The 105,733-nt window shown below is 42.9% G+C and overlaps 2 protein-coding genes across 2 annotated transcripts; one reads left to right on the top strand and one right to left on the bottom strand.

Moving 5' to 3' along the window:
* Positions 1–17,897: 17,897 nt before the first annotated feature.
* On the top strand, positions 17,898–59,160 carry ACE2 (angiotensin converting enzyme 2). The gene is made up of 20 exons (XM_080795666.1): positions 17,898–18,088; positions 18,189–18,343; positions 18,935–19,223; positions 25,112–25,270; positions 29,215–29,308; positions 29,980–30,123; positions 31,551–31,663; positions 32,678–32,783; positions 35,618–35,715; positions 38,916–39,085; positions 41,715–41,941; positions 44,280–44,424; positions 46,217–46,315; positions 47,022–47,144; positions 47,988–48,160; positions 49,432–49,490; positions 52,698–52,798; positions 54,086–54,202; positions 56,012–56,206; positions 58,236–59,160. The coding sequence occupies exons 3-20, from the start codon at positions 19,038–19,040 to the stop codon at positions 58,342–58,344; spliced, it is 2,418 nt and encodes an 805-aa protein (XP_080651792.1). The 5' UTR covers positions 17,898–18,088; positions 18,189–18,343; positions 18,935–19,037; the 3' UTR covers positions 58,345–59,160.
* A 2,605-nt stretch (positions 59,161–61,765) lies between these two features.
* Positions 61,766–104,217, bottom strand: BMX (BMX non-receptor tyrosine kinase). Its single transcript, XM_080795885.1, has 18 exons — positions 104,077–104,217; positions 103,545–103,649; positions 102,117–102,198; positions 97,582–97,701; positions 94,571–94,635; positions 89,930–90,105; positions 86,904–86,975; positions 86,187–86,240; positions 83,235–83,289; positions 81,796–81,875; positions 78,865–78,992; positions 76,622–76,696; positions 75,674–75,845; positions 72,274–72,490; positions 71,367–71,431; positions 67,696–67,814; positions 64,619–64,776; positions 61,766–62,235 (listed from the first exon to the last, which is right to left on the bottom strand). The coding sequence occupies exons 1-18, from the start codon at positions 104,212–104,214 to the stop codon at positions 62,161–62,163; spliced, it is 1,956 nt and encodes a 651-aa protein (XP_080652011.1). The 5' UTR covers positions 104,215–104,217; the 3' UTR covers positions 61,766–62,160.
* Positions 104,218–105,733: the final 1,516 nt, after the last annotated feature.

Below are 105,733 nucleotides of genomic sequence, written 5' to 3'. Positions count from 1 at the left end.
AGGAGGAAGCAGGCTCCCTGCTGAGCAGAGAGCCCGATGTGGGGCTCGATCCCAGGACCCTGAGATCATGACCTGAGCCGAAGGCAGAGGCTTTAAGCCACTGAGCCACCCAGGTGCCCTTGCTCTTCATTTTTATAGCATTGTTTGAGAAAGAATTTTATATCAGTTATTCATACAGAATAAGAACCAACATAGCATAGTGTTAGTCTCTTTTTTATTATAGCACAGTGGGGGCAATAGCAGGCTACAAATGGTTGGTGCCAGTGTACTGGGCAGTAGGGGAGAATTTTGCCAGTAATGAAATGAAAACTGTGTCCCTAGATACAATTTTTCCAGAGTTACTCTTTGATGTCACTTACATTTCTTGAAAATTAGTGATTATATAATAATAATATGGGTGTGGGGTGTTGGATGAAGGGAAACATTTATTCAGACCCAGAGAGAGTGATCCTAGTTTTTTTTTTTCCCAAGTGTCGGATGTCTTTTGACCCAATCTGAAAGTAGGTTCCCAGAACAACAGGGCTAGGTCATAATGAAGACCATTGGAAAAAGTGGATCATGAGCTCCTGGGCATGGCATAGAACAAAGGGGAACACTAGCCACCATGGACAGGCAAGCTAGAAGTGCCACTGTCAGGTGTCTTGGTACAGTGAACAAGTGTCCCTTATATGCAAAATTTAGCAAAAGTTCAGTTAAGACTAATGTCCTTTTAAAAAAGATTTTATTTATTTATTTGACAGGGAGAGAGAGGTCACAAGTAGGCAGAGAGGCAGGCAGAGAGAGGGGAGGGAGTCTCCCTGCTGAGCAGAGAGCCTGATGTGGGGCTCGATCCCAGGGCCCTGAGACCATGACCTGAGCCATGAGACCATGACCTGAGCCAAAGGCAGAGGCTTAACCCACTGAGCCACCCAGGCGCCCCTAAGACTAATGTCTTAACCACTCCCTGGATATTCCCATTTGTCGTCCTAAACCCTTAATTCATAGCCCATCATAATTAGTGAACTATGAATTATTGTGGCAACGTTCAGTTTCTATGATAGTTGCATTTGAAAATTTACAAGGTTGAATCAGATAAAATTTCTTCTATGCAATCATTTTTGATTTACAAAAATGGCAATTTCCTATGGCTCAAGCTATTACTTTGCTAGCCAGTTCCTTTGACTTTAGGAAAGATGATCCCCATGTAAGTATGTGTCATATGTGGTAAGACAGCCCTCAGGCCAGCTCACAGGAACATATTAACCCATAATATAGCATAAGTATTACACATTTATGATATAAAATATTAGAAGACAAACTTATAATGCCAGTAATTTAATGAAAACAGAAGATTTAATAAGAACTAGCTTTGACCATATTTTGTCAGTGCTTGAAGAAAAACAGGTGTTTTTTAAAAAAGATTTTATTTATTTATTTGACAGAGATCACAAGTAGGCAGAGAGGCAGACAGAGAGAGAGAGAGAGAGAGAGAGAGGAGGAAGCAGGCTCCCCGCTGAGCAGAGAGCCCGATGTGGGGCTCGATCCCAGGACCCTGGGATCATGACCTGAGCGGAAGGCAGAGGCTTTAACCCACTGAGCCACCCAGGTGCCCCAGAAAACCAGGTTTTAATGGAAGAATAAGAAAGCACATGGAACTAGTCTAGTACAAGGAATTCATAGATACTCTGGAGACCTTTAAAGGACATTGATCCTGGCTCATTAAAAATTAGGTCTATAGGGGTGCCTGGGTGGCTCAGTGGGTTAAGGCCCCTGCCCCACGTCGGGCTTTCTGCTCAGTGGGGAGCCTGCTTCCTCTTCTCTCTCTCTGCCTTCCTCTCTGCCTGCTTGTGATCTCTGTCAAATAAATAAATAAATAAAATCTTTTTTAAAATTAGGTCTATATTCACCATCTTGGCATCACTACCGTCCACTTGCTTCCCAACTCTTTGCATTCTGGCATCCATTCCCATAACCTGGAGGAAACTGCTTCCTCAAAGTCACTAGTGAATTTCTGGTTGTTAAAGTCACAGCTTCCTTGTCCTCACCCTCCTGAATTTCTTGGAATCATTTTACAGTATAGGGCACCCTGCCCTCCTCTTTGACACACTCTTTGTTCTTGACTTTTCTGTGATATGGTCTTATTGTCTTACTCCTCCTCCTCTCTCTTTGACCATTCCAACTCCCAAATCCAAAACCCTCTGAAAACCATTTGGCAGCAACTCTGAGTTGAACAGATACAATGCTCTTCATGATCTTTATTTATTGTTTTTAATAATATTGAATGCAGAAATAGTCAAGTGTTTGGTGATGAGATGCTGCCCCAGATCCCAACGGGAGTAGATTAATACATGGTATAGGCACAGTATTTCCTGTGCGATCTGGGTTCCAATCCTCACACCACCATTAACTAATTGTGTGGTCCCAGGTATGCAGGGATTCATAAGAGTGGTGAGAAGGCAATCCCATGAAATAAGTTGTCTCCATTTAATGTAAAGAGAGTAATTTTTAAAAAAATTTATTTATTTATTAGAGATCACAAGTAGGCAGAGAGGCAGGCAGAGAGAGAGAGGGGGAGAAGCAGGCTCCCCACTGTGCAGAGAGCCCAATGTGGGGCTCGATCCCAGGACCCTGGGATCATGACCTGAATTGAAGGCAGAAGTTTTAACCCACTGAGCCACCCAGGTACCCTAAAGAGAGTAGTTTTAAAAAGGAACTAATACTTTCCCTATCTTCCCAAAAGGTTATTGATAGAAGAGAATTTAATAAAAAGAATAGCAAAATTAGTAAAGAAAATGTGCTCTGTGAATGAAATTTTTTATTTCTTAAGATTGATATTGAGACTACTCAACTTGAAGCCATAAAGAGGAATAAAAGTGTTTGTTTAAGGGAAATATTTTACTATATAAATATACATTTATATCTATAATAACTGAATCTCAGAAATAGATAACCTACCTATCTGGAAACACACAACCACACATAGATTTGGTAGGGAGACAGCTGGTAGGAATATAGATGAATTGTCCATTATATTTATATGTGGATTTTTTACAGTATAGTACTATTAATGTATTTTCCCTTATGATTTTCTTAGTAACATTTTCATTTTCTAGTTCAGTTTATTGTAAGGATGCAATATATAATACATATAACATACAAAGTATGTATTGATTATCTTATTGGTAAGGCTTCCAGTTAAGAGTAGGCTATTAGTAATTAAGTTTTGGGGGAGTCAAAAGTTATACCTAGATTTCCTACTGCCCAGCGGGTTGGTGCCTCTCACCCCCACATTCTTCAGGGGTCAACTGTAATTGCAAAGAAAAAACTTCCCAGTACACGTTACTTCTAGCCCCAATAACATCTTCATTTCCCCCCAGAGGATATAATCTTGTACAATCCCTGAAGAGAGGAGAGAGACAGAGAAAAACTCGTGTAACTCAGCTAATTGTCCCAATATCAACTTCAACTCAATGAGGTAATGATCCTGTTTTTATTTTTTATTTTATTTTTTTTAAAGATTTTATTTATTTATTTGACAGACAGAGATCACAAGTAGGCAGAGAGGCAGGCTGGGGGTGGGAGGGGAGCCGGGAAGCAGGCTCCCCACTGAGCAGAGAGCCTGATGCGGGGCTCGATCCCAGGACCCTGAGATCATGACCTGAGCCGAAGGCAGAGGCTTAACCCACTGAGCCACCCAGGCGCCCCGATCCTGTTTTTAAATGATTATTCTTTTTTTTATTCTTTTATTCTATGACTGTCATTGAACTAGTTGACATTTATTGAATCAACTATCCTCCCAATCAATTCAGTCAAAAAAAAATTAAATCTCACCGGATGAACAAGCTGTTTTGTTGAATTAACTAGTCAATATGGTAGAACTTTGTGCATCTGGTCAAATTCTAATGATACTTAGACTCTTTTACATTGAGGATTGGTGCCTGTGATTTGTCTGCCAGGTATATGGCTATGAGTCACTCATCCAATTTTTTCATTACATGGGGCTGTTAAAAGCAAGGACTCAAAGGTCCTTGGGAGAACAGGGCCACAGGCCAGCAGTAGAACAATTCATTCACATGATAAACTTTTTAGGTTTTCTGTAGCACAATTCCAGGTAATCTAAGATGGTCTTTGAAGAACTAAAGAGAATTTAAATCAATGAACGTAAGAACTAAAATCTGCTTGCTCAAAGGTGACAGCGGTTTGCCAGTGTTAGAATCTGCCATCATTCCGAGGCTGATCGAGGCTCATGTTATATTATAGTATTTGCTTGCTCGATTATCATCTGCTTAGCTATAAAGGGGAATACCAAGGTTCATTTCAGTAGTACAATGATTGCAGAAATCCTCTCGGGTTACAGTTTCAACTCTAGTGCTTTGACATACCCCATTCCAGTACATCGGCAAATAAAATGCTATTAACAAAACCTCACCAAAGATAATACTGGAGCCCTTTGGGGGAATCAAGGTGTTGTGGGGCTAGAAACCAGTGTCCTCGGCAGTTTTTCTCAGAGTTTCATAGTTCGTTCTCTCTTTGCGTTGAGAATCCTGATAGATGCCTCACATATCTGTGTATTCCCTTTCACCACCTCCCTGCCAGATCTGTGTGTCTTCCAGATAGCTGGGTTATCTTACTTCTAAGATTTGGTCAATGTGGCAATGAATATTTATCCATGCAGTGAAATATTTTCCCTAAGTAAATCTTGCTTTTCTTAGCGAACACAACTTGAGGTTTTTCAATATCACTTTTTATAAAGAATATAAAAGTTTTATTCACAGGATTCATTTTGTTAACTAATTTTTAGTGCTTTCCCTTATTCACCCAATAGCAAGTATTTCTAATCCTACCTAACAAAAGAAGACATGGAGGCTAAATGAATTTGTAACATTTTTAAATGTTCATCTATTGTTGGAGGCTTTATAGCAACTGATTCTTTTTGTTTCCCTATTTTAATTATGTTGTTCTACTTTTTATTTATGTTCATTTAAAATGTACTCTGTCATCAGCTCCTCTTCCGGGAATAACTTGGAAGTGCCAAGTTGTGTATTCAATGGAGGACAAGAACTGGGACGGGGGTGCCTGAAACCCCATTACTGAATAACATGCCGGGTGGTTGCCAGGATTATTCTTCATCCAAGCCAAATACAGTACCATGGGCAGTGGCATAGAGAGAAATCCGAACCTTACACAGATTAGATGCTTTCAAAACTGGAAATTTTATTACATTCTATTTTTTAAAGATTTTATTTATTGATTGGACAGAGAGAGAGAGATCACAAGTAGGGGGAGCAGGAGAGGGAGAAGCATGCTCCCTGCCAAGCAGAGAACCCATTGGATCAGGCTGTTAGAGAGTAATGGAAGAGGGACTAGGACGCCTATTAAACCCCGGTCCTTACACAGTGAGTGGGAGTTGGGGTGGTTGGAGCGGGGGTGAGGAAAGAGGCCTCAGTTGGGCTATGGTTGGGGCTCATTCCTAGAGCAGCATTTGGTTTTGTTTGTTTTCCAACTTTATGGCGACATAATTGACATATAACTGTGTAAGTTTAAGGTATACAGTGTAATAATTTGGACTATGTATACATTGCAAAAATGATTACCACGCTAAGGTTAGTTACCATACCCATCACTTCACATAGTTACAGGTTTTCTTTTTGTGGTAAGAATTGATAAAATCTACTCTTAGCAACTTTCAAATATATAATACCGTTTTGTTAACTATAGTAACCATACTGCACATTACATTCCCAGAACTTATACCACATCTTTTCCTATCCATTTATCCAGGGACAAACTCATAGGTTGTTTCGATATCCTGGCTATTGTGAATAATGTTGCAATGAACGTGGGCGTGCTGGTATCTCTTTGAGATCCTGTTTTCATTTTCTCTGGATATGTACCCAGAAATGGCATTGCTGGATCATATGATAGTTATATTTTTTAATTTTTGGAGGAAACTTCATACTGATTTTCAGGGGGACTGCACCAACTTACATTCCCACCAACACTGAAGTTCTCTTTTCTCTACATCCTCACCAACACGTGTTATCTCTTGTCTTTTTTTTTTTTATCACAGCCATTCTAACAGGTGTAAGGTGATAATTTGTATTTCTCTGATGAGGAGTGATGTTGAACACCTTGTACCTATTGTACCTATTGGCCGTTTGTGTGTCTTCTTTGGAAAAATGTCTTTAAAAAGATATTGGTATGTTATGTTTCCATTTTCATTTGTTTCAAGATATTTTTTAAATTTCTCTTTTGACTTGTTAGTTCTTTAGCAGTGTATTGGGTTTTTTTTTTTTTAAAGATTTTATTTATGTATTTGAGAGAAAGAGTGAGCATGAGAGACAGAACCACAAGCAGGGAGCAGCACAGGGACAGGAGAAGCAGACTCCCCACTGAGCAGGGAGCCCGAAGAGGTGGGGCTTGATCCCAGGACCCTGGGATCATGACCCAAGCTGAAGGCAGACACTTAACTGACTGAGCCACCCAGGGTGACCCTGCAAGTATATTGTTTAATTTCCACATATTTGTGAATTTTCCAGTTTTCCTTCTGTTATTGATTTCTAGTTTCATACCATTGTGGTTGGAAAAGATAGTTGGTATAATTTCAATCTTCTAAAATTTGCAAAGGCTAATTTTGTGACCTATCATATCATCTGTCATGGAGAATGTTCCATGTGCACTTGAGAAGAATCTGTATTCTGCTTTTCTTGGATGGAATGTTCTGTGTATGTCTGTTAGGTCCATTTGACCTAAAGTATGGTTCAAGTCCAATGCTTCCTTGTTGATTTTCTGTCCAGATGATCTATCCATTGTCAAAACTGGGGAGTATTAAAACCCCTTACTTTATTATAGTGTTGCCTGTTTCTCCCTTCAGATCTGTATTTGCTTTACAGTTGTCGTATCTTCTTGGTGAATTGGTCTGTTCCCCATTATATAGCCACCTTCTTTATCTCATTTTACCACTAAAAAAAAAAAAGATTTTATTTATTTATTTGACAGAGAGAGAGAGAGAGCACAAGCAGGGGGAGTAGCAGGCAGAGGGAGAAGCAGGCTCCCCGCTGGATAAGGAGCCCGATGTGGGGCTCCATCCCAGGACCCTGGGACCGTGACCTGAGCTGAAGGCAGAGGCTTAACTGACTGAGCCACCCAGGCGCCCCTCTTTTTACCATTTCTGATTTAAAAATCTATGTTGTCTCAGGGTGCCTGGGTGGGTCAGTGGTTTAAGCCTCTGCCTTCGGCTCAGGTCATGATCTCAGGGTCCTGGGATCGAGTCCCGCATCGGGCTCTCTGCTTGGTGGGGAGCCTGCTTCCCTTCCTCTCTCTCTGCCTGCCTCTCTGCCTACTTGTGATCTCTGTCAAATAAATAAATAAAATATTAAAAAAAATAAAACCTATGTTGTCTCATATAAGTATAGCTACTCCGGCTCTCTTGGTTTTCACTTGCATGAATTATCTTTTCCATCCCTTCACTTTGAGCCTATGTTTGTCCTTAAAGCAGAGGTGAGTGTCTTGTAGGCAGCAGATAGTTGGGTCTTGGTTTTTAGCCACTGTACATCTTTTCATTAGAGAATTCAATCTATTTACATTTGGAGTAATTATCAGGAGGTAAGGACTTTCTAATGCCACCCTGTTACTTGTTTTCTGGCTATTTCATAGTCCCCTTTTTCTTTCTTTCTCTCTTGCTTTCTTTCTCTAAGAACTGATCATTTTTCACAGTGATACGCTTTCATTTCCTCCTCTTTATCTTTTGTGAATCTGCTGTTAAGTATTTGCTTTTTGGTTACTGTGAGGATTACATAAAACATCTTATAGGCTGATAACAACTTAACTTCAATTGCGTATAAAAACTCTATCATTGGGGCACCTGGGTGGCTCAGTCATTAAGCGTCTGCCTTCGGCTCAGGTCGTCATCTCAGGGTCCTGGGATCCGGCCCTGCATCGGGGCTCCCTGATCGGCAGGGAGCCTGCCTCTCCCTCTCTCACTCCCAGTGCTTGCGTTCCCTCTCTTGCTGTGTCTCTCTCTGTCAAGTAAGTAAACAAATGAAATCTTCTAAAAAAAAAAACCTCTATCCTTTTCCTGTCCCCCTTTTATGTTTTTGATGTCTGAATTTGCATCTTGTTGTATTAGGTATCCATTAACAAATTATTGTAGCTATAGCTATTTTTATTTTTAATTCTTTAAGATTTTATTTATTTATTTGACACACACAGCATGAGAGTAGGGAAGGAGAGGCAGAGGGAGAAGCAGGCTCCCTGCTAAGGAGAGAGCCCAATTAGACCTGGGGCTTGATCCGAGGACACTGGGATCTTGACCTGAGCCGAAGGCAGATGTTTAACCGACTGAGCGTCCCCCCATAGCTATTTTTAATATTTTTGTCCTTTAACCTTTATAGTAAAGTGGCTAACACCCCACCATGTGGCAGTATTAGAGTATTCTGTGTCTAACTATATATTTGCTTTTATCAGTATGCTGTATATTTTCATGCGACTAATCAGAGTCCTTAAGTTTTGGCTTGAAGAACTCCTCTTAACATTTTCTATAAGGCAGGTCTAGTGGCGATGAGCTCCCTCAGATTTTGTTTTTTAGGGAAAGCTGTATGTCACCTTCATTTCTGAAGGACAGCTTCGCTGAGTAAACCAATTTTCTCTCAGCACTTCAAATACGCCATCTCATTCTCTCCTGAGCTGCAGAGCTTTCTGGTGAGAAATACACTTTTAGCCTTATGGGGTCTCCCTTGTATGAGAGGCTTTTTTTTTTCTCTTGCTATTTTAAAAATTCCCCTTTGTCTATGATTTTAGACCATTTTATTATAATGTGTCTTGGAGAAGATCATTTTAGACTAAAATATTGGAGTGACCTGTCAGCTTCAGGAACTCTCTCTCTCAGCCATTACTTCTTTAAATAAGCTTTCTCCCTCTCTTCTCCTTCTGGGACTCCAGTGATGTTCTCTAAGTCCTGTAGGCATTCTTTATTCCTTCGCATTCTTTTTTCCTTTTTCCCAGAGCGGCATTTGACTGGAGCTCTGGTCATCCCTGTCCTCCCACTCAGTCAAGGCCACGTTTAAACCCTCAGCCCACGAAACCCTCCAGAGATGCAGATTACACAACACCCTTCCGTAGTCTGTATCACTGTTTACAACTGTCGAGCGATTCTCCCTTAGGAGTAAACATGAGCTTTTGACGTGTTCCTTCAGCCCATTCTGTCCTGTTCTTTTCTTGGTAGAGAGGGAGTTATCTAGACAATATGTCCTACGTGTTGACGTCAACAAATTGTGAGGCAGAAGTACTACATCCTTTTCATCTGTTTTTAAGAATCCTAATTATGAGGCGCGCCTGGGTGGCTCAGTGGGTTAAAGCCTCTGCCTTCGGCTCAGGTCATGATCCCAGGGTCCTGGGATCGAGTCCCGCATCGGGCTCTCTGCTCGGCGGGGAGCCTGCTTCCTCCTCTCTCTCTGCCTGTCTCTCTGCCTACTTGTGATCTCTCTCTCTGTCAAATAAATAAATAAAATCTTTAAAAAAAACCAAAAAGCAAAACAAAACAAGAACCCTAATTATGGTATGGAGTCTTGCCATTTCCTCTGAAGCTTTGCCAAATCCCACAGCAAGCGTCAGCAAGCTGATATGCATTGGTGCCTTGCACACACAGTAAATATTTTGTATCAGTTCTCTCCCCTGTGATATTCAAAACAGAGCTAATTGATCGGATTGGTATTTTACACTTTATTTTTTCTCGCTTTCTCATAGTTGCTGCTGAGACCAGTGCATACACACGCATGCGTACACGTAAACAGGATCAGACACTTGCCTGAATGCCTTGGCAGCTTTGCTACTTGCTATTCATTCTGCTTGGCCCTGATTGAGATTTGGGGAGGTGCAATCACGTACACACGTTAGTCCTTGAGAGCATCATGTTCATAGTATTATCTAGATCAGGGTCCTTGAACCTCAGCACTTGACATTTGGGGCCAAACAGTTCTTGTTTGTGGGGAGCTGTCCTGTACATTGTACAATGTTTAGCGGCCTCCCAACATATCTTCAGACATTGCCACTTGTCTCCTGGGAGGCAGAATCGCCCTGGTTGAGACCCACTGCTTTATATCACTGGCAAAGACTGGCCACACCTTCTGTGCTTCTTCGTACCTTGACGGTCCCTCTTTTCCATGCCTGTGATAAGAATTCTTTCAAAACGTGCTTTCTGACCCCAGAGAGTCCGATCTTGAAGCCAGACTGCTGAAGCTCAAGTCCCCGTTTGATTGCTTTTGAGCTTTGTGATCTTGATTCTGTGCCTCAGTTTCCTCATCTAGGAAACGAGGACGATGCAATCGTTTACCTCTTGGCACGTTGTGAGGATTAAATGAGGGAGCATATGTAAAGCAGTTAAACTCTGAGTGGCACACAATAAGCATTTAGCAGAGGTTAGATATCATTATTGTTAATTAGTAGTGTTAGTCTCTATGATTCAGAGGCTCAGGTCCAGCAGAACACCTAACCGATGACTCCTTGGGGCCACTCTGTACTGTTTCTCTGAAATCATGAAATGTTTTATAATTTTACAAATCAGAGTTTATTCGCATCATCTTTGTCCAAGTAAATTTCCCCAAAACACAAGGTGTATGAGCCAGAAATTATATGTTCTATGTGATTTTCATTCTTTCATTCCTCTCACTTATTGAGCCAATAGTTGTTAACACTGTTGAGGGGAGGTCCTATATCCCTGCAAAAATTGGGGTAGTGTTTTGGATGGATATCTTTCCTCTCCTATTAGGACTTTCTCCTCCTCTTGTCCACTCTCCCCTGGTTATGTCATATGTAGTCAGTGGGTAGGGGCAGCAGCATGACATTAGTAACTAAGATGGAAACTCCATCCGGATCAAGGCATCATTCAGGAATGTTTTGCAAGTTCTGTCTTCTGTTGCTAAAATGCATTAAGAACCCAAACTCATGGCTGGAATGAAATCTCTATGGAAAATGTCCCCACAAGTAGCTCCTTCTGCGGTGGGTGGTACAAGCACTTATGTGTGTTACCTATATGAAAGACATTCCCTCCCACTTCCTAAAGGCAGAGCCAACCTTAGCTGGATGTCTACCATTCTCCAACATGAATCGGATGCAAATCTTGATTAGTCTAAGCCGATTTTCCTATTCTCCTAGGGATGGAGTCTGTAACTATCCCTCCTAATGGCCCAGACCAATCAAATCCCTTAGAAGATGTGGAGGGAGGGGAGCGTTATCTCCAAAATGAGCCTGAAAGTCCTCAACAAGACAACGACTATTGGACATTGCTTGTTGGATTAGAAAACGTGGCTTTAATACTCAATCTGGAGACTGAGGTAGAGCCCAAATGGGATGAAAGTTTATTCTAAGATATTTAGAGACAGTTAGGAACTATTAAGCAAAGTGTAAGTGTCTTCAGTCACCCTCAGACTCTAGCTGAGAGGCAGGAACTGGCTCCAAGAGGAGTCTTCTGTGCTTTGAATGTCCGTCAATGTTTCAGGCTTGACCTGGCTGGGTATAAGCTACTTGACTTTGTGTATCTCTCATGTCAGCTGCCTTCTCTGAACCTGTACCTTCCTTCACCTCACCACCTTGTGCTCCTGAGATGTGTCTACTTTTCTAAACCAGTGGAGAAATGTGATGTTCTGGCCAAGTTCTTGAAACTCCCTTTAAAAAAAAATGAAATTCAGTTTATTAACATATAGTGTATTATTAGTTTCAGAGGTAGAGTTTAGTGACTCCTCAGTTGCATGTAGCACCCTGTGCTCATTATATCACGTGCCCTCCTTCATGCCCATCCCCCAATTACCCCACCCCCCTACCCCTCCAGAAACCCTCAGTTTGTTCCCTAGAGTTAAGAGTCTCTCTCTCTTTTTTTAAAAAAATATTTTATTTATTTATTTGACAGACAGAGATCACAAGTAGGCAGAGAGACAGGCAGAGAGAGGGGAGGAAGCAGGCTCCCTCCTGAGCAGAGAGCCTGATGCAGGGCTCGATCCCAGGACCCCGGGATCATGACCTGAGCTGAAGGCAGAGGCTTTAACCCACTGAGCCACCCAGGTGCCCTGAGTTAAGAGTCTCTTGTGGTTTGTCTCCCTTTCTCATTTTGTCTTGTTTTATTCTTCTCTCCTTTCCCCTATGATCCTCTGTTTTTTTCTTAAGTTCCATGTGAGTGATCCTTTGAGCAGAGAGAGAGCACAAACATAACAAAGACCAGAAAGGAACAGAGACAATATATAGAAACAGTGACTTTATAGATAATACAATGGCAGTAAATTCGTATCTTTCAATAATTACTCTGAATGTAAATGGACTAAATGTTCCAATCAATCGACACAGAGTATCAGACTGGATTAAAAAAAAAGACTTATCAAGATGCTGTCTACAAGAGACTCATTTCAGACCCAAAGACACCTCCAGATTGAAAGTGAGGGGGTGGAGAGCCACTTATCATTGTTAATGGACATCAAAAGAAAGCTGGGGTAGCAATCCTTATACCAGACAAATTAGATTTTAAACCAAAGACTGAAACTCCTTTTTATCATTTCTCTGTTCAGTCCACAGATGGCTCTTTGGGGGGGGGGGGCGGGGGTTGTTTCGAGTAACTTTTTTCCCTATTTATCCACCTATTTTCTTCCTCAGGTCTGAACTAAGTAATGCTTTCCAGCATTACTGGGATTCTGAAGTAAGATCTTTGCCTCTTGGTCTTAACTGAAAAGACATATTTGAGCAACATCTCTGGATAACTCTCCTATTCATATCTTCACCTCTGGCCTCTCCGTCAAACCACAGATTTGTATATCTGCCTTCTCAGCATCGTTACTTGAATTTCTGTGAGATATCACAAACTTGACTGGACTCCTAGTCTTCCTTCCCAACTGTTTTACCTGCAACCTTCCCCATGTAGATTGATGTCCATCTTGCTCTCCCAGTCGGTCAATCCAACAACCCTGGAGTGATCCTTGACTCTGTCTTTCTTTCTCGGCCTACACCCAGTTGGTTAGCAAATCCTGTTGGCTCTACTTTCCAAATGTGTTCAAAATCCAGCTACCCTTCTCATGAGCTCTGCTGCTACCGCCAAGCCACTGTCTTATCTCACGTGGATTCTTGGAATGACCTCCTCACTGGTCTCCGTCTATGGTTTTTCCCCTATGGATTCTTGTCTCCGCACAGCAGCCAATGACTCTCTTCAAATGGGAGATCATGTTACTGCTCTGTTCAAACTCTACCATGGATTCCCATTTCACTCAGGATAAAGGCTCAAGTTTTGCTTCTAAGGCCCTAGAAGTAAATGTATACCAACGGCTCTAGTGTTGCCTGCTATTTCGTACGGTCTGGGTGTAGAAATAAATTTGGGTGAGAAGGCAAACACCATACAATTATAAATTCAGACCAGTAATAATTAGTACAATCCTCCTGGAATCCACAGCTTGTCCTCACAAGTTTGAACTCTGTCCACTGAAAATATTTGTCATTTTCGTTAACGGAGATTATCTCTGCTCTATCTGTAGGGAAAAGAGAGTGCTGGGCAGCTAGAGATGTAAACAGGAAAGAGCTTTCGCTTTCCCTTTGGGCTAAAAAGTCAACTTGTTATTTATTTTCTGTAAAGTACTTATAAATCCACTTCGTATGATAAGTATGTGGTCAAAACCAATTGCCCCAAATGCAAATAATTTTTGGCCATGTGGAGTTTTAAATTTGTCTATGCTTTTTATGTTCGAGATGCCCTTCCTTATTTCTGTTGAGAACATTACTCTATCAAGACAGGAAACTTCATGAAACATCCTTTTCTCTTTGAAGTTAACCAAAGTTTTCTTCTCGACTTGGGGAGCTCAAAGACGTTTTCACCATAGCTAGTTGGCAACCTCGCCACTGATGACTCAGTTGGAAGTATATGAAAAGTAGAGCAGTAAGGGAAATACGATCTCAAAGTCTACGCACTTTGCTCCCTCTCAGTGCAAACACACCCTCAGCTCTGAGCCTGTAGAGAAGGGGCTTTCTGACTAACTCAGTGGTTATCTGGTTTCCATTTAGGTTTTAGGAGACAGCAGTTCAAACGGGGAGGGGCTTTGTAGTGGGCAGGGTGACAGAAGTAGATTCTTCAAGGAGTGACAGCTGATTCAGAACCTGCAGTGACAGCAGAGTTAAGAGCAGTAAAGCTCTTCGGAGCCATTAATGTAAAGCCCTAAAGACATTGTCACGTTATAGCCTCGTCAGTAAACAATATTCAAGATGATGACACTGAGTCATCCAAAAAAAAAAAAATTGCTCAGGCAACATCCTAATTAGGATGGAATATATTTTAGAAAAAAAATTTCTGTGTTCAATGGTTTAAAAACGCACAACTGGTACAATCACATCAGTACATTTTCGTTTTGCTTCTGTGGGCCCACTCATTCTGAGAATGTGACAGTTTTCCTATAGACAAAAACTGTACTATGGACACTTCTCTTGTTTCTCTTACTTCTCAAAGTGGCCGAATTATTACCCAGCTCCTCTCATTTTGGGTGGCTTTTATTACTAGGTTCCCAGTATTCTGATCTGTGTACTCAGGTACTAATTCATATAATAGTCACACTATGCTATGAGATGGGTGTACTATTATCATCAGCTTTGAATTCGGGAAACAAGGTGCAGGGGTACTATTTCCTGCTTCAAGTCACACAGCCAGCAAGGGGCAGAGTGAGTCTATTACACTACCTGACTTCTTCTAAATGGCAGGCCCGTAATGGGGGAGAGCTATCCACCCCGTCTCTACCTCCAGGTCCGAACTGTGCTTCAAATTACATTATTTTAGACCATCCACTCTCGTGTTTCTTTTCTTCTGGATACTCTCCTGTGTCTCTCTACACTTGTGTTCCTCTGACACGAGCTTCATACTCTAAGTTATTTTGCATCTAATACTTCTGTCAACAAAGTCTAAGATAGTGGGAGGGGAATTTTCCTTTTGGTGGGCAGCCAAACTGGAGTTACAGCTCGTCTTAAGTTTTTTTTTTTTTTATTCACCCCGCTTGTCTGGACTGCAGTGGTAGCAATCTGACTGGTCTTCCTGCCCCCCCTGCCCCCCCACCAAGCCCTTACCCACCTCGGTGTCTGCTCTCTAATCAGCAATGAGAGTGAATCACTTCTCTGCTGGAGGCCCTCCGAGTTCCCCCCACGTTACTCAGAGTAAAAGCCAAAGTTCTACAGTCATTTGTCCAGCCCTCCTGGCGTGGCCCCCAGCTTCCTTTCCATCTTCACCCCCTGCCACTTTCCTTACGCACTAGGGTCCAGACACGAAGGCCTCTGATGTTCTTCAGAACTTCCTATACCCTTTGCACTCGCTGCTTCCTCTGCCTGGAACAGTTTTCCCAGATATCCACTTGGCTTTCATCCCTTCCTTTGGGTCTTTGCTCAGAGGCCCCCCTTTCATCCCCACGCCATCCCTCACCGCCCTCCTTTCCTGCTTATTGTAAAGTCATAGCATCGATCGTCATGGGCTATTTGTTTCTTTCCTCTACCCCACCTCATATCAGATGATATCCACAAGAGCTCTTCCTGTCTTATTAGTGTATATCCAATAAGTAGGAAGGTGCTAGCACACAGTAGGTAGCCAATAAAGAATTGTCAAATCAAGGTTCTTGTTAATAATATTATTAATATTACTTACAACATCCAGTGCTCATCCCAACAAGCACCAACCTTAATAGCCATCACCCATTTGGCCCATTCCCTGCCCACCTCCCCTCCAGCAACCCTCAGTTTGTTTTCTATAGTTAAGAGTCTGTTTTATGGTTTGCTTCTCTCTCTCTCTCTTTCTCTCTCTCTCTTTTTTACCCACGTTCGTTTGTTTCATTTCTTAAATTCTACATGTGAGTGAAATCATTGGGTATCTGTCTTTCTCTGACTGACTTATGGTGCTTAGCATAACACTCTCTAGCTCCATCCAGGGTGTTGCAAACGGTTAAGATTTCATTCTTTTTTGTGGTTAAGATTCTATTGTATATATACCACATCTTTATTCATTCATCAACTGACGAACATCTGGGCCCTTTCCATAATTTGGCTATTGCAGATAATGCTGCTATAAACCACCAGGGTGCATGTGCCCCTTTGAATCAGTACTTTTGTATCCTTTCGGTAAATACCTAGTAGTGCAATTGCTGGGTTGTAGGGTAGTTGTATTTTTAACTTTCTGAGGACCCTCCATAGCGTTTTCCAGAGTGGCTGTACCGGTTTGCCTTCCCACCAGCAGATGTTTCAGGGACATTTAAATCTCCTTGTATAACTTTACATTCTCTTAAATCCCTTACTGAAGTGAAGGTACACTGTATCTTTGTTTGTTTTACTCTTGTATTCTTTTATCAGAAAAGAAGTGAGGCAGTTAGCATGTGACTTGTTCCTAGTGAATCTCTAGATATGTATTTAGGGCCAGAGAGCTATCTATTTCCCAGATGCAAACCATATCCTAAAAATTATATTTTATAGATTTATCGGGTGTCAAGATCAAAGTCTTCCCTGTACCACTTATGAAATTCACCCTCCAACCCTTTGGAAAAGCAGAACAGGTTTCCTGCCTCTCCAGTTTTCTAATTTTTTTCTGGGTCTCTGTTATTTCTCAAAGACAGTCCATTCCTTTGAGCCAACTGTGTTTCGGGGTCCCATCCCCTGGGTCTTTAGTGGAATCCTTCCATTCTCAGCATGAGCTTGGACAGAACACTTCTGGGGAGCTGTCAGAATGGCAGCTTCTTCTCAGTGGAGAGTGAACAAAAATTCCAACAATCCAGTCTCTGCTTGCATGATGAGCTAGTTCTACAGAATTATTGTGACAGTTCCTCTGTTTCTGACTTTTCCAAGTTTCTTGGCTTCCAGAATTTTCCTGCCTCGCTGTTATCTCAGGCTCCTTGTCCATCTATTTTTAGCTCTCAGATTTCACATCCTGCTTTCTCCATTTCAATTTGATCACGTTAATCTTATTTTCTGCCTCAGTGAATTAAAATTGGACTACTTCCATTTTTTTTTTTTCTAAACCCAAGAGCTTCATTCAGGAAGTGACCTGAGTAGAGTTTTGTTTCGGCTTTTATTAAAGTAACATTCCAACTCTTTGTTCACAGCCTCACCTGCTGCTCCTCTTTCTCTTGACTGATTTTTCTCCTAATGCCTGTGAGAAGCGAGTAGATCCCAGCTTCCTTAAATGTGGGAAGTGCTGTGCTTTACTGAAACTCAGAAAATTCTCTGATTCCCGCCCCCCACCCTCCAGCCAGCTTTCTGTTAACACTCTTTATCGTAATTGCTTAAATTTGTCAATTACCTTATTTCTTAGAAGGATCACAGGTTTGATTCACATTGGATGTGGCAAGAGTAAATCTGTCATCTTCACTGAAGGCACCTGTCCCTCTGCTGCCGCCATTATTGTTCTTAGACTCCTGGCCACAATGGAAAGGTCTGTACTCTAGAATCAAATGGCGTTCCTGGCTCTACCACTGACTAGCTGAATGAGGTTTGGCAATTTAAGTTCTCTGAGCCTCGATTTCATAATCTGTATAATAGCAATTAAAAAAAAAAAAGATTTACCTCGGGGAGCACCTGGGTGGTGCCGTCGGTTAAGTGTCTAACTCTTGGTTTTGGCTCAGGTCATGATCTCAGGGTCGTGAAATCGAGCCCCGCATTGGGCTCCGTGCTCAGCACAGAGTCTGCTTGAGATTCTCTCTCTCCCTCTCCCTCTGCTTCTCCTGCTTGTGCTCTCTCTCACTCTCTGAAATAAATAAATCTCTTTTTTAAAAAAAATTTACCTCTAGGTTTGCGGTGACGCTTAAATGAGATATTATAATGCAAAGCGCCTTGAACAGTTACTTAGAATTATTTTTTCCTGTTCTATAATAGCACTAATTTAACAACTGTGGAATAAGGGAAAGTCGTGAAACCTTTTTTTTTTTTTTTTAAAGGCTTGGTTACTGCACCTGGACCTGGAAGACTTGTTTTTCTAGGTGAAGAAATATTTCCCCTGTGTGAAGGTTTCATAATCACCGCCAAGCTGGCCCGAGTGCTGCCATTTAAAGTGGCTCGTCTCTTTTATCTCTGATACACCTGCACCCTGGGAACGAGGACACTGATCCAGCTCCTGGGACTCTACAGGGTAATCACCGAAGTCTCTTCAAATTCTGTGTTGCCATGATCCCATGGTTTTGGATGCCCAGAGTGTGACATGGACACTCTTTGAATTTCATACCATGCAGAGTCATTTTAATTTCCCTGGGACATCAACTGAGTTTAGAACAGGTAAGTGAAAGGGAAGGAGGCACATGGTGAAGTCGGCCGTAGAACCACTGTTCAACATGGTCATCCGGGAAGCAGAAAGGGAGCCTTCTTAAGCTCACCCAAGCCAGATCAGGTGAGTTAACCTGTGGAGTGGAGTGGAGGGTAGTCTTATACTTTAAAAAAATGGCCTTGGAAGGTAAAATTTATCAGAAAAAAAAAAGAATTCCGTAAAGACAAGGGCAAAGCAGTTTATTTATGAAGGGAAAACGTTACCCAAGTAGAGAGACACTGTCTGGGAATATGAGCTTGAAATTAAAAAAAAAAAAAAGGAGAGGTAACTGACTGTCAATGAAATCCTGTCTGGAAAACATGTCAGTACCACTACTACCACCGCGATTCCTAAATCTAGACTTCTTTGGTCCCTGTAAAATTATAACACCTTTAGTGTATCTTTAACAGCTTTTTTAGGAACATATTAACCAAATGTGCAAGTTCTGATCTGGCCATAAAATACTAGGAGAACTATAATTCTCTAGGATTAATGAATAACATTTGTTTATTTGATTTACTTTATAAAATCATTCTAAAATCTGTTTACATATCTGTCCTCTCCAGGGTGAAATTTATAGTGGTTCAGCAGACTGTTTACTGTTTCTTCTTCTATTACTACTACTACTACTTCTTCTTCTTCTTCTTTTTTTTTTTTCCCATCTTTCCTGCTCAGTGCCCAACCCAAGTTCAAAGGCTGATGAGAGAGAAAAACTCATGAAGAGGTTTTACTCTAGGGAAAGTTGTTCAGTGGATGGGATCTTGGTGCATAGGGAAGGATGTTAGGCTCTTCCTGGCTCCTTCTCAGCCTCGCTGCTCTAACTGCTGCTCAGTCCACCACTGAGGATCTGGCCAAGACATTTTTGGAGAAGTTTAACCATGAAGCCGAAGAGCTGTCTTATCAAAATTCACTTGCTTCTTGGAATTATAACACCAATATTACCGAAGAGAATATCCAAAAGATGGTGAGTTTTCGTGGCTACGTAGGGGTATTTGTTGCTTCTTAAAGGTTAGATTACTGCCTGTGCTACTGAAAAGGGAAAGCCAAGAAATGCTCTGAGTTGTGAGATTGGATGTTCGCCTCAGTATTTCTGATTCTGGAGTCCCAGATGACTAAACTTAATTGACCCCAGGGCTCATTTGGAAGCTGTTACAAAATAATTCACTGGTCTCAGTCCAGATTCTTAGAAACAAGTGAACATGCTTTATAAAGTTACCACCATAATTCTCATCATAATCAGGGTTTCAAAGCATTTCACGGAAATGCCATAAGTTATTGAGTTAATAATTTTCCCAAGCCTACAATGTCAACAGGAATATCTGAAGACTCTCTAAAATAATATATTAACTGGAAAATGCAATTCGAGGCTTAGTGAAAAAGCTAGCTAGTAATTAAAGTAACCATGGGTCTGGAGACTGGATTTGGGAATTCCTTCCTTCATTGTCACGGAGCTCTAAGGGACTTCCAAAGGTCACAGAATCCATCCAGAGCCCTTGCAGAAAAACCATAATCAAGCCAGTTTTGACAAATCTCAGAACGCTCTGACAAAGCAAGATGCTTTGACAAGTGCGAGGATTTAGGAATTTCTTCTCTCACCGATTGCAAAGCAGTTGTCCGTACACATTGGGGCTGGAAATTGAGCAACATTATTTTAGAAAAGATGTTGTATCACTTGTACGGCAATACATTCCTTCAAAAATGTAGTTCAGATATTTTTTCAAATGCTGAGTAGGTTGCATGTTTACATTACTGCCACTCACGGGACAGGTCATACTGAGACATACCACCTCATTTGAAATTCCCCAAGAGAAGGTTTGCCATTTTTCTAACGCTCAAGGAAATCCTGGAGATTTTGACAGCCCTGTGTTGTCATAGGAGGTCATTTGTTTCTTGTCTCCTATTTTGGTCTTACCTCTCTCCCTCTCTTTATTGTTGCCTTTCCCTCGCTTTTTATTTGATCTCTCTTGGAGGTGCCTAAAGTGCACCGTGTATAGGCTTTCATTCTCAGCTGGATGGTCCTGTAGGTGCTGGGGAAGGTGTACCGGCTTCATGCCTGAGGACTCTGGAGCCAGACTGCCGAGGTTCAGATCCCGGCCCTGGCACTTTCCAGCTGGGTGAGCTTCAGCGGGTCAGTTAATGTCTCTGCACCTTCAGGAGCTCACCTGTGACTTGTGTAGAAGAGCATCCCGCTCCTGTCTGCCTTGGAGGGTGGCCGTGAATCCCGAATTCATACCCGGAGCCCCCAGAGTGGTGCTCGACGCTTGTGAGCCTGGGAGAACAGCCCAGTCCTATTGTTCTGAGCATGGGAGGGAGTTCTAGCTGCCGAAGAGACAGGTAACAGTTCTGCTGAGCGCCCTCTGCTGAGAAGGCACGTTACGGAAGGAGATAGAGCGATGGTTGTTGATAGCTTCTCTGATCATTGAAGGTTATTACTTTTGAATTGCAGTGGCTGATGAGAGCCAAGGCCAGAGAGGAAAGGGCATAAATCATGAAGTGTGGCCAAGCTGCAGAAAGCATGGACCCTTGAAAGGAAAGTGAAATTATTAGAATGCAAAAAGGAAGCAGGTGACCCCCGGCGACGCCGAGGGAGGGCGGTCCGGTGGTCAGGAGCGGTTGCTGCTGGCTGCTGCTGCCTGGTGCACGCCAGGCACCTGGCTAAAAGAGCGTGGGGGTAATTTTGGCTAACTCGTTTGGTTTGGCGCAACTTCCTTAAGTTTCAGATCTAGTTATAGGACCTGGGCGATAAGGTGAGGTTTCTTTTCTTTGCTTTTACGATAGAGAGCTTTTAATGACAGCTTTACTGAGATATAATTTATGCACCATAAACTTCAATTCAAAGTGTGTGATTCGTGCTTTTTAGTATATTTACAGAATTGTACAACCTTCGCCACCATCTAATTTTAGAACATTTTCATCACTCCAGAAAGAAACCACATGCCTGTCAGTTATCACTCTTCCTCCCAGCTCCTAGCCCTAAGCAACCACCAGGCTACTTTCTGTCTCCATAGGTTTGCCTATTTTGAACATTTCATATAAACAGAATCGTACAACACATGGTCTCTTGTGACTGGCTTCTTTCACTGTGCATGGTGCAGCATGTAGCATTACTTCATCCCTTTTGGTTGCCAAATAGTATTCCGTCTTAGGATTTTTCTTTATTTTTTATCGTAAAAATTTTCAAGCATGAATGAAAGAAGAGAGATGAGTACATTGAATCTCCTCATACCCATTGCCCAGTTTACAAATTATTAACACTTTGGCCAGTCTTTTTTTTTTTTTCTACCCAACCCCACACTTACTGGATTATTTTGAAGGAAATCCAAAACATGATATAGTTTTATGTGTGTATTTCATCTTGTAGCTCTCAAAGTATTTTTTAAAACAACCTTAATAACAGTACCATGCTGAAAACTTAACAATAACTCCTCAGTATCGTCAATTATCTGGTCATCATTCAAATGCACCCTACTGTCTCATTTTATTTCTTTTTCAATTTCAGCTGTTTTGTTTGAATCAAGATCTAACAAGGGCCTCTCCTTCCAATCATTTTGAAGGATGTACTTTAGCTCTCTTTTAATCTACAGAGTCCCTCCCTCACTTTTTTTTCTTTTTTGCAATTTATTTGCCTAAGAATTAAACTTTGGGTGCTGTACAAACTCACACTTTCTGGACTTGCTGATTGTGCCCCCTAAATGTTGCTTAACATGCTCTTTTGTCGCCTGCATTTCCTGTAAATGTATAGATCTAGGGCAGAGGGCAGAGCAATTTTTCTGTAAAAGGTCAGATAGTAAGTATCTCAGGCTTTGTGGGTCCTATGACCTTTGTTCAACTCTGCCATTGTAACGCGAAAACAACCATAGACAATACGTCAGTGAGTGCGATTATGTTGCAATTAAACTTTATTTACAAAATCAGATGGTGGGCAGAGCCCTGATCTATAGATTTGATCAGACTCAGGTTTTACCCCTGAGTTACTTAACAGGTGTGGAAATTGAATTCCAGTACTAGCATGCTGCAGGAATATTGAGGCAAAAAATGAACAAAAAACTAGTTCAGGTCCCGAGAGCTCTGGAAAAAAGAGTAGCTTGGGATGGAACAGTATGTCCCAGGGGGTTGGAATTCAAGGCAACATTATGTAATTTTAGGGGGGGGGATTTAAAGTATAACACTTTTATGGTAGTGATAAATAAAATAAAACTGGTGTCTTCAAAGTAACTCTATGTTGTATAATGAAAAAACGTCTAAGACTGGGCCCTTTTGGGGATTGTGAATTGTTTCCAGAGGAGACTGAGAACAAAATTATTGCTATAATTTGGTTTCAAAGTTTTACCAGAACTTTTGCTTGACAGTGAATCACCCTGGGACTGGGTGAAGAAGGATAGGGATTTAGAGGTAAGTTGTGAATTGACAGATGAGTCCGTGCCATAGACCAAACTCTTCTTTCCATAGCTCGCTACTTCCCACTCATGTGTTACAGAGAACACAATGCGTTGAATACCATCTACAGTCAATGAGTCAATGGTGAAAAGTGTTCGCTTTGGAGGTAAACCTATCTGGGATGGCACGCTGGTCCTTTCGAATCACTAGCTGTGTGACCTACTGGACCCTGTGCCTCAGTTTCCTCATTTATGAATGGAGACTGTCACAACTACCTCACAAGATTGCTTGTGAAGATTAATTGAGAAGTAGTTCCTGAGGGGTTATATGTACTCAATAAAGAGAGAAATCATTTTCCATTTTTACTGCCATTATTTTCATCTCTTGTCTGATTCCATTGTTGTCGTGTCCACACACCATTCCCATCATGTCCTGTGCCTGCTTGGAGCCCCTAAGTGATTCCCTAGTATTCAAAGGATAATAGTCAAATTCTTTGGCCTGGAAAATGCAGTTGTGCCCGAAGTCCTGCCTTTGGGATTGGAACTAATTATTTATTTTGTTAAAAATTACCACAAGCTTAGCAGCTTAAAATAACACACATTTTTCATCCCACACCTTCTGTGGGTCAGGAGTCCAGGCATCGCTTACCTGCATCTTCCATTTCTGAGTCTCCTAAGGTTGTCATCAAGGTCCTGGCTAGTGCCGTGGTCTCAGCTGAGGTCTGACTGGGGATGAATCCACTTCCAAGCTAATGTGGTTAGTGGTAAGCCTTCAGATCCTTGGGTGCTGCGGAACTGAGGTCCTTAGTTTCTTACAGGATATCAGGCAGAGGCCATCCTCAGTTCCGCCACACATGGCCCGTTCCACGGGGTTGTTCACAACATGGCATCTTGCTACGTCAGAGTCAGCAAGGGAGACAGAGTTTTAGCAAGATAAAAATTAGAATCTTATATAACATAGATAGGTACATGATGTCACCTTGGATGCATGCTACTGGTTAGAAGCAAATCATAGCTCCTGCTCACCTTTAAGGGGAAGGAAGTCACACCACTGTGTACCACTGAGAGGTGAGGACCATGGGATCCACCTCAGAGGTTGTGTACCGCAGGAGCCAGGATCCAGATGCTGTCAGCTGATGGCCATAACCACTATTTACCGCTCTCAGCCTCTTTATGTACTTATGAATAATGGAGACAGAATGACTTTCTATCTCATGCGAGTAGGAAGATCAAATGAAGTAAATTATTCTGCAAAGTACTCTACATCCACCCAAATCCTACCTACTTTAGGGTCTTCTCCATGAGTGCTTGGCCAAATCTAGTTGCCTACATGAGTCTTTCTTTTCCTATAGCAGAAACTGCTTGGCCACTGCAAGTTAATACATGATCATACGCTGTTATATTTCATTAATGAAACATTCATGCTGCATACCTTATCTTTCTGATAAAACTGTAGTAACTTAAGGACAAAGTACTTTTTTCTATAAGTTATAAAATGGCTAACTCTTAAAATGTTTAGTTTGTGTTAGATACTGTGATAAACATTTTATTATTTAATTCTTCTCATCCTTACATCAACTCTTTGAGGTAAGTCCTGCTATTACTCTCATTTTACAGATAAGGTAACTGGCTCAGAGAAGGTAAGTAATTTGCCTAAAGTCACACAGCTAGTTAGAGGTATGTCACTTCAAGAATGGAGATCTGACTTGTCTTATATGCTACCTCTTTTATGTAGTCTAGAGAAATACAACGTACAAAGTAATTGCTCATTTTCATCTTTGGTAAATGAAAATGAGTTTATACATTGAGAAAAGATTATACTAGAAGAGTCTGGAGAAGTCCACTTGCCTATACCGATGTTCAAGTTGGGGGGGAAGTGAGTTCTGGCATCATCACCTGCTTGTTGGTTTCTTTTGTGTTAGAAAATCACTGTGGCTACCAAATGGCCATATTCTGGGCAACCTTCTTTGGGGAATGTTAAGTTAAGATCAGACTCTCTGGTAAGTCATGGCACCATGGAGCTCACTGCAAACTGTTTCTCATTTCTTGTGGTTCCCATTGTCACGAGGGGCTGTGTTCCCATTAAGTTTGCTCTGAACTTTACTGGGCCCCCCCTTTGGAGCATTCATCCTTAAATCCTTGATTAACTCACAATGCTAAGGCATAAATTCCAGGGACCCATGTCACAGTGCTAAGGCCATAAATTCCAGGGACCCACAGTGTAAATTATCTGTGAGAATTCATTTCCAGTTCAGGGTTTAGGACCCTTGGGAAAACTAGGCACTGGGCCAGAAAGAGAGAGTGACCAAGAATGGCTTGGTCACTCATGACCTAAGCCTTGACCTTCAGCAAAGTAGAGAACTAAACCACTGAGGAAATATTAGATTTTCCACCAGATGTTTTTTGGACAGTATCTTCTGTTCTCTCTGTTCAAGCAGTGCCATTCTGACTTCAACTTTATTTTTTGTCATTTCAGAATATTGCTGGGGCCAAGTGGTCTGCCTTTTATGAAGAACAGTCCCAGCAGGCCAAAACCTACCCACTAGAAGAAATACAGGATCCTATAAACAAGCGTCAGTTGCGGGCCCTTCAGCAGAGTGGGTCATCAGTGCTCTCAGCAGACAAGCGCGAACGAGTATGTGAACATTCTAGCACTGACCCCAAGAGCTGAAATATTTGGGAAACATTAAACATTAATATCCCCATGGCTTCTTCCTTTATCTGCAAAGACAGTGATGCTGGCATTAGAAAGAGCTCTGTGCCTAGGTAGGGTGACCACAAAATTTGTCATCCAAACTGGAATCCTTTTGCAAGTGGAAGAAGTCACGGGTAATAATTATGTTAGGACACAGAGTTAAACTGGTTGTCTGGGCACGGTGTTGTATACGCATGCTGTATACAGAAGTCACGTTCCTGAGGACCAGGCAGCCTGAAGGATATGCTTAGTCTATGTCAGTCGTGCTCAGCCAGGGGTGATTTGGACCCCCAGGGACATTTGATGATATGTGGAGACATTTTTGGTTGTATAACTGGGGGAGGGGGCCAGCTATTAGCATCTAGTGGGTAGAGGCCAGGGATGCTGCTAACCATTCTGCAATGCACAAGAGAACTCCCAATGACAAAAAATTAAGTGGTCCGAAATGTTAATAATGCCAAGCTGAAGGAGTCCTGTAAGTGGTTCAATTCCTTCCCCTTTCATTCTTTTTTTTTAATTTTTTTATTTTAATAAACATATAATGTATTTTTATCCCCAGGGGTACAGGTCTGTGAATCGCCAGGTTTACACATTTCACAGCACTCATCATAGCACATACCCTCCCCAATGTCCATTTCCCCACCACCCTCTCCCGTCCCCCCTCCCCCCAGCAACCCTCAGTCTGTTTCTTGAGATTGAGTCTTTTATGGTTTGTCTCCCTCCCAATTCCATCTTTTCATTTTTTCTTTTCCTACCTCCCCCCAACCCCTCCCCCACCTTGCATCTCCACTTCCTCATATCAAAGAGATCATATGATAGTTGTCTTTCTCCGATTGACTTATTTCGCTAAGCATGATACCCTCTAGTTCCATCCACGTCGTCGCAAATGGCAAGATTTCATGTCTTTTGATGGCTGCATAGTATTCCATTGTGTATATATACCACATCTTCTTTATCCATTCATCTGTTGATGGACACTTCCCCTTTCATTCTTGACTCTTCTCTGTAACGTCTTTAAAAAGTGGCCAAGAACCTCAACCAAACTGCTTTAGGGGTGGGTGATTTGTCTCTTTCTAAGACATCCATTCCATATGTGAGTCCCCCTCATTGAGGGAGATACTCCCTCCATCGAGCATTAAGTGCTTTACCTCCACTTTGTTCTGTCTCCTGGATCTAAATTGCTCTTTCCTAAAATAGTTTTTAAATAAATGAAGGTACCTATTTTTAAAAAAAGATTTTATTTCTTTGAGAGAGAGAGAGAGAGCACAAGCAGGGGGAGCACAGGCAGAGGGAGAAGCAGGCTCCCCACTGAGCAAGGGGACCGATGTGGGACTTGATCCCAGGACACTGGGATCATGACCTGAGCCAAAGGCAGACAGACGCTCAACCGACTGAGCTACCCAGGTGCCCCAGCTATTTTTTTTTTTAAACTAGTTGAGTCCTTTTTTTTCTTTAAATCTAGGCTAACTAGATTAAATTCACTCTGTCAATTTCCTTCTATACAATGGTTTCAAGTTTCCTAACCAGTCCTAGCTGCTGTCTTCATTTTGTCAGTAACCTTGAACTAAACACCACACTCTGAGTTGGTTCCAGTCTGCATGAAGGTGAGCAGGAATATAACATTCTTCACCCTGTGCCCTACATCTGTTAAGATAGTCTAGGACAATACTAGGTTTTTATAGTTTGGGTTGGGTTTTTTGACAGATTCCATGTTGGCTCATATCAGCATCACTGTCGATGAAGTTCTCCAGATCTCTTCTTCTGATGTTGTTCTAAAATAATAGCTTTCAAGATTCTATTTTTAAATAGGTAGTTTGTTCAAATGTAAGGAAGCCTATATTTGCCCTGTTTAAATAACATCTCTCATCCCATCTCTCTAGCCTGGGAGCCAGCAAATTTTTTTTTCTGTAGAAGGAAAGATAGTAAATATCTTGGGTTTTGTGGGCCATATATTGTCTGTCACAATGAGTCAACTCTGCTGTTGCAGCAGGAAATCAGCATAGCTAATACATAAACAAATGAGTGTGGCTGTGTTCTGATAAAACTTTACAAAAGCAGGCAGCAGACGGTATTTGGTCTGCAGATCATAGTTTACAGACCCCTGATCTAACCTACTAAAACATTTTTATCTAAAATATTTGACTTTTTAATATCAAAGTCTTCTTTCTCAGTTGCTTGTCCTCTGGAACTCTGTCATAAGCTCTGTCTATAAAAAGAAAAAAATTCATGATAAGGACAAAGATAAAACCATATGGCACATATCTTCCTACAAGTCGATATTTGTTATTCCACATTCTTTGGATTCAATTATCCAACTTGTTATTAATCCACTTTATCTTATCTACTCCATGCTTCCCCATGTTTTTCATAAAGACACCACATGAAACCTTGCTTGTTAGTATTTTACAGTCTAGACAGCTAGATAGAACCTAGATCCTGTATTTTTATAAGATCCCAGGTAATTCTAATGTGCAGCCAAAGTTGAAAACCACTGAAATGCCTGTAAAAGCTTGGAGTGTTTGGGAAGACAGGAGACTCAAGGATGCATGAGTTCAATGGAGAGGAAAGAGGGGAGATTGAAAAAGCAGGTAGACCAAGAGACCGTAAGGAGTCATGGTAAGGAATTTGGATTGATTCCTTTGGACTATGGGACCTTGTTGAAGTTTTAAGCATGGGATCTATTTCATGTTTTAGAATAATGATTCTTGTAGCAGAGTGAAAGAATAATGGAAGAGGGAAATAGGAGAAGGGAAACAGAGCCTTTCGTCCAGAGCTTCTGAAATCAAATGTGGAAGAGAACCAATTCCTTCCCTCCCCTCCCCTCCCCTCCCCTTCTCTTTTCTCCCTCTCTTACTCCCTTTCTTCTTTTATTACCAATCCATTGCAGATCAATACTTGGTTAACTTCATTGCTCTCATGCCTAGGTGTCATGGAAATATCAAATGGTTCTTAAAAGTTTATAAACATTTATTCTCTTTAAAAAAATTTATTCTCTTGATTCCTGTACTTATCACAGAATAGAAACAAACCATTTACTGTCTTGCTCTGGTCCACAGACCATACTTTGAGTAGCACTGCTTAACCCTATTACCTTTACTCTCCCTTACCTACAGGGTAAAGCTCAAACTCTTTAGTGTAGCACAGATGATCCCTCACGACCTGGCCCCCGCTAACCTCTCCATCCATACATCCCCCGTTTCCATCAGTCAGCCAGTTTCCTTTAAGGTGTCATCACTTCTGGAAAATGCCTGCTCTTTCCCAACCTCCATCCATCTTTTAGGCTCTGCCTTCTATCTCCTTTTCCTACTGGACCAATTCCTACTTCTCTTCCAAGACACTGCGCTGATGTCCCCTCATCTCTGAAGCCGTCCCTTAATCTCCAAGTTATCCATTTATCCACTCCCCACCAGACTGCCACATCATTTTCATGACAGTTACACCACTTGTCACTTGGTTATGTCATTATGGATTTCATGGCTGCCTCACTGTCCCATGACTGTGGGGTCCTTGAGGACCAGTGACGTGTTCGTGTCAGTTATACGAGTGTAGGCCACAGTAGATGTTCAGTAAATGTGTACTCAAAGATTGCTGAATGAAACAAATGCCCATGTCTGCCCATGTGTACCTGAGCAGCGTCCCCGGAACTCCGGTAAATCTGTTTATTTCAGTCACTCCACGTGTATTTATTATGTGTTTCTATCTAAGCTTCCATGTTAGTTGGTGGGGGAATTTAACAGAGATATTCCTACCCCACATGAAGGAGAATACTTGGCGACGATGTGAGCTGCTGTATTTTGAGGCATAAAAAATCACATGGTCTAAAGGACATATTTGCCTTAGCACATTTATCAGTTTAAACATTGTTTATTATATTTAATTTGCAGCTGAACACAATCCTAAATACCATGAGCACTATCTACAGTACTGGAAAAGCTTGTAAACCAAATAATCCACAGGAGTGTTTATTACTTGAACCAGGTAAGTTATTAATTTTGAGCAAGGATTATGAAATTTTACTTCTTTCCTCTAAGTTTTAAATTTTTAAAATTTATTTGTTTGTTTGCTTATTTGAGGGAGAGAGATAGAGAGAGGATATACCTGTGCATGAGGGTTGGGGGACAGGGACAGTCTCAAGCAGACTCCGTGTTCAGCTCAGAGCCCTGCATGGGGCTCGAGCCCATGACCCCGAAATTATGACCTGAGCCGAAATCAAGAGGTGGACGTTTAATGCTTAACTGACTGAGCCAGGCACCCCTTTTTACTCTAAGTTTTAAAACTGAGAGTGACACTGGCTGATAACATGGTGCCTTTCAAATGGATAATGCAAAGATTAGGTAAGATTCCAAACAGGTATTTTAACACATAGATTAACTTTTAACTTTTAACCAAACTTCATGGTAAATTCTGTCACATTCCAAGGAGTTTAATTAAGTTTGCAGCTAAGTGATTTCAAAGGTTTATTTTCTCTGCAGAAATATTTTGAAACTATAACAAGGACGAAGCAATTGATATATTGTGAGATTTCCTTGAATAACCTTATGCCTTCGATGTCTGCTAGCCTTACTTTTAATTCTTTAAAGCTCATATAATTGCAAATAAAAATATTATAAATTCATGTTTATTTCCTATTGGGTGCTTTGCAATGACAGGTTTGGATGACATAATGGAAAACAGCAAAGACTACAATGAGAGGCTCTGGGCCTGGGAAGGCTGGAGGTCTGAGGTCGGCAAGCAGCTGAGGCCATTATATGAAGAGTATGTGGCCCTGAAAAATGAGATGGCAAGAGCCAACAGTAAGTCCGCCAGCCTGTAGAGGTCCTGCAGCCCGCTCTGGGGCTGTGGGCTATTTCTCATAAGTTACCAAGGCTTCCCTTTGGTAGAAGACGTGTCCCTAAATTAATGTTCATCTGCTGAACAAATTCGGGTTATGTGTCTCAAAGAAGAAACTACTAGGGAGTAAGGTGTGCTGACATTCTACAATTTAGAGAACTCAGAAATGAGACTGAACTACAGGGCATCAAACAGGTCAGTTGCCCAGGAAAGTATCAGGAACCGGAGATAGCCTGGAGATTGATTAGGGATTCTATTTCTCAGATAGGATGGGAGACAGAGACAATGTCGCTCCCCTAAAATCCTATCTGGCCACAGTTCATTCTCGAAAGCCATTTGTGTGTTTAACTTAGGGTGGTGTCCCGGAAAGAAAACAAAAATCGGATTAATTTAGGCTGGAACTCCATTCTGTTCTGCAGTTGTAATTATAACTCAGATCGTGTATAGTCCTAAAACTCTTAACATGGGGCAGAATTTCCATATCTCCTAACTTATTCTCCTGCCTGAATAATGAGCTGAAGCTATGGCGTTATGAGTAACTTCATGCTTTGGTGATTCACTGCCCCCTGGGGTTGAGTAAAGAAGCATTTTTTTTTTTTAATCTGTCGTTTCTAAATGTCTCCCACTGCCACTTAAACTGATACCATCAAGCGATGGGCAAGCTGGAGACAGTAGCTCATCACCACATCCTTCCATCCAAAGAGTTCTTTCTCTCTTCCTTCTGATCATCCATTGTCAATATGCATGTAAAAGTAAAAATTATCAGAACACATTTGCAAACGTTATTGGCTAATATCCCAACACAAGCTTGTGTCTCCCGATGCTGAGATGCTACGTGAAGCCCAGAGAGATGCTCCATGCAGACGCGTAATTTACAAACACACACAGGCTCACTGTGGCAAGGTCTAAGATGAGTTGAGTTAGATGTGAAAATACAAGTCCCTGAACAAAAGGCGAATTTAAAAACACAAATCCAGTCACATGTTTTAAAGCCAAAAATACAAACTCAAATACGGAGAGGGTAGAGACTGAGGGTTATGGGACTCGTAACATGCCTTTGCCTCTTATGAGTTGGGTGATCCTGGACAAATGATTCCCCCATCTAAGAACAGCCTGCTAATCTGCATGACTTCCATGATGTCAATATGGTAGGGCTTTTGTACTTATTAGATGAGGTAAAGCCTTCAAATTTCTAGCAGAGAGCAAGTGCTTGACAGACACCAGCTAGTGTTACTCGTTCCATCCCTTTGAGTTATTACTTAGAGAGGCAGTAAAAATAGGACAGATCTTTGGATTTTTTTTAACCTCCCAGCAAGGTTAATCCATGTATACAGTGCTTCATCTCTTTCTTTCCCTTATGTTCTCTTCCTTCTTTTTTTTAAAAAAACAGATTATGAGGACTATGGGGATTATTGGAGAGGAGACTATGAAGAGGAGTGGGCAGACGGCTATAACTACAGCCGCAACCAGCTGATTGAAGATGTGGAACACACCTTCACACAGGTATCCAAGGAACCATACACAGAGACAGACGTAGGGCAGAGCGCGGGAAGAAGGGACAATGACCAAAGGCATTCTGGCTTCTTCTTAACACGCTCATCGGCCATTCCCAGGCTTCAGAGTTATGGAATATTAGAGCTTGAAAAGATTTTAAACATGCACTTACCATATGACTAAAGTATTCCACTCTGAGGTGTCTCTATGAGAGAAATGAACATAAAGATCCATACAAAGACTCACACGTGAATGTCATAGAAGCATCACTCGTAATAGTCCCAAACTGGGAACAACCTAGTTGCCCTTTAGCTGTTGAGCTGTATCCATGAGATACTAAATGAAGCAAACTCGGATGTATTCATACAATGAAACACTACTCAGTAATAAAAAGAAGGAGCTACTGATACATGCAGTAACATGGATGAACCTACAAATCATGGTGCGTGAAAGAAGCCAGACACAAAATGTCACAGACTTTATGATTTCATTTATATGAAATTTCCAGGATAGACAAAACTATGGTGACAGAAATCAGTTCAGTGATGACCTGGGGCTGGGGGTGGGACTAGAATTGACTGCAAATGGGGACAAGAAAAGTTTTGGGGATAATGGAAATATTCTAAAAGTGCGTACTAGTGAAGGCTGCCCAACAGTATACATTTACTAAAACTCATGAAACTGTACATTTAAAAATGGGTGAATTTTATCAGATTTAAATGTACTTCAATTTAAAAACAAAGGAAGTAGGTAACATCTTAAAAAGGAATATTTTTTGCACCCGCTTTCATTTGAGGACCTGTATTCCTCCCAGGTGTGTTAATTGCTCGATGCCGTGAAGCTAGTCATCATTAATATCTGGGAAGAAGAGATCCTTTCAAACTCTCCAGTGTATTTGAGAGGACAAGAAATTAGAATTTAGGGAAATTCTACTTGTCTGAAGAGGCTTCTATCTTTAGTTTTGGTGATTGGAAATTGGAGTAGACTATTCTTGGTCTTAAATTTTCTTCCTGGGCTTTTCAGATTAAACCACTGTATGAACATCTTCATGCTTATGTGAGGGCAAAGTTGATGGACACCTACCCTTCCCGTATCAGCCCAACTGGATGCCTCCCAGCCCATTTGCTTGGTGAGAAACTCCAGGAACTCTTTGTGTACTTTTTGTTCTCTGCTATTTCTTTTTCTTTTTTTTTGTTCTCTGCAATTTCTACCAATAAAGTTTTTTTTTTTTTTTTTAATGAGGCCCAACATAAAACTTTCAGAAAATTTTGTGAATGTAATTGGTAACATTATCGAAATATCATTTTGCAAAGATTTTCTTCAACATAAAAGGCATTTAAAATTATTCTCTAATGCATTATTTCATTTTATACATAAAGAGTTATTATGTTGGCCACAGTCCAAAGGATAAGGGTTTATTTAAGATAACTAGAGAAAGAACTCCAAGTTCAAATGAGAGTGGAAATGGGGAAAGTAAGTTTTATAATTTAAGTTGATTGGCTAAGCTTTTGAGGTGGAGTTTGGCATTTTAGTATTATATTATCAGAGGAATAAAGCTTGGTAGGCTGGGGGTGGTCAGGGAGGAGAGAAAGGCTTTCTAGAATTACGGTATAGTTTGAGTGAACATTTCATAAGTTTATTCTAAACTGCACCAATTACTTTCACTGCAAAGTATGTGCTTTGGAACTGTATGGGTTACGAATGAAGTCTTTGCCATGAAGAAAAATGCCCAGCTTAAGAGGAGACTCAATCTTCCAAGAACTTTCTATTCCGCCACAGAGCCTCTGTAGACCATGAAAGACCTGAGGCCCTGTATTGAATCTCCTAATTCCCTTCTAGAGAGTGGCCATCCTTCCTTCCCCTCTGTCACTCCCTAACTGAAGCCAAATAAGATATATGTGTTTGAAAAGTTCATGTCATGCATATATAGCATTCCTACCAAGCTAAGTTGCTGGTGACTAATTCTGTTCAAGAGCCAAAGCTCTCTCGCAGCAGAAGAGAATATAGACAAAGGGCCTGTGGAGACTTTTACTTTAAGGCAATATATAAATACTCTCTACAATGTCTTTGGTAGGCATTCTTCCATAATTCAATTTCTGCTTAACCCTATCTGGTGTGACGTGGCTCTTTCTTCCTTCCAAGGTAGACTAATCTAGTGCTACGTGGCACCAATTATAAGCAAGTTCTGCCTTACGTGGGACTGAATCAACACCCCTCTAATGCCTTGCATTCATTATATCTAGTTCCATGATATGAGTTTCCTTGGAATATGTCCATTCTGCTTCTATAAGATGGCCTTCTGGATCTTTTAAAAAACCATCGTATAAGGCACAGCATAGTACCTGGCCCAAGAGTATGTAATCAATATATTTTAGAGGGTATTATTGTTACCATCATGTATACACTCTTTGCTTCTTTTCAGTGAAATATCCTACACAGATTTTTAGCCATTCTTTGAAATCTCAATTTTCTAATTGTTCTCCTTTGGACAAGCTAGGCCTTGTTGATGTCTCTCTTCACATATCATGCTCAGAACTGAACAATTGCTCCAGCTGAGGTTTGGCCAATATGGAGTAAAAATGGTACCATGCCTTCCTTTGTTCTAGAGACTATAATTCTTTTTTTTTTTTTTTTGCTTTTTCTATATATTTATTACAGGTACAACAGAGGTCTTCATAAATAGTTTCTTTTTTTTTTTTTTTGCTTTTTCTTAATTCTATTTATTTACCTTAAGATCACATTTGTGTTTTGGAAGCCATGTCACACTGCTGGGCCCCTTTTGGGCTTTTACACGTAGACTATGTTTCAGCTCAAAGTCACTTATCACGTATTTTTATAGTGGATACATCTTTCTTTAAAACTTAAGTAGAGGGGCACCTGGATGGCTCAGTCAGTTAAGTGTCTGCCTTCGGCTCATATAATGATCCCAGGGTCCTAGGATCGAGTCCCACATTGGGCTCCCTGCTCAGTAGTGAGTCTGCTGCTTCTTCTCCCTCTGCCCCTCTCCCCTGCTTGTGCTCTCTCTCTCTCTCAAATAAATAAATAAAATCTTTAAAAATAGTGGTGCCTGGGTGGCTTAGTTGTTAAGCAACTGCCTTCAACTCAGATCATGATCCCAAGGTCCTGGGATTGAGCCCTGAGTCGGGCTCCCTGCTCAGCGGGGAGCCTGCTTCTTCCTCTCTCACCCCCCCTGCTTGTGTTCCCTCTCTTGCTGTGTCTTTCTCTGTCAAATAAATAAATAAAATCTTTAAAAATAAATAAATGAAATTTGAGCATAGGCCCTTATACTTATCTCTACTGAATTTTAATGTTTAAAACATGAGTTTATTGGAATATTTTTCATGTAGTTATGTTGTACCATTCCTTTGGTGCTAACACTCTGGTCTTGTTATTAGATTGACTTTTTCTAGATCCATCTTGCCTTTTAGGGTCTCTGGCCTTGGAATCCAATTTCACATTTGTTTGAGATGTTTGAAAAATTACTCAATTAAGTGTATCACTATAGTATATTGATAAAGGTGAAACTTTGTTACTAGTTAGTAGAGTTTCCTCGATGATGATCCCATATGATCTCTTGAGTCCAATATTAGGAATTACTAATAGTATAATTTTCAATATTTTGTTTCATGGATGGTGGATTATATAAATCTGTTTCTAGTCTATAGTAGCTATGATGTTCCATACAGTTAATAAATAGTGCCTTTGAATTGTAATTCAAAATGGGAGAAACAGGGATAGTCTCCTGCCATTTTAAACTTTTAGAGGAGATAGTTAGAAGGGAGTGTTGAAAATTATAAATAAGAGAACAGAAAAAGAGGTAATGAAAAGAAACTAGATTAAATCTAGAATACTGTATGACCTATTTACTGATCCTAATTTATGCACTGCATAAAATCAGGTCTGTGTAAAATCAGAAATTACTTCTGCCTTTGTTATGTATTAACAAAATTTTTTTTTAAATAGGCGATATGTGGGGTCGATTTTGGACAAACCTGTACCTTTTGATGGTCCCCTTTGGACAGAAACCAAACATAGATGTCACTGATGCAATGGTGAACCAGGTAGGAAGAGGCCTTAAAAACCAAATCTAAATCCTCAACTTCATTTCTTTTTCTGCCATTTTTCTCTCCTTATCTTTTGCATATAACATCACGTGTATAAAAAAGTGTCAAGTTAATTTAAATGTATTTCTCGGGAGGGCCTGGGTGACTTAGTCGGTTAAGCACCTGACTCTTGGTTTCAACTCAGGTCATGATCTCGGGGTCGTGAGATCGAGCCCCAGATCCTTGATCGGCACGGAGTCTGAGATTCTTTCCCCTTCCCACTCCCTTACCCTCTGGACCTCCCCACGCTGGTGCACATGCACCCTCTCTCTCTCAAATAAATAAAATCTTTAAAAAATAATAAATGTATTTTTTATGTAACTGTCTTTTCATGGAAAAGTAATTTACAATGTCAGTGACATCAAGTACCTTGAAAAGGACGGTGTTGATCTTGCTGAGTGATATTAAAAAATGGAGATGACCTGGGTTTTCCATTAAGCAGTAAGGTATGGAATTATCGACTGGTTGGCATTACTCTTTCCAGAGTTAGTTGCCACTAAGTAATCAGTCTGTAGTCTCTATGAACAGAAAAAAAATATCATTAGAAGATTTTTGCATATTTAAAAAATCATTATTGTTAAAAATATTGTAGGAGTCTTTAAAACAATTTTTAAATTACTTTTTTGCTACCATCCTTGCATAATTGTTTGAATTTACCCTACCATGGGGAAATCATGTTATAATTATGTATTTTTCTTTCTTCAGCTAATAGTCTACATTTTTCAGATACAACATATTGGCGTACATCTCTTGGCTGTATAAAATGTCTTCAGAGAGTTGCACCATGATTTCCTTTCCTATTTACACATCGTTAGATTTTTCTTTGGTAACGGTTTTAAACCTGCAAGCAGCCATGCCGTGAACATCTTCACATATATAACATGCTCCTGGGAAAAGGCCAGAGCAGAATAAAAACATGAAGCTACAAGGGCCTCCAAACTCCCACAGCTGGGCGAGGTCAGGTTTCACAACCTGTCTCCAGGGTCGGTACACGCACCCACTCTCCTAAGGTCATTTTCATGACACACTTCTGAGACTGTCCAGACAGGGATGGGGATGGATCCGGGTTGTAGGTGAGGAAACTGAGGCCTGGGTAAATGTCTTGCCCAAAGTCACAAAGACAATCAGTGGCGACTAAGGTTTGACTTCAGAACTCCTAATATTTCCAGGATTTTTCCATTCGCATTTAACAGATGTTAATGGTGCCTACTGGTCTACGCTGTTTTGGTATCCAGACATTCCTTCTGCTTGAGAATGCCATACCTACAAATACCAATATTGCCTTTAAAGGGCAATAATAAAAAAAAAAATCCCCAGTTTCACATCCTGTTTCATATCCCTGAGGCAATAGAGGAGAAAAACCAGACTTGCCTGGTCTTTGAGAACAGAGGAAGTTCTCTGGGTCACGAGAAGTGATTGATGAATTATCTCCCAGTTGTACAAAGTTAGTTTGCCTCGCAAGGGCCTTATTTCCAAAGAAGTCCTGATCAGCTCCCAGAAGAGTTTGCTGGATGCCAGACACCGACTGCTGCCCCTCTCCAGTTCCAGAACATTCTGAAACTCGAGATTCCCTTATGGACTATGAAGCCAAGGCCCAGCTATTTAATTGGCTACTGGGTCACACGCAGGCCTTTTGGGCTCCAAAAGTCCGTGACTTGTCTGCCCTTATTGTTTGTGTCTCCCACTAAGCCTAACACCAGGGCCTCCTTCCTTAAAGGAGCTTGGTCAAGGATTGTTGGCTTGAGTTGAATAGTTTTTTGGGAAAGAGAAAGTCATTGTTGTTTGCGTTTACTTGAAATATAAAGGATTAAGACAAAAACATCACACATAATCTCAGAGTCTACTGTTAATTTTTTGTGTGTTTCCTCATTAATATCACATTATATAAGTGGCTTATATATTCTACTTTTCACTTAATATCAAATTATAAAAAACATCAATAAAAAGTCTTTATGAATTGAATTTATTTAGATTTTCCATTCCACAAAGACATCTTTATGTATATAACCATTCTGGTCGTGGTTTCCACTTTTTTCTCTATTAAAAATCATTTTACATACCCAACTTTTGTAGCAACATGGACAGGACTGGAAGAGATTATGCTGAGTGAAATAAGTCAAACAGAGAAAGTCAAGTATCATATGGTTTCACTTATTGGTGGAGCATAACAAATATTATAGAGGACAAGGGTAGATGGAGAGGAGAAGGGAGTTGAGGGAAATTGGAAGGGGAGGTGAACCATGAGAGACTATGGACTCTGAAAAACAACCTGAGGGTTTTGAAGGGGCGGGGTGGGAGGGTGGGGGAACCAGGTGGTGGGTATTAGGGAGGGCACAGATTGCATGGAGCACTGGGTGTGGTGAAAAAACAATGAATAATGTTACACTGAAAATAAATAAAAAATTTAATTTAAAAAAAAATATTGAAAGCCAAGAAAAACATTTATAGTGATGTGGCACGGAACAACCTTTGTTAAGAGGTTGTACAATGATTTGTAGGGTTGCATTTTCGTGCACTGTTTACTCCACTTGTGTTTAGAGTAAAAATACATTGTATGTTTAGAGTGGCTAGTAATCGATTTGTGTAGAAAGACTGGAGACAGTTGACTGTTGACTTTATTTTAAACATCCAAACTAAAGAAACTCTCTTAAGGATTCTATAAACTGTGCATTATGATGGGTAGTTTTGTACTTTATTAACAAATGACCATTGGGGATCGAGCTAAACATATAATTGCTTACAAAATGTAATTGGTGACTTAATTCAGCCTGTTTTGAGTAAGCAGTCTTTATGCTGTCAGTATTCACAAATAGGTAAATAAATATGTTTTGAATGAAAAAAAATCATTTTACTTGTTGTGCACCTTAAATTTATGCAGTGTGATATGTCAAATATGTTTCAATATTTAAAAATAATAAACAAAAAACCCATTTAAAATGTAATTCTTTGACTTAACTTCTGAGAATTTCCTAGGTTAGTTCCCTAGAGACAGGATTACTGAGACAAAGAGTATGAACGCTTTGAAAACTTGACATGTCTGTACATGTCGCCAAAGTGCCTTCCAGAAAGGTTCTGCCTCTGTACATAGCCAACAGAAAGAATGCTGTTATTTTAATGCTAGAAGGAAATGCTGTTCTTTTTTTTTTTTTTTCTTTCAGAGCTGGGATGCAAGGAGGATTTTTGAGGAGGCTGAGAAATTCTTTGTATCTGTTGGCCTTCCCAACATGACCGAAGGGTTCTGGGAAAACTCCATGCTAATGGAGCCAGGCGACAACCGGAAAGTGGTCTGCCACCCCACAGCTTGGGACCTAGGGAAGCATGACTTCAGGTAGTGGGGGTGACCCTTACACAGCTGATACTAAACTGGGAGACAATGGAGGCAAGGACGAGGACGGATTTGGATTTCTTCTCTGCTTCTCTGACCACAGAAGAGATGTGTGAACTCTCCTTAAACGAGGGCTTAGGAGTCCATGAGAGCACATCAGAGCTTTTCCAAGAAAAGGGGATTGTCAGCAGGCCCTAACTTGAACTTTAGACAGTCTGCCTTATTTGAAACAATATGCACCCATTAGATTTATCTGGTCACGGGAAGGGTGGTGTCCCCGTGAGAAAGATTTGGTGCTAAGATTTATGGAAGATGGGTGTGTGAATCAGGCATCGTTCCTCCCCTCCGTGTTTCCCTCTTGTGAATGAGACAGGACAGGTGAATAAGTAAGCTGGGATAAAAGAGAGAAAGTGGTACGTGTTAGAAGAGAACCACAGAGAACACTCTATAAAATTGGAAGAGAACGGACTACACTTGGAATAAGATGTAGGCTCAGACAGGGCTTTTCAGGTGACATTTGAATTAGGCTTGAAAGATGAGAAGGGTTTGAATAGACAGAACTGGGATGAGGTCACTGGGCTGGGAGAAAAGCAGGATCCAATGCAGAGAGGCAGGACCTGGTACTGTGTACCAGAACCAGCAAGTTGGGCTAGAATAAAGGCCATGTGAAGAAGGTTCTGTGAAATGGCAGAATGAGCACAGGCTTTTGAATCCCAGGGGTGTCACTTAATGACTAGGCAGCCTGGACAAGGTATTTAACCTTCTTGGGTTTCATTTTCCTTATCTACAAAGGGGAGTAGTAATTCCCAGGTAGCAGGTTTGTGAGTGTCTTAGGTTGGGTTCCCCAGCTTGAGGAGAAGATTCTGGTACAAACGCTTCATTGAGGGACAGACATCAGGCAAAAGGGAGTGAGGGAAGCAGGGTGGGCAGGGAAAGAGTTAAGTAAGGATGCGGCCTCTGCTGGAGACTTGGCCTCAGCCTGATCCCACGGGGCTCTCTGGACCCCAATTTGCACCATAGTCGGTCACACCTTGAGAAAAGAGGACTGGCCTTTTGTACCCCGACATTAGTCAGTCACTAGCTGCCGACTGCCCCAGAGAGTGGGAGGACGTAACCTCCTGGTTGAGGCACCTCTCACTTAGCCAGAGGCAGTGCACAAGGAAGAAGCTGTTGGCTTTTAACCGCTATGACTCAGTCAGAATGGGGCATGTGTGGATCTGCCTGGGAGAGCTGGCCTGGGTAGGCCCCCAGCAGCGCCCACTAGAGTGGGGCTTGACAGTCCTGTTCTGGAAAGGGTCAGATAGTAGATAGTTCAGGCTTTGCTGCAACGTTGTCTGCTGCAACGACTCAGTTCTGCCCTTGTGGCATCAAAGCAGCCATGGACCGTACGTAAATAAATGTTCCAAGAAAGCCTTATTTATCAAAACACTTTGCTGACACCAGTACTAGAGTGAGGCTGAAAAATGAGGGAGTGTACGTAAGTTTCCTAGCCCAGGATCTCGGGTACTGTAGACACTGAACACACAGCAGCCCTTCCTGGAATTGTTTCAAAAAAGAATGGAGAAAAACCGGCTTAGAAAAGCAGGTCTTACTGGGCTGTATTAAGGAGACTGAGTTTCTTCTTGAGCACTGGGGGACACTTACAGGGTATTTATCAGGGGGATGGCATGGTCAGAGGGGTAGGAAAATTAATTTGGGAACCAACTGAAATACACCGGCTGCATTCACTGGAATGGAACTGCTCTGGCCAAGTTGAACAGGACCATAGTCTCATTGCCAAGTGCAGTCCTTATCGCATTGGGCCACTGCGGCCTTAGACAGTGTTTACAGGTTTTCTTCGAAATGCCATTTTTTTCATTGGCTTCTGCATTGTCGTGCTCTTCTGGACTTCTTTGACCTCTCTCTCTCTCTCTCTTTCTCTCTCCCTCTCCATCTTCTCTGAATCATCTTTCTCCACTCCATCTGTACTGGGACCTCTTAGGGCTCTGTTTTTGGCCCTCTTTCCTTGCCATTCTATACCTGCTTCATGGGCCATCACCTCTACTCCCTGACTTACATGCTAATGACTCCCACATATCAAGCCCCTTCTCCTCCTACTTCTCATATCTTGGCTCTACCAAATTGCCTGCAGTGTCCTGAATGCTACACCCTTTTCTCAAGCCTTTCTCATGGAGCACTTCCAGGAATGTCAACGTCTGTCAACGTCTTGCCCCTCCCTGCCATCTACCTGGCAAACTTCTACATGTTGATCAAGGTCCGGGTTGCCTGGACCATTGCATTCTCAGGTATGCCCTTCTCTGTGCGTCTAGGAGACTGTGCCTACATTCACTTACTGTTAAGCCCAAGGCCATGTCTACTGATCACTGACAGAGTACTTGCCCGAGGGTTTTTCTAGTAGAAGACTCTGCTTATCTTTCTATTAGTTTGCGAGCAATAGCATTCAGCCCCGCCCATCACTTTATTTTGAGTACCTTGTACTGTTTCTAGGACATAAAAGGTAAGCCCTCAAGATTCATCGGGGAACAGATCTTGGAACGATGATCTGTGCTACCGAAATCCTATACTGCGCTTACTGTGATGATTAAATTAAATTCATTGAGCTTCGTTTTCCATCTTGCCTGTTTTTGTGCAGGATCAAGATGTGCACAAAGGTGACGATGGATGACTTCCTGACAGCCCATCACGAGATGGGACACATCCAGTATGACATGGCATATGCCGCACAACCCTTCCTGCTGAGAAATGGAGCTAATGAAGGCTTCCATGAAGCTGTGGGGGAAATCATGTCACTTTCTGCAGCTACACCCAACCATTTGAAAAACATTGGTCTCCTGCCACCTGATTTTTCTGAAGACAATGGTATGGACATTTTTCTTCATTGCTTGTCTTGGGGAGTCTTAGTTGGTTGTGGGCAAAAGCATTTATTACCATGTGTGGGATATATTTAATTTTTGCCACATAAAGCATGTGATATTTATGGGTAACTGGGAATTGCCACTGGTAAAAAACATTTTTTAAAGAATATATCACAACAGGGGGCACCTGGGTGGCTCAGTTAGTTAAGTGTCTGCCTTCAGCTTGGGTCGCGATCCCAGGGTCCGGGATCAAGCCCTACATCGGGCTCTCTGCTCAGCAGGGAGCCTGTCTCCATGCTTGTGCTCGCTCTTCTTTCTTTCTTTCTTTTTTTCTTTCTTTCTTTCTCAAATAAATCAAATCTTTAATAAAAAAAAAAAAGAAAAAGGCATAAGAGAGCTGACTGAATGAATGGTCTTAGAACTCTAAGAAACATCTAATGGGGAAAAAAAAGATGCTAAAACAGGCCCACAGAACTGAAATGGCTTATCCATGGTCACGCAGCTAATTAGTATTAGAGTTCTGACTAGATCCCCCTGGTTTCTAGGTAAAAACTTCCCAAAATGTGAGAGATGAAACATTCTAAAAACCATTTTGCTGAGGCAGCAAACTGAAGACAGGAGAGGAAAAGTAACTAGCCCGAGGTCACAAAGCAGCATAGTGGAACCCGAACCAGAGCCCTAATCTAAAGCTTTTCGCATATTATACAAAGCAAAGTGTGACTTGAAATTTGAGAGTTCTTAAAGAATGGGTGCTGGAATATCAAGATTGGACGGGACTGAAACGTTTTCTTCAGCCAGCTGACGCGTGAATTCGCCCCTGTGACGTCCCCTCAGATCCATGCTATCCTTTGACATCTTTTCCAAGGCAGCCTGTTTCTCTTTGGACGGCTGGGACTTGATGACACATGACGAATATTCGTGAGATCCAGATTCTTCAGCGAAGATGCCATGACTTCCGATTTTTCCTTGTAAAAGGAGGATACTTAGAGCCAAATATGTTCTCTTCTGTATATTTCCCTCCCCTCATTTAGTTGTTTGGTTCAAAACATCAGTTCCACTGGCTGGAACATTTGGTCAGTGAGGTCAAGGTCATGAGTTCCATCCTTGTGGGGGCAATTCACTGTGCCTTGATTTCTGGCTCCAGACTTTGGTGATCTCATGAAGGCCTGGGAGTAGGTCAGTGTAAAGCCATCATCATGTCTGAAAAAGTTGCTGTAAGCATAGACCCAGTGGGTAATAGACGAGAAACAGCATCCTCCCATGAAGGGAGCAACAAATGAAAGGGAGTTCACGGCAACCACACCTGTTGCCCAATTTTAAAATATAATTCTTAAGTCAATTAACAGACAATTATTTGTTTTTATCATTTTTAAAATATGTCCTGACAGCAGGCAAAGAGGATTGAATCACTAGAATAGTACTAAACATGGTTAAACCACTGGTTTGAAAAAACTTGCTTCCTTACTTGGCTCTGCCCCGATTTGTGAATGAGGTTGAGCGAATCCCTTCATTCCTTCTCTTCCTCCCTCCTTCCCTTTACCTTGCCTCATTTCTTCTTCCAAAAATATTTACTGAGCATATAATACGTGCAAGGCATTTTTCTCAACACTGGTGTTACAGTGATGTGCCAAGTAGATAGTATCCCCCCTGCTTACAGTTCATGGAGCTTCATTTGTATACTAAGGGTGAGCTCTACTGCTTTTTTTTTTTTTTTACATCACTAAATAAGGGATAGATGAGATCACATAATGTGTTAAAGCATTTTAAACTGAAGTGAAGTAGATGCCAGTACATTTAAGGTGTACTGTACTTCTGATTATCCAGTGGATAGTTTCTTCTGGGGAGGCTCTTTTTTTGTTTGGGTTTTTCCTTCCTGGTTTACTAGGTTTTGGTCACATCTGTTTACTATTTGTTTTTTAACAAAGACTCAGAGAGGGTATCATGTAGGAGCTACCAGGCTAGGTATACAGTCTCGAATGAGACACTAACAGTCACTGCCTTCATGGAGTTCACAAGAATAAATAGTATGACAGCAGACGAACTAGCCCTAATTAGCTCTGAAAAGAGGTATTTAAGGAGGGCAATTGACACTAATGAAAAAATGAGGATTAGCAGTTATTTGCAGATTCCTTTTACCTGTTCTTTCCAAGTCTTTACCCTCCTCCAAGTCCCCTAGCTGAGAAAGTGAGTAGATACATATTATCATGTCCATTGTCACTATTTCTTGTGTAATCTCACTGTAGGCATATCTTGAGAAATGATATCTTGAGATTGGGAAATCAACGCAAAACACCCACTGTCATCCTCATGTTAATATTTATCCTTTTCCATTTTACTTTCAGAAACAGACATAAACTTCCTACTCAAACAAGCACTTACAATTGTTGGAACTCTACCGTTTACTTACATGTTAGAAAAGTGGAGATGGATGGTCTTTAAGGGTGAAATTCCCAAAGAGCAGTGGATGCAGAAATGGTGGGAGATGAAGTAAGTCAATGAATATGCAATCAGCAAAATGTTTTGTCTCATGAGTTTGCCACTTATCTAAAGGCATTTTCCTGGCCTGAAGGCACGCATGCGTGCGCACACACACACACACACACACGCACGCACATGCACGCACGCACGTGCTCGAACACACGCGCATGCACACCCTGCCTCCTTTTTATTTTTTAAGTCTCCATTTGGATGCTTTCTCCTCAGATAACATTTCCTTGGCTCTCCCTCCCCCCAAGCAGGATCTGATGACACAACTTCTCATGGTCTATCTTCTTAAGTGCTGGGTCACCCATAAAACTGTAGTATCTTAGGCAAAGCACTGGAGATCCAATGCTGGCCATTTCAGATGTTTTCCTTGACTTCAAAGAACTTTCAGTCTGTGGAGGGATGTGGAAGATGAAACCATGGCAACGTGTTCTGTTGTGATGGGGGTGTATGGGGATCCACAAGCATCCAACGCAAGATCCAAAGCCATATCTGGTGGGTCACATGTGGAGAGGCCTCCAGATTGAGCTCTGAGAAAGAGGTGACAGGTAACCAGGTGTTTGTAGAGGGAAACAGAGAGAATTCCAGGCTAGTGAGGGGCTGGCACTTTTGGGCAACAGACCGTGATCCCTTTCAATAGTTTCAGCACTACGTTCTTCATGCCTGGGACACATAGGTATGAAATAAATGGGTTTGGGATGAAAGAATTACAAAAAAAGACAGGAAGGAAGGAAGAAAGGAAAGGAGGGAGGGAGGGAAGGAGAAGGAAGAGTCTTCTCCCCTCCCTCCGTTAGACTCTTGTCAATTTTGCTTGTTTTTCTTATTTTTCCCTTTTGTGGTGAAGATCTACCTATATAACATTTAGCCCCATGTCCATGAATTTAAGTCAGTGCCACTGTTCTGCCAAGATTCTCTGTTGACATAAATTCTACTTGGGAGGAAGGAGCAGCAAAAATAACCATTTCTGGCATTTGAGTATTACTGAATTTCTCTCTAATGACCCCACAGTCAGAAAGGACAAATGTTTTAAGTTTAAATAATGCCAAATACTTGGTTTCCCTAGTTTTTTTTCTGGTCGAATTCGTTTTTGATCCCTTTAAAGGTTTATTTTGAAAGGTAAATGGTACCAGACCCTTAAAATAATTCGCTATGCATCAATCAGTCCATTAGTTCACTAAACATACATGGAGTCTTTGCTTAGCATCAGGCATCACGATTGACACTGGAACCGTAAAGGCAACTGAGACAGCCCCGCCCTCTAGGAGTTCCAATCTCCAGGGCCAAGAAGAAGCTGTGTATGAATAATTGTAAAACAGGGAGAGAAATGCCAAAGGAGCATGGCTAGAGAAGGCTAAGGGAGCTGAAGGGGTTCATTGTGCTGGCAGGTGCGTGGGGTCAGGAGCAGACCTCACAGCGGAGGGGGCACTCCAGCTAGCTTTGAAGAACAAGATGTCAATGTTACAAAATTCTGTCTGCCAGGAACATGTGAAATGTGGCACCGAAGAGGGATTATTCAGATTTTCACTGTACATTTTTGGCCATGCGATGCACTTTATTAAATTAGTGTTTTGAAGATACGGCTGTTTTCCAGTGATATATTCTGGATGAATTAAAAAAGGAAGAGATAACCATATAAGGGCTCTATTCTGTAATTTTTTACACTGTTTCTATTTCACGTGACAACTAATTCCATTATAAATGCCACAGGCTGACAAAAACCACACTAACTTCATCTCACCTTACCTTCCCCTGATAAGGGCCCCATGGCTAACATATCTGCTTTTTTCCCCCGAAGGCGAGATATAGTCGGGGTGGTGGAACCCTTGCCCCATGATGAGACATACTGTGATCCTGCCGCTCTGTTCCACGTTGCTAACGATTACTCATTCATCAGGTAACTGACAGGTTTCTTCTCACTGTTTAACTTCCAGGGTTGTGGACAGCTGTGCTAATGGCAAAGAAATAGGGGTCTATGAAGTAAGGACTGAAATTCCTCTTTCTACCCTCCTTCCCCCAGAACCTCAAAACAGATCATCAGTTTTAACTCAGTTTAACTCAACACGATTTATTGGGTCCAGCAAAACTTACGTGAGATCTTTTCTCCACCATGAAGGAATTTTTAGCATCCCTAGGGGAAATAAAATGATCTTTGTTTGTCTTCCTGTTACTGGCAGTGTTCAGAGTGATGGTAATACAGTATTTTTAATTGGAAGTCCAAAAACCTATGTTCTTCACCCGTTAGCCCCACATTTTGAACTTGCTGAACCTCAGTTTCTTTAGTTGGAAGATGGGAATAACATCGTGGGCCTGCCATAAGGATCACTCGGCATTATTTATATGATGGGCCATAAATACGTAAAACACAATACAAATGGGAACTAACATTTAACAAAGTGATACCACCTTTTTAATCAGCTGATACATAAATACAAGTAGGCTATGATGTGTCTGCAGGATTCATTTTTGGGTCTTTCTGGAGAAAGAGGTTGGACTAATATCTCTTTGGGACTAGAGCCTCAGAATTTAAACTTATGCCCCAGTCTATGAGTCTAGCACAGTAACTAAACACGGCACTGCTCTCTTGTTCGTCTGCTTTACAGATATTACACAAGGACCATTTACCAATTCCAGTTTCAAGAAGCCCTTTGTCAAATAGCTAAACATGAAGGTCCCCTATACAAATGTGACATCTCCAATTCCCGTGAAGCTGGGCAGAAGCTGCTGTAAGAAATACTTCAAGGGGCACCTGGGTGGCACAGTGGTCAAGCGTCCAACTCTTAGTTTTGTCTCGGGTTGTGATCTTGTGGTGGTGGGGTCACGACCCGCATCGGGCTCCATGTTCAGCAGAGAATCTGCTTGAAGATTCTCTTTCCCTCTGCCTCTCCTCCCACTCGTTCTCTCTCTCTCAGTTAAATAGGTGAATCTTTAAAAAACAAAAAAAGAAAAAAAAAAAAGAAACATTTCAAAATACTGAACCTCTCCTGCTACCCAATATTACCAATATTTCCATGCCTAGATTTGAATTTGATTTCCTTATTCTGAAACAAAAAATTTTGGGGCACCTGGGTAGCTCAGTGGGTTAAAGCCTCTGCCTTCGGCTCAGGTCATGATCTCAGGGTCCTGGGATCGAGCCCCGCATCGGGCTCTCTGCTCAGCGGGAAGCCTGCTTCCTCCTCTCTCTCTGCCTGCCTCTCTGCCTACTTGTGATCTCTGTCTGTTAAATAAATAAATAAAATCTTTAAAAAAATAAAAGAAAAAAATTTTGAACTCAGAATGTCCTCATCCACAAATTAAATGTTTATTTTATGGTCACACAGGAACCTAGACCATGTGATGGCTGGACAGTCTATCTCCTCTCCATGTCATAACTACAGGGCTCCCTCTCTAGTCATTAGAAGGAAAGAGATTGAAGGATGAATACATCCATTAACCCGCCTGATTTTCTTATCAGCCAGGAGCAAGCTTAGCTAAGCCAAAAAGGAGAAACCATAGATCATAGTGGAAATATGTGTACATCTGGAATTCCTCAAAAGGCCCTAAACCCACCCTCCCCTTTTTGCATGTAGCGAAATGCTGAGCCTTGGAAGATCAAAACCCTGGACCTTCGCATTGGAACGTGTTGTAGGAGCAAAGACTATGGATGTAAGACCACTGCTCAACTACTTCGAGCCCTTGTTTACCTGGCTGAAAGAGCAAAACAAGAATTCTTTTGTGGGTTGGAACACTGACTGGAGTCCATGTGAGTACACTGAGTTGACACATTTCAAATGACTCCCTTTCTGCTTCCCCTAGTCCCCTCTGGCCCATCTCATGGGGCTATGACACACCCGAGTATGTTTTCCCTCCATGTAGACCCTGCTTCTGACTGTGCTATGGTGGCAGCTGCCATTTTATTGGGGGAGGAAGCACATTTGTTGAGCACCTACTATGTATCAGGCATGATGAAAACTACACACACACACACACACACACATTTTCTCTCTCTCTTTCAAGTCTGCTTTATCAGCCCCATATTTAAAATAAAAGAGTATAAAACTCCCCAACCCACTGCATTCGAATCCCGCTCTTCAAAGACAAATGCTTTTAAATCAGTTTTAATGCTATTACCTCTTCTTTCTGGCAGTCACTTTCATATTTCTGAACATTATGTTTATATAATTTCTTTATTGGTCAGTTTTAGGCATGCACTCCTGCCTCCTCTTCCACTTTCCTTTCTCATCTCAATAAAGTTTTAATATTTTTATAAGAAATTATCAGAATTTGTTTCATAATGCCTATAGAGCCAAGTAATATACTGTTTTAAAGCCTTTCCTATGTGGCTCTTTGTTTGTCCTGGAGTTTCTACTGCCTTGTTTTTTTAATGTCTAATTTGCTATCCATGTTGCATTTATCTTTTCCAGGTATTCCAACATATCTGTTCTTTTCAGTCTCATTTTTTCCTGAAGACTTCCCTCTTAGAGTCCTGCGTTCCTCTGTCTCAGTCTGACCACAGTTTTCATCCTGAGCCATCCATCCTTTTGCTGGTTTCCTGGGTTGAATCCGTTGCTTCCTGGATTCCAGACTTTCTTTCTTGGATCACCTCACCTCTTGTTTTGCTGCAGCAGAGCCTCCAAGTGACTTTCTAAACAAGAGCATGTGGGGTAGGAGGGTCAATGGTGTCCCACAGTGGCTTTAACCATATCTTGATTTTCATTCCCATTGTTTTCAGTCTGATATCTTCTTCCCACGCCCTGTTGTACTTGAATCCCAAGCTGCTCCAGGACTCTCTGGGACTTTTGGGGTCTGTACTACCTCTGCATTCACTTTAGGCTGTGGCTTCCTGGCCCTTGAGAGAGCACTTACCACCACCACCACCCCCGCCACCATTACTTCTCATTTTCCAAAAGTATTTATACCTGTTAAAAAATTCCTTTACTATCACTTTGGTGGGATCTTGAAAGGGGAAGGAAGTAAAGGCCCATGTTTGATCTGTCATCTGTGACCAACAGTCTCTGATTTCTCTCTAATCAGATGCTGACCAAAGCATTAAAGTGAGGATAAGCCTAAAATCAGCTCTTGGAGAAAAAGCAGTGAGTATTCTGGACAGTGTATCTTTTTTTTAAAGAAGTTTTTTAATAAGTTTTATTTATTTATTTATTTGAGAGAAAGCACATGCCGAGGGACAGAGGGAGAGGGGGAAGGAGAGAAGCAGACGCTCTGCTGAGCGTGGAGTCTGCCACTGGGACTCGATCTCATGACCCTGAGATCATGACCTGAGCCGGATGCTTAACCTACTGAGCCATCCAGGCGCCCCCATCTTTTACTACTTAATGCACTCCCTTAAGTGGGACAAATAAGCCCATTCCAGTGTGTTCTAAAAGAAGACAGGCCACATGTTTCTCTTAAAAACTACAAGCTCCAGATTCTGCCTCTTGGGATTTTTTTTTTTTTTTAGTAACACATTCCTTATTGGTTCGGTGATGTCTACTTTTTCCTTGTTACTTTTAAGGTGCTATGAAAATCAATGAAAAAACATCCAATCTTAAATATCAAGTGTCCACCCTTTTTTAAAATACATTTTTAAAAATTTTATGTATTGGAGAGAGAGCAAGAGAGCACAAGCCGGGGGAGTTGCAGAGGCGGAGGGAGAAGTGGGCTCCTCGCTGAGGAGGGAGCCCAGATGTGGGGCTCCATCCCAGGACCCCGGGATCATGACCTGAGCTGAAGTCAGAAGCTTAATGGACTGAGGCCCCCAGGCGCCCCAAGTATCCAACCTCATAATTCACTCTTATCACCATTACTTGTACTTGAGGAAGAGGACAAGGTTATATTTTGAGAGACTTTTAACAAGTAGTGTAGATAGTTTTGCTTTGTTTTATTTTAGTCAGTCATCCATATCCTGGAAGCTTGTTAAAAATACAGAATCTTAGGCCCCAGCCCTGGACCTGCTCAGTCCAGATCTGCATGTTCACCAGCCCCCGGCTGGCGTGTACACACCAGACTGGGAAGCTCTGAGTTTTTCAAACCTGGCTGCACCCTGGAGTCGTAGGGGATGTTGAAAAAATATCTCAGCTTGAGTACCACTCCCAGAGAGTCTGACTTAACTGTTCTGAGGTATAACATCGAAAGTTGGGCATCAGGAGTTTTAAAAGCTCCCCGGGCTCAGTTTGTTAGGCGACTGCCTTCGGCTCAGGTCTGGAGTTGCGGGATTGAGTCCCGCATCGGGCTCCCAGCTCCATGGGGCGTCTGCTTCTCTCTCTGACCTTCTCCCCTCTCCTGCTCTCTCTCACTCTCTTGCTCTCAAATAAATTAAAAAAAAAAAAAAACAACTTAAAAAAAAGCTCCCCAGGTGATTCTAATTACAGCCAAAGCTGAGAACTACTGATGACTCTGCATTTGAGGATAACCGAATGTTTCACAGCAAACCAGATTCCTCACACCTGCGTGTGAACTCCTTGCAGCGGCTGTCGCTCTGCTGGACACCTGTCTCGGGCTAGCCAGGCTGAAGAGGTGGTGGCTTTGGGGAGAGGACAGGACAGGACAGCCCCAGGCAGATGAGGGGCACAGGAGGCCGTGCGGTATGAGAGGACAGCCTGGGATCATTGAATAGAGTGGCCCAGGGTGCAATAGAAAATTGTGATTTGCAGCGGATAGAGCCCAAGATTACATTTCGACCCCCTTCCATTTTCTGCCCAGTTAAATATTACCTACAGCTCCACGGTAGTCACAGCATCATTTGCCTAGCTGAGTAAGACAGCTGAGCGTAGATAATGCAGTAGGAGTGAAAAATGAACCTTTAAGAAAGAAATAATAAAAATGAAGGTGCAACCCTTCCCGAACTTGAAGAGTTCCGATTTCCAGTTCTCTACCATCATTGAATGTCTGTGGGATTATTTTTCTTAGCGTCTTTATATTAGCTCTTCCTTGGTCTAACACATTTTAGTTCCTTTTCAGTTATATTGTTTTCTTGACATTTGTCCCCAGGTTCTTTCTCTGCAGTGAGGGATTAGTAAATGGTCTTCAGAGGGGTTGGTGGTGAGCTGCTCTGAGGCCCCTTGGCGGAGCAGGAGGCTGCTTTGCTGGGGCCGACCCATGCTTTAGCATTCCCCCGCCCCTCGGGCATCTGGGGCAGAATATCGGCCCACATCCAGCTGTTGCATGGCCAAGTCCAACCTGATCTTTGGCATCGTTTTGTGAACTTAACCTTTGCCTTTTTTTAAATATGGAAATAATAACCAGAACATTCATAGTACCAATATTAATAACATTATTAGTACTCTTAAAGCAGCTTTTTTGCCAAACCTGAGTGGTATCAAGCTGAGGTTGATGTAACACCGCTGTGAAACCTTGTCATTGTTTTTTCTAAAAGGGAAAGGAGAGAGGCAAAATTGTGCCTTTCATCGATCTCTACTGCCGGCTGGTGGAGGAAAAGAGTGAATGCCTTTTTTCTTTTTTTAGCAAAGGTTCACAAACTATGCAAATATGCCAGCTGTGTGTTTAACACCGATAAACAAGAACAAATTACCTCGTGGACAGTTATTTTTTCCTTCGGAATTCAAGTCTCCTTTTCTTTTACACTTGCGCATATCTGAGAACTTACCATAGACACAGTAAAAGCTCCGCATCTTTGTCTTCAATACGTGGACATTTGTTTTCTTTTTTAAACTTATTTTTTTCTTTCAACTATAACATGCAGTGTTATATTAGCCCCAGGTGTACAATACATGGACATTTTAAGCAAAACCCATGACTCACACGACTCCCATCCATAAACCTGCCCTCAAGATGTTTATTTCATCTCCTCTCAAACTGAAAAGGATCCATGAACATGATCCTTAAAGTGCAGGTGCATTAGCACCACCTGAGGGCTTGTTAGACATGCACGTCCTCGGGTCTCATCCTAGACCTTCCAAATTAGAAACTCAAGAGGGGAGGGCCCACTATTCAGTGGTTTAACCAGCCCTCCAGGTGATGCTGGTGCCCGCACAGGATTCTCTGGAGTATTAGAAAACGTAAAAGTGGGGCACCTGGGTGGCTCAGTGGGTTAAAGCCTCTGCCTTCGGCTCAGGTCATGATCCCAGGGTCCTGGGATCGGGCCCCGGTTCGGGCTCTCTGCTCGGCGGGGAGCCTGCTTCCTCCTCTCTCTGCCTGCCTCTGCCTGCTTGTGATTTCTGTCAAACAAATAAATAAAATCTTAAAAAAAAAAAAGAAAACGTAAAAGTAATGCTTCTGGAATATCAGGTTTTGAATGTATCCCATGATCCCTACTGAGCAGTGTTTTTCTTTTGAATTTGCAGTACGAATGGAATGACAACGAAATGTACTTCTTCCGGTCGTCTATTGCATATGCCATGAGAGAGTATTTTTTAAACTCCAAAAAACAAATGATCCCTTTTGTGTGAGTTACTCCAACCACTACTTCTCTTTCTCTTGGGTCTGAGGAGATATTGTGCTTAAACTCTGATGCAAGTAAAATTAAGAAAAACCCAATGACTTTGGAACTTCTCTGATATCCTGGAATTTGGGCCATTCTCTTTAGGGAGGACTGTCACTTTCTGTTCTCTTTCCCCTTCTCCTCCCCCTCCTCTTTCCTCTTCCCTTTCCCTCCACTAAATGGTTCCTCCACCATCAGCACTGAGAGCAAAAGGCAGACATCTCTGCCTTCATTGAACTTGTGTTCTAATGTATGTTTCATGCGTGCGTTAGTTACAATCAGCAAAATATGTTAAGTGAAATATAGTACAATGAGACGGTGACAAGTTCAAGGGGGAAAAGAGAACCGCAGATGGGGCGGGGCGGGGGGCTTGGGAATGCTGGTGTGTCTAGAGTTCAGCCTTAGCTGCAATGGTCAGAAAAGGCCTCACGAATCCTTGAGCAAACATCTGAAGCAAGGAGAGCACCAGCAAAGTAGTCAACGGGGACGGTAGGTAGCAGGTGGAAAGATCCTAATGAATAAATATCCTCCACCTGTTGAAGGAACAACAAGGAGACCAGAGCGGCTGGAGAAGTGAGCTCACAGAAGACAAGTGGGAGGTGTGATCAGGACGGCAGTGGGCTGTGGGGGTGGGAAGAGGAGAACTTTCACGTGGGCCTTGCAAACTATTCCAAGGACGTTTGCTTTCTTCTGAATGAGAAGGGCTGGGAGCCCCAGGATCTGCCTTACGTTTTGTCAGGATCCCTGTGGTAGCGGGGAGAGGCCAGTCTTGTCACACTGTAGGTAAAGCCCACTCCTTCCCCCCGGCTGTGGGTGTAATGTGAGGGGGTTTGCAGCGTGGAGGAGGGCTGGGGGAGCCGAACTCACCGCCTCTGTTCCCGGTACTGAGCCCTTGCTGCTCGCCATGGTATGTATCACGGTCCTGGGGCACCCGTGGTTCTTCGCCAGTTCTCCGGCGGCTTTCAATTTGAAATTTTTGTATCATTGAAAGAAAATGGGGTTCATCTGGGGGCAGAACAGATGGTACCAATAGTGTGTTATCCTGATGTATGTCCTTAAGTTCATGTGCTTTGGGAAGTGTTAAGAATGTGGGGACAATCACATCCTTCCGTTGTTTGCCCCGTCCCGTGTCTCTCACCTTCACCCTGTGATTCTCCCCCCAACCTTCTTTTCACTGGCAGGGGGAGCCTCCATTCTCTTTGCTGTGTCCTCCATGCCACAAGGAAAGATGTTTCTTTTGCTTCTCTGTAGGGAGGAAGACGTGAGGGTGAGCAATTTGAAACCCAGAATCTCCTTCAACTTCTTTGTCACTTCACCTGGAAATATGTCTGACATCATTCCTAGAGCTGACGTTGAAGAAGCTATCAGGTGATTTTACTTTCAGACAAGCTCTCGGGGGGCGGGGGTACCGAATGCAACCACAACAAGCGCTCGTGGTTTAGTATGCTGTGTGTGCCGGGCACCGTTCTGAGTCCTTTTCAGCCTAAAGACTGGGGTTTTAATTCCAGAAGGATCTTGTAGCAAGGGACTTGTCTTGATTTGGGCTCCTCCGTACCGCAGGCCCTTAAACGGTATTTGTAGTTGATTTGGGAGGCGATCTCAAGAAGCTTTGAGGAAGAAAAGTGCACAGGGGCAGAGGGTGGAAGGAAGATAATAAATGACGTGTAATCGAGCAAGGGACCACGGTGGGCAACTAGAGCTCCACCGTGCCGGGGAATTCTGGGAGACTGAGCAGATCATTCGCCTGAATTGTCCCATCACCGCGGAGGCACTTATCCACCGCCTCCCACCGGTCATTGGTTGAGAACTGCTGGCCGGTGGCGTGACTTCCCCGGCATTTCTGACCTGTAGGCTGACCAGCCCCTCGTGGCCCAAGAACGCTCTCGGGTAAAGGCAGCAGGTACTGGCTGGAGGAAGTCTGGCATGCACACCTGGTGAACGGTAGATGGAGAAGGGACGTGGACACATGTCGCCAGCATTTGCTGTAGGGACTTGGATGAAGGAATCATTTCAGTAACTGGAGTCAGAAGCGGTGTAGGCAAGAATAGGACCCCTTAGGTGTTGCTTGGCCTCCACACTAGGAGAGGGACTCGCTCTGGGCAGCGAGCATCTAGAAGCAATGATTGGCCCAAGGTGCCTCGTCTGTTTCCCCAACCAGCAAGAGTGAAGAAAAGACCGAGGCAGATGTTTTCCCTTGTCACTAAAAGTCTTAAGATACCTGCTGCTATGAGGGAGCCCACTAGGTGGCCCTCGTGAGCTGCTGTTCGTCTCTGGAAGCACATCCAGGACCTGCCGCGCAGAGTGAGCCTGGAAAGTCTGGCTTGGTTGGGGTGTGCAACCCACTTACAACCAGAGACCTCACCGCTGGCCCCCAAAGGGCTTGTTTCTGCCTTGGGGAAAAGCGCCAGCTGAGATCGTCACGAAAGAGCCCAGGCCTGCAGCAGGGGATGGCAAATTGCCTGTTTCCAGAATGACTTGAGACACTTTCAGGATGAGGTTACATGGTGAATTCTGCTCTGACGGATCGCCCTCTCTCCTGACCGGCACTACACCCCAGGGTAGGGCTTTCAACTCAATATTCTCAATGTTCTTAGTTTGGGTTTTCAAAATCACGTCCGTCCTTTTTTGCTCTCTAAAATTTAGCCATTTCCCATCCCAGTGCTGGAGAAATTGGCGAAGGCCCCTCTTCTGTGGTCCTCCCCTGTCTCCAAAGGTCAATACCTTTTATTTGGAAACTACAACCATCAGGACTTGGGTATAGGACCCAGTCGATTTGTAGAACAGATGTACCCAACAGCCCTTTCCTGTCATCTGACATAAAGTCATTGTAGACCTACTCCGACAGAAGGGAGATTCTTGCCAAATACGCTGACTTTGCCTTTACAACACAGCAGTCATGAACCAACAAACTCCAGCCCGTTGCGTGTTTCCACGCTTGCAACCCAATTTTCCAAGGAAGCCGTTGCCAGACGTAATCTAGGCTACAAGATACAAAAGGGGCCGAGTTGTCAAATCTTGAATCTTTCGTGGGACCCGGTTATTGACTTTGATTTCATTGCTATTTGAGGTGCGCAGTCTTAAGCTAAACCTTATCAAATCCCTTCAGGAGCCATGGCATAGGAAGTAAATAATTACGCACAATTCTGTTTTGCCTAAGTGTCTTGCTTTTGGGAATAGGGAGTCCCGGGGCCGTATCAATGACGCTTTCCGCCTGGATGACAACAGCCTGGAGTTTCTGGGGATTCAGACAACACTGCAACCCCCTTACCAGCCACCCGTCACCATATGGCTGATTGTGTTTGGGGTCGTGATGGGAGTGGTGGTGGTTGGCATTTTCCTGCTCATCTTCTCTGGGATCAGAAATCGAAGGAAGTAAGTGCCCTTTCCTAGACTTACCTATCTTAACACAGAAAGGTTTAGGGAAAACTAACTGGAAATTTTGCAGCAAGTGGTAGGTGTATAAGCCAATTACTTTTGGGGACCGTTTTGCACCCAAATATTCTGATGCATTTCCTAGAAATTTCCCAGATTTCGCCAGCACTTTGCATTCCTAGCAGGCGCCGGAGTGCAGTGTTCAGCCTGGGCTTCCGAGCGTGACCGGGTAAACTCCATCCTGGCCACAGTGTCCTCTCCCTACTGCTGAGACGCCCCGCAAACTCGGGGACGGTCAGGGGGCAGGCAGGCTCAGGGAGTTATCATCACTCCTGGTCCTCCTTGGTCTACAAGTGACCCCAGAGACTGACTCAGTGGTGGTTGGCACTGTAAAATCGTTCTAGAATGAGCTCTGCGATTTGCTTCAAACTGCTACTCTTCCGTCATCTTCATTCCCCCTCAGGTGGCCCAGGGTCCCTGTTATCCCCTTAGATCATGGGCCACGACACCCTCTCATTTGTTCTTGAGTGGAAGATCCAAGTTCAGTGAGGATTTAAATCACCAGAGACCTGATTAATAATCCTGCTCTACCACTAGATGGTTTTTCGGACCTTAGAGATCACTGGCTTCCATGGGCCTATGTAATTAAGGTTAATACTATTTTATAGCTCCTAACAAAACTCAGCACACTGCAGGTTGCTTAAACGTGTTCGTGATGGAATTTTGACACGCTCTTGTCTATTTTGCTCAATTCTTCACTATAGAGATTTATAGTTCCCTAAAATAGCTTCAGTTAAGAAGATTGGGCATTTAATAGAATACATTCATATGGTTAGAATTTTAAAACTATGAAAGGATACCCCAAATCTTCCTGCCACCCTTTGCCTCCAAGTTCCCTTCCCAAAGCCAAGGACAATTACCAGTTTCTCAGAGACCCTTCTGTTGTTGGAGGGTCTGCATTTTCACTAAGGCCATCCCCCGGTGATTGGTATGCACATGATGGTTTGCGAAGCATTCTTACTTTGCACATGAGCTACTATTCCAAAGTTAATTCATGAAATGAATTATTTGGGGGAACTTCCTTCATGCCACATGCTGTGTTAATAGAAGGCACACAGCAAAATCGGACCGGCTACCCTGCTCAGTACTTAGATGACATTAATATTTTCGGCAAGCATAGGATGTCAATATGCAATTATCTAATTATCTTCACGTACATATCAAACTGAGATTCAGAGAGACCAAGTCACTCTCTCAAATCGGCATGGCTCATCAGTAACAGACTGGGACCCACAGCCAGTTTGCAGGGCCGGTGCTTGTGCTACAAAGCTGTCCCACTCTAGTCTGGACACTTGGGAAGCTGACCGTGTAGCAGGGAGGCACTTTCAAAGGAGGCACTTGGCTTAATGACCACTTGGTTTCTAAAAGGACTCATCCAGTGTGGTGCCTGGGTGGCTCATTTGTTAAGTGTCTGCCTTCGGCTCAGGTCATGATCTCCAGGTCCTGGGATGGAGCCCCAGGTCCAGATCCCTGCTCAGCAGGGAGTCTGCTTCTCCCTTTGCCTCTGCCTCTCCCCCTGCTTGTGCTCTCTCTGTCCGACTCTATTTCTCTCAAATGAATAAATTTTTAAAAAATCTTTTAAAAAAATGAAAAGAGTCCTCCAAGCTGCTATTGGCGGAGGCAGCCCGCCCGTACGGTGAGGGCTCGGCCAGCACCATCTCCTGGACTTGGGCAGAACCGCCATCATTTTCCAAACAGACATACTGAGGTACAGAGGCACACCCTCTCTGACCCCAGAACCCACACCCTCAGCGGTCTCCCACGCCCTGCCAGCCATTCTGCCAACTAGTCGTAGGGCAAAAGGAGTGAATCCTGCTCTCTCGGGGTTCCCAGTCCACCAGGAGGGGATGGATTCACCAGCGAGCGATTCGGTGCTGAGGGGTCAGAGACACCCAGGCCAGTGGGGTCCAAGGGAGGCCGTGTCCCTCCGGCAGCGCTGCACTAAAGGTGACTTCGCTTTATTCAACAGGAACGATCAAGCCAGAAGTGAAGAAAATCCTTATGCCTCTGTGGACTTGAGTAAAGGAGAAAATAATCCGGGATTCCAAAATGTTGATGATGTTCAGACTTCATTTTAGGAAAATCTGTTTGATTTCCTCTTGAGGTGATTTTCTTGCATGCAACTGTTAATTTTATGGTACAGACAATAGGAGATTATAAAGCTGTCATTAAATATCAAAACTATGGCTCTGTTCAGGAAAAGTTGTCCCAAGAAGACAAGCCTGAGGAGAGGGCATCTTCACTGGCTTTCAGTATTTATTTCTGCCTCACGATTTCCCTTCTGTGTCTCTGGCCTCACCGGCCGTTCGGGGGTAATGGAAGCGGAAATGTCTGTTGCCTGGCCGCAGTGGAAAGCGAAAAGGGGGATATACGGTGCGAGCCAGTGGGGCCTTGTGTGGAATCCGGATGGATCACGTTTAAGGACAGTGTCCATGAAATGGCGGAACTGCAGGGAGCGAGAGTGGCACATGCCGGCCGCTTCGCTCTAAGTCAAGTGTAAAGGATGGCCCGCCCTTTCGCAGTAAGCTAATCTATGGGGATTTGCCCACAGCGGTGACTGGACTGGGTCAGGCCTTCTTCAGGATGACAGGTCGGAAGAAGAGAGAAGCATCCGGAGAGCCGCTCGCAGATGTTGCCTTTTCCCTTCCACCCGTGCCTGATCACCGTCTCCCTGACAACGTGAGACCAGCCCCAGGGGCCTCCCGGAACCACCTTCCACCAGAGCACACCTGACGGAAACTCACTTCTGTTCTGCTCCGCGTAAATGCAGAGCCCTCCACTGCACGTCCTCCTCGGAAGTGGGTTCCCAGTCTCTTAAGTCTTGTACTCACCCACGATGCCCGAGTAGTGCTGAGCGCAAAGCTGACCCCCAATAAACACTACATGCACGCTGCTGCGGTCTCACGTGTACGTCGGGGCTGGGGCATCCGGGCGTTCTGTCTGCTTGTCACTTCCACGGCCAAAGTTGCCGTCTGACTGCCTGGGACCCTTGACCTCTCAAATGTCGTGGGATGTGTCCCAGTTTCTTAAATTGCTTTAGCGTGCAAAGCAGCTGTAAGATCGGTCTAGAGAGGGCTGTGTTAAGATTGTTTACGCCGCCAGGTTAGGAACCAAGTCTGACGCTCCTTTCGTAGATCTCAGAATCCAGCCTGGCTCTGAACACAGCATCACTACATACCTGAGGACTGAATCACAATTGAGGAAAACATCCCAACTTTACCCAGCGACTCACTCTCTGTGGTGACCAGCATAATGTTAGAGTAACTTTGTACTTAATACATTCTGCGGAGACGGGCGACTAGGTGGTTCAGTCAGTTAAACATACGACTCTTCATTTGGGCTCAGGTCATGATCTCAGGGGCGTGGGATCGAGCCCCGCGTCGGGCTCCACACTCAGTGGGGAGTCCGCTTGAGATCCTCTCTCCCTCTCTCTTTGCCCCTCCCCCTTACGTGTGTGCTCTCTCAGATAAATAAATAAATCTTAAAGAAAGGAAATAAATTTTATGGAGGGGTCATGGTGAATCAGCTAAGGGGAGGATGACCTTTTCTTCACTTCCAAGAGCGTGTAGGCAGTCCCCTGGCTTAAAACAGTAATAGTCAATGGTAGATATCGCCCCTACACATGGTTAAATAGCATTTTCTCAAAACCGTGCATGTTTTACATAGTCTGACTATTGTTCCTCTCCTCGGCTCCTCCTAGCATCACTGGGCTGCTTTTCTCATAAACATCTACTGGTACCTTCAAACCTTCCTTGACGTGGTTTCGGGAGCCCGGCTTCTGAGCGCGGCTCCGGCTCTTGCCACAGCAGGCAATTCTGTACCGTTTCAATTTTTGCAATAAGCCTATATGACTTTTGTTACAAAGAGGATGGTTTTTTAAAAAACCAAATACATAAAAATAAGCAGGAGAACAGAAAACAAACTTCACGAGGGCCTGTCGGGGCGGAGGCGTTGCGCTACTTGTTCCTTCTTTTCCCTCGGTAGGAAGGAACCTGTGCCACGCACTGGCCCAAGAAATGCTCACTGAATGTATTCACGGCCTAGTGGTGATTTTTAAAGGTCCGTTTCACTGTAAGTTGAAATTTATGCACCTCTGTAAAAAAAAAAAATAGAAAACTATCAAAAGTCAGTTCTTCTGACAGTACAGGAATCCGCATTTACGTGTTAAGAAACAACCAAGAGAGATCGTTGGCAATAGCTGGGAGGGGAAGGAGCTGGTGAGATGAGATGCAATATGAGGGTCTCTTCAGGGAGGTCGTTCACTTCCATCCGGAGACGAGGGGCGGCACTTAGAGCATGTTTTCAGTGCAGTTGTGCCTCCACGTAGCCCTTCTCTTTCCCTCCTTGACGTTACAGGAGAGACCGTGAAGTGCTTCAAAAGAGAGAAAAACCTAGGGGCTCAGAAGCAGGCTGTGGAGGAGGAGAGTTCCGGGAATAGTTCTAAAGCAGAAGTACCTTTTGGTATTCACAGCGAGAAACTGAAATAGTACTTCTTTTTTTTTTTCTTCTTAAGATTTTTGTTTATTTATTTGACAGAGATCACAAGTAGGCAGAGAGGCAGGCAGAGAGGAGGAAGCAGGCTCCCCGCCGAGCAGAGAGCCCGATGCGGGGCTCGATCCCAGGACCCTGAGATCATGACCTGAGCCGAAGGCAGAGGCTTTAACCCACTGAGCCACCCAGGCGCCCCTGAAATAGTACTTCTGTCCCTTTGTGTCAAGATAGAACCCGAAACAGAAATGTCAGTCACCAAACTAGCCAGATGCCCCAGGGCCCCAAACTCAAGGATAGAAAATGATTAGAAGGCAACAATCAATTCTAGAAATAAGACTGTGGTTACACTGTATCCAAGTTGATAAGGATCAAGGTTTAAAAAAAAAGGCATCAAGTTTACCTTAGCATCTTTAAAAATTTGCTCTACGTGGAAATATATTTAGTATCTTCTTGAATGATATTATTTAATTTTAGTTTTATATTTGCATGGCATACATACATGACCCAAAGAGTCACTGTTTGAATCTGGAAGTCAGATGAGAGTTGAGTCATTTGGATTGAATATGGACCACCTAATGAGGCCCCACTGTAAAAGGAGGTCCCCTAGGGCAGGGCTGACTGCACAGGAACATCTGGAAGCTTCTTAAAGAAAAAAATTCTCAGGCTGCGCTCAGACTTGCTCTACCTTAGTTCCTAAGGAATCGTGTGTGTGTGTGTGTGTGTGTGTGTGTGTGTGTGTGTTAGGGATTTTATTAGAGAGAGAGAAAGTGCACATGAGCAAGGGGAGTGGCAGAGGGAGAGCCAGAAGCAGGCCTCCCCCCAGAGCAGGGAGCCCGACTTGGGACTCGATCCCAGGACCCTGAGATCATGACCTGAGCCAAAGGCAGATGCTTAACCCACTGAGCCACCCAGGTGCCCCGGGAGTTTATTTTAATGAACTCTCCTTTTGATTTGCATACACATTAAAGTTTGACAGTACTGAAACATGAAAGCAAATGTCCACATTTTGGCATTTGTTAATATCATATTTAATTATCAGGATAGTGACTATATAAGGAAAAGAACAAATATCCAACAAAGAACATTTCAATTCTATCTGATCTTTACACATGGTACACACTCTGTCTACCACAATCAGAAAATATGCTTCTGCTATAAGCTGGGAAGTGTAATAATATTAAAAGGAGCATACACAGAATTATTAATTTGACCTAAATTTCAAGGAAATCTTTTGTTTCTTACCTTGTTCATTTTGAGATACTACAACAGGCAAACAGCACACAGAATGCTATTAAGAAGAACTAGCTAAATTACATTGTCTGCACCTTGCTACTTTCCTTAAAAGTAATGAAAATGTTGGCCAGCATTCACATGAGCTCTCATCAGATCTCCTAATTTCTTCTTCATGGCTTGTCTTTTTCCCGAAGTGGTTCAATGGAAGCTAGGAGTTGCTGAAATGTGGGACGCTTTTCTGGAAGCTAAATAAAAGAAAAAACCAATGGTTTAGTTTAGGAAAGGATTAAAAATAAAATATAGAAGATACGTATACCTCAATCCTAAAGCTGGTGACTTTTTTAGTGTGGAAACACTATGGACATTTCCACTAAAGACAAAACAACTAGAGCCCTAAGAATTGGAAAAGGAACAGTAAAAGTATCTTTATTTGATGTGGTTGTATGCCTGGAAAAACCAAGAGAATGAATGATAGCATCAACCCAAATGATAAGGAATTCAGCAGGAGAGCAGTATGCAAAATTAACATATAAAATCAATAACCTTCAGGTACATGTACAAGAACCAATCAAAAGACACAATGGAAGAGAAAATTCCATTTAGAATAGCAATGATATCAAAATAAAATACAAACAAAAATGTAACCCCTCAAATGAGGACAACTTTAAACACTGCTGAAAAATACAAATGTAGACTTACGCACATAGAAAAATGTTGTTTGTTCTTGAAGAGGACAAATCAATATCACAAAGATGTAAAATTTCCCTAGTTAAAATATAAACTAAATACAGCCTCCCCCAAAAGATGAACAAGTTTGTTTCAAGCTGGACAAATTGATTCTCTAGTTCACAGGTTTTTAAAGTATGCAGAAATAATAGCCGAAATGAATATAACTACACTGGAACTAAAATTTAAAAAATTAAAAATTTGAACTCAATTTTAAAATATGTATATAAAAATAGCTAGGAAAGGTATTAAGAAAGGCGAGTAATGAGGGAGTGCGAGCCTACTTAGGATTGACACATACTATAAAGTCTCAGGGCTAGCTCATGAATAAAGAGCAGAGAACAGAAGAGAGTCCCCAGGTAACCCCAAATACATATGGACATTTCCTATGTTAGATATTTAGGCACCATTAGATGGTATCTTGTCCCTGGGAATGACATGGTCTTCTAATGATGCTGCAGCAAGCAGGTAGTCAATTAAAAAACGAGATCTTTGGATCCATACTTCATACCATATACGATAACAAACACAAATTAGATCAGAGATCTACATGTGAGAGACTGAAGCCATAAAAGTATTAGAGGAGAATCTGAGTGAATGTTATCATAATCAGGGTCTGGGGAAACCTATCAAACTTTAACTCAGTTTCTAGAAGCAATAAAAGCCAATATTAATAGAGTCGACCGTAATTTTTTAAAAATCTTCTGCATGGCAAAAACTACCATAAATTCAATCTAAGAGGTAAGTGACAAACTGGGAGAAAATCTTTACAGCTCTCACAGATAAAGTACTAATCTCATTCATAAAGCGGTCTTTAAAATCGAGGTGAGGGAAACAAAAAACCTGATCGAGCAAAGGGAAAAGATATGTCCTTTAATTGTCCGAAATCCAGAAGCTTGAAAAATGGTCTGTGTCAGTGAGATGGAGGGGCAACTCCCAAGGAGGGGATTTGTACGCTCCTTTTTTCGTAAGAAAGGCAGGGAAACACACACACACACACACACACACGCTCACTTTTGTGCAAAGAAGTACAAGAAAGATAAATTGGAATCTGATGAAAATTGTCAATGTTCCTCGGAAAGCTGTCAAATAGAACATTTTAAAAGTGGGGGACCAGGGGCACCTGGGTGGCTCAGTGGGTTAAAGCCTCTGCCTTCGGCTCAGGTCATGATCCCAGGGTCCTGGGATCGAGCCTCGCATTGGGCTCTCTGCTCAGCGGGGAGCCTGCTTTCCCGCCTCTCTCTGCCTGCCTCTCTGCCTACTTGTGATCTCTGTCTGTGAAATAAATAAATAAAATCTTAAAAAAAAAACAAAACAAAACAGGGACTCTGACACTGGCTAGCCTAACTCGTATTAGCTGTGTGACCTTGGGCAAGTCACTTAACCTCTCTGGGTCTCTGTTTCCTCTTCTCTTAGTTTTGCTCATGCTAGTTCCTACTTGATAGTGTATAGCCTGATGAATAAATGAGTTAATATATTTTTTTTAATTTTTATTTATTTGACAGACAGATCACAAGTAGGCAGAGAGGCAAGCAGAGAGAGAAGGGAGGAAGCAGGCTCCCTGCTGAGCAGAGAGCCCAATGCGGGGCTCGATCCCAGGACGCTGGGATCATGACCTGAGCCGAAGGCAGCGGCTTTAACCCACTGAGCCACCCAGGCGCCCCAAATGAGTTAATATTTATGAAGTACTTAGAACAGTGCTGGGTATACGTTGTTAAACAGCACCCACTTTGCTATGTTGCTGATTTTCAATTATGAACGCTTGAGGGAAGGGGCTCAGGGCCATTGCACCTGCTGTGTAGCAGGTGTTTTCCCTCATAAATGCCTCGCCCCGCGGTGTCCTGGGCAGCCACCCTTGCTGCACCTGATGCCCCTTCCAGCGCCCCCACGCGGTGCACTTGCCTCGTGCCAGCAGCTGTACATGATCTGGTAGATGGTGTCGGGAGCCAGTTGGGGCCGGTAGAGTCTGTGGCCCTGGGAGACCTTCACAACCACCTCGGAGTTGTCATACAAGTCATAGGGCTGCTTCCCCAGGCTGAATACTTCCCACATCAGGATCCCTGCACCACACGAAGGGGGACAGGCAGACAAAAAGGAAAGAGAGCCCATGTCAGAAGGTACAGAGTTTGTTGAACGAGCTTCACACACCACATCAGGAAGGCTACGGGTCACAGCGAGGGGCCCCTGGGAAATGAGGCCTAGCAAAAATGACAGGGTATGGAGCGTGGAACTGTACCATCACTTCTGGGGCCCAGGGTACCCTTCTCCATGTTCCCGGAGCCCAGGGTGCCTGTTCCTGCCGGTAAACGGGTCAGTGGCGAAGGTGGCAGCAGCAGGAGCTCCCTGGGGTCAGGATTCCTGGGTAGCTTCAGAGAGGCGACTGGGGCCTCGTCCACCCACAGAGTCAACCCCCGGCTCCAGCCCAGAGGCGTGATCGACTGAAGTCCTCGCCGTTTCTTGTTCTCTGCCTTGGCAGTTGTGTGCAACAATTTCAATGCACCGTCAAATTACCTTCCCGTGGAAATGTACAGATCAAATCATTGACAAAATTCCTCCTTCTTGCTTCGGTCCTTCCTAATATTTTGGGAGTCAGGTGTCCTTTTGAGAATCTGATAAAAACCAGTGGCTCTCTCGTGGGAAAGTGAACGCACAACATTTTTGTGTTCGGTTTCTGGATGTTCATGGTGTCCTGAAGCCCATCCAAGGTCACTGCAGACTCCGGTTTTAAAAACCGGGTTCTGGTCATGGTGGTTGAAGGTGGCACTTCGGTTGGTTAGATGTGGCCTTTGAGGCTCAGTTTTGCCTCTTAGAGGCTGGGCAAGTTTCTTGGCCCTTCTCGGAGCAGACTTCCTGTCTATAATATGCAGATATTTGCAAATCATACGGTTGCTGAGCACGCAAAGAGCACTGGGACACTAAATGCTCTCTAAATGGTGGCCAGTGTTCTTTCACCCTGACCAAACCAGAGAATTTCAACAGTCAGCCAGCTTCAAAGCTTTGGCAAGCCAGAAATATGTAAGAAGGAAGAAAATCATTCTAGAACCGTAACTGAAGTACTAAACTTCAAAATTTCTTTGACTTTTAGATTTTATGTAAAATATTTACAATAAGGCAATATTGTAAGTTGCTGTGCCTATATATATATATATATATATATGTATATATATATATTTTTTTTAACGACCCTCTAAAACAACCATCCAAAAGTATACTGCTCCCTTCACAGTTCTGTCTTTGGAAGGTTATCCACTTATCTCAAAAACAGTATCATTGCTTCAAATATCTGTGGGGCCCCTTCTTTGAAAATTGCTTTCAGAGGCCCTGATCCAATCTGAGTATCCTCATTGGGGACATATTACTTAAGAACAGATTTAGTTTGTAGAAATAGCCAGAATATATCTGGAGCCAACTTCTAGGATGAGTCACCAAGCAGGGTAATGTCATTTTTGGGTCAAAAACAAGCTGTAACTCTTGAGTAAGGATACTGATTTTTAAAAGCATCTTTCATAAGGCATATCAACACCAGGAGATTGAAACTAATTTGGACAAGTTAATCAGCCCAGAAGGATATCACTTATTCACCACAATGCTATCTTTGTGGGTTTTTTTCTTTTTCTGTGTATGTTGGATTTTTTTAAGTGTTTGATACTACTTTTGCAAAAATAATACTTATTTTAAAACTGTGTGTTGGGGTGCCTGGGTGGCTCGGTCAGTTAAGCATCTGCCTTCAGCTCAGGTCATGATCCCAGAGTCTTGGGATCGGGCCCCGCATCAGGCTCCCTCTCCCTCTGCCTGGCTTTCCCTCTGCTTGTTCACTCTCTCTCTGTCAAATAAGTGAATGGAATCTTAAAAAAAAAAGTATGTCATATAAAAAAATGGCTAACTAACTTTCCTTTTACTCATGCAGTCTTTTGGATGTCATATAAAAAGTCAAATTATGCTTATGGATCAAGACAGACGTGAACTAGATCTCAGGTGCATTTAATATATCCATAACTTTATGATAATTTGGATGATTTATCTTGGATCCATGTGATGGTGATTATAAACATAGTGTAGAAAGATATCAGAAAATTTACCAAATCACAACTTAAGAATCGTTTCCGTTTTGTAATGACCTTTACTAATAGTGTAGAAAGATATCAGTGTATCTTCCTCACAGTGTAGAAAGATATCAGAAAATCTACCAAATCACAACTTAAGAATCGCTTCCGTTTTCTAATGATCTTTACTAAATTTCACTATAGACCTTTAATAAAATAGGGGTCAGCAAACCTTTCCTGTGAAGGGTCACATAATAAGTATTTTAAACTTTTGGGGTCGTACAGTGTCCCTGCCACCTGCCCCATTCTGCTGTTCCAGGACAAAATCAGACCCAATACAGGAACGAATGGGCATTGCTTGTTCCAATAAAAATTCATGTACAGAAACAGTCCCCCAGACTTGGTCCTGGCCCAAGGTTTGCTGACCTTTGATCTGGTGATGAATTTTAATGAGGACCCGAGCTGATATTGGTATGGGCTAAAGACAGCACTGAGTCAAATTTGGGATTGGCACCAGGCACGTCCAAAGGGTTGGTCCCTTCCGAAGGGAATGGCGGTCACGGCTGCTTTCTCGCTGAAAGTCCATGACTACATCTCAAGCTGTTTAACGTTTTGGACTTCACGCAAACTCAGCTCTAGTTCTCAATGACTCCTTTAAAACTGTTCGCAGTTTTCAGTGGAGGAGATTTTATCTCCTCTGGTTGGATACAAAGGCGCTAGCAGGATGCGGATTTTCTACAGTAGGGGCAGACATCCCGACACTGGCCCAAGCAAAGGTCCCCATCATCTTCAGTGTCTCGCTTATCTCCGACCGTACAGGTCCTTTCGCAAGTGCACGGGGCTTTTGCTAAAAATGGATGTTGCTGCCCTTGTGGTTTCCTGTTGTGGAAGCGAGCTTACAAAACAGGGCTGGGGCCCGTGTGGCCACATGCTTACCGAACGCCCACACGTCTGACTTGCTGCTGTACTTGAAGTAGTGAAACACCTCTGGGGCTGACCACTTGACCGGAAACTTGGTTCCTACTGAGCTGACGTACTGGTCATCAAGAACATACCTGTGGGGGAAAACATCAACACAGACCTCAAGTCACTAGGCTGTGGCAGGTTGATCAAGGACATAGAGCCCCGCGGTCTCAGGGGAATGCCTCAACTTTCTAGAACTTTCGCTCCTTTCAGTGTGTAGCTCAGCCAAAGGCTGCTTATACGACTTGTAAGCCTTACATTATAATCAACTTTGCAAATACTAAAATCCGAATGCAAAACCATTTGGGAAATAGAGAAAAACACAAAAATGTCAAAATAAAATGACTCAATCTCACCCTGAAGATACTTTGTAATTCTAACATTCAAGATACATCTTGGCTTGTACTTTCCAATCTTTTGTTCTACATATAATATGCACAAAATGGGGTTTCTGCCATACTGAGGTTTGCTTTTTCCCCATGTGGTTACGTTTTCTTCTGCGGCATGTTTAATGACTGAATAGCATTCCCTCTTGTGGATTAACGGCGTCTGGTTTCACCTTGTAAGTTGCTTCTAATCTGCTGTTATAAACAACGATGAATGACAATATCCTCTGGAGGTATGGAGACCATAAAAAGATATATTCAAGAAGTATGCACTATATAATAACGATAAAAATAGAAGCAGTCTCCATGTCCCCATGTTGAAGAACAATTAAATATGCTATAGCCCCTTACTGCAGTAGAACAGTATGTGGCCATTTATGAAACAAGATATTTTGGTATCTACCAAAATAAAAAAAATGCCCATGGAAAACAGGCATGTGCAAAAGTAGGTATCTAGAGTGTAATTCTATTTGAAAAATTTAAGTCCAGCATAGTTAATGTACAGCGTTACATGAGTTTTAGGTGTACAGTCTAGTGATTCAACACTTCCATGTGTTACTCAGAGCTCGTCGAGGTCAGTGGACTCTTAATCCCCTTCACCTATTTCACCATTTTTGTGGAAACAAACGATAAATGCACAGATTTGTGTATATGATGGGGTGTACTCAGGAATGAAGTGTGAGAGGACATCCATCACATGTGTAAGCGGTAGTTACTCCTAGTGCTGAAAAGGAGGGGAAGGGGTAGGGGGCAGACTCTACTTTTCCTTTATATGCTGTTGTGTATACTTCTTACAATAAGCATATATTATATTTCTATAACTAATAGAGGGGAACCCCATGTATTTGCCTAGAAAAAAGCAAATAAAGACTCTTAAGAAAAAAGGAAAATGAGGGGTTCCTGGGTAGCTGAGCCTCGGTTTTGGCTCAAGTTCTGATCTCAGATTGTGGACTCTGAGCCCCACGTCTGGCTCTGTGCTCAGCAGGGAGTCTGCTTGGGATTTTCTCCCTCTGCACCTCCCCCCCCCACTTGTTCTTGCTCGCTCTCTAAAATAAATAATAAAATAAATCTTTAAAAGAAAAGGAAAAGGAAAATTATGAAGACTGAAATTCTGGATATACTTTACACACCAAAAACGTGTTAGAGATATTTACTGTAGCTTAAAATGTCAGAAAATCTGGTTTTGAAAATCGTTCTTTGAACTATTAATAATATTAATATTTGTATTATGTGAATAATATATTAATATTTATTTAACATATGAATATTTTACAAGTAGAATAGGAATATTAATAGCAATAATCACACTTTCACAGGATTACATAAAACCCCTTCCATACGTACCCCCCCCGACCCCCTCAGCTCCTCTAGACACCACAAGACACCCAGAAACTACCCTAGTACTGGGTCCTGCTCATGGCTTAAACCTTCCTTCAAGTCATCAGGATCAAGCGAAGTCACAGGCTTTCTGAATGGCGTCGCCACAGGACCTCGTGACCAGCAGGGCCTGGCGCCTGACCTCCAGGATTCCTTATTCAGAGCAAGACTCCCTTTTCCTAAGCTACGAAGAACTTGACAGTATATTCCCCGGACGCTGGCACAACGGCCAATATTCCCACTTTGAGAACAAGGTGGGGATCGGTTTCCCTGTCTTGGGAGCTTCTCCCCACCCTGTGAAGCCGCGAGCAGCTCTTTCTCTCACATTCAGAGAGTAGCACAGCTGGAGTGTCGGCTCAGGAGGCTTGGTGTTCGGTGGTTGGGGCGATGGCGAGGAAGATGCCGCTCAAGGGACATCTTGACAGAGGTTGAGGTGTCCCAGAAGAGGAGCGCTTCACAATACTGCGTTTTGGAGAACACTTAAAAAACCAGATCCTCCTGGGCGCCTAGCTAGCTCAGATGGAGGACGTGTGACTCTTGACGGCGGGGCAGTGAGTTTGAGGCTCACGCTGGGCCCAGAGCTTACTAAAACAACACACACAAATGAACTGAAAACCCCCAGATCCTCCCATGGTGTCTTAGGGCTAGGGATGCTGAACTGATTGACTAAGGGCCGGCCTTAGGCAACTCTTCCGGCTTCTTTGAAACCACACTATTCCTCCTCGGAATTATGTGTGTTTATGTTGAACCGACACAACTTGATGGCCGCACCGGGCCTCAGCGTCGACGTCCGCTTGCTCTCTGAGCGAAGCAGGCCCTTCCGAAGGCAGCGCCTCTCCCACTCATCGCAGCGTCTGCCCCAAGACCTCGGCATCATGCGGGTCCTCAGGAAATGTGTGCTGAACGGAAAGGCCCACGCGGGCCTCTTCGTTTGCCACGTAAAACCACGAACGCCGGCTCTGAGGCTTACACAGAAGGGAGATTCAGAATAAAGAAAACGGAAGACTCTTCTAAACAGCCGGCGTAAAACAATCTCTCTAAACCATAAAGTGGTGATAGAATGCCAGCTAAGAGAATCTCAAAGTGAACTCTCATGCCTGACTTGGTGATACAGAAAATTTAAGGACGTGGCAACAAAAACTTTCCTGGTGCTAATGCTATGCCTATTTGGATGAATATCAAGAGATAAACAGAAAGGGCTAAGGGAGCCTTGATTGACTTAAAAAATATAGATGTAAAAAACATTTATCCCAATAATCTGACTATAACATGTTACAGTTTTATATTAACATTTAATATATAATTTATAATTATATAAATCTATATATAGTTTATATATTATATATAAATTTCTATATATTAATTTTATGTATAAATTTCATATATAATTATATATAACTTATTATAAATAAGATATGTTATATATTTTAATATAATGAATAATTATATGTAATTATAATATATATTATGTCCTATGTATTTTAATATAATTATATATAATCATATGTTATATATTTTAATATAATTATATATAGCTAATTATATATAATTTATAAATATTTATTTAAAGATAACATATCTATTAATATTATTCTTTCCTGGAATTGTTTATATGTTTAAAAAAAATTTATCAGAGTTTTGAACGAATGAAAAGGGACTTTGGATAATTTCTGAAGAACAGCCCATCTTCCAGGTGAAGAAATGAGGCAAACCATGTTTCCTAGGTGGTCAGAGGTACTACGGGGAGGGAATCCAGGTTTCGAAACCCCCAGTCCAGACCACGTTCTCCATCGCCGCAAGGCCCACAGTTCTGCGGGCATTTAGATGTGAATGGAAATCTCTCTCTCATAGTTTGCCCCTTTGGGGCTGGAGCTGGCTTACCTTGTCATGCCAAAGTCAGACACTTTCACAGAGAGATCACTGTCTACCAAGCAGTTCCGAGCCGCCTTTGGAGGAAAAACAAAATTACCAAGTAATAAAAGCAGCCAAGAATCGCTCCACCTCAGAATCCAAGATTTTCCTTCTCTCTGGCAGAGTTCTCACAAAATCTAAGATCGCCTATCAAACCCCCAAATGTTGAGAAGTTGCCTTTTTTGCCTTTGCAATTCTCCATTTTTCAAAAGGAAACTGTGCTCCCATCAGTATTTTCACCCAAGCTGCCACCCTTGTCAAACAGCATGAAGGGGATTACACATTAAACACAGACCCTCAGCTCGTCAGCAAGAAGGGAAAAGTTATTTCTGGGGGTTCCTTCTCCACCACTGGGGTCCCACGCATTAAAAGGTGCTTCGAAGACATAAATGCTGGCCTAGCACACATGGCATGTTTCCTGTTCGGCAGAAGACAATCTCTGACGGTAGACAGCAGTGCGTACCAAGCAGAATGCACCCCCCCCCCCCCCCGCTCCCACCCTGAGCCAAAGACACACATAAATTTCATTTCCTTCTGGTTTTGTTTTTCTCCATGATGGTATTCATTGACTGCTTTAGCGCTAAGCCCTTCCTGGAGCAAAGGTCAACTTGGATTTCATGGTTGTGAGACACACTAAAATGACCAAAGTCTTTCCTTTTTATCTATTTTCCTCCATACCCCAACACAGCTACATAAATCATGACGGCTTCTTCTCTTTCTGTACCGTTCTATTTTATCTTATTTTACTGGGCAAGTCACAAGGGAGCAAAGTACAAGTGGAGATGCCTTCCTTGTCAGCCTTCCCAAGGGCCCCAGCACTGGAGCGGGGGGACCGTGGACCCCTTGCTTGCTTTGAAGGGCCAGTGGCTTTGCTTACCAAGTCCCTGTGTATGAACTGGTGGCTTTCCAAGAAGGCCATGCCTTCACACACATCGTAGCACATCTCTAAGAGCTGGGAGGTTTCAAGTCCTTTGCCATGACTCTTCAGGTAATTAAGCAAGCAGCCGTTGGTGATATATTCAGTCACTATGTATATAGGGTATTTCTTTGAACACACCCCGTAGAATTTCACCAGCTTGGGATGGCTGAGTTTCCTGGAAACCACAGATTTTCAAAGATTAGTACTCAATTTGCATACTCCATTTTCCAGATGTCCTGAACAAGAATCACACTCAGATTTGTGCTGGTTTTAATCTCCCCCCCACCCCTTCTACTTGAACAGAGAAAGAGCGGGGAAAATTGCGAATTTTATTCTGGGAACATCAGCCTTTGAAGGCAAAAGGAAACAAAAAAGCTGCCTCCTAGTAAACATTGACAACCCCAACAGCAGCTGGGCAGTTGTGGGTGCTGGGTTCGCCTGTCCTACAGAGAATCAGAGGAGCAAAGGGTCTATTGCTTCAGAAATGCCGTTGAGCCCCCTGGCATCTAGAGAATTCGGTGGCTGATCTTTGAGGAAGCTACACACTAAGGACAATCACTTCCATTTTAAAGGATCTCTTTAAACTCAGTTTTGAAGTCCAAACACTTCCTTCTCAAACAACAATTGTATCAGAATATGAGAGGTGCAGGAAAAATGAAAATCGTTGCCATGGTAGGAAAGTGAGATTAGCCATGATTTTTCTTTCTTTTTTAAAAAAAAATCATTTGACATTATTGCTACATTATCTTTTCTTTTTTAAGGTGTATTTATTTTAGAGAGATCAAGTAGGGGGAGGAGCAGAGTGAGAAGGAGAGAGAGAATCTCAAGCAGATTTCCCCGTGCAGAACCCTACAGGACTCTTTCCCATGATCCCGAGATCACAGACCAAGCTGAAATCATGAGTCCAACACTTGACTGACTGAGCCACCCAGGCGCCCCATATTATCTTTCAATAATAAATTTAAAAGGTGGTAACCACTTGACATAGCGCTTTTGGGTAGGTCATGACAGACAGACGCTCTGCTATTATGGTGTTTGTCTGCTTGTCCATGTAATTGTTCAATTTACAGGCTGATTCTTTAATGTTCAGATGTGTAAAGGAAATCTCAAGCTAACGTGTTGATTTCCAAATTTTTTAATGAGCATTTATTAAAATAGTTATTTTTATAGTTATAGTTAAATAGTTATAACTATTTATTTATTTATTTTTAAAGATTTTATTTATTTATTTGATAGAGATCACAAGTAGGCAGAGAGGCAGGCAGAGAGAGGGGGAAGCAGGCTCCCTGCTGAGCAGAGAGCCCGATGCGGGGCTCGATCCCAGGACCCTGAGACCATGACCTGAGCCGAAGGCAGAGGCTTTAACCCACTGAGCCACCCAGGCATCCCAATAGTTTTAACTATTTAAATCATGATTTTCCTTCCTTCTTAGTTTAACGACATGCCTTATCAAGTTGCTCAAAGCTACGAGCTCTGTTAGGCCTCTTTTAGCTCTTTTAGAGAATGGCCTGGAACTCAGCATTGCTCCCTGCAGAGGGAAGGCTAGTGTTGGGACAAGGTCCCTCACCCAAAAAAGCTGTTCCTTGAGTAAATTCAGTCACTGCCCAGGGGCCATGTGGTGGGAACACCATGGCAACTGCTACTGCCCACAGGATAGGCCTCAATATGACCATCACAGCTGAGCTATAACGTTCTCCCCATAGGCTGCTGTTTGACTTCCTTCTTTAAGACTAGGTGATTTGTTAATGACCTTTTATGATTCTGTGTGATTACCAGTCCTCTAATAGCAAACAAAAAAAATGTTTTGAAATTACACCATGACACGGGTTACACAGTGAGCCCAAGGGAGTTTCTGCCAGCTTTTTTCTGTCCTACAGAAGGAGGACATTGCTGGTCTCCTTCCCAGTTTTGGGACAGCATAGTTGCCAAAGGCAAAACAGGCTACATAATTTGCAGGGACTGGTATGAAGTGAAAATGCAGGAATCCTTATTTAAGAAGTAGGAAAAATTTCAAAATGGCGGGGCACCTGGGTAGCTCAGTCGGTTGAGCATCTGACTCCTGATTTCGGCTCAGGTCCTGAACTCAGGGTTGTGAGATCGAGCCCTGCATCAGGCTCCACATTCAACAGGGAGTCTGCTGGAGAGTCTCTCTTCCTCGCTGTCTGTCTCTCCCCTGCCCCATTCTCTCTCTCTCTCAAGGTAAATAAATAAATCTTTAAAAAAAGAATTTCAAGATGGTGACATCAGAACAGTAAAGTGCAGAGCCCTCCCCAGGGTGGGGACCCTCAACACGGTGCAGGTTGCATGCCCATGAAGCCAGGCTCGTGTTCACACGGTATCTCTGCTTCCAGACAATTCCACCATTGTGGTCAAAGTGATTGTTCTGACTCTCTTGGTAACTTTGGTCTTCACAAAAGAATGACTAAGGAAATGGACTGGAAGTTCTGCCTGGGTTTGTGTCTCTGCTCTACCACTTTTACTAACTTCCTGACCTTGGGCCCATTACTGAATATTTCTGTGCTTCAGTTTCCTATAAAACACAGATAGCAATTGTACATCCCTCCCAGGGTTCTTGGGAGGACTGAATGCATTAACATTTACAAAGTAGTCAGAGAAATGCCGGAAAATACCATGTAAGTGTTTAACATTTTTTTTTAAAGTGCTCTTATTCAGCAGCAGGCTAGGATTTGTGATTTCAGCGGTCTTTGATCAGAATCCTGCTAGGAACTCTTTCCCATATAAACAGTAGTTAGTTCCCTAAAGACAGGATGACCAGCTGTCCCAATTGACCTAGCACTGCGGGGGCCTCTAGATTACAGTAATTTTGGTGCTTAATCAGAAAAATTGAAGGCACACCTGGGTGGCTGGTCACCTTTCAAAGTCTTACTCACCATGAGGGGGCGGGAAGAGAGAGAGAGAGTGAGCATGTGCATGAGTCAGCTCAGAGAGGACACTTACTTGCATCGCAAACTGTGCTTGGAGCTGAGGTGCGTTAGGAAGGCTGTGTTCATTTATCAGATGATGAAAGAAGCAGGCTGAGAAAGGGATTCTGTCAGACTGTATTGAAGGCACCAGTATTGCCTTAGTTGGTGGAGGGGGGGCGTGACATGGGCCAGAGGCTGGTTTCTCTAAAGAGTCTTGAGAATTCTAAACTTGGATGGCCTGTTGTTACGGGGGTATGCTGGTCAAAGTAGGGGCATAGAACTGATTTTATTTAACAGCTTGATTTATAACTTCTAAGTATACCTGTGATACGCGGATGCTTGCTCTAGGCCTTGCAAATGTTAGGGAAAGACCCGTTAGCATGAACTTCCCCCCATGGTGAGGACCAAAGGGCCATTCCTTAGAAGAAACTTACATCATGGTCTGGGCCTCCTGGAAGAATTCATCTTCTGACATGGAGCCCTCCTTGATCATCTTAATGGCAACGTCATACTGCCCCTTCCACTTGCCCAGATGGACCACTCCAAACTGACCACTTCCCAGCTCCTTCAGGAGGGTTAGCTCTTCTCTTTTCAGTTCCCAGATTCCTAATAAGGCAAGACAGACACTCTTTAGAATGAGAACAGAAGGCTTTGGGGCTAGCAGCTTCCCAAGAGCTTTGTTCTCCAATGAGTTCCATATTGACAACATGAAGAACAGCGAGACTTTTCATTTTAAGCTGATCACTTAAATGTATCTTACTGACAGTACTGTTCTCGAGGCGGCCATAGTTCTTGACAAAACGCTTAGAACACTCTGCCACCCACAGGCGTCTTGGAAACGCCTGGTGTCAGGACGTGCTCAATGCTCTCAGCTTGGTAAAAAGAAAAACAAACCACTAGTGTTTTCTTATAAAGCAGACTAAACTGTTATCTTGATCCTAAATACACACGGTTGAAAACAGGCTCCCTGAACAGGCACAGAAGCCCGGTAGGAGAAAGGACAGGCAATGGTGTTCTAGAGGCTGCCGATCGGGTCTAGTAAGACGACAAATTGGGTAGTCTTTTTGGTAAGGCTGAGGAGATGACAGTTAGGTCAGGAGGACAGAAAAGTTTTGTTTTGTTTTTTTTTTAAAGAAAATGGACAAACATTATTGCCAAAGCCCTCAAGGCACACTCTGAATAGGGACCTCCTTCCGGTCTTCCTTCTTTTTATAAATAAATAAATAAATAAATAAATAAAATAGTAATAATAATATAATAATATAAAAATATATTTAAAAAGTAAATATATATATTTTCTTTTTGAAGTAAATATAGATATATCACTTTTTAACCAGAAATGGTGGGAAATGGAGTTTAAGAGCCCAGGTGTGCATCCATACCACTTCCCAAGGACACGGAGGTGGGAACCTTGTTGGCCTTGGTCGACACAGGGTGGCGGAGTCGTGTGATCATGCCTGCAATGGAATCAGCACCATATCATCACATCATGTCACATCACACGACATCACACCGGGTCACACCCCTGCGCTCTCCAGTGTAGCCAGAAAAACACCGAGTTCAGGATGTCATGACGGAGAGAGGAGATCCATTCTGACCCCATTCACCCTGTAGCTGTATTGATGTGCTTGGCTTGACTAATGAGCTCAATGTAAAGCAAAAATGGAATCTGAACAAATTAGTTGCTCAACAGAATCTTTCATTTAAACAAGTGTCCCATTTTTGTTCTTTTACAGCCCTATATTTAAATACATATACACACGGCACATACATCTGGTTAAAAGAAAAACCCAAACTGTACAGAAGGGCACAAAATAAAAAGCCAACCATTCAATTTTAAAAAATAGAACCTATTACTAAGTTGCATGAAGCGGTCAAGTCATTTTCGTTGTTTACATCAAGTTATGATAAAGCTTGATTAAAATTATCACAGTATTTATAGTGGTTGGAAAGAATTCATTTAAAAAATGCCTCTTGCCTAAACGTTTGATATTTTCCAAGTCCCGGGAACTGTCAAATGGGTCCTTTTCCTCTCTTCCTTTTTCTATATATTGCTTTACTTTTTATACGAGTTGTCTCCCATGTTTCAAATCTCAAACTTTTAATCAGAAAAAAAAATTAGCTCACTTCTCCAAAGTACATGCATACAATGGCTACTGTATTAATACATTATGTGAATCATAAAATACACTCATGATAGAAAACTTTAGGAGATTTTGCGAAAAATCTAAAGAAAGATTTTAATGTTTTCTTCCTAAACCCTGTGGAGTTTCTTGGGCATTCTCTGGAATGGAATCATTCTACTCAGAGATTCTTGTCTATACAATACCTTTTGAGGGCACTTTTGAGGTGCTAGAGTTTAAAATATACAATTGAGAAAATTGGAACAAAGGAAAAACAGAAGTGAGGACCAAAATCAAAGCCAGGGAGTAAGGCTAGTTCCCCTATGTGCATGTAATCAGGTCAGGCAGATTCACACAAATTTGTTGCTGCGCCCACGGCTTATGTTTCCTTGCTGTTGGAAATCCATCCAGTCATTGTTCACAAGCGACGCTTGTCTAGAAGAGGCATTAGAGGAGATTTCCCTTTTTTAATTTCTCATTTCTTTTTTTCTAAACGTATTGAGATGCTACGGACATACGTAACTTTAGAGGTATGCAGCGTGATGATTTGACACGTCTGTAATGTGAAATGATCACCACACCAGGGAGTTCCCGCTTCCATTAGAAGGGATTTCTATATACATTTTCACCGGTCGATTAGGCAAAATCCAAAAAGAGTAATAGCACCCAGTGTTGGTGAGGATGAAGGAGATTGCCGTTGGCGGGAGGGCACATCTCTAAACAGCATTTGAAAATGTCTCCACTTTAAATATTCTTAACTGTTATCTTAGAAATTCCACCTCTAGGCAATTTGGCTATAAAAACACCCATACAGAGCCACGGGCACAGGCCTGTGCACTGAAACATCGGTTATAATGTGAAAATACTGTATGTCATCCAACCGCTATCAATACAGGGTTAGGTGAATAAATTACAGAGCAAATCTACAATAGAATTCTATGTAGCTCTTAAATAGACCATAAGCTATATGTATTTGCCTGGGAAGACCACTGAGACATGTTGAATATAGACAGCAAGCTGAAAAGTAGTATGTGTGGAATGATCTCATCTCCATAAAAATATAATGTGCATACATATGCATATATAAATCATTAATACATATAATAAATAAGTGTTAGTATCAGCATAGAAAAAAATCCCATCAGAATAGACACCAACTTGTCCATGGAGGTCCTCTCTCCAATGGTAAACATTTCTATAATGTGTGAATTTTGTGATCAACTCATCTCTAGGGCCAGAAAAAGACAACAAATATTTTTATAAAGAGAATCTCTACTTCTAAGTTGCTCAGCTTACTCTACTTCATTTTTCTGGCATCTGAGAGCCAGAAATGTTCCAGGAAACGTAGGCTAAAAATCACAGCAGGTGTCTAGCTTGAAAGCATGTTTATTCTTATTTTCATGGTTCCCAATAATATTAAGAATATTATGAGGACTGGCAGTATCGCAGAAAATTGATATTGATTAACAAGGACCCATAAAAGAAAAACCGAAATAGATTACCTGCTGAATTGTGTTGATGGTAGTGGATAAGCTGTGGAATAGAATCAAAACAGTAGTTTTCTGCCAGGTACAATTTGTTCTCAGCATTTGTATGCACGTGGTAATGCTTGACAGTTCCTTTTTTATCACTAGTAAGGAAGAAAGAATGTTAGAGTGGTTTGTTTGTTTTTTTTTTAAGATTTTTTTACTTGGGAGAGGCAGGAAGCAAGGGGAAGGGCAGAGGGAGAAGGAGAAAGTGAATTCTCAAGCAGACTCCCCACTGAGCGCAGAGCCTGACATGGGGCTCCATCCCAGGACCCTGAGATCACCACTGAGCTGAAATCAAGAGTCGGACGCTTAACCGATTGAGCCATCCAGGTGCCCCTAGAATGCTTTTAATTATCAACTGAAGCTTGATTCAACAATGGTTAAATGATAATTTAGAGGCATCCGCCAGTTTTGGAGAGGGAAGTCAGAGAGGCATTCTCAGTCTTGCTATCTGATATTTTTTTCTCTATATAGAAATTGCTATCTGATATATTTCTATTATCTGTGATGATTGGTAATTGCAGAAGAGGGTTCCCCTCTGAACTCCGTGTCACCTGTGTGCACATACAGATATATTTCTATTATCTGTGATGATTGGTAATTGCGGAAGAGGGTTCCCCTCTGAACTCAGTGTCACCTGTGTGCACATACAGAATGCACGTACAATTAAAATTCCAACTTTCTGCATGGTTCCTCCCTTAGCCAGTCTAAAATAATGATGATTATTCTGAACACCAGTTCTCTTTAAGGATAATAATGAAGATTAAGATGCCGGAGACAAAAGTGATTAGGCTGTGGGTGTTTCACCTAGAGCATGGGGGAGAGGCTCTTTGGGGAGTGGAGCATGCAAGATGACGTGGGTGGGGATGTCCTTTAATTCCTCACACAAACTTGGACCTTTTCCACATAAGACACGTTTTCCTCGTTGTGCTCATTTTGAAAGATAGTGGTGCATTGATGCACATCGATTTGGGCTGATCAGGAATAATACGCCGTCTTCAGTTTTAGAGTATGGCCTAGCAGTCGAGAACTGGGCTTTGATCCACAACTTCTGCTTGCTAGCTAACCTCATTTGTTTGTTACAAAGATTGGATGCGATCCTGTACCTAGCAATTTGCACTAGGTTTGGCGCATAAGAAACTGTTGATAAATCCGTCGCGGTCATGCCAGCCTAGTTAAAACTGCAACTATAAACGGGGAAAGGGGCGTCTTCTTGTTGCAAATGGCTACTTTGTTCTTGGTTTCAGCATGAAATTCATTCAAGCCCGTTGATGGCGTTTCATAAAAGAAGGTTTCTGTAGTCATGAATGTGGATTATTTTCACTTGACTCATTATCTATTTGCTGTTTTTTCCTACCAGGCCATCTTCAAAAATAAACCTGGTGTCAAGGACCTTGACTGATACCGGGTTTGGCTGAAGCTGCAGGGCCAGAGGGTCACAGAGCCTTAACAGTCAATGAAACAAATCTCTGCCTCTGGTTCTTACTGGGTTGGCTTTGGCCGGCATCTAGGTGTGCAAACTGGTCCATGAGATGCACCGGGGACATAGCTTCCTGTATTGGAAAATTCCGGGTTGCTGCATAGGGCACATCTTAGTCTCTCAAATTGGAGGTAGATACTCCATAAAAAAATTCTTAAATAAAATAACCTTTTAATCATTCATTATGACCAAAAACCCTATAGGTGCCCAAGGTAGGGTCATGCCATCCAACCAGTAAGAGAAATATTGGAACCTCGGAGCTGTCCTCTGTAGAATGGTGCCCATGAAAACACCGTTCCTATTTGCTTCATGGGGTGATTAGAAGGGACAAAAGAGCTAACAGCCAATGGGAAAGTGGCTTGTAAAACTCTGGCAGAGGATCCTGATGTCAGTGACAGTGTCTTGCAGGTGGTGACAGGGGGTGTCGTATGTGCATGGGTGTTGGGGTGGAAGAGTAGCACATCTAGACTCGCTCCTTCACAATAACGACAATATCATGGTGATTGCTATATGCGTATTAAGCGCGTACCCTGTGCCGAGCACTGCTGTGTCCACCATGTGAATTAACTCACTTCATCTATAGAGCATAATAGTCGTTGTTATTTTTCCTTTTCAGAGGGGAAGCCAAGGGCGCCTGGGTGGCTCAGTTGGTTAGGCAACTGCCTTCAGCTTGAGTCATGATCTCAGGGTCCTGGGATCGAGCCCCGCATCAGGCTCCTTGCTCAGCCGGGAGCCCGCTTCTCCTTCTGCCCTCACCTCCCCACTTGTGAGAGCTCTCTCTCTTTCTCAAAATTAAATAAATAAATAAAATCTTCAAATGGGGAAGCCGAGGCACAGAGGCTAAGAAACTTGCTCAGGGTCCTAAAGCCTTGAAATGGTAAAGTCAGGAGTTGGACCCTGAGGTGCAGCTTCAAGCCAGAGCTCTTCGCCACAAAAAGGGGACAACACCCCAGAAAGAAGCTATCTGGGGAACCCAGTTACACTGATCCAACTTTCTGCTAGCTCCGCTCCTAATGGAGAGGCTGACGAAAAACCACACCCTGGGGTGTGTTTCTCGGCTCAGCAGGTGGGTCTGGCCAATGGTGGGCAGACTCCATTGTGCTTTTTCTCTCTTTCTAGGCTTAGGGCCAAGTCAAAGGGGAACAGGCCAAGATTCCTTTAACAAGTGTTTAGTGAGGCGTGCTGTGCGCTGGGCACTCTGCCGCTGCCTGGGATGGGCACAATAGGCTCCCCCAGAGAACGAGCTCTCAGAGTCGGGGCTGGGTGGGCCAGGCAACTACTGAACGGTCACATTCAAGACAAATCCTTTGAGCCAAAACGCCAGAGTTTAAAGATGGTGTCTTATCCCCAGACGTGACTAAATGGCCAGCGTATTCAAAGAACATACACAAAAGATAAAAGAAAGACATCCATGTCATACTTACTTCATAGCCTTGCTAAATAAGGACACCGTGTACATTCCCGCCTGGCGGGAATTTCTAACCATAAATGCACCTTCTTTTCCCTGGAAAGGAAGGAAAGAGTGGAAGGAATGGAAAACATTTTCATTATTCTGGTAGGTGGTAGGGAAATGGATCTTTTCGATCAACTTTAAATGTCAATGACAGCCCAGGTCACCCAACAGCTGGCGCAGAAGGGGACCCACGGTTCAGCTTTCCTCCTTTTCTCGCTCAGTTCTTGGAGAGACCTACCCCGTGCATTGGGACTCTCCCTCTCCACTTAGTTTTTAACCCTCTTTGATAATTTTGTCTGTATTTGTGCAAGCCTGATATTTTAATCTTTCAGAAATAACACTTAAAAACCACCTATCACCGCAGATAGAATACCTTGGAAGGTATTAGAAAACCAATGATGGGGGCACCTGGGTGGCTCAGTGGGTTAAGCCTCTGCCTTCGGCCCGGGTCGTGATCTCAGGGTCCTGGGATCGAGCCCCGCATCGGGCTCCCTGCTCGGCAGGGAGCCTGCTTCCCCCTCTCTCTCTGCCTGCCTCTCTGCCTACTCGTCATCTCTCTCTCTCAAATAAATAAATAAAATTAAAAAAAAAAAAGAAAACCAACGATGCATTTATCAAAGTTCCACGCTCAACTTGTCTTTCTTAATGACTTGCGCTAACGCCAAGCAGACCCAGACTAGGAAGAGCGGACAGTAAGCTAGGAGTGCAACAACGTGACAAGACACCGCGTTCGGTGATAACGTCATCACGTTCCCACTAGTACCCCCTCAAAGAAACCCCTGGTGTGTTTTTCTAGGTTGAACTATAACACAGCATCAGTTTTGCAGGTGGAAAGAGTTTGCTTCTGTTATTTCCGTGCCAATTTCGTGACAGACTCGGGTAGAGGTACTCCCGCTTACACCTGCTGGACTCCAGTTCGGGTGCTCCCGAGCAGGGACAGAGATGACCTAGGCTGTCAATCAGGTCTCCGTATTCTTGCCCTGGGCAGTCCCCTCCCACACCGAGTCCGGGCTGGGCCACCAGACTCGCTCAGGCTAATAGGGCATTCGCAGGCGCGACACAAGCCGATATTGCATCCGTGCTTGCAGTGAACCCCGGGGCTTGTCCGTGTCTACCCCTGCCTCGGGATCGCCAGGCTGTGAGGAAGCCCGCGTCAGCCACACGGAGCAGAACCATGGCACCTCCTGCCCAGAATGGTGAGAACTCCTGAATCTTGTTTCAACCGCTCAATCTGGAAGTGGCTTATTACCCAGCAGGAGCTCGTGAAAAACAGAGGAGGGGGCCACAGGCGAAGGGCCTGGTAAGCCCCGGGGCTATGAGCCCTTGCCTGGAAACCCTCTGGTTTCTACGAGAAGCAAGGGCCCTACCCTCTGGGCCCGAGAGAGAGCCTTTAGAGACTGGACGACTTACCGTTTGTCTCAGTAACTGCTCCGACTGGGCCCTGGAGATGTTACCCGCAAACCAGCTACAACAGGAAAGAATTGCGAATTTGCGAGTTAATAATTTGTAACCGGATCCCTCATCACTCCACTTTCCACTCCGTGCAATGAGGCTTTGATCAGGGATTGCCCAACCTGACTGCTCCCCCCAACCCCGGGGGCTTTTCAAAACTACAGGTTCCCGTGTCTCCACCACGCAAGTACGAGTCTGAGCTGGTGCCCGGGTGTCTGTTTCACACGGGCTGTCACTGAAGAGCCTCTGGGCTCCTTCGGGCCGGTCTGTGCGTCCTGTGTGTCCCTGATTCGGACGAGAGCCAGAGATGAGACCAAGGAAAGAATATTCCAGTAGGAAAGTGGGCTTGCCACAATGACAAGATGAAAGTTCGTATCTTTCAGCCCTGTATTTTTCTTGTCATGATCTGATAGAAGCACCCTTTATAGCACCCGCTTTCAAAGCAAATGCTTTTCTAACAAATTTTTTTTTTATTTGTAGGATAGCAATGATAAGCCTCTATGGTTATGTTAAGCCAGGAACACAGTGACCTGAGAGACAGATGGCGTGGAAGAGCCAGACGTGATCTTCAAATATTACTTTCTTCACTAAGTGAGCCAAGAGCATCATATCTTACTATGTAGAGCCCAGCAGCCCCCAGATTTGTTTCCCATGTGAGATCAGCATTGTCTGCTGTCTTCTGGCTTTGGCCAGAATGTCACACTAGGGAAACGAACAGGGTGTGAGGTGGGGGGGAGCAGGGGTTCGGCGCCTCACAAGGACCCTCTGGCTAGAGGATAACACCTGAGGAGGAAAGAAGAACCCGAGGGTGAGGATGTATTGGGGGGGTGGGGGGGCGGGGCTTGTCAGCTGGTGGGGAGGCCCGTGGAATGGAAGGACCACCAGCCAGCTGGGAGGTTTGGATCCCAGACATAACTTCCTAATAAGTAGCTGTACGGCTCTGGACAAGCCACTTGGCCTTTTCTGACCTTGGAATTGCCCATTTGCCAAATGAGGATGAGGGCTGAATTTGATCAGTTTAAAAGTCTCTTCTAACTCTACCCTTATAGATATGCTATAATTAATACTTGAGGTAGGAACTGATCATTTTCTTCGGAGTCAGTATTTTAAGCTAATCACAGCTCATCAAAAGACTCCTCAGGGAATATGATCCAGGAAACATGCCTATAGGAGATAGAAGAAAGAGGTGATCGAGTATAAGGATAGAGGTCCAGAGAAGCAAAGCGGAATTGTGAATAAGCCTTACCCCCCCCCCCCACAACACACACACACACACACACACACACACACACACACACACTTTGCTTGTGTCATAACTTCGCTGAGGCCTGCTCTGTTTGTTTTAAAAAAAGATTTCAGCGTGTCATTGCCAGAGCAGCAGAAGCTTAAGCCTGGTCCTAAGGTATGATTTTCCATCTAAACTTCGGTGCGTCAGCCTTCAATAGAACATAGTAGAATTCCTCCTGAAGTTCTGCCCACCAAACGAATGCTTCAGTACCACTGACAGAGGAAGAAGGTGGGGGCCCCGAGCACAGTGTGAGAGGCTGAGCCCTGGACCCTGCAGCATCTCTTTGACTCTGGCATCTCTTTGACTTGGAAGAGGGCAGGTCTCTCCCGAGTGTTTCCCCAGGGCACACGTCTCGCGCCCCTCTTGAATTTAGAAATGATGAAGGTAGAGACTGTCCGTATGGTCAGGTCTGGGCTTTCCAAATCAAAGAGAGACTTCCAATTTATCGAAACGCTAAAGACTGGCATCCACAATTAGGGGTTCACTCCCCTGGGTTTAAATCTTTCTCATCTGTCAAAGTACTGTTATCTTTGGATAATTTGGGTGTGGGTGTTTCTCAGTCATTTATGTCCTCGTTTGAATTATTCCATCAGAGGCTTTCCTGAGGGTAGATGTTGGGGAGGAAGGTAGGGATCAGTGGGAGCTAGAAGGTGGTGAGAAGGCCATGGTGTGTGGGGCCTACGGCAGGTGTTCCCTAATGTGGCACGAAAGCCAAGGCCTACACTGGGTTAGAGGTAAGACGAAGAGTCAAAGCAGTGACGTGTGCTTTATAAAACCTCTCACTGTACCTAGAGCCAATATCTCAGTGAGCACAGTCATAGAAAAACAGAACCGCAAAGACATATAATCCTGATGGTCAAGTGAGTTGGCTACCGTTTGGTAGCAGGTGTCCGGGAGACACAATCTTCCCTGTCACTCCTGCGTCTCCTTAATGCCAACTTTAAATAAGGTCCCGGAGACGTATTTGTCCCTATTTGTAGAAGGATACAGTCTTAGATTTTGGAAAGGACCTTAAGTGCCCCTTAGGCCAACCTGCCTCAGTATCCTCACCAGTCCAGATCATGCCTGATGTCCAAGTATAATATTTAATGGTGTGCTCTTTTTCTCTTTCTAAAATGTCCTAATTTGGATGTTAAATGATAAGGTCACCCTAGGAATAGGACTCTCTCAACATAAATGCAGTCACATTCAAGTTTCAGTTACGCTCCCTTGTTACCGTATCATAAACAACTTCATAGACGGAACTAATAAGTGCTAATAAGAGCCTTCAAACATCACCCTGGCCAGAGACCTCCAGGGCAGAAATACTCAGCAGAAATGTCATATACCGCATCTACGAAAACAAAGTCAAGTGAAGGGGACACCAGGTATATGATAAATCCAGTGAATATGTACAGGCAATTTAGAGAATCCAGACTGAGGAAAATCATTTCCCTTAATAACAACCCAGCTCATTCTCACCCATCATCCGGATAAGTGGCCCAGAACCTCACATGAGTTTACCCAAGTAAATATAGGCCTCCTGAGCAAGTTTGAGGCATGTGCTCTAATTCCTTTGGAGAAGAATGGAATAGAAACATCTATGTTAGGTTTAGAGGAGCACAGAGGACTTTCAAACTCACTCATAGTCATCCAGGTTTTCCTCTCCTTCAGATGAACTTGACTCGGGGAACCCCCTTAAGAAGAGAGGGAAGGACATGAATGCCCCAAACCAAAACAGAGCACAACAGAAAGTCCCCCCGCCATCTAGCAGTGCAACATCGAATCCCACCCAGCTTTCACCCCCACAAATAAAATTCCCTCTTTGCACTCGGGAAGGTATCTGCCAAGTGAAGAGAGAACCACTCAAAAGTTGAGTTCATGCCCAGTTTAGTGAGGAAATGGCTCTTTGCTCCAGGAGGCCGCCAGGAACATGGATTTACCTGACTCTTTTGGAAGAGCGGGCTCATGAAATAGACAAATGCCTTCAGAAGCAGCTGGAGTAGGAGGTTTAAAAGAAATTGGGGTTTTGTATAGAGCAATTCTTAGAGAAGAGTTACTTGGCTTTGGGTGGTTTTCCTCCTGCTAGCGCGGCCCCAGCCTGGTATACTTTTGCTCATGCTAACACTAGTGCATATCATGAATGATGGACAGCATATATCAAGGTGAGGAGAAGTGTAACCCACGGATCATCGAGTCGGACCGACTGAAGGGTTCAGAGAGGCAAACTGCGTGAATTTTTTGGTTCGTCTTTACCTTAAATGTGACGTCTGGTTGCAAAAATGATTGCAAATGTGGTTAGTTTTCCTGCAAATGGAAGCAAATCCTACACGTAAAGGAATGATCTGCCTTTGATTTACCATGACATCTTGGAGGTGCTGTGATTTGCAACCGTCCTTTCCCTTTGGTGGCCAGATGCAAAATCTTCACTGCTGCGACAAAAGATACATGTTGTAAATTCATGTTTACTTATAAATGTCAAAAGAGAAAAATAGGTTTGTTAGATATCTTTGAGCTTCCTTGAACATTGGGACTGTCACCTTTCACTTGGGTTGGGAATTTAAGCTAATGAGTCCTTTTCACATTTTCGTCCTTGCAGGGACCCCAATAACCAGAGGTAGCTTGACAGGGCTTCCTAAGCAAAAGAGAGCCGTGACTAGAAAAGTCGGATGAATAGATCATCTGGACGGGGTTTGCCTTGATTTTCTTGTCGCTATGCAGGCATTCGGTCACTCAGATATTTTAACATGTTATTTTCCTCTTGGCTGTTACAATTGCAATGAAAAGTCTGAAAATGCTGTTTTGCTTGGAAGGTAGGACCTATTTCCTGCTCGCCTTCCTATCTCAGGCTGTTTTTCAAAACCACCCTTCGTAGCAACAAGCTTCCTTAACAAGGAAATGCTTCTCTGGCTCCATTTCCTCAACGCTGAGAAGGAGCCATCTCTGCCTCCCGAAGAACCTCGCTCACTAGCACGGTTTTTGTTTTGTTTTGTTTACTTCATCTCTTCATAAGAAAACTCTTATTTTAAAAGGTGAAGCAATTTTCGCTTTTATGTCGTTTTTAAGAACACACGGAGAATGTCCATCCATGGTGCATCTCTGAGGTTTTTTTTTTTTTTTTTTTTAACTTCATCTCTTCATAAGAAAACTCTTATTTTAAAAGGTTAAGCAATTTTCACTTTTATGTTGCTTTTAAGAACACACGGAGAATGTCCATCCATGGTGCATCTCTGAGGTTTTTGTTTTTGTTTTTTTTTACTTCATCTCTTCATAAGAAAACTCTTATTTTAAAAGGTTAAGCAATTTTCACTTTTATGTTGCTTTTAAGAACACACAGAGAATGTCCCTCCATGGTGCATCTCTGAGGTTTATCCATATAACTGATCCGTATAACTATACAGACACTCAAAATAATCGGGGAGCTTGCACGACAGTGTGAGTGTCCCTAACACCTCTCAACTCAATTTTTAACATACTTAAAAATTACTAAGAGGGCAAAACGCAGGTTATGTGTAACCACCATTCAATATTTTTTCACATTAAAACTTAAATGTCACTTCATGTATTTAAATGGGAAAAAAATGCCCAAGATGTGAAGTGAAGAGAGAGAGTGGCACAGAAGAATCTGATTTTTTAATTCTCTACACACGATAATGTGTGCATAGAAAATATCCTATGAGAAGGTAGCCTGTGTATTCTGCAATATTTGAATGCTTTAATGGAAAAAATTAAAAAGCAGCTCAAGTGAGGGCAGTTGATAGAAAGTATTATTTACTTATGCAAGCTGAGACTCATGACGGCATTTTAAAAGTTCAATCCACAAGACCTTTAAGCCATCATCATCTTTCACTCACTGATGTAATACTACTCAGGCTAAGAAGTGATTCATTGATTCTTTGTTCAGATGACCAGGTTTCTCAAGTTCTAGGGAAAAATCCAAGGTCGGGACTGAATCTGGGGTGCAAAACCTAAGGGGGTGTCAGAAAAACTCAGTAACGTGTTGATGAAACTTTTTAAAGATAAAAATTAATGAAAAAATCTGTGATGAAAAAAAATGTCAACAATTTCAATAAAGATAGGATCTAGCCATCCAGGCGTTGGTGGCCGTACAACACCCCCTGTCCCCCGCCCCATGAATTAATAGTGCCGACTACTTATCTGAATACTGATCAGTTTCGCCACACATTTCCCTCAATGGATCCCTGGGGCTTCCGGTAGGGAAGGGGCCTGGCACAAAGCTGACATGACACCCACTCTCCTAGGATCTGTGTCTATCGATGGTCTCCTTCCACAAGAAGACTGGATTGCGGGCAAATAAATGGGATATGTCACCTCAGGCGCCAGGTATAGATTAATACACTTGGACTCTAGCTCCACTTTGAAACGAAAAGCACTGCAATTTGTTATGCCGAAAGCAACAGCAAGAATACACCTACATTCTTTCAAGTTCCGTGTGGCCCTGTGTCTGTGTCATTGGTACAGTGAGGCATTTGCTTTGGGTAAAAATGATGAGGATGGAAAGAATAAAAAAAAAAAAATAAGGGCACGAGGGAGAAGACAAAGAAAGGAGATGCCTGGGAGCCAAGAGATGTTCTACATTATTGGGAAAGACAGACCCCGATGCCCTGCCGGGAGGCTAATGACTGGGTGAGGGGATGTCAGACAGTGAAGAACATGATGGGGAGGAAGGCTGGGGCCAGAGGGAAGGACAGTCACTTGACCCTTTTTCTATTGTCAACTTGCGATTCAATCCAATCTTTAGTGAACATCAAGTATGGAGCCTTCAAGGTAATTTTCAGTCTGGCTTTAGGTAGCAACTTTTGGCTTAAGGGTATGTGCTATGGTGAGTGCTGTGAAGTGTATAAGTCTGACGATTCACAGACCTGTACCCCTGGGGCAAATAATACACTATATGTTAATAAAAATAATTCATTAAAAAAAAAAGTGAGAAGACTTATGTCAGGAGAGGTGAAGGTGTCCATCCTGAGAAGGCAGCCGAGGCCTCGCTGGGAGGGTTACTTGTCATTTGTAAGCACAGGACAAAAGTAAGCCCACCCTGAACTATCTCATGTAAAGGGTATATTAAAAAGGTTCCAAGTTCTGGCATGTAGGGTTATTTGGGGGAAAGGAGTAGAGAAAAGGGAGGGAATAAAATGTTGCAAGTACCGTTCAGATCATAGATCAGATCATCCAGATGGGAGGTCCATGCCGTTCGGTCCCAGCGGGGCACCTGCTCGCCCAGACTTCAGGCTCAAGCACTGAGCCTTTTCGGAAAGGGTAGCCCTTCTCAACTAAGGCCCGCGTGGACAGCTTTGAGGCTGACATCCAAGGCTGCGGGTAATTCTAGCCTACGCGCTGGGGAGCCCAACTAGGATCTGAAGTTTACCTTTTCAGTTTCCTTACTTTCCACCAGTCAGGGCAATCTTCTCTTGGAGTACACTGCACGTTGACAGTCAGCTGGGAGCCATAGTTTTTCTTGGAGTCACTGTCATACTGGGCCATGGTGGTACTTGAGGATGGTTCATTCATTCTGAAAACAGGAACTGCTCGAGGAATCTTCAGCTTTGGAGGAGAAGAGATTTTAACATATCATAGTGAGGCACCGATTCAGGCACTGGGAACTAACAAGCCAAGTACATTAGCTCTTAGGAAGGAAGGAAGGAAGGAAAGAAAGAAGAGAAGGAAGGAAGAGAAGGAAGGAAGGAAAAGAAAGGAAAGGAAAGGAAGACAAGGGCAAGAAGGGCAGTACTAAGTATCGGCAAAGATCTGGAGCAACCGGAACTCTCATACCGGGCTGGTTGCAGTACGGAGTGTATAAGCACATTGAAAAGCGGTTTGCAAAATCTACTGAGGTCAACTGTGCACCCACCCTATGATCCAGAAAGTCTATACGCGCGTCCAGCAGTGAAATCAAATGACACATACAAGAATGTTCATAGCACAATTATTTCCATTCGATAAAACCCGGAAATGACCTAAATGTCCATTTAAAGGGGACGATAATAAACTTATTTGATATTAAACATAAGGTGCTGCCCTTCTGGTCCTGAAGATAGAAGAGGGGGCCAGAAAGCAAAGAACATAGGTGGCCCCTAGAAGCTGGAAAAGGCAAGGCAATGGATTTTTCCCCTCTAAAGCCTCCAGAAGGAATGCAGCTGTGTGGACCCATTTTATGTTAGACTTCTGACCTTCAGAATTTCAAGAAAATAAATTTGTGTTGCTTTAAGTCACTCAATTTTGGTAATTTGTTACAGTAGCAATAAAATGAACATAGGGGCATATTCCATACAGTGGAATCCTATACAGCAGTGAGAGTAAACTACAACCACACACTAAAGAGTCAGTCAGTCTCACAGAAAGACAGATAATACACAACGATGATGTGCTTTATGATCCCACTTACGTAAAGGTCAAAACCAAGCACGTGATCTATGATGTTATAAGTCAGGCTAGTGAGTACTCTCCGTGGGATATAGTGAAAGGAACACGATGGTACCCCTGGGGTTCTGCGATGTTCTGTTCCTTGATTTGAGTGAGAGTTATACAGATGTGTTCGGTTTGTGAAAAGTCATCAAGCTGAACACTTCGGGCACGTATACTTGTCCAAGTGCATGTTATATCTCAATGAAAAATTCACATAAAAAGATGTAAGGCCTGCATTTAATTTTTCATACTCGTATTTTTACTTCTTTGCAGGGATCGACATCCCAGTGCTGGACACTGCTATTTATGAGCTATGTGGTGGTTCCATCCAGAGATAAATGCTCAAGAAAGTTCCCTAAACGGAAGTCTGAACAGAAGGGCTAGAAAGTAGATTTTTAATTTCCTCCACTCTGCAAAGTAAGTCCTCTACAGAATGTTCTGGTAAAAACAAAACAAAGGGAAACACATTTTTCATGATACTCTCGCTGATCCTTGATCCCTTAGGGCAGCTTACAATCAAAACAGACTTACAAATCCTTGGCCGCTGATTTGCCTGACTGATAATTTTTAGCACATTTCCCAAAGAATTCCTTGCCAGAGATTAGATGCAATGGTTTCTGGCTCCTAAATTATCCTCTGCTCTTAGATTTGTTTAAAACAAATTTTACTGGACTATGATTTGCATACCATGAAAATTACCCTTCGTCAGTGTAGAATTCAGTGACTTTTGGTAAAATTGTCCAGATGGACAAACCATCACCACAATCCAGACGGAGCACATTGCCGTCACTCGCGTAAGGCCCTTGTGACTGTGAATAGTCACCCGTTCCATCCTGGCCCTGGGCAACTGCTAGTCAACCCTTTGTTCCTGTAAATTTGCTTATTCTGGACATTGCTCTTAGGTGTTTTATAAAGCCATAATTTTCAAACTTCAGGACCGGAGCATGGAGCCAAACCAAAATAGCAATGTTGCTGATAATAAAACCCTCAAACCTGAACAACTGCATTAGTTTCCTTGGATTGAAACAACAGAGATTTGTTCTCTCGCTGTTCCGGAGGCCCCAAGTCCAAAATCAGGGCTTCACTATGACTGTGCTCCCTGTGAAAGCTCTGTGGGAGAATATTCGTTGGCCACTTCCAACTTCCGGTGGTTCTAGCATTCTTTCACTTGTGGCAGCATAACTCGAATCTCCTGCCTAGGTGTGTGTTTATTTATTTATGTATTTAAATTTTAGGTTTAGTTAACATACAGTGCAATATTGGCTTCGGGAGAAGAATTCAGTGTTCCATCACTGCCATACAATACCCAGTGCTCATCACAAGAAGGTGCTCTCCTTGGTACCCATCACCCATCTAGCCCATCCCCCTGCCCACCTCTCTCCATCAACCCCTTAGTTCTCTATCATTAAGAGTCTCTTACGGCCTGTTTCCCTCTCTCCCTTCCCCCTATCCTTGCCATATGTTCATCTGTTCTTTTTGTTGGCTGAATAATATTCCATTGTGTAGCTATACCACCTCTTCTTTATCCATTCATCAGTGAGGGACATTTTGGCTCTCTCCGTAGTTTGGATATTGTTGGTAATGCTGCTATAAACGTTGGGGTGCGTGTATCCCTTTGAATCAGTATTTTGGTATCCTTTGGGTAAATACCTAGTAGTGCGATTGCTGGGTCACAGGGTAGTTCTGTTTTCAACTTTCTGGGGAACCTCCATCCTGTTTTCCAGAGTGGCTGCACCAGCTTGCATTCCCCCCAACAGTGTAGGAGGGTTACTCTTCCTCTACATCTTTGCCAACCCCTGTTGTTTCTTATGTTGTTAAATTTAGCCATTCTGACAGGTGTGAGGTGATATCTAATGGTGGTTTTGATTTGTGTTTCCCTGATGACGAGTGATGTTGAACATCTTTTCATGTGTCTGTTGGCCATCTGGATGTCTTCTTTGAAAAAGCGTCTATTCATGTCATCTGCCCATTTCTTAACTGGATTATTTGTTTTCTGATCTGCCTAGGTCTTTAAATGCCCTTCTTCTCTGTGTATCTCCCTGTGTCCTCTCCTCTTCTTATAAGGATACATCCTTAGCAAGTATGATCTCACCTTAGTCCTTAATTAATTACATCTGCAAAAACCTGTTTCCAAATAAGGTCACATTCTGAGGTTCTGGGTGAACATGAAATTTAGGAGATACAATTTAACCTCCTCTAATGGATTTCCTTTTGTCCTTCATGTTGGTTCATAAAGATTATGTGGTTTTTACTTAGAGAGGTGTGTGTGTGTGTGTGTGTGTGTGTGTGTGTGTGTGTGTGTGTGTGTGATTGTATGCAGCTGAAAATAAGTACCCAAGACACCATAGAGCCAATGGATGGGTAGAGACACTCCTTTACTTCTGGGAGAGCTTCTAAAGCATCACCGGGAGGCCATTTTATGTGTCCCCTGGCATTTGAGGAGGCTGACATCTGCCTCGGAAGCCTAAAAGCAGGAGGCTATGGCTACAAACTGGAAAGCAGAGCAAAAACAGAGCAGCAGCCTGTATTGCGAGAGTGACTCACATACAGTTGTACCAACCAGAGCAGTCAGTTTTGTCTGTTGTACTGTAGGCCAACTCCACCCTTGGGAGAGGGTTCTGGGAGCCATCTTGAAAGGAACTCGGCCCAAGATGGGTGAATTGACCCAGCAGAAATGTGAAGACTAGAAACTCAAGAGCTAAGGGTCAAGACAACCACTCCATCATAAAACTCCATTTGGATCTGCACTCTCATGGGGAACCCACAAAGTTTCCCATAAGCTAGAGTCAGCATTAGACAACTGTCTCACCCAGAAGCCACCCCTACCAAAATCATGACGCAATCTGCTGCAAATGACTGTTCATTAGACCCCCTCTTCCTGGGCCCCAACCATGAAAGAATCAGAAATCTCAGCTTCTCCATGGCTCTCTCCCCAAAGCAGGCAGCCAGCTAGCTGATGCACACCTGAGCTATGTGAAGGGGAGAAGCTGTAACTTGGAATGACGTTTGGAGGCGTATGTTTATAACATTGGATAGGACAATTTAGAGGTTCTTCTCATGACTACTAGTAATTGGGACATTTTGTTTCATCCAAGAGCAGCTGGAAAACTATGGAATCTCCCTAAGATTCCATTCAGGGTCAGAGAAGAAAGCCCACCAAGTGGCTTTGAAGGGATAACGGAGGGAAGGAATTAGGTTATTTTCTGCTTGTGCCCTATGAAGTCCCATCCTTCATTAGGATACCCACATGAGGCGGTCTTGGCCATGCAGCTGCTGGGGGAGGAATGACAGCTAATAACACCTGCCTGTCCTGTGTGATGCCATCGTAAGGACGTCTCCCACATGCACCGATTTTTTGGTGACTATTTATGTGCTTACAGGTTAGAAAAGGTCCAGTTATTAAGTACAACAATATAAAATGGTAAAAGGATTTGCTATTTGAACTTGGCATTCGATGCTGCCGTTGCTATCCGTGATAGCTCACTTCTGTCCTCTCTTTGCTCAGCAGTCCTAGTGCAGGCCATATTTTCTAGTCTTGAATCTGGCAACTCGTGGTTTATTTAATATGTCCTGACTATGCAAAAATTTTTTAATATTAACTTACCACTCTGTCTGGGAAGATGGGAACTCTGTGTTTCTCTTCATGGGTTGTAACGTGCAGATCAGCATCTGAAAAGCAAAACCAAATAATATCAGAAGGAACTTTTAAACAAAACAAAGCAGATGTTAGGAATCAAAAGGATGAACTAGTTTATGTGATCGATGCTTCAGATGACTTGAATTTAGACACAGCACTTGGAGTGATTTTGTTGTTTTCCCGCGTAACAGCCAACTCAAACACCACTGCTCCCCCCTTGGTTATCAATATCCTCCCCAAATGGATAAAAACATTCAAGTTCCTCTAAATCCTGTAAACTATTAATTTATACCACATTTCCACCTTGTGTTTGAAATGCAGGTATCTAATCTCGTTGGGCAGTACCTATGACGCCAGGTGTCAAGAATCCATGTCTGATTCCTCTTTGATTGACTCATACGAGATGCTTATAAGTAGTTGATTTATTTTTTTTAAGATTTTATTTATTTATTTGAGAAAGAGAGAGAGGGAGAGTGCACAAGAAGTGGGGGGGGGGGTGGCCAGAGAGAGAAGCAGACTTCTTGATGAGCAGAGAGCCCAACCCGGGGCTGGATCCCGGGACTCCAGGATCATGACCTGAGCCTAAGGCAGACGCTTAACCGACTGAGCCACCCAGGTATCCCCAGGTAGCTGATTCATAAGTGAACAAACTTGTCTCCGACTTTTTTCCATTTCTTTTTTTTAATTTTTAATTTTTTATTAACACATAATGTATTATTAGCCCCAGGGGTACAGGTATGTGAATCGCCAGGTTTACACACTTCAGAGCACTCACCATAGCACATACCTTCCCCAATGTCCATAACCCAACCACCCTCTTCTTTTTTCCATTTCTTATGACAATTGCTGGTTTCTCTTTCCACTTCCACGTGTAGATAGATGCCTAGGCTATGGGTGTAAAGCCATTAGGTGCCTTACAAGTAGAGCGGCCATATAATTTACTAACCAGCCTGGAACATTTCTTACAGGGATAGGTAAGCTTTTAATAATTATGCCCGGTCACCAGCTGCAGAATGAGATGGCTCCCAGTGAACTGGGGGGTATGGTAAATTTACTTGTAGGCCGCGCACGTACCCTGGAAAAGGATGGTTCAGGGCGTTTTGGAGACAGAAGGAAGCAAGAGCTCGCAACTATTTCCTTCCTAGTAATGTACCCTTGGATCACCCTGTAATCCAGCAGAGGAGTAAGTTATACTCGGCTAGCTAAACAGTATCATAGCTGCTCACGGGCCCACACAGCTCCAAATTCTGTAGTTTTCCTCAGAGGCTGGCAAAGAGCCTGTCGCACCCAGAACGTATGGCAGATGCCATCCAGACCGAGCTTCTTCCCAGGGAGTTAGGGTCAGAGCTAGAATCTGGCCTGCTGGGTAATGGCACCAGATCACTGGCAGAATAATTGGGAGAAAGAATTAATGCTCTAAGGAAACATTATTCCTCAGCCCCTTAAGTGGAGGGAGGAATCCATATACAGTAATTTCTGTATAGTTCATCAAATCACAATAATTCCTAAATATAAAGGGCAATGTGATATATTTAAGATTAATAAATATTTGTTGTGTAGTCTAATTAAGATAGAAAACACCATGGACATTTATTCATTGATTTTTGTTGTCAAATTACTAGTAATACCATTAATGAGACTGTCAGGTGTCAACACTATAATGGAGTAAATTTGAATAATAGGTCATGCCCTCGTGTGTTTTGTAATTCATAAAGAGGTATCATACCGCTGACCTTATTCAGGTCATTAAAGTTGTGATCCAAGCATATTTTGTTCAAGCTGGTAAAACTGTTACCAGAATAACTCCTCCTTTTTAATTTATTCACAACTTACTGCTATAACACAGTGATAAACTTCTAAAATTTATAAGGCTGCCTCATGGGGTACCTGGGTGGCTCAGTCAGTTAAGTGTGTGACTCCCTAGTTTCAGCTCAGGTCCTGATCGCAGGGTTTCAGGATTGTGGGATTGAGCCCCATCTCGGGCTGCACGTTCAGTGTGGAGTCTGCCTGTCCTTTTCCCTCTCCTGACATTTAAATAAGCATCTTAAAGAACCGGCGATGATGTCTGCTGGGAATTCCTTGGGGAGGGACATGACCCAAGGGAGTGAAGTAACAGGGAGACCTCTTTTTACTCAATAAAAGCGTGAACTATATGAAGCTTATATCATAATAAACAATATTTAAATAATAAATAAAATCTTTTTTTTTAAATCTTAAAAAAGAAAAAAAGACCACCGCATGTAAATATCCTAGAGATGGGATGGGACCCTATAGGGCATAAGCAGAAAACAACCTAATTCCTTCCCTCCCTTAGCCCTTCAAAGCCACTTGGTGGGCCTTCCTTTCGTCCCCAGATAAAATCTCATGCAGATTTTCTTAGGAATATAACTCTGGGTAGAATCTGATTGCCCTTAAAGCAGATCCTTCACTACCTTCTGTGGTGTTATTACAAAATCAGTAAACATGCCCAGAACGGTAAGCCCTTTAAATATGTCTTTTAAAACTTGATCGTCCATCAGTTTGGTATTTATAGTGATTCAAAGTGTTACTTAAATTTTATCCCTTGACGTATTGTTAAAAAGAACATTGGTTTTCTTAGTTTATTTTTTTAGGCTATGAACCATGGTGATATGTTCACCATATTCTACCCACTGGGAGTTTATCTTAAACCAGGAAGAATTATGGGAGGAAATAAACAGCTCCTTGCTCGATTCATGATTCCAATTAAAAAAAAATTTCTCATGAAATGAAAGAATAGCAAATGTTAATATTGTTATCATTTCAATGAACATGACTCAGTTGACCCTAGAATAGACTTCATCTGCCCGATAGCATTTTTTGAGGCTGGGTTTACATGATGTTAACCAATGTGGCACATCTTGTTTCCCCAAGCTGGTGAGCTGTTCTGGAATTTGGCAGGTCTGCCTCACGGGGTCCCATCCTCCCAGGGTCCCACCCACTGGGGGGGGTCACCTTACATGCTTCCCAGAGGGTACATCCTGGGGCTGCTTTGCAACTCTGTTGGCAGCACAGGAACTTTCCGTCCACGAAGAACCCACTGTGGTACTTGATCAGCAAGTGGGGGTTGCCCCTTATCTCTGGGGAACAGGCAGGAAGAAAATACAGCATGAGCAAATGTTGGCCCAAGAGAAGAAACACATTCAGTAAGGGCTGTTATCACAGAACAATGAAAACCTTATTTTGCCAGCAACCAGGGTAAGAGCAAACGGCTCCCCAAGGATATAAGTCGTTCACTCCAAAGTTCATAAGCCCAAAATTTGCTTAAAAGTCTACCCAGGTATAGAGTGAGAACAACACATAAGAATTTCTATCAGTCTTACCAAAAAAAAAAAATCAACCAACAACAACACTAGAAAGTGTATATGCAGATTAACTTGGCGATCTAGGGTTTTAGAAATACATCTGTAAAGGAAACAAGTGGGTTAGGGCACATGGGGTTCAAGGGGCTGAAGCATAGGCCTAGATCTCAGCAAGAAGAGAAGGTTCTAATGAACATGTGCTTCCCTCGGCTCCTCATTTTGAAATATTTTAAAAGCACAGATGAGTTTCAAGGATAGTATAATGAATGTCTGTTACCCTTCACCCAGACTCACCAATTTTTAACTATTTACCATATTTGCTTTTCTCTTTCTCTCTATACATACATACTACTACTATTAAAAATTTTAAAATTATTACTATGTTTTGTTAACCATTTGAAAGTAAGTTGCGGATATCATGACCTAAATAACATCACCGATAAATATATCAGCATGTAACTTCTGTTAGTAGGGTCAGTCTGTTACATAACCATGATACAGTTATCAAATTCAGGAACTTTGACACTGATACAACACTACTGTTGAGTATTTTATAGTCAAAATATTCCCAACCATTCCAGTAACATAACCTTTATAATCATTCACTGTTTCTGATTGGGGATCCAATCCAGAATCACAATGGTTTCTCTTGATCTGGAACTGTCTGGAAACAATAGTTTCCCTTGATCTGGAACTGTCCCTCATCTCTGCTTTGTCTCTTGTGACTTTGACTTGTTTACACTAAGGAATGGATCGTTTGTGTGGCTACTTTTCTAGGAATAGGTGCATATTTTAAAAAATAATGGGAACACGGCAATGTTTAATCTAAAGAAATGAAATTCTTTTTTTTTTTTCAAATATGCTGTTATTTTTTAAAGATTTATTCAGGCACTTTTGAGAGGCAGGGCATGGGTGGGGCAGAGGGAGAGGGAGAGAGAATCACAAGCAGACTCTGCCAAGTACGGAGCCTGATATAGAGCTCGATCCCATGACTCTGAGACCACGACCTGAGCCAAAACCAAGAGTCAGACACTCAACCAACTGTGCTACCCAGGTGTCCCCAAAGAAATGAAGTTCTAATACTGGAGTAAAACCCTGTTTCTACACCAAATGAGCCTCTTTCAAAACACAGCAGAGCAACCTACAAGATCTTAGTAGAGGACAGTTCAAGGAGAGTCTCTAGGTGGGGAGGGCTGATTCTATGTGTGACTTCAATTCTTTTCCTCTTGATTTTATATTCATTTTAAGCCTTCCTTATTTTAATCCCAGGAGAGTTCTGTTCCTCCTTTCCAACCCCGATTCAAGGAAGTGTTTGGAGATACTAAGTGCTTTACTGGGTCATCGGATCATTTCCAAACCATAATGTATGTAAAGCAGCCAGCTCTGTGTTTGGCTCAGAGCACGTGTTCAACGAACAGTGGGCTTTCAGTGTTATCGTTCCCTTAGGTTAGCTCAGCTCAGCCTGGTATTAAAAAAAAAAAAAAAAACCTTCACTAAATATTAATGGGAACTAAAGGGAAATTATTGCAGAAGTCCCAAAAAGCTAAAGGAGTTAAAATGATAAAATACTAGTTTCTGACTAGGAACTGGTGGTCATTGACCACCACTGACCATTGACCAAATGGTCATTGCGATTCCTTGGGCACGAGACTTGCCTCCCAGCTCTCCAAGCTCCCGCTTCCCGCACGCCAGGATTCCTCTTATTTCCTACTACATCGATTTTGTTTCCTGGGTAACTCTTTCTTTTCCAGTCAAGTCCAGAAGTTCCCATGGCAACACTCCCACCATTTAATAATGAAAATAAGAGGAACTGAGGTGCGGAGAGGTGGTCTAACTTGCTCAAGTTCGTGAACCTCTAGTAAGCAGCGTATCTGAGACTCAGCCCCAAGATTCTTCTATTATAATCCAGTGACCAGATGGCAGCTTCCCTGTAGCACCCCCTTCGGTTTTCATCTTTGGCAAGAAGGCCCCGCTTTTTCCGCATCCGCTCAGCTGAATTCAGAACCGTGGTGGCTGACACGCCCCAGTCGCCACTCAGTCAGCCCAAACCTCCTGGATATAGGTCACCTTCTGCAAAATGCCGTGTCTCCGATGCCACCTGAGTTTATCATGCCCAAGCTAACTAGCGGACAAAAAGACTTCACAGGGGAGAGGATTTATGTGAGGAAACTTCTTCGTTTTCCTGGGGAGGCGGGTTGGTTGGCCGGCCGGCCGGCCGATGCCATCCTCTTCTCTTGTTTCCTTCCAGCCCATCTCACCCACCTCCTCTCCTGCTATCGTCCAGCAGAAAGGCTGGAAAACCAGATACTGTCTTCCGGGCCCCCTTACGTATGGAGATGGCCACGAGACACAGATCTGGCCAGTAAACACCTGCAGGAGTTTGCAGGGGACGCTTCTGGAAAAGCTCAGAGCCTTCCCAAGAGCCTCTGAGGGTAGCAGAGCAGAAAGCTAGCGGGAGCCTGGGTCCCTACTGACTTGCTCGAGCTGCTGCCCCAGCCCGGGACCGTTTACCTCCGGCCTTGTGAACGGTGTGAGAGGAACAGACGTGCCTTTGTTCCAACAGCTGCTTGGTGTCTTTTTACCTGCGTCCCCAAGCATTGTTAATGGATACACACGGCTTTCTCTGCGTGCAGCAGCCCTCGTGATAAGGTCTTTCTGAAGTTTTACCAGGGGCTAAGAGATTCCCTTTTGCTTCTCTCTCTCCACTCTCCTTTATGCTCCGTTCGCCTTTACTGAGCTCTCCAGGGCCGCCCAAACCGGCTTGCCATACATGGTGCAGAAGGACCCTGAGGCATGCCTCACAGCTGCACACCGGACGGGTCTACGCCGCAACCGCTCCCGGGAAGCCCCCCCAGAGCAGCATCTTAGGGCTCGTGTAGGAGGCCCCACTCTAGCCACCGGGACTCACGTTTGTGTGTCGGACCCTTCAGTATATATGTGAGTTTTATTCATTTGTGGCTCATGATCCCTCGAGGAAAAAAGCGACGTGACCTCCCATTTCCTAGGGTTGGGAACCTGAGATCCAGGGACTCGAGATGGTTTCATTAGGGGACATAGCAAAGCAGGGCGTGGAGGATGTGTCCGTCGCTAAGACGGATGCCCTTCTCAGTTCAGCAAGCTGGGAGCAGGGAGAGGGAGGCTTCTGGACCTCCCTGGACCACTTCACTATCCTACAGGAGAGGTTGCTAAACCCTTTCAAGCAGAGGGAAAACGAAGCCCTATGTGTGAAGAAAAACCGAGAAAGAACCCGAACCTGAGACTCAAAGAAAACAAAACCTCACCCGGTCTCGGGGCTCGATATCTGAAATTCCACCAGTAGAGTGATTCATTCAGGTTATATGCTGTCCTCACACTACCACCTGCCTGCCAAACAAGAATATCACTGGGACGGGCGCCGGGGTGGCTCAGTGGGTAAAAGCCTCTGCCTTCGGCTCAGGTCATGGTCTCAGGGTCCTGGGATCGAGCCCCAAGTCGGAGTCCCTGCTCAGCTGGAAGCCTGCTTCTCCCTCCCCCTCTCCCACTCCTCCGTTTGTGTTCGCTCTCTCCCTGTCTCTCTCCCTCTCTGTCAAATAAATAAAATCTTAAAAAAAAAATGCATCCCCCAGTTTTGCCTAGCATTGATACCGTACCGGTTAAAAAGCCGGGTTGGGTAGTCGAATTGGGGGTTCTCCATTATGACGTATGTGACCCTGGCCATGTCTCTTTAAGTTCACTTGTCTGGAAAAGGGAGAGTACGATTACATGCCATGGAGTCATCAAGAAGATTACTCGAGGAAAGGCTTTACGAAGTACTTGGCATAGCAGTTGGCAGATGGTAAGTCCGTAGTCCTTCTATAGAACTTTCTGTAAACAGCCAAAGTACGGTAGCCACACAGCCTCAGAGAAGGTAGACTTTGCCCCGGGGGAAAGGGCAGCCCGGTGGGTGGGGAGCAGGAGGTCTGGCTTCCTCCGAGCTGCCTGTGGGGTGGGTACAACAGCCAGCCCCCGGGGAAGGGCAGGAAAGGGAACCCGAGCCACAGGCTCAGTCCGCAGAACCATGAGAATGCAAAATGAGCCTGGCAGGTTCTCCGAGGTTCATGGGAAAATCAGCTGATTCTCTCCTGGCCGTGGGTCCTTTCACTGCCCTATGTCTCCTCCACCAAGCCTCATCAGAACTCCACAGAGAACTTCCTTTTAGGACTTTTTAAAATTACCTTTTTGTAACGCTTTCAGCCACTGACTTCTGCTCTCTTCGTTTGAGGCATAGACATAGAGAAGCCCATCTTTGTAGACAATCTGAAAAGGGAAAGATTGGGCGCATTTAGATGCAATTGCCTCCATGGTTCATTCCGGGGCAACTGCAAATTTTCTGGTATCCCAAAGAAAAGTTGAGTTTGCTTATAAAATATGCATTCACTCTGGAATTAGATGAAAAAACAATCTAGTTATTTTTTATCCTCCACCCCTCAATTTGTTTTATCCCAGACACTTCTACACTTGGGAAAATCACAGCAATGATGCGTCTGACATCAGGGAACATTGAGGACCATGGAGAATTATAAAAGTCTAAAATGTTAGATATTATAGGGGTCTTAGGAATGTTCTACCGACTCAGTGCCTGACTCTCTTCACAGCCCATTGGAAAATATTTACCTGCTCTATCCTTAAAAATACCTTCAGGGATGAAATGTCTTTTACTTCTGCTAAGCCATCGTTGGCAATTTGCATATATTCTGAGCATTACATAGTTCATGCTTTTATTGAGTAAAAAGAGGTCTCCCTGCTACTTCATTCTCTTGGGTCATGTCCCTCCCCAAGGAATTCCCAGCAGACATCATCGCCTGTTCTTTAAGACGCTTATTTAAATGTCAGAACATTTTAATGTCTTCCCCACATCCTTCTCTGTCCAGTTCATTCATTCAGTTTTTGTGGGTAGATGGTACAGACCCTTTATGAAATATCTGCTAATTTCTGGGCTCTTCCCTAGACAATTTCAGATCTAACCCTGTCTCAGCTCTGTGAAATATGGATGATTATGCCCACTTGGCAAGTGAAGAAACAGACTTGGATAGAGAGTGGAGTGCGTTGCCTATGGCAACGGCAGTACAAGCTGTGAGGTTAGGAGCTCTGGGTGCCTCCGAAGCCCGTGGTCTTTTGAGCCTCCCATGCTTCTGTGATATGAATTTGAAGCATCTTCCAAGAAACCCCACTGGTTTCTTCCAATAGGAGAGTGAGGTGTGAAGCTTTCCTTTCCCCGAGGAACCAAGGCTCCTCCACATCCCTTCATCTCAACTCACCCTCACACCCCCACTGCATTATAACGATCTGCAAATGCCTTGGGGATGAGGATGGCGTTTGATTCCTTCTGGTGTGCCTGGTACCTTGGAGCCCCTTGGAAATGCTCAGCAACCTTTCATATGAAAGACTGTCGGACCCCAAGGCAAGTCATGCCACTGTGGCTTACTTGCTCCCCTTTCTTTCTCTCCCTCTAGGGAAAGCAGATCGGTAGATCAAATTTCAGCAAAGTGCCCGACTCCCATCTGGGGATGTTCCAAGTCTGGTCATCGTCCTTGTCATTTTGCAACATCTTTCGTTATTGCCCATATGTGGAATTTGTAATAGAACGTTGTTCCTCCCCTTACCTGAAAGGGGTATTGTCTCTCCGCGGGGGTCTGCTCCTCAAGATTTACTTTCTCCACACATCTGATTTTCTTAATCTCAATTGATCCTTTTCTGCTGCCTCTTTTCTGAATTAAAAACCAAAATAAAAGATGCCTCATGTGATACACAGCGGGACACAAAGAAAAGCATAAAGTGAGGGTTAAGCAGCACTTAATTTTGTTTAATAACCTTGAAACGTATTTCCATCACCCGTGGTGTGCATAATCTGTGGAAAATCAACATTTAACTCCAGAAGGCATCTTTAAAAATTTCAAGTTGAGGACCAGTGTTCTAAAGTTACAATTTGCCTTAGTAAAGTTAGCCAATATTTTAAAACCCTTTATCTTGAACTAATCAGATCTTGGTTAAGAAAAGACAACATGATAAGCGAAGGCAAGTTGATCTTCACTGTGTGAGTTAAGAAACCTGACATTGTTTCATTAAAATTAAGCCCTTTGTGGACACTCAAGAAAAATAAATAGTAGGAAAACAGTGGAATAAGCAGGGTCTCACCATTTTGTCATATTCGTAGTAGGAGAGATTTGTTTTGGTTAGAACAAAAAGCCTCTCTTTGTAATTACTTGGCGACATTTTCTTTTTTTGCTGTGACCTTTTGAGAAGAAGTTCTTCTAGAATGGATTTTGTATCCATATTGTCGTCCTAAGTAAAATAAAATAATGAAAATGAGTGTTTTCACCTCGCTACATTCTCTTTTAGCCTTCAGAATGTTTAGTCAACTGCTTCTCATTCAGGAATAATATAAATAATATAATTTTTACAAATTAGGTTTAGGATTAGAGAAGAAATTTTAACTCAGCAGACTCTTAAAAACACATAACTTCATTCCTACTGCCTTGGCCCTGGCTTTTATAAATATGTTAATTTATTTACAGCGTTTTATCTGTTTTACTCACCTCCCACTCTGGATCATAAATTCACCATCTTTGAGCTCCCTATTCCTTAAGGATTCTGTAGGGATTTGTTGAATCAAACTGAATATGATCAAACTTTGAAATATTTGAACTCCAGGCAGCTCACCATTATCTGAAGTGACTGATCAACAAATTTCTCTCTATTACTGTGGCTGGCTGTTTGACGAGATCATCCAGACCCCTGGGAGACTCTAATATCATTGTAAGTAATACCCACAGTTCCCGATCATGATCAGATCTTTAACATAAAGGCGATGGGTCTACTTTTCAATATTTCTGAGAACAAAACATTTAAAAATGCCATCAAAATCGATCTCAAAGAACTAAACAAAATTGGTACCTTACAAACTAAAAACATTCTTGCTTTTTCTTCCAAAGCCATGGAAAGCATTAAAGCTTAAGGTATTTCTAGAAAAAAAAAATCCATTAGTTTTCTGGTTCTACTAAGACTGTTTCTTCAACCCTCCGTCTGAAATCAGGTCTGCTAATGAAAAGTAATGTTAAAAAAAAAAGTAATGTTAAGTAGTAGGCCACAAAAGATGAACTTTCTTATGTTCTTTGCTTTGTGGAATCACACGTGTACCAACAGTGAGATGTTCAATATTTCTGTCTTTCTTTGTGTACTGATAATCTGAATGTCACTAACTTTACTCACCTTGCATTTGATCGATCAGCTGGGGTGCGCTTGTGGGTCCTTAATTTCCAACTCCCGAGCTCTAAGCAAAACCTTGCTGCTCTGAGGCACTCATATCCCCTCTGGCTATGCCAGGATCATGCATTACAGAGAAAATATTTGCATCCTATTTATCACTCTCCATCAGGAAGCACCCACATAGGCATCGCTCTGTGCGATGGAGGGAGGGTTTGCCGAATGCACCTGTCCAATCACTAAAGGCCACTTCTCCCTGGCCCCAAGCATAATGGGCCCACTATGACAGGGAAGTGGGAGGGAAAGGAGACACAGCTAATAAACCATGGTCAGGTCCAGCCAGCTGCTCTCCTGACATAGATCACACCACTCTAGAAACGGGAATCAAGAAAATCAGCCTATGTTCATTATTTATACAGAAGACGTGGTTATTTATGAATCCCTCAAATGTTCTCCAAGGGCATCTTTTTATTTAGAGGCAGAAGTAATGGAAATCTTCTCTGTTACAAATCTTATCCATTGGTTACTTTTTATTTTGAATATTGTTTTATTGGGGAAGGGGAGTCTAATTCCTGTGGGAAAATAGAAT

This window comes from Martes martes (assembly GCF_963455335.1).
Source record: "Martes martes genome assembly, chromosome: X".
Lineage (NCBI taxonomy): Eukaryota > Metazoa > Chordata > Mammalia > Carnivora > Mustelidae > Martes > Martes martes.
This window is presented reverse-complemented; position numbering and strand designations above follow the sequence as displayed.

Bases quoted from the DNA above. Each gene is read 5' to 3' on its own strand.
- BMX (XM_080795885.1), bottom strand. From the start codon at position 104,214: ATGGATACAAAATCCATTCTAGAAGAACTTCTTCTCAAAAGGTCACAG. The intron at 94,636-97,581 runs GTAAGGTGACCC...TTTGCTTTTCAG, and splicing joins ATGTACCCTCTGGGAAGCAT to ATGCTGATCTGCACGTTACA. The intron at 86,241-86,903 runs GTAAATCAAAGG...TCTCTTCTTAAG, and splicing joins AGCACCTCCAAGATGTCATG to GGGGTTCCCCGAGTCAAGTT.
- ACE2 (XM_080795666.1), top strand. From the start codon at position 19,038: ATGTTAGGCTCTTCCTGGCTCCTTCTCAGCCTCGCTGCTCTAACTGCT. The intron at 32,784-35,617 runs GTGAGAAACTCC...TTTTTTAAATAG, and splicing joins CCTCCCAGCCCATTTGCTTG to GCGATATGTGGGGTCGATTT. The intron at 46,316-47,021 runs GTAACTGACAGG...TCTGCTTTACAG, and splicing joins AACGATTACTCATTCATCAG to ATATTACACAAGGACCATTT.